Genomic DNA, 144,179 nt, shown 5'->3' with positions numbered 1-144,179 from the left:
CATTTGATTAAACGTCCGGGTACTGGCAGATTGCCTTAACTGATGGGGCAAAGGAGAGGTCAGCATTCTCAACACCAGAGGGGCACTATCAATTCTGGGTGATGGCCTTTGGGTTGAGGATTGCCCCTGCCACCTTTCAGAGGTTGGTAAACCAGATGTTGGCTGGACTGGAGGATTTCAGTGCCACCTACCTGGATGAAATCGCAGTGTTCAGTGCCACTTGGGAGGAACATCTGTACCACCTCTGGGAAGTGCTGAAGGCTCTGCAGAGGGCAGGCTTCACGATCAAGGTGAGTAAGATCGAGCAGGGTTCCCTGGTGTACTTGGACATCATGTGGGAAGTTGCCAGGTTGCGCCCCAACAGCCCAAGATTGATACCATTCTGGCTTGGGAACCCCTCAAGACCCAGACAGAGGTGAGAGCCTTTTTAGGACTCACTGGTTATTACAGGAGATTTGTCAAAGGTATGGTTCCATTGTTGCCCCCTTGACAGAATGACTTCCAGGAAGCAGCCCAGGAAGGTGAACTGGACTGACTCCTGCCAGAAGGTTATTGATGCCCTGAAATCTGCCATGTGCACGGCGCCCGTGCTTCAGGCGTCCCACTTCTTAAGGGAATTCATTGTGCAGACAGATGCTTCAGAGCATGGTGTGAGAGCAGTGCTCTCACAGCTAAATGAGGAAGGCCTAGACCAACCTGTAGCCTTCATTGTAGGTTACTTCCACTGGAATAGAAGTGGAGTGTGATTGAGCATGAGGCATTTGCTGTGGTCTGGCCGCTGAAGAAGCTGAGACCATACCTGTTTGGGACTCACTTCCGGGTTCAGACAGATGACAGGCCGCTCAGATGGTTGATGCAGATGAGAGGTGAGAATCCAAAGCTGTTGAGGTGGTACATTTCCCTACAGGGTATGGACTTCACAGTAGAACACCGCTCTGGTACAGAACACACCAATGCTGACGGTTTGTACAGATTTTTCTGCCTTAGTGAAGAGAACTCCCAAGAGGGTGGGTAGTTCTCCCCACATTTCAGCTGGAGGGGACATGTGTTAGACCTGGCACCATTGGCATTGGTCTCCCTTCCATTTTTTGGTGTTGCCTCTTATGTTTTTGCTGTATGTTGGACTCCGTTTTGCTGGTCTAGATACTTTGGGCACTTTGCCACTGCTGTTCAGTACCAAAGTGCAAGTGCTCCCTTTGTAAATTGTTGTTATGGATTAGTGATCCCATGATTGGCATATTTGATTTACTTTTCAGACCTTAGTATAATGCACTGTGTGTGCCCAGGGCCTGTAAATCAAATGCTGCTAGTGGGCTGCAGCACTGATTGTGCCACCCACAGAAGCAGCGTGTAACACGTAACGCTGGTCTACCATTGTAGAGCCAGTGTGCAGCCGGGGACAGCCATGTCGACTTGGCAAGTGCACACACTTGCCAGTCCCTAGGCCTTCCCTTTTCTACATGTTAGTTTCCCATAAGTTAGGCCCAAGGTACCCCTGTGGGCAGGGTGCAATGTATGTAAAAAGTAGGACATGCTCTGGTGTGTGTGGCATGTCCTGATAGTGAATTACTGCCAAAGTCGTTTTTCACTATTGCAAGGCTACCTGTTCCCATAGGAAAAAATGGGGAGTTTGTTTATAACATCTTATAAACATAACTGGCCCTAGGAACAAGGTAGAAAAATAAAGTTTAGTATGCCTGAACTCAGAATGTTAAAATGCATATTTTAGTGAGGGTGATTTTTACATTCTGTGTTTGAAAATACCACTTTTAGAAAGTAGGTATTTTCTTGCCTAACCATCCAGTGTGCCTCTGCTAGGTTTGTGTATTGGATGTCTGGCTTTTGGATGACCGGGACGAGAGGGTCAGCGGCTCCAGAAGTCTGATGAGTCAGGGCTGGGCTTAATAGACCTGGGCTGCATTTAGAGTAGGGGAAGGAGATTTCCTTTCACCTGAATGGGCCTGGTCTGCCTTCAACAATGCTGTCTCCACCTCCTGCCAGGAAGCTGTACCAGTGAGGACAGAACTGGTTTTGGCTGGGTACAGACAAGCTCTGCCTTCAGAGAACAAAGGATTATTGTTGTTTGGTCTTGTTTTGGTTTAGATAAAGATTACTTATTTTTTTTAACTGGTGTGGTGTCCATTTGTAGTGTTTTCACTGTATACTGTATGTGTTCACAAATGTTTTACACACTGCTTCTGAGATAAGCCTATCTACTCGTCCCAAGCTACCAAGGGGGTAAGCGGGGGTTATTTTAGGAGTGTATCCCCCTTACCCTGACTAGAAGTAAGAGTCCCTATTTCGACAAAGTTACCTACCTCTGCCAACTAGAGATCTCTATTTCTAGCACAATTCAATAGGTCTTCATTTACGAGAGTTTGAGCTATAGGCATTGTAAATGCCAATAAATAAATAATGTATAAATGTCGTATACTTGTAAAGCGCACAGCTGCCCCAGCAGAGGGGCGTCCCGGCGCTGTATACCGTTGGGGAACCCATCCTGGCTTTCCCTGTGAGATGGTCCCTCCTGGGCATCTCCAAGGTGAAGACAAGCCATCCCCGGCGCTGTTGGGGCCGTTAGTAGAGATTAAGCAAGCTATTGCCCAGAGTTACTGAGTGGGACCCATGGTTGGAGTAGGCACCGATGCGAGAATTATCGAGTCCGCTGACCATGGTCCAAGACCCTGCCGCGTCGGGAATCGAACCCTGGTCCTGGGCCGACCTCTGATTCCGGGTCTGCCACCTCTAACCAGTGAGCCACACCTCTCAATAGCTCAAGCTCTTGCAAATGTTGTTTGATCTCAGGTTTCTGATTAGGTTGCTTGACCTGAGTTTCAATTATTAAAAGATTGCTCTTATTCCAAGAACTGTCCTACAGGCAATGCAAAGGGCTATGAAGAATATGAATGGATGAAAGAAATGGGGAATCTTCTATAGCGCCTGACTATTTAAATGAGGTCCCAAAGCTCTAGGCAGCTCGAGACGGAAAGTAAAAGAGAGCCGCAGGCAGTGCTTAATTTGTCAAATATTAAGTGCAGGTGCTCAAATTTTTGTAGTAGGTCACACCCACATCCCCGGATCAGCCTACTTCCTCTCCTGGCTCCACCCACTTCCTCCACTTGCTCCACCAGCCTATTTCCCTGATTCCAAAGTGGTCTCGGCTAGCAATTAAAGACTGGCAGAGGAGGCAGTAGCACAAGACACTACCAGTTGGCAGCTCACCACTTCCAAAACCACTCCCACACATTAATTTAAGCGCACCAAAGGATTTGAGCCTGCTCTGCAGGAAAGTGAAACTCCAGTGATGACTGCCTGTGTAGTCTATTAAGCAGCATTATGGTACGACACGGTTGATGAGCTGTCCTGAATAGCGGCCAACAGGACCCATAATGTGTGGTACCTTTAGCCAGTACAAGGCTTTGAAGAACTAGCATAACAAACACAATGCGTTGTTGCAAGCATGTGTGCTGATGACAGAAAACAGGACTACTTGAATGTGCCACTCAAGGCAAAATAAATGCAAGCATGTGTGCTGATGACAGAAAACAGGACTACTTGAATGTGCCACTCAAGGCAAAATATTTTTTTTTTAACTTAATAGCCAGAAGCAGTGGAGGAATAACTGCATCCATGAGTCCACTCTATAAAAAGTTATTTAACATGATGAGCCATTTTTATGCTTTGCAGATAAATATAACACTGAACATTAGTACACAGCTGATGGCAGAAAAACAAGAAAACCAAGTCTACCTGAATGTGGCACTCGACACAAAATTGCCTCGAGTGGCACGTTCAGGAAATCTTGCTTTTCTGCCATCAGTTGTGTGCCAGTGTTCAGTATTATATCTGTCTACAAAGCATTCAAATGGCTTAGTATGTTAAATAACGTTTTATAATGTGGGGGGCTCACAGCTGCAGTTCTTCCTCCACTGCTACCAGCTTTTAACTTTAAAAAAAGATTTCTTTCGCCGCAAAAATTAAAAGCCAGAGGCAGTGGAGGAAGAGCTGCAGCCCTGAGCCCCACATACTATAAAATGTTATTTAGCATAATCAGCCACTTGAATGCTTTGAGGACAAATATAACACAGACCACTGACACACAGCTAATTAGAGATAAACAAGATTACCTGAAGGTGCCACTCAAGGCAATTTTTTGCCGAGTGGCAGGGTTCAGATAGTCTTGTATTTCTGCCATCAGCTGTGTATTAGGGTTCAGTTTTATATGTGTCTACAAAGCATTCAAATTGCTTATGTTGCTAAATAACGTTTTATCTTAGGGGGCCCACAGCTGCTTTTCTTCCGTCACTGCTGCTGGATTTTAACTTTAAAAAAAGATTTCGCTGCAAAAGTTAAAGGCCAGCAGCACTGGAGGAAGAGCTGCTGCAAGCACGGGTCCCACACTATAACCCGTTATTTAGCATAAAAATATATGTAAAAGCTTACATTGCCGACAAATATAACACTGGTGAAAGGGCTTACTTACTGGCACTGCGGGACAGCCTATTTAGTTTTAACTAATGTACGAGCGAGGAGGCCTGTAGCACGACACGCTAATTGCCTCAGTCGATAATGATTAAGGCGGCTGGTGCGAAGTATGCTGGGCGGGCCGAGGGTGAAAACACTTCTCATTGGTCCGATTTGGGCCACAAACTTGATGATTTAACAAAGAGGGAAGGGGCCAGGCTAAAAATGTTTTGAATCGTTTATTGGTAGTGCACTATGCTAGCGAGCTACCAATGAATGAATGCAAAATTGAAATGGGGTGTGACGGTATTGGTGACCTACGCCGAGGCAGGGACCCACCAGCTTCAGTTTCTGGCAGTAATGTTCTGTGTGTGGCTCATAGGAATATGTGACGTTATTCCGCAAACAATAATCCCGCATACCATGACTCCGCATTTATTACAACGCATGAGCCATTACTCCGCAGAACTATCACTCCTCAATCTTTTACCCCGCATATAACTTTACCACGCATGCCTTTACAACGCAAAGGCATGTGTGGGGAAGTTATAAACTTAGTAAATGTACTTACCACATATATATAAATATATATATATATATATATATATATATATATATATTTTTTTTTTTAACGCTCCACTGACAAAAAGACTTGACACACCAGCACTCTCAGTAAGTTAAACCTTGTGAGGTTTATTGCACAAGAAAACAGTCAAAAAGACGCGTTTCAGCACTTGCCTTCGTCAGTGTCAGCTGGCGACGGCGAGGCGGAAGTAAATACCGGCAAATACAATAAAATAAAAAACGGACCGCTGTCCAAATCATAAGCGCCATCTTGTAATGGCAAAACCAAATCATAATTAAATCAATTCGGGTATATCAGTTAAAGTAATTGTTGGAGAAAAATACATGTGCTGTCTAGTTATACATTACACAAGATAAATAATTACATCATCGTTTCAGCCCAAGATGGGCGATCGTTATAAAACAATTAATTTCATGTCATATTGATTAATAATAAACCACAATCCAACATTCTCTGGTATAACCCGAATTATTTTGTTATATAGCGGTGTGTCTCGGGGAGAGTCTCGTTGTGTTGGAATATACAACAAACATAAAGCCCTAAATGGGCATGCAGTGAAAGAATTTTTTTCTTTTAAACTATACATAGTTTATTCTAGAATCACTGTCTATTCTAAATAGAAGTGTACACTGTACTATATGTCATACAGTCCCCTAACTCTTTACAACCTTGGTTTCTTTAATTATTCTTAAAAAATACTCTGGCATCGACACAGCTCATAGTTCCTTATTGTATCATTAATTACAGATGTGATTTTAATTATTCCCCCGCGTTAAGACCGCCTGGTGACTTTGTTTGGAGTTCGATGATATACCTCGACTCCAAACGTCTTAACTTCTGTTTATAGTTACCCCCTCTCAAATCTTGTAGGGTGCAGTCTAGGCTAAAAAAGCTAAGCAGAGTTCTGTCGCTATTATGGTGTGTGGCAAAATGGCGAGCCATCGGGTAGTTCTCGTCTTTATTTGCGATGGCCCGTTGATGTTCTAATATCCTTAGCTTTACTGCTTTAGTTGTACTCCCTACGTAACGATGCCCGCAGGGACATTTCAGGCAGTACACTACATGAGTGGTAGAGCAGGTTATACATTTAGGGATTCTGATCTTCGCTTCCTTGTGGGGTATCTGATATGATAATACCCTCTGGCTCGTGCTACAGGCCTTGCATTTCCCACATGGGTACGACCCATGCATGGCGTGTAGTTCTACTTTGGATCTTTCTTTGGACAGGTGGCTTTGTACTAACTTGTCCTTCAGGGACTTGGTTTTCCTGAAAGTTATCATTGGGTGATCCGATAAGTACTTACCAATTACAGCATCCGATTTGAGAATGCCCCAATTTCTTAGCATATATATATATAGCATATTACCTACTGGCGATAGCCAGTAGGTATATATAGTTAGGATTTTTTCTCTATGGGACTTCTGAAAATTCTATGTCTAATAACTTTGGCGTTTGTGGACGGAATCGGCTGAAATTTTCAGGAAAATGGCACATTTTGATTCTGAGCAGCCCCTGAAAATTTGGTGGAGTTTCGTCAAGGGGGGGCTGAGAAAAAAGGGGGGTCCCAAAACGCGTTTTTCCCATGTTAATTTCCATAGGGCGGTTGGACTCACTTTTAGCTCGAACGGCTGAATGGATTTGCACGAAACTTGGCAAAATTGTAGGGACTGTTAGCCCGATGTGCCTTTGCTAGGTCTCAATATATGTGCTCCAGTAGTTTTTGAGAAATTAACGTTCAAACCAAGATATATATCTGTAACAGCGCTCTGGGCAGCGATCCGGTCCGCTTACTTTTCGCTTATCGGAACTTTGCGCGCAGAAAGCTGATTGGCTCTCCGGTGTCTGTCAACATTCTAAACAGTCCGGAGCGGACGCCATCTTGTCTCTCGGTAGGATCGAGAGAGAAGAAGAGGTGGAAAACGAAAGGGGAATTTAATGAAAGGGGGCAAGGTATCCCCCTCTTGACCCCCTAGGAATGTTGTTGGGGTTATTAAAGGGTCCCGTGGGGAAAGTAAAAAAAAATGATTTTTCACGGTAGAAGCGCGGCCGCGAACTGGTAGCGAAACGGGAATTCGCCATTTTGTGCTTCGTTAATTAAATTACTAGTTATAAGTGGGTGCGGGAGACGTATCCTAATCCCCTTTGTTTCCTGAGGGTGGCTGAGGAGGCTGATATATGTTGATACATCTCTTCCAGCGGCTGTGCGTGAGCTTTTTTTTTTTTTTGCTGCGTGACAGTCCGGAGCGGCCGCCATCTTGTCTCTCGGTAGGATCGAGAGAGAAGAAGTGAAAAACGAAGGGGGAATTTATTGAAAGGGGGCAAGGTATACCCCTCTTGACCCCCTAGGAATGTTGTTGGGGTTATTAAAGGGTCCCGTGGGGAAAATAAAAAAAAAAAAAATTTTCACGGTAGAAGCGCTTCACGGGCCGCGAACTGGGCCGCAAACTGGTAGCGAAACGGGAATTCGCCATTTTGTGCTTCGTTTTAATTGTTTAGAGAGAAAAATTATCGTCGCACATCGGCCACAATGCATGAATATCGCTGAAAAGTCAGCGATATTCATGCATTATCCAGCAAATGCTCTTAGCCATGTTATCCACCTTCCATTGGATAACATGGCTAAAAACCGCTCTGTGCGTGAGCTTTTTTTTTTTTTTTTTTTTTTTGCTGCGTGACGTTTGTTAAGGTTCGATTCGATGGAAATCAGGAAGTGTTGAACACCATTTTGTCACTGCGAGTAAATATTTTGTTATAAATGAATCCTTATTGATAAACATTGTCTGCGCCATCTTGCGTTTTTGTCCAATGCCACAATTTTGTCGTGCACGGCAGCCATTTTAGATGCCTTGACCAGGGCCACTCTCTGCACGCCGTCGATTCTCAGCATGGCTCCCCACCCTCGCACGCATCTCCCCCACGCAATGGTCACCCCCGCTCTCTCTCTCATGCATGGGCCATATACTTCCCCCATCTGCGCTGCTCTTCTCTGAGAATCACACCCTGTGCCCGCCCGACACCTCCCTTTCACCCTATTCACTACCGCACCCTCTGACACTCCTCTTCCTCTGTGTCCGATTGTCCAGGCCGGACCTAGGCTATCACCTAGCCCTGCGGATGTAGTGTATGGCTCCAGCTGTAGAGTATCCAGACATGCCAACCTTCCCGATTCAGGTGTGAGACTACTGATTTCAGTGCTAGTCTTTCGTTTCCCGATTCCTGCAAGGAAAAACCCGGGGGCATATTTCGCACGCATCTCCCCCACGCAATGGTCACCCCCGCTCTCTCTCTCATGCATGGGCCATATACTTCCCCCATCTGCGCTGCTCTTCTCTGAGAATCACACCCTGTGCCCGCCCGACACCTCCCTTTCACCCTATTCACTACCGCACCCTCTGACACTCCTCTTCCTCTGTGTCCGATTGTCCAGGCCGGACCTAGGCTATCACCTAGCCCTGCGGATGTAGTGTATGGCTCCAGCTGTAGAGTATCCAGACATGCCAACCTTCCCGATTCAGGTGTGAGACTACTGATTTCAGTGCTAGTCTTTCGTTTCCCGATTCCTGCAAGGAAAAACCCGGGGGCATATTTCCAACAAGTAGCGGTAATTTTTGTCTCTAACTTGTTTAGAGACAATAATTATCGCCGCACTTCGGCGAATTTTATCGCACATAAACCTTGCTATTAGCAAGGTTTATCGCAAATACGATAAAAAATGGCCGCAATGCATGAATATCGCTGAAAAGTCAGCGATATTCATGCATTAGTCAGCAAATGCTCTTAGCCATGTTATCCACTTCCCATTGAACAAGCGCATGGTCTTTTAAAGATTTGTGAAGTACTTGGGGCGGGGGGGGGGGGCATTGGCAGCAATTTGCAGGCCAGGCAGTGTTCAACACGTGCATCACCCTTTCTCTGCCTGCTATTGCGCTCCATGCTTCGGAAAGGTAAGAAAAAGAACGTGTATTTGAGTTTGAAATGTCCGATCTTGTAGCAGTACACTTGCAAAGCCCACACATGACAATAACCCGATTCAAGGCCCCATTCACCCGATTTTTAAAAAAAAATATAGTACTCCAAGACAGTTACATTTTAAAACTTTATTAATATTTAAATATAACGAACGCAACAAAAACTGTAAATATATTTAACCATTTTTTGAAATTAACCAGAACTATAACGATAACAACAACAACAACAATAATATAACTTTTATGCCTAAATTACGGAAACATTTAGCTAATCTGCTAAAGGGGGGAGTCGCCATTTCTTTACAATAATCAATAATGAAAAATCCACATCAATAGGGTTGCCCGTTTTGTCGATGCAGCAGTATAGTGCAATATACACAGCACCTGGGGTGTCAAGAGTGAACAGGTCTTTCTTTGTTCCTTAAGATGTTATCTCCGAGAATGCTGATGCATTGGTGTCTGTACACTTCTTTGTCAATTCTGTCAAGATGATAACTGCTTTATAAACAGACGATATCTTTGTTAAGTCATTAGTGTTAAGTGTGTCTGAAACTACAGTGCCCTTCTGTTTTTTTTTCTTCAGGCTCTACAGAGTTTTGTGTGTTGTTCTTTTGAGCGACAATTATTCCAGAGGTTTCAGGTTCACTTGTTTTGTTCTGCAGTGAGTTAACAGCTTTAGAGAGTTCATGTTTATTTGCTATGTCCTGCTGTTCGTGAACTGCTTCAGAGACGTCAGCCTCATTTTTTATGTTTCAGTAGATCCTGGACCTGCCCGGCCGCGCCCAAAATGGCGCCGGTGTAAATGGGACTCGTAACTGCTTGTTCTGTACTGGTTGCCCAACCTTGATATCACGAGATACATATGCAGTTTTGAAGCACATGGCGGAGGCTTGTCTGCTGTAGTGGGGCGCCCCTTTATCGTTTCAGTCGCCATTCCGCCCGCTTTTGCTACACTGTGCCTCATCCGCCATTCAGCTGTTTACCGCCCGCTCTTACGGCTACAGCGTCTCGCTCACCATGTAGTTGAGTTGCTCCCACTCTTGCGGTGCAGCGGTAGGCGGCTTCCACAGGACTCTTAAAATGGCGGCCGGCTCTTCGGATTTGGGCCTGGTCCAGTAAAATGGCCCTGGGACACCTTGGAACTCGGACGCTTGTCTGCCAGGGCTTGGGTTCCATTCTCGAAAGCGTCCCCTCAGCCTTGAAGATTGTACAAAAGTCTTGGGGGCCCTCGACTCCCGCAGGCTTCCGGTGGGGAGCGGCTGCCATGATTGCTTGCGGAATGGCCACGACGGAGCTACGAGATGGTGGTGCTCTCATGGTGACGCCAGCTTCAGTCTGAAACATCCAGAAACAAGGTGGGGCTTTCATCGTTTGGGGAAAAAAAATGTTTTAATCCAATGAAAAGTGTTAATTTTAGGTCACATGACCTAGTCTTACATAATTAGGAAAAGAAAAGTAAAATGAACCAATGAAAAGTTTTATTAACAAGTCACATGACCTGTTATGCTTACGTTACGCGCTGCGCGGCGCGCTCTGGATCGTTTCCGGGAAGCTGCGCCTTGCGCACCGGAGCACATCCGGGTGCGCTAACGCGTCGCGTCATATGACGCATTACGCGACAATGCAGGTGCAGAATATAGTCAAAATGTCTCCACCAACCATAGGGTTTGCCGTTATTTTGGGCGGTGTGGGTGGCGGAGTCGAGCTGTTTTGCAGCCCTCATGGTGTGGAGCTCAATTCATTTCACTATTTTCGTATTTCTCATGAAGGGTTATTCCTAATGTTTGTATTTTACCGAGGTTAAAAAGAGATCGAATTAGTGGTCTACTGATTTTGCTCGATTACTTTTATTTTTTTACACGATTTTTCACTATTTGCAAAGACTAAACAGAGTATTGCGACTTTGTGCTTGTTTGTAAATAGAGAATGATCCAAAGAGAACCAATTGTAAAACAGTAAATGCTTGGATAACAATCAATCAAATGGAGAGACAAGCAGGCACGACGGATTACAACGGGGGCAAAGGCCTGCGTTAACTACCGTTCACTATCTGCAAAGAGAGAGTACTACTAAGAGAAAAGAGGGGAGTGGGGGGGGGGGGGCAGCGTTCAAAGCACATCAGCGTGAATAAACACGAAAACGTTTTTACCTATCACGTACTTGACATTTTAAAGCTTTTCATATTTGCTATCAAAAAACCAATGAAATTCACAGAAAAAACCATAGGTTATAGTGGATATATAGTTAGGAATTTGCATTTACAAAACCTTGAAAATTCAATGAAAAAACCATTGGTTTTAGGCCATATATAGTTAGGGATTTGCATTTACAAAACCTTATTTTACTCGCATAAAACCATTGAAATTCCATATATAGTTATAAGCGCTAACTATATATCGCGCACCCGCAATCCACTGCTGATGATGTCACATATTACATCATTCATGACATGGTTAGTGACATCACTGATGACATCACTGATGACATCTCAAATGACATCACTGATGACATCACTGATTACAACATCCAGTGACTGTATGTTTCTGTAAAGTTAAAATATGTTTTACATATTGAAGAATGAGTGGATATATAAGTGTCTGGATGAAGGATTTACTAGGTGCATGACTGACTGACTGATTGAGTGAGTGATTAAATGTGTCTCACTGAGTGCATGGGTTAGTGACTAAACTGTTTTAATTTGTGCATCATTATATCTGTTGTTCTACAAAGTGCTGCATATGTTGATCAGTAGCTATATGAGTAACTGTATGGGTTATTGATTGGTTGTCCAAGTATTTGTATGGGAAACTGAGTGTGTGTGTATGGGTGGCTGGAAGGTGTGTGACTCTGTACATAGATGTGTGAGTAGTTGATTCACTATATGTATAGATTCAAAAGTGCATGTGCAAACAGCTGTATGGGCGGTTGACTGTGCATGAGTGTATTAGTGAGTGAATGGATATCTCAGTGCTACATGTCAAATTAAGTACATATGTAAAACACAGTACATGTGAGAGTTGACATCTATAAATAACTGTGCATAAGAGCCAGTGAATGTGTGAGTGGCTGTATGGATCATTGTGAACATGTATCAGAGATTGTATAAGAGAGTAAAGTAAATATGTGTTAGTATATGTTTGAATAAGTAAGGTGTGTATAACTGTATAGTTGAGAAAATGGAAGTGTGATTGATTTTTGGCAAAACTGACTAGGTGTGTGAGTAACTCCATGGATGAGTGACAGTCTGTGACTGTCTGTTTACACTGATTGTATCTAAGGTTATATTAGAGTCTGAAGAGGTTCATGGTATTATCACATGAATGATATCATCAGTGATGTTATCAGTCATGTCAAATGAGATGTTTTCAGTGATGTCATCAGTGATGTCATTTGAGATGTCATCAGTGATGTCATCAGTGATGTCACTAACCATGTCATGAATGATGTAATATGTGACATCATCAGCAGTGGATTGCGGGTGCGCGATATATAGTTAGCGCTTATAACTATATATGGAATTTCAATGGTTTTATGCGAGTAAAATAAGGTTTTGTAAATGCAAATCCCTAACTATATATGGCCTAAAACCAATGGTTTTTTCATTGAATATATATATATATACATATAAATATATTTTACATGTATTTTTTTTACACATTTTTTAAATATATATATATATATATATATATATATATATATATATATATATATATATATATATATATAATATTTTTAAAATTACTCTTTTCATCCTCAAAACTAATTCCACCTTGCTCCCTTAAAATACCCCACTACCCCAAAATCCTAACCCGCCCTTACTCCTTAAAATACCCAAGCACCCTTAAACAATAACCCATCCTGACCCTAGAAATACCCCTGTACCCCAAAACCCAAACCTAGCCCTGAACCCTAAAAACACCCCTGTACCCCAAAACTCAAACCGAGCCCTGAACCCTGAAAAAATACCCCTGTACCCCAAAACCCAAACCTACCCCTGAATCCTAAATATACCCCTGTACCCCATAGCCCAAACCTAGCCCTGAACCCTAAAAATAACCCTGTACCCCAAAACCCAAACCTACCCCTGAATCCTATAAATACACCTGTACCCCAAAACCCAAACCTAACCCTGAACCCTAAAAAAACCCGTGTACCCCAAAACCCAAACCTAGCCCTGAACCCTAAATAACCCCTGTACCCCTAACCCCAAACCTAGCCCTGAACCCTAAAAATACCCCTGTACCCCAAAACCTAAACCTAGCCCTGAACCCTAAAATACCCCTGCACCCCAAAACCCAAACATACCCCTGAACCCTAAAAATACCCCTGTACCCCAAAACCCAAACCTAATCCTGAATCCTAAAATTACCCCTGTAGACAAACCCCAAACCTAACCCTGAACCCTAAAAATACCCCTGTACCCCAAAACCCAAACCTAGCCTTGAACCCTAAAAACACCCCTGTACTCCAAAACCCAAACCTAGCCCTGAACCCTAAATTACCCCTGTACCCCAAAACCCAAACCTAGCCCTGAAGCCTAAAAATAGCCCTGTACCCCAATACCCAAACCTATCACTTAACCCTTAAATACCCCTGTACCCCATAACCCAAACCCGTCCTTAAAATACCCCTGAACCCCTAAAACATATAACCCAACACCCCCAAACTAAAACCATATACTTACCTTACACTTAAATATTAAAAACATATGCTTTTACCATTCATGCTTTTACAACGAATTTTGTTGTAAAAGCATATAAGATGTAATGGCATGCGTTGTAATATTTTGCGGAGTAAAGGTACTTGCGTTGTAGTGGTATGAGGAGTGAAGGTATGCGGAGTGAAAATTGCGGAGTGAAGGTGTTTTACCGGCTCATATATAGGTGGGCGACTGAGCAGCTGTATTCAATTTGAAATGTTTTCTTCCCACGCATTCATGTGCGATATCAGCTCTTCATGGGGATGGGGGAAGGAGGGAACTGGAACAGAGGCAACTACTCCCAGCAGCGCGCAGCCAATAAAAGTATGATTCATAATGCATGTGGACTCAACTAGCTGTAGACCCGGCCCTGATAAATAAGTGCTGATGCTAAGCACCGGAAAGCACCGGCACAAATTAAGTTCTGGCCACAGGAGTCTTACAATCACTAAAGTTTGAATAAGAATATTTTCAGCTCTTTCTTAAGTTCTTATTCTTCCGTAATGGACCTCAAATGTGCAGGGAACTGATCCCATGTACCGCTGTTTTGACAGTGAAAGAGGATGCTCCTCTGCTTTGTTTTTTTAAATGGGGAATCATGATTGGTGACCTAGTTCTAGGACACCCCCGCGCCGCACGGCCACCAGCTGCTGCGTGTGCCTCCCTGCCTAACTGCCTCGATGCCCGGCTGCCGCCGCGTGACCACGCCCCCTCCTTCGAGCGGCGTGGTCCGTGCTCGCCGCTTCTCACCCTGGTGTCATCGTTGTTAGAATTGTTGTAAATTGTTTAATTTTTACTTCTGTATTGCCTGTATTGCCTGTTTTGCTGTTTGCTGTTTGCTGTCAGTAGCTGCCCTCCGTCTTCCCTCCCCGCTCCCCGCTTCCCGCCACCGCCGCTAACCCGCCCCTTTTTTCCTTCTGTACCCTCCCCGCTCCCGCCTCCCAGCTGCTCCGCCCCCCGCGCACTTGGCCATATATGGCGACCGTGCGACGCAGGTGAGTGTGACCTAGTTCTAGGACACCCCCGCGCCGCACGGCCACCAGCTGCTGCGTGTGCCTCCCTGCCTAACTGCCTCGCTGCCCGGCTGCCGCCGCGTGACCACGCCCCCTCCTTCGAGCGGCGTGGTCCGTGCTCGCCGCTTCTCACCCTGGTGTCATCGTTGTTAGAATTGTTGTAAATTGTTTAATTTTTACTTCTGTATTGCCTGTATTGCTGTTTGCTGTTTGCTGTCCATAGCTGCCCTCCGTCTTCCCTCCCCGCTTCCCGCCACCGCCGCTAACCCCGCCCCTTTTTTCCTTCTGTACCCTCCCCGCTCCCGCCTCCCAGCTGCTCCGCCCCCCCACGCACTTGGCCATATATGGCGACCGTGCGACGCAGGTGAGTGTGACCTAGTTCTAGGACACCCCCGCGCCGCACGGCCACCAGCTGCTGCGTGTGCCTCCCTGCCTAACTGCCTCGCTGCCCGGCTGCCGCCGCGTGACCACGCCCCCTCCTTCGAGCGGCGTGGTCCGTGCTCGCCGCTTCTCACTCTGGTGTCATCGTTGTTAGAATTGTTGTAAATAGTTTAATTTTTACTTCTGTATTGCCTGTATTGCCTGTTTTGCTGTTTGCTGTCAGTAGCTGCCCTCCGTCTTCCCTCCCCGCTCCCCGCTTCCCGCCACCACCGCTAACCCCGCCCCTTTTTTCCTTCTCTACCCTCCCCGCTCCCGCCTCCCAGCTGCTCCGCCCCCCCGCGCACTTCGCCATATAAGGCGACCGTGCGAACGCGCAGCGGTCACGCGCAGCGGGCGCGCCGATTGTGCGCCGAAGGCGCGCCAAAGGTAAGCCCCTCTGCGCCCGTCCGCGACCGGACCGCGCCCAGCGCCAGGACCCCTGGCCCACGAGGACCCCGGCCGACCCGCCTGACGTACACCGCCGCCACCCTCATCGCACTCAACACCGGCCGATTCCCAGGATGCTACCGAGCCACCCCACGTCGCTCCCACGGACCCTTCAGCTGTCACGCCTGCAAGTTCACCTGCATCCAGACCTGCCCGCCACCAGCACCTGGCAAGCCGAACACCAGCAGCAACCACCTCAAGTGCATCCTCCTCAACACCCGCTCCGTCCACAGACACGCCATCGAACTCTGGAACCTCCTAGACACCACAGCCCCGGACGTTGCCTTCCTCACGGAGACCTGGATGAACGCCTCTTCAGCGCCCGACATCGCCATCGCCATCCCTGAGGGCTACAAGATCACCCGGAGGGACCGCACCGCCAACCAGATGGGAGGAGGCATCGCCATCATCCACAGGAACACCATCAGTATCACGACCAGCACCGACAACTCCCTAACCACCGCCGAACACCTGCACTTCCAGATCCACACCGACCCGAAGACCACCCTCAGAGGCACCCTGATCTACCGACCCCCGGGACCACGCACCCAATTCAGCGAGGACATCGCCGACTTCGTCAGCCCGCATGCCCTCCCCTCCGCTGACTACATCCTCCTGGGGGACCTCAACTTCCACCTGGAGAACAACAACGACCGCAACACCAGCACCCTGCTCGACAACCTCGCCAACCTTGGACTCAAACAGCTGGTGTCCACCCCCACCCACCTCGCCGGACACACACTCGACGCCGTCTTCTCATCCAGCACAGACATCGCCTTCAGCCACGCCACAGAACTTCACTGGACGGACCACAGCTGTGTCCACTTCACCTTCAAAAGAACGACGATCCACCACAACCAGCAACAGGCTGCCCGTAGAAGCTGGAACAAGATCACAGCCGACCAGCTCGCCGCCTCCCTGAGCCAGCACCCTCCTGCCAGCTCAGCGAACCCCAGCCAGGCCGCCGACAACCTCACGAAGTGGATCAGCAACTGCGCGGACGAACTCGCCCCTCTGAGGACCCCGCCCAGCAGACCCGTGAGCAAGAAGGCCCCATGGTTCACCGACGAACTCAAGAGCTCCAAGAAGAACTGCCGAGCCCTCGAGAAAGTCTGGAGAAGAGAACCAACACCGGACAACATGACCACCCTCAAGCTTGCCACCCGGAAGCACCACCAACTGATCCGCGCCGCCAAGAAAACTGCATTCAAGGACCGGCTGGACAACAACGCACACAACTGCAAGGAACTCTTCAACATCGTGAAAGAGCTCTCCAACCCCAGCGCAGGAAACAACGACATCACCCCATCGCAAGACCTCTGCAACTCCCTCGCCTCCTACTTCCACAACAAGATCGCAGACATACACAACAGCTTCAGCATTCATCCGACGCACGCCACGACCACAGCAACGCCGCCCACCACCACCCTCGGCGCCTGGACTCTGATCGGCACCGAAGACACCGTCCGCATGATGAACTCCATCCACTCCGGATCTCCGACCGACCCCTGCCCTCACCACGTCTTCAACAAGGCAGACGCTGTCATCGCACCCCACCTGCGGGACATTATCAACACCTCCTTCGACACGCCACCTTCCCTGAGAGCTGGAAGCACGCCGAACTCAGCGCTCTACTCAAGAAACCCACAGCGGACCCCACCGAACTCAAGAATTACCGCCCCATCTCGCTCCTCCCGTTTCCAGCCAAAGTCATCGAGAAGACCGCCAACAAGCAGCTGGCCGCCTTCCTCGAGATGAATGGATCCCTCGACCCCTCACAGTCTGGCTTCCGAGCCAACCACAGCACCGAGACCGCCCTCATCGCTGCCACCGACGACATCTGAGCCCTGATGGACAACGGAGACACAGCGGCCCTCATCCTCCTAGACCTCTCCGCGGCATTCGACACGGTCTGCCACCGCACCCTAGTGCAGCGCCTCAGCAACGTCGGAATCCAGGAGAAGGCACTGGAATGGATCATCTCCTTCCTCGACGGAAGGACACAGAGAGTCCGCCTACCACCGTACAAGTCAGAGGCCACCAAAGTCATCTGCGGCGTCCCTCAAGGATCCTCGCTGAGCCCCACCCTCTTCAACGTCTACATGAGCCCCCTCGCGGCCATCGCACGCCAACACAACCTCAACATAATCTCCTACGCCGACGACACCCAGCTGATCCTCTCCCTGACCAACGACCCCGCCGCCGCCAGAGCCAATCTGCACGAAGGGATGAAAGATGTAGCCGAGTGGATGGCGACCAGCCGCCTGAAACTGAACTCAGACAAGACGGAGGTCCTCATCCTGGGCCCTCCGCCTGGGACGACTCCTGGTGGCCCCCGCCCTGGGCACCGCACCCAAACCGACAGACCACGCACGCAACCTGGGCTTCATCCTGGACTCCTCCCTCTCCATGACCAGGCAAGTCAATGCCGTCTCCTCGGCGTGCTTCAACATCCTACGCATGCTACGGAAGATCTTCTGGTGGATCCCCACCGAGACCAGGAAGACCGTCACCCAGGCCCTCGTCACCAGCCGACTGGACTACGGCAACGCCCTCTACGCCGGTACCACCGCCAAGCTCCAGAAGAGACTCCAGCGGATCCAGAACGCCTCAGCCAGACTCATCCTCGACATCCCACGAAACAGCCACATCTCCGGACACCTGAGAGACCTGCATTGGCTCCCCGTCAACAAAAGAATCACCTTCCGTCTCCTCACCCACGCACACAAAGCTCTTCACGACCAAGGCCCGAGCTACCTCAACAACCGAATCAACTTCTACGCTCCCAAACGCCACCTCCGATCAGCCAGCCACGCCCTCGCCCCCGTCCCCCGCATCCGAAGAGCGACAACAGGAGGAAGGTCCTTCTCCTACCTGGCCGCCAAGACCTGGAACTCCCTCCCTCCCGACCTGCGCCTGACCCAAGACCACCTCTCCTTCAGGAAGAAGCTGAAGACCTGGCTGTTCGAGCAGTAACGGCCCCCCTCCCCCCCCCCAAGCGCCTTGAGACCCTACGGGTAAGTAGTGCGCTCTATAAATGTCTTTGATTGATTGATTGATTGATTAAGCCTGCATTACTGAATGCAGGGACCTCCCTGGTCTGTATCCCTTAATCCTCTCATTTAGATACGTAGGCCCTTTGTTATGCAAAGCTTGATGTGTCAAAGTCAATGTCTTTTACATTAAGCTTTGTCGAACTAGAAGTCAGTGCAATCTCTCCCGAAATAAGCATACCAATGTGTATTTGGGTATTTTATAAAATATGTGATTTTCCATGCTCTGCATAACTTGTAAACACTGGATGAGATATTCCCGAAGACCCAAGTACAAAATGTTGCTGTAGTCCAGTCTAGAGAGAATTAGTGTCTTGACCACTGTGCCTTGTGCATCAAGCAGAAAATAGTTAGGAAACTTCTTCCACATGTGGAAAATCCAGAGGCATGACTTCACAACTACTGCCACCTGTGCCCTGAATGAAAGTTGAACATAACGCCCAGATTTCTAGCCACTGGTCTGTTCAGCGGGAGAGAAATACTGTTAGGCCATGCTCCTGCCCATCCGGAAGGGGATTCATTCCAAACAATAAGATTTGTCTGGGTTGCACTGCAATTTATTGGTCTTCAGCCAACCAAAAAGTGCTACCATGCAACATGCAAATGCATCCTGTGCATTTGCAGGATCCCCATCATATGTGAGCAGGAGCTGCGTATCATCGCATATAAAATTACTTTGATGTCATCCTTCCTCACACCCGTCCCAAATAAAAAACACATCATCTATGAATCTAGACCATTTTTTCACATTTTCAAAGAAAGGACTTACTTCATTATAAATATGATGCTCTTCAAATTTGCCTACATAAAGGCACGCCAAGCTTGGGGCACATGTAGCTCCCATGCTCGTGCCCTTCGTTTGGCAATAAAAGTCCCTATTGAACAAGAAGATGTTATTCCTAAGTATAATGTCTATACATTCTATGATGAACGTGTTAAGGGTAGAGAGATCACCATCCTAATTACTCAAAATGTCACTAACCTGAGAAGTAATGGAGAAGGTTCACCACTGCACGAATGAAAGCCGATGTATTGGCGAGTTGTTGTAAGGAAAAATATTTCTTTAATTATTTCTTTGATGACCAGACTAGTTGACACATTTGAGTTGAATAAGAAAATGCATTAAAAAATAGGTGTTTGTATTTAGAAACGTACACAGGTATTTATGATTTTAACTGTATATATTTATTTTTAGATCAAAGATGAATTGTTTTTAACTGATCTGTCCTGAAGAAGGTGTATAAACAACTTAAAAGACACCGAAACGCGTCGACAAAAGGACTATCATTAGTATTGCTTTATCTTTTTTGTACAATTGATTGTATATTTTGTGTATGTGAATATTGTTGTATGCCAGAGTATAGATGTATCATGTTAGAAGACAGAAAGTGTAGAACAATTTAGTATGCTCTGAGTTGGTCATACTCAATATTGTGTTGTTTCTTATTTTATTGAATATATTGTATAACTTTTAATATTGATGAAAAAAGAGTCTTTTAATAAAAACTAACAAACTAAACCTACTTTTTTGCATTTGAACACGTTTTTAAGTTGTGTCATGGTAATGATTAGATGGTCAATTTATATTATGGAATTCAATTGAGTGATACAGAAAGGAAATTCTTTTTGTTTACTGTTTAGAGCTCTCCTAGAGACACGGCTGTATCCTTGTCCCACTCCTGTTGTCGATTCTCGAGAGGCCACCAGATGTTAGGGAGGACCGGACGGACAAGCCTAGGCATAATCATTGGACTGATCTTACTGCTCTCTCCAAGTCTCCAATGCTGACCAGATCTTATTAACACTAGAATTATCACAAGACATGTCCAATTGGCTTACCATAATGATGTTTTTTAGACAGTCCACAAAGGTAGGTGGTGTCTCAAGCTTCCAAACTCTACATATTTCCCTCCTGACGATAATCACCACGTATTGTACAAACTTTGAGGCTGGAACATGCAAACCATAATTATCTAGCAGACCAAAGAAAATAAGCCTTGCACTTACTTCAATCTGCAGACCCAGTACATCCTCCAGAAAACCACATATCTCCATCCAGAAGGGGACGATCTTTGGGCAATTCATGAATATATGGAGGTCATCTGCTGTAGGGAACTTACATCTGGCACAATGGTACATTGTTGCGGACATCTTGGATAGTTTACCTGGGGTCCAATAAGCCCTATACATGGTGTACAAATGGTTTCTCCTAAGATTCACAGGTTTGACCGCAGCCTGTAACATAGAAAAAGAGTCACACCAAAGTTTCAGCAGATCATCTCCATTTTCGATGAAAATATTACCCCAGCGTTTCACCAACTCTGAGTCCAAACAGGCCTCTGTTTCTATGTACCAGAAGGACACCTCATGTGTCCATACTCCAGTTCTGGCAATGGAGTCAATTGTTATGCTGGAATCTTCATTACTCCATAGTTGTAATTACCACCATGTGGATAACTGATAAAACTTAAATTTCGTCAGTATCCCTCTAGTTAATCGGGACATTAGGTCCCAGCTCATAAGATGTAAATCCACCGGAAGATCTCCACACAATCTAATACCTGCAGACCTAAGCGGTAGTGATAATTGATCCTGAAAACAATCTGGGGTACCTGGGGAATCCCAGATTGGGGTCTGAGGTGCATCATATGATATTTGTAGTGTTTTCCTAATATACCCCAGTTTCTTAGTGCAGCCGATAGAACCTTGAGTCTGACTTTCTTGTAGAATGTGGGGTCCCCAAATTTATAGAGAAAAAATTCCTGTCCCTGCGGAACGTCATGCAATCATGCTCGGAACAAGCGGCCCATAGATGAAGAATCAATAATATTAGCTAGCATTCTAAAATTCTTGAAATGAAAAGCGTGGCAATAAGAAAGCAAGTCAGGTAAAGCTAATCCTCCCAACTTCAATCCTCTCCTTAGCTTTTTCCATGCTATCCTCAGGGTCTTAGTGGCCCAAATGAATGACCCGATTTTGCCTTGAAGGATAGCAAGATCTCTAACATTAAAGGAAAGTGGGATTGAATTAAACAAAAAGTTAACTTAGGTAAAATTATCATTTTTATAAGGTTCACCCTCCCGTATATGTTTAATGAGACATTCACCCAGCGTACCAGTAGGGAACCCACCTCCTTAGAGACCTTCTCCCAGCTGATCCTAGATGTATCATTCAGCTGCTGCGCTAGGTGGATTCCTAAATATCTCATCCGACCTTTCACCCCCGGTATTACATCTGTACAGTTCCAGCTCATTATTTTAGTTTTCTCCCTAATAATTTTATAGCCGGAGGTCTTGCCAAATTCTCCCACTAACTTATATAATGCAGGTATAGCTGTTACATGATCAGATGTATACATTAAAAGGTCGTCTGCATAAAGGGCAACCTTAAGGTCCAAATCTGCAATCTTAAAAGGCAAAATTGAGGGTTCTTCTCTAAGAGAACAAACAAAAGGTTCAATGTATACATTAAACAATAAGGGGGACAGGGGACAGCCCTGCCTGGTGCCTCTTGAAATATTGAACCATTCAGATAGGGTGCCATTGACTAAAACTTTTGCACGTGGGCTCGCTTACAAAGATTTAATGGCCTCAGTAAAATTTGATGGGAAGCCAAAACTACGCATGGTATCCCAAAGACATTCCCAGTTGACTTGATCAAATGTCTTAGCGGCGTCGATTGCAACAATTGTCAATGGCAACCCCTTCTACTGGCCGTTTGGTTTTGAGAGAGTGAAATGTAGCGTCCATTTGCGTGGTCCAGATTAAATATCAATAGAGCCAGCAATGCCTGTATTCAGTGTGAAATACTTATGTAGGGGAAGATAAGTCAGAGTATTATTGCATATAAAGTACATCTTGTTACTTTGTTTATTTGGAATCCAAAGGGGGGATTAAGTCCATGATCACATCATGCTGATTGAATTCACTTGAAATCATCCATGGCTGCCCTATTTCAAGAGGCTGAGAAAATGTAAGGTTATGATTTTGTCAGAATTGATGGGTGGGTATTTCTATTTTTGAGGAGTTAAGTTTGAGATGATTCTCTGATGTCCATTGTTCCACATATATTAAATATTCACCAAGTCACATGTTGATTTTGGGAAGTTGTTCTAGTTTTACAATCATCAGCAGAGTCAACCTTTAATGCCCTAGACTGTAGAGGCTGTTCTTTATTAACATTCTCCAGACACTTGCCCCAAAGATGCCTCATCATAACATGGATAATGTGTGTGCTGTAGGATACCCCTTAAGTTCTTGCTGACCTAGCTGCTGCTTACAAATACATAAAAGAGGGGATCATAGCAGAAGGTTATCTCTATGAAATGAACGGGGTGACATTCACGTCCCTGAACCAGTAGCACAGCTTAATGAACAAATACACATTATTTTAAAGTTAATCAATTTTTCAGTCAATTCGTCAATGCTTATATACAAGTTCCTCTTTTGAAGCTCAACTCCACTTCATCCACACATGATGGATCAAGCTATTTTCAAAGTTTCAAGTGTTGATGATGTGACCATCCGGACCTCTATCAAAAACACGACAAACGCATAATTCATCCTTGGCATGTTCTTTATTTCACCCAATGCATTTCGGAATGCAAGAGTCCTTCCTCAGGGGTAGCTAAAAGCGAAACAGTTCACCATTAGTGTTTGCTTATGCAAAAGTGTAGTAATCACACTCTTAATTCAGTAAAATTGTAGAACTGGTTTATTGAGATACAGCTTACAGTGACCCTCAGCATCAACTGCTTGCATAAGAATCTTTGGTGATGTCAGAACCAACATCAGAAAGTTCCTTCTTAAAGAAGACATCACCACACATCTCCCCCTCATAATAGAATATAAAATAAATAACACAATTTTCCATTTCCAAAGTTTCTTGTATTGATTATTTGTGGTAGTTTATTATTTTAAATTTATTGCTGGTATGTCTGATCAGGGAATGTCAGCACCACCACATTTTTTGCCGGTTCCCGGTGAACCAGCTATTCCCTGGAAAAGATGGAAGAATACATTTTTCACTTATTTACTAGCAATTGGTGGGGATAAGTATGGTCCCTTAAGAAGACAAGCAATTTTGTTGCATTACTTGGGGACTGAGGGTAGAAGAATATACGATGACTTACCTGAAATTTCTTTGGGAATTGGGAATGGACATCCAATTAATGTTTATGACATGTCTCTTATGATGTTGGAGAAACATTTTACTCCTAAGTTAAATGTAGTTTTTGAACGACATAGATTTTTCTGTCGCTCACAATCCAAAGATGAGGATATCATAAACTATGTAGCTGCTTTACGAGGGCTATCAGTAACTTGTGAATTTCAGGGTTTAATGGAATCTTTAATTCGTGCTCAAATTGTTAGATGCACGAAAAACAAAAAGATCAGGGAGAGACTTTTATCCTTGGACCCATCACCCAACCCTTGAAGCTATTCAAATCGCAAGGAGTATGGAGAATAGTGATGTTTGGTTAAAAGAGATTGATATTGGGAAGCCAAGCAACAAAGTATCAGAAAAAGATGTTGTTGCAATCGATGTAGAGGAAGTAAAAGCCAAGAAAGAAATTAAGATTTTTGAAAATAAGGCTGGTACAAATAAGTTGCCTGAGAGAAGGACAATTATTTGTTATAGATGTGGTGGACCAGGGCATATTGCCATGAGTCCAACCTGTGGAGCAAGGAATTCAATTTGTAGAACTTGTTGAAGGAGGGGCCACTTAGCTAAAATGTGTGGAACGAAATTGCGACCTGTGCACCAATCTAATGTTAGGGTGATAGAAAATCTTGGTGAGATACATGAAGATGGGATTGTTGCAATTGATGAATGTGATATTTTTAAAGAAACCAGTAATGACAATGTAGTTGAGTGTCATAATGTTGATAGTACTAATGGTAATGAGGTAAAAAGAGAAAGCACTGACAAATTGGAAAAGCCACATTGTGATGTCATGATTGGAAAATCAGTAGTAAGGGTCCTAGTTGATTCTGGAAGTCTATTTACTATTATTAGTAAAACAGTTTTCATAGAACAACTAAAAGGACGAATGAATGATCTTCTACGGTAACCTTATACTTTTTTATACGTTTTTATTTAACAGACTCTCCAAAACGTCAATAAAATAATCAAATGTGGGTACCCATGTGTTCACATAAACAATCATTGATTTAAACCAATAGTCTCCTTCGTTCTCTCCCATAACTAACTCACCCTTGTGCCTCTCAGAGCTGCATAACTCAAGTTTTTAAACCATAAGGCAGCTGCCTTACTTGTGTCTACTTTGTCATTCCTCGATTCTTCCTAGATGTATCCCAACCTCTTTGTCTCTAATGTGGCATTAAATAACCTGCTGTTCTTTTACCCTTCAATAAATCTATCCACTTATAAGTATGACCTTAAGCTTGATACGCCTCCACTATGCTCTGTTTTACTACCTTCGCTTTTTACATCTATTTATCAATTGCCGATCTTAACATTCCCGCACAGCGCTCATCCACCCTCGTACCTGCCAGGATAGTTTAACGGCTCAATCTTCACATCTCGTGAGCAAGAAAGTTACTCCCCCCATTACAATACTAGGTATTTAAACTGAACTAGTGTGTCAACGTCCCTCCCTCATGCGTGCGTGGTCTCGTTGGTCACCTGATCTACACCACTGCCGCTTCGCAATTCCCCATATAGCTCGATGAAACAACTACTGCTCCCACAGGGCATCATTCAGTATCAACCCGGTGCTTATTGAAACATTGTGTTATCTACGGTAAAACAACAAAATTACATTAGTGCATTGTTACAAATTCAATTAAAGCTTATTAGTGCAAATTCTGTGTTCTGCTTGTCCCCGTACTCGTTCAAAGAACCTGATATTTTTCGCCATCAGTGTGGATAGCAATGATGAAGCCTTTAGTCTGTTTAAACCACTTTCAATGTTCAGGTGCAAACCATGGTTGGGGCAATCAATCATGACAAATGTTCTAAGAAGTGATGGAATGCACACCTTCTTTTCAATAATAGTTAACGTTAATCCTGAGATCCTCCAAGAGTGCGTGCTTACTGGAATTGTGCTTGCCCTAAAGCACGTTGATAATACTATGAAATGAACGGGCGATATTCACGTCCCTGAACCAGTAGCACAGCTTAATGAACAAATACACATTATTTTAAAGTTAATCAATTTTTCAGTCAATTCGTCAATGCTTATATACAAGTTCCTCTTTTGAAGCTCAACTCCACTTCATCCACACATGATGGAGCATGCTATTTTCAAAGTTTCAAGTGTTGATGATGTGACCATCCGGACCTCTATCAAAAACACGACAAACGCATAATTCATCCTTGGCATGTTCTTTATTTCACCCAATGAATTTCGGACTGCAAGAGTCCTTCCTCAGGGGTAGCTACAAGTGAAACAGTTCACCATTAGTGTTTGCTTATGCGTAACCGTATACTTTTTTATACATTTTTATTTAACAGACTCTCCAAAACGTCAATAAAATAATCAAATGTGGGTACACATGTGTTCACATAAACAATCATTGATTTAAAGCAATAGTTATCTCTGCCAAGAGCTCCTCTTTTGTGGCTCACATCCTAGGAAACCTAGGGTTGCTGGATGTCCCCTGTCCATTAAATGTTTTCAGCTCCTGATCCACCCATTGATGATGTCTTCAGAAAGTCTGTTTTGTATCCACGAATTCCTTAACGCCCAGTATCCAACTTTGGATCCTTAAGAAATGTCTGATTCAGAGAAGCGATGGTGCCTAGACTTTAGTAAAAGCTCTCTTCTCTTCTGATGTCATAAAAATGTATTCTTCATCAGATAGTATTGCTGGCCGCACAAATGTGACATATGAGAAGACTTTGCCTCAGAACCTAAAAATAAATAAGTAGAAGCGCCTATGTGCCAAACTCTCCCTTCTGGAGGCGCCCCAGCCTTTGAAGTACAGACTAGACTTTTCCTATTGAAGCAGGACCACGCCTGGATTGCGTGTGGCTTATCTCTGTTGGGAGTGGCAAAGTGGGCAGAAAAAAAACAATGGACTGGAATGTGGCTCAAGTAGTTACCAGTGGTTGATATTAATTAAAGCATTTCACCCATCATGTTTTGCTAAGAATGTTCCTTATTCATGAAAGTATAGGTTAAAAAGGAAAACACCATAGCATAGCACCCTGTTCCCAAACTTTGCGCTTTTGGATGTTTTTACTCCGTGTTTGTGGCAAATGTCTTACATTTTAAGCTTTGTGAAACTCATTTCTTTCACAAAACCTTGGGTCCCAGAGTAGTGTGCTACTCGCCCTAAAGTGCTTCAACTCCTCGTCAGGGGTAATAGGCACTACATAAATATAGTTAAAATATGCCTATTCTGCCATTCCCCCTGGATATGAGAAACACACAACTTTTTATATCAATCTTGAGGTGGCAGTCAATGCTTGAAAGAGGGTAAAGGGTGGTAGTGCTTGCTTACATTAATATTCCGATTAGGGCATAACTTGTCTGACTAAAAGACGATAGTCCTGCTGAGCACTGCTGGTGCCATTGCTTCAGTGTCAGAAAGTCCAGAGGAACCTATGCCTTTGATTATAAAAATGAAGTACAAATCCAAGAATTCAAAGATTAGTAGGCTAAAAATACTTGGAAAAGCTAAAGGTACAGCACATGAATTTAGTGTAATGAGCCATCTTTATGAATTCTCAATATCAATCTGGGAGGCATCTCTCTAATAATGATATGCAACGCTTATGTCAAAGTCAAAGTCAAAAGATCTTTATTCGGATATAAAAAACCATTCATAAAAGTACAGGTAAATCACAACAATTCATCATAATAAAAACGATAAGACAATCATTTAAAAAACTGATAAAAGGTGGCACAATTGATTTCATAAAATAGCATTCCAGTGGCATTATTTTAATATACAATGTATAATATGTTTAGCCAGGCTTATACTACAATAGAGGTAATACACAAACTAATTAACTATAATATGTGCAAAAATACAGTCGCTAGTGCAAATATACAAGAGTGCAAACTATGCAAAAAAACAGTGCAAACTTTATCAGACCATATTCATTGTTGCTCGAGAACGAACAGCGGATTGGAAACAGCAGCTAACTCTGAAGATTACATCATCTGTACCTAGCATCAATAAATCTCTAAATGCTAATTTAAAATCCATCAGGGCATTTTCTCTAAAATATGGTATTATGTGTAAAAGTGTAAAAGGCTTTGTTTACCACCTAAATTATAGGGACAGCTTAAATTTTCCAAATTTTTATTAAAGCCTATTGGGAAGCAGAGTAGATTTTTAATGCTCCCGTCCCTAAAGCGAAACAACAAACTCCTGTTCCATCTGCCCAATTTTTTCCGCAAGTAGTCCTAAGGCATATTGTTAAACTTACCAAATGTTTCAAGAAGGGGGATATACTTTATAATAGTAGGCTTTACAAGCTCGGTCATTTCCCTCTCCTTTCTGTACTGGTCATACAAAGCCCTTTTTACTAGGTTCTTATGTGAGCAGTCAATAGTTAGGGGAGATGAAAATAGATGCCCCTTCTCCACACTTACTAAGCTTTTCTCAACTGCTCTGAGCCAGGGTATGTAATTAGCCTGCTCGCATTTTAAACAATCCGTTATGATTTTGCGGGTTAAACAGGCTGCAGGATTCCGCCATATTTTCAACCAAAACAAGGCGGGCCTAGATCTTATAAAATCCTCTACATATGGCAGATTCAATTCACTATGACAAACATAAGTTGGAGCAGAAATGACCACCCCCCCAGAACCTTCCTACAGAATCTATTCTCTTCGGTTTGTATGTTGGTACAATTCGAATAGCCCCACACCTCTGCTCCATAGGTTCCTGTTGGTAGGCATTGTGTTTTGTAAATTTGTAGCAGTGGTGTTATAACCTCAGCGTGTTTGGGTTGGCGGAGGCTAATAATGGAATTGATGGCTTTGCCCATTTTGTTCCTCCCGCTGGCAACATGCGGCTGCCAAGATCCAGAATCTGAGAACAACAGACCTAAGTAAGAGGAAGTGCTAGTGCTTTTTAAAACATTATTCCCTGAAACAATATGACAGATTTTATGCTTTTTTGGGCCACAGGACATTAGAAAAGATTTGCTAAAATTAGTGCATAGACCAAGGTCGCCCATATATAAAACAAAGCCTGTTATTAAAATGCGTAATGCATTGGGTGTGTGGCCCATAAGGACAGCATCATCCGCGTAAAGAAGTGCGGGAAGTGGTTTTCTGTTAATATTCGGGACATCACTAGTCAATTTACACAAAGATTTGCTCAGTTCATTTATGTACAAAATAAAAAGTAGGGGGGCCAGAACACAGCCTTGTCTGACCCCCCTGCCAATTAAAATGTCCCCTGAGACTTCACCGTCATTATTTATTCGGACGCGGGCTTTCAAGTCACTATGTAGGTGGGCTAAAAAATAAACAAGTGACTCATCTAACCCATAATTTAGCAAAACAGACCATAAGCGGGAACGATTAATGAAATCAAAAGCTGAACTTAAATCCATAAATCCCAAATACAATGGGGGTTTTTTGGCAATGGTGTATTTAGCCAATATTAAATTTACATTTAATCATTGCCCGACAGTCCCCACATTGCTTCTAAAGCCTAACTGACATGTATGCAAAATCATATTTTCCTCTGCCCAGGTCTCCGCCATATTTTCAACCAAAACAAGGCAGGCCTAGATCTTATAAAATCCTCTACATATGGCAGATTCAATTCACTATGACAAACATAAGTTGGAGCAGAAATGACCACCCCCCCAGAACCTTCCTACAGAATCTATTCTCTTCGGTTTGTATGTTGGTACAATTCGAATAGCCCCACACCTCTGCTCCATAGGTTCCTGTTGGTAGGCATTGTGTTTTGTAAATTTGTAGCAGTGGTGTTATAACCTCAGCGTGTTTGGGTTGGCGGAGGCTAATAATGGAATTGATGGCTTTGCCCATTTTGTTCCTCCCGCTGGCAACATGCGGCTGCCAAGATCCAGAATCTGAGAACAACAGACCTAAGTAAGAGGAAGTGCTAGTGCTTTTTAAAACATTATTCCCTGAAACAATATGACAGATTTTATGCTTTTTTGGGCCACAGGACATTAGAAAAGATTTGCTAAAATTAGTGCATAGACCAAGGTCGCCCATATATAAAACAAAGCCTGTTATTAAAATGCGTAATGCATTGGGTGTGTGGCCCATAAGGACAGCATCATCCGCGTAAAGAAGTGCGGGAAGTGGTTTTCTGTTAATATTCGGGACATCACTAGTCAATTTACACAAAGATTTGCTCAGTTCATTTATGTACAAAATAAAAAGTAGGGGGGCCAGAACACAGCCTTGTCTGACCCCACTGCCAATTAAAATGTCCCCTGAGACTTCACCGTCATTATTTATTCGGACGCGGGCTTTCAAGTCACTATGTAGGTGGGCTAAAAAATAAACAAGTGACTCATCTAACCCATAATTTAGCAAAACAGACCATAAGCGGGAACGATTAATGAAATCAAAAGCTGAACTTAAATCCATAAATCCCAAATACAATGGGGGTTTTTTGGCAATGGTGTATTTAGCCAATATTAAATTTACATTTAATCATTGCCCGACAGTCCCCACATTGCTTCTAAAGCCTAACTGACATGTATGCAAAATCATATTTTCCTCTGCCCAGGTCTCCGCCATATTTTCAACCAAAACAAGGCAGGCCTAGATCTTATAAAATCCTCTACATATGGCAGATTCAATTCACTATGACAAACATAAGTTGGAGCAGAAATGACCACCCCCCCCAGAACCTTCCTACAGAATCTATTCTCTTCGGTTTGTATGTTGGTACAATTCGAATAGCCCCACACCTCTGCTCCATAGGTTCCTGTTGGTAGGCATTGTGTTTTGTAAATTTGTAGCAGTGGTGTTATAACCTCAGCGTGTTTGGGTTGGCGGAGGCTAATAATGGAATTGATGGCTTTGCCCATTTTGTTCCTCCCGCTGGCAACATGCGGCTGCCAAGATCCAGAATCTGAGAACAACAGACCTAAGTAAGGGGAAGTGCTAGTGCTTTTTAAAACATTATTCCCTGAAACAATATGACAGATTTTATGCTTTTTTGGGCCACAGGACATTAGAAAAGATTTGCTAAAATTAGTGCATAGACCAAGGTCGCCCATATATAAAACAAAGCCTGTTATTAAAGTGCGTAATGCATTGGGTGTGTGGCCCATAAGGACAGCATCATCCGCGTAAAGAAGTGCGGGAAGTGGTTTTCTGTTAATATTCGGGACATCACTAGTCAATTTACACAAAGATTTGCTCAGTTCATTTATGTACAAAATAAAAAGCAGGGGGGCCAGAACACAGCCTTGTCTGACCCCCCTGCCAATTAAAATGTCCCCTGAGACTTCACCGTCATTATTTATTCGGACGCGGGCTTTCAAGTCACTATGTAGGTGGGCTAAAAAAATAAACAAGTGACTCATCTAACCCATAATTTAGCAAAACAGACCATAAGCGGGAACGATTAACGAAATCAAAAGCTGAACTTAAATCCATAAATCCCAAATACAATGGGGGTTTTTTGGCAATGGTGTATTTAGCCAATATTAAATTTACATTTAATCATTGCCCGACAGTCCCCACATTGCTTCTAAAGCCTAACTGACATGTATGCAAAATCATATTTTCCTCTGCCCAGGTCTTGATCTTGTTAAAAATAACCCTACCTAAAATCTTCAAGGTGTTGTCTATTAGGGATATGGGACGATAACAGCCAGGGTCTAGTCTATCGCCTTTCTTAAAGATTGGCACGATAATGCTGTTTGACCAGGTTACCAGGATTTGGCGGTTAGATAAATTATTAAAAACATTGCACAATAAAGGTGACCAAAAATCGGGTTCCGATTTAATTTGGTCGATGGATAATCCATCGGGCCAGGTGCTTTATTACTTGCACTTTGGGAGATAGCATCTTCCACCTCCGTTATTGAGATGTTCAATGCCGTAGAGGGGTAATGTATTTCAGTTAATGGGTGTGGTGCAGCGTAAATGCTTGGGAAATGGTCCACCCACCTATCACCAGATATATTGCAGTTTATGGGGGTGATATTTGATCCAAACGATCTCAAATTCTTAACCTCACCCCAGAATCCAGCAGCATCTCTCAGTGCCGCCGTGCGTGCAAGAGAATCCCAGTGATCTTTTAATAGCTCCTCTGTTCGTGTTTTTATGATGCGCTTGTAACTTGACCTAAGTCTCCTCACCAGAGGCTGGTCCCGTGGATCGGCCTTAAGAGCAGCCCGTAAATCACGGTTTGCTTTAGAACATAAAGTGTCAAACCACCTAGGATTTTTATTATTATTTACTGGGGCAGGTTTAGAAATCGCCTTTTTTATGGCCCTACACAACCCTGTAAAAGCCTCGATAATGTCATGTCCAGGATTATCACAAGATAAACAGACAGACACTAACGAAGGGTACTTTTTAATTGTACGTGCTAGGACGCCCTTATTGTCTATCCCCTTCCAAGCTACTCTAAGATTATCCGTTGACGCCACCAGACTTTTTGCCCCCGGTTCTTTACGTTTGCATGGTTTTTTAAAAGATTTAAAAGTGGACAGAATAGGGTTAATTTCACTGTGTATAGTATTGACAACCTCAGCCTCCAATAAACAGTCCCCAAGCAGGGAAGATATGAAAACATAATCTATTGTGGTTGAACTCCCACGCCCAACATAGGTGGCCACCGGTCCTGTATTCACATTAGTATTTACCTTCTCTAAGACATTGACTAGGTCCCGTGTGGCTAGATGACTCAGCAGTTCTTCCCCTCTTTTACAGGGTGGGGTTCGAGAATAAATGTGAGCATTAAAATCACCTCCAACACAAATGCCATCAAGTTTACCATACTTTTGCCCATCCACAATTCCATCAATAAAATCAAACAACCTTATAAAATTTGTGTTTGGATGTGTTGTGAAATCGTTATTATAAAAGTTAATTAAACATACCTTTATCTTATTAATATAAATCAGAGCCTGGAAATTCATATCATTGGTCATCTGGGGTTCAATTTTGGCTTCTGTTGTGATCTTGACCCAAATAGATAGGCCCCCCCACTTGGTCGGTCCGTGGCCGGGATGGCTGCTGTTTGATTATGGCAGCTGTAACCCTCTAGGAGCAGGGAAGTAGTGCACCATGTTTCTTGGAACATTAAAATATCATAGTTAGTAACCCAATCTAACCAGTCCCTAGATTTCATTTTTGTATTTAAGCCAGCAATATTCCAACTCAAGATTGTTAGTCTATCTGACAATATAGGGGTGGCAGTGGCATAAGTCGTTATTTTCGGGTCAGATGGCTATACAACCTCGATATTACCAATCGACACCTCTATAGGGGGACGGGTTATCAGTCCTTCAGCTGGTCCAGTTGCATTAAGGTGATCACTGCATGCTATGTCTGGGGGGATAGCTGGTGGTCAGTCCTGGGTCTCTAGCTCAGATAGTATGCTGTATCTATTAAACAGTGGGTAGGGTGGTGGGCCAGGGCCAAGTAATCTCTGTGGGGGCCTGTAAAAATAACCCAGCGGAAGTGGAGTTACAACAGTTGGAGGGCTAGGATAGATGTTGTTGCTATTGAGTATGGATCTTGCTGTTGAAGGGTGCCTAAAGTTAATTACAATACAATCTCCATTAATGTTCTTGAATAGGGGGCCAACACAGCTCACGCGGAGGACTGACAGAATTTCACTCGCAATATTTGGCCCTAACCCTTTATGCTTAACCAACCAATCTATGCACTTGTTGTTCAGCTGGACCCAGGACTCAATTTTCAATTTTCAAATAACTTTATTCGATTGTAAGCATTACAATTATAAAAGTACAACTCATCAATAAACAGATAAAAACAATCCGGGTAATTCATTTCATTTGACATGTATGAGATCCAATATACAGTATAAGGTAAAAAAGAGAGAGCAGCGGGCACCATGAGCATAAGCAATATTAAATGTACATTAAAAACATAAATTATTTCATTATAAAAGTTAAAAAATACATAAAACATTTGAAGCATAATTATCCATCCATACTTTTCCTGAAGGAGATAGCTGATTTAAAAAAGTTACAGACAAATAAAGTGCAATCACAACTCAGTAATTGGAGATAGTAAAGTGCAGGTTTGATTTGTACAAAGTTCAATTTTTTAAGGCACGGTTTAAGATAAAGTTTCCGTGGTAGAGTATAATACGGGCAAATGAATAGAAAGTGTGCCAGATCTTGAGGAGACTTCCCGTCGCAGCCACAAGCTGGCAACACTTCACCCCGATGTGCCCCACTTGGAACCGCCAGTAGGAGATGGAATAGGTCAAAGCGGAACCTTGTTAGCAAAAAACGTTCATAGTTAGTCATGGGCCATGACAAATAAGGTTCCATTTGTGGACAGGTTTTGAGTAGTAGGTGTTTCCTAACACTGTCCTTCTGTAGCTCAACCTCTTCTCTGTCTGTGCATCTTAGTAATAACATAGCATTTTTTACAAAGATAACATCAGGTTTTGAGATCAAGTTGGGAGCAAAAAACAAATCAGGCCGGCCAATTGCCGTCAGACAGTCCCTTATATACTTCAACCACGGAACATTAAACCTCCCATCTAATGTTAAGGCTTCTTTTAATAAAGCTTGAGTGAGAGGAATATCAGTATTAAGCCAACAATTCAACCAACACAGTACCGGGTTCACTGCTATTCTGTCACTTAAATAGGGGACACCCAACTCCTCGTGTACCGAAAAATTCCCAGTTCCCCTTGGCAGCCTCAATATCTTTTTCAGAACATTATTTTCTGTGACCTCTAGGTCCTTTCTCTTGCAGTAGCCCCAAAGCTCGCTTCCATAGCAGGCGACAGCAACACTTTTTGCCTGATATAGTTTAAGCAAAGCGGCCGTCGGGCAATTTCCAATTTTTTTTGCGAAGCCAAGAATGGCCGCATTAACACGTGCTGCCTCACCCTTCTTTTTGATGACTGCGGGTCCCCAAGATAGTTTATGATCTAAGAGGACTCCAAGGTATGAAAAGGTATTGGTAGTAGGGATTTTCTCCCTATTTATGCAGAAAGAGTTAGTTTTCCGTGTACCCTGTCCAATTTTCATGACATAGGACTTAGAATTGTTAATGCTTAGGCCACGGGACTCCATGAACTTAAAGAAGGAATTTAATAATTTCTTAAGGCCATTTGCTGTTCTAGAGATAAGTACAGCATCATCTGCATAAAGCAGCACAGGAACCCCTTTGCGCTCTACAAAGGGGTAGTCAGCTTCAGTCTTTAAAAGAAATTCCTCCAATTCATTTATGTACAGATTGAAGAGGAATGGAGCCAGGATGCATCCTTGTCGTACACCCCGATTTATTCTAAATTCGCCCGTTACTTTAAGGTCTTGGGTGTAACGAACATTGGCTCTTGTATCCGAATGCAGATCGGCCAAGAAGTTTACAAGATTCCTCTCTACGCCCATTTGTATCAGAGTAGCCCATAGTATGCCTCTGTCCACACAGTCAAAAGCGGACGACAGGTCCATAAATGCCATGTAAACAGTTCCTTGTTTGGCCAGGGTGTATTTACTTAAAATCAGGTACAGGTTCAGACACTGTGTAATTGTCGAATGGCCAGGTCTGAATCCATATTGTATAGGTGATAAAATATTGTTATCTTTGGCCCATGTAGATAGCCTGTTTAAAATTATCCCTCCTACCACTTTAGCTACTGAATTTATTAGAGATATCGGCCTGTAACATAATGGGCTACTACGGTCGCCCTTTTTAAAAACAGGGACTATAGTCGATAGCCCCCACGCATTTGGGCACCCCGTGATCACTGCTGCATTCACTACCGCCGTGAGGACGGGAGCCCAAAAGGAAATACTAGACTTAAAAAGGTCCGGTGGTAAGCCATCCGGGCCCGGGGCCTTATTGTTAGTTAGTCCCTGGATACCCCTTACAACCTCGTTAACTGAAAAGCATAAAGGATTTACGGATGGGGTTAAAAAGACATTTTCTGCCCGATGCTCTTTACTCTTAAAGATTATACTAAAGTGGGTCACCCACTCCTCCTCTGAGATGTTTGTACCAAGGGCTATATCATTAGGATTATCAAACAAAGGTTTGTTGATAATTTGCCAAAACTTACTATTATTCCCCAACACTGAAGGGTCAAGGAGGGATTCTATGGTTTTGGCCTTGATTTCCTTTTTCCTAACGGTTAATGCCTTCTTGTAAATCAAGCGGAGATTTTTTATCTGATCGGAATCTCTGGGTTTGATTTTTAAGGCATTCTTCAAATCTCTACTTGCCTTTGAACAGTTATGGTCAAACCATTTAGAGTTATTTTCGCTTTGACCTTTAGTTGGTGCTGTTAGCATAGGGCCAATTTTTGAAACTATCGCCTCAAACCCAGACAAGATGTTCTCAGGGGGTGAGTCAGAAGATGTACATGCTAACAGTTCCTCCTCGCATGCATTATTTATTTTAGTGTATAAGGTATCTTGATTTATCAATGTCCATTTTATGCGACGTCTGCCATTTATGCAGCTCATCGTTCCCCGGTCATTGCGGGACATTCGTTGTTTAAATAAAGACCCACCCACCCTGATAGCTAGGGGATTGTGATCACTGTGAACACTCAAAAGAATGGTGAAATTCGAGACCCAAATTGCAAGATCTGTAGAGACTAATATATGATCTATAAAGGATCCCTGCCCATGTCCTTTAAAGGTTGAAACATCATAGATTTTTGTATCGGGAACCATAGACATGGCTACAATTAAATTATTTTCATTCACTAGATCATTTAAGTTCTTGCCTCCCCTAGTATGGGCGAAATGGAAACCATCTACATTATTACATCCCAGAGAACCCATTGGGGTGGAGCCTGGATTGCCACATGGGTGTACATTAAAATCACCTACAATCAACAACTTCCGTGACACGGTGCATGCAGTTTTTCTCAACATCTCTGTTAAGGACACAATATTACAGTCACCATTACCGTTATTAGCGTTGTAAAAATTAATCAGGGTCAAAACATTTTTGCCATTCTTTAGTTCAAGCATCTGAATATTCCGATTGTCATTATAACAGATGCTTATTTTACAATACAAACCTAAATTAATAAAGATGGCCAAGCCCCCCTTTGCTCTGCCCCTAGTTGATGCAACAGCTGGTATGATGAAGCTTTGAAAACCCTCAATGTGGGCATTTTTGTCCTCCATCCATGTCTCCTGAAGACATATAATTGTGTATTTTTTGATAAATATTACCCAAGCTGGATCACATAACTTCTCGGCTAAGCCAGCTATGTTCCAAGAGATTAAGCTCATACAATCATCAGGTATTATTTCTATAAGAGTTTCTCTGGTAGTTGGAGCAGTCATTGGGTTAGATATCTCTGTATGTGTAGCCCCCAGGTTCACAGTGCTGGCCACGTCTAGTTCTAAGTTGGCCAAGGTGGGATTATGGGCCTCAGGCAAGACAGGAGATTTGCTATTGTTGGATGGGAGGTCCATGGTTGGCAGTGACTTACTGGGGTTGTCTACATTATATCTCACTATACATGAGCCCTTTTCAGTTCCTCTTACATCATCTCTACTTTCTAACCTTATAGCAGGTATAAGCAGTGGAAATCCCTCGTTTCTCCCGAGAGACACTGTGGGTGAAACATCAGGCAAACTACTATTCGCGTCATCATATGTTGCAGCAGTACATAGCCCTGTCTTTAAACAACTGGTACCCTTTTCTTCATATGACCTCGGGGTGCATAGGACATTTTCAATCCCCCCAACAACCTCTGTGCTCCTTGAGCATCAATCACATTCCTCCATGCCAGTGAATGCCTCAAACCTATTTGATAATTCTAAAGGGGTAAATGGCATCAAATGGGTCATATTACCATTTTCTCCTATATTGCGGCTTGTCTGTATAATGTTCCATCCATGCATCGCGGGAGTTGGAGCTAATTGATGCATGTATGCGGGATTCCTGGCAGTCTCCATGTTAAAAAAATGGTTGGTGAAATGGGTATTGTTAGTTAAATATTGGGGGGGAAATACTGTGGATCTTGGATAAAAATACGTCAAAGGACGTGGTACAATACAATTATTTTCATTGCCAAAAGGCCAATTCAGAATGTGTTGAACTGCTTTTCTATCCCTGAAGTTTATAACAACAATATCACCCCCTATATCCTTCGTTCTTCCCCCCAGCCAAGACAAGCGACGAACATGGACTATTTCACCATTTACCTGGTTGGATTTGGGTCTATACAATGATAGCCAGTGCATTATCTTGTTTTTTAATTGGAAATAGCCTTCCCGTTTGCCACTTGACAATTCAGGAACCCCGGTAAGTACAACCACGTACGGTAGAGCTTCCGGTGGGAGTTCCATGGGTGGTCTCCTAGTCTGTCCCCCTCTTACATGGCTGATCTCTTTCTCTTCTAGTCTTGGGGGCCTATTTGGGGGGATACTTGGTTCCCTTATCTGGGTATTGGCTGGAGTATCAGTGTTACTGATTGATGTTGTAATTGGTCTACCCATAGATATTGTTGACTGATTTGGCTTGGGTTTATTAGGAAGTTTGCCAACAGATGATGGCACACCAGCGAGTAAATAGTTAGAAGCAGCTGGGGTTGCTGCTGTCTGATTATTACCAGTAGTGGAAGTAGAGGGTGTTGCAACCACCGCATCTTTTGGAAAGGTATGAAGTGTCGTTGCAATTTTTTGAGGGTGTGACACTTTCAGGGGCCCTTGTGACCTCACAGAATTCCCAAGTGTTGTCAGATCCCCCTCTATTTTTCCCAACCTTAATTCAATTCCCTTGAGCCTTTCTGCTAATGCAAGCATGTAACTTCGCACAATCAGTTCTATATTATCCAAAAGAGACTTAGGGGAAGCTGGTTGTAGATCTTCTTCCATTGGAATATGGATGATATCTGGCTCTATGACTGCTTGGGGAGATGGTATCACGAGTGTTGGGTTGGTAGAGACAGATGCTATTGCTTGCTTAGTGGCAAGTTCTCCCATAGTCGTGGTAGTAACAGGGTTCACCTTTTTCCTAAATTCAGTATGACTTAATTTGGGTTTGTTTGTGTTGATTATTTTTCGTCTCCTCTTGGATGGTGGAGGCCCATGTATTTTATGTGGCAATGGCCTCGAGTTTTTACCTCTTACTACCTTGCCGGGTCTAATTGTAGGCGAAATCATAACATTAGAGGTTTTAGATGTACTAGGGAGGTCATTAGTGACAGTTAGTAGTTCTGGTTGAGTTTGCATGGGTGACACAGCAGGAGCTAAGCATTCTTTAAGTAGTAGGGGCACACTGGCAGTTGGTGATATATTGCCTGCCAATGTGGTGTTCAAGTCATCTTCCAGGGTGACAGACATTATAGGTTCAGAAAAGGTTCTGTTTTTAATACGATCAATTGAACGACGACGATCTGCCCTCCGTTCTGCTAACAACAGTTCTTTATTGCCCTCAGGAGCTGATTTAAGAAAATAGTCATCCAGGGTTCGATTTAGCATGCCCCCGTTTTTATCCAATCCAGCGATAGCAGGGCTGGTAGCAGCTGTGGCCATCATGCAATGAAAACAAAGGCGGACTAGGTTGGTAAATAGATCGCTACTTACTTCGAAAAAGGTCCAAGTCCTCGGGCCCAGCCCAGCCTCTTCTGGCCGATGAGGGCCATAGAGGGCCCGCCCTTTGCCCGGGCTTAGCCCGGCGCACGCCCGCGCGCGGTCCCGCGCGCGGTCCCGCGACGCGGGGGCTGCCCTGTAATTTATGCGCCTCCTGGCGCCGGTATTCGCGGCTTCCGGCCGCTGAGGCCCCTGGGTGTTGTGGTCCTCCTTTGGTCTCCCCCCCACTGCGGCCGCGCTCGGCTGTTGGAGAGCTGCGGCGGCGGGAGGAGACCGTGAGCGGGATTGCGGGCGGCCGTTCGGGCACTGGAGCAGCAGAGTGTCTTGACCCGAAAGGTTGGTAGGCGTCTATAGCGGAGTGCAGGTATGGCAGTCAGCAAAGGATTTGTCCCCCGCTCCGCCGGGGCTGCCCTGTAATTTATGCGCCTCCTGGCGCCGGTATTCGCGGCTTCCGGCCGCTGAGGCCCCTGGGTGTTGTGGTCCTCCTTTGGTCTCCCCCCCACTGCGGCCGCGCTCGGCTGTTGGAGAGCTGCGGCGGCGGAAGGAGACCGTGAGCGGGATTGCGGGCGGCCGTTCGGGCACTGGAGCAGCAGAGTGTCTTGACCCCAAAGGTTGGTAGGCGTCTATAGCGGAGTGCAGGTATGGCAGTCAGCAAAGGATTTGTCCCCCGCTCCGCCGGGGCTGCCCTGTAATTTATGCGCCTCCTGGTGCCGGTATTCGCGGCTTCCGGCCGCTGAGGCCCCTGGGTGTTGTGGTCCTCCTTTGGTCTCCCCCCCACTGCGGCCGCGCTCGGCTGTTGGAGAGCTGCGGCGGCGGGAGGAGACCGTGAGCGGGATTGCGGGCGGCCGTTCGGGCACTGGAGCAGCAGAGTGTCTTGACCCCAAAGGTTGGTAGGCGTCTATAGCGGAGTGCAGGTATGGCAGTCAGCAAAGGATTTGTCCCCCCAGGACCTAGGACTCACCTTGTCCCTCCTTAAGCAAAGGTACACCTGCTAAGATTAGAACGTAAGGGCAAGCGTCTGGGGGCAGGTGCAGTGCTGGCCCAGGAAGTTTTAAGGGCCTAGAGTCAGCAACTTGTCCCTTGTCAGAACCCATATTAGTTGTGTTCCCTGTCTTCCTAGTGTCTGAGCTAGGACCTCCTTTTGAGGTACCAGCAACCGCACTAGCGGGGCACGACGGTCCAACTGCAGCGGCAGAGGTATGCTGTGATGCTGTTACAGATTTACCTTTGCCTGCAGAGGCATCCCTGGGTACGGTATTAATTACTGGCGTGCTACTAGGGGTAATTGGCCCACCTCCCAAAATGGCCTTACTGGCAGTCTCCATATCTTTCAATAGCCGTTCTCCCCTCAGTAGATCAAGACTGATTACCCCTTTCCTTTTTACATCTTCCTTTTTTACCAAATTTTCCAGTCTATCTAATCTTTTAAAAATTGTATTAATCTGTTTGATCATTTGACTTTCCATTTGTTTAAAAATTGTATCCACTATAGTCTCAATAAAATTCCCATGTAGCTTTTTTGGGTAACACTTTCATTTATAGGCTCAGTCTGTGTACAGGCGGAGTTATGTCCTGCATTAGAGGGAGTTATACCCATATCCCCCTCCGCTGATTGCATAGAGTCATTGATGTCGGTGAGACCCTCTGATGGTTGTTTCCCTTTGTTCCACATACTCTGAGGTGCAGGTTGACTCTTGTTACGTGGAGGTTGTTTTCTTTTATTTAATGTTACTTTCGCAGGGCCTCTTTTCCTTTTCTCTCCGACAGTCTTATTACTCGGGGTCAGGGAAGAATTAACAGCTGGAGCATCAGAGTCCTGCTGCGAGTCAATGATAATAGTTGGACAACTGCCCCCAAGTTGAGTTATCGGTGGAATGGCCGACGAGGATGATTTAGTAATTATAACCTTAGGAGATAGCGGCACTGCATTGGTAGAGCAATCTTGCTGGGGTTGTGAACTCATGAGACCCATTGACATTTTCCTCACAGTATTAGCAATTTCTGTGCTAACTAACTGAAAGGCATTTTCCAACATGCTCTCAAAGGTGGGCGGCAGCACAGTAGGACCTTCAGGGGCCTGAGGGGCCTGAGTAATGGTGCTGGTATTTTGTTTCCCCATGATATATATGTGGGCTCACCTTAATAACAACTTAGAGGGGTGGCCCGCCCGTCCACTGATGTCCCCTGAGGGCCACAGAGGGCCCGCCCTTTGCCTGGGCCTAGCCCGGCGTCCCGCGACGCGGGGGGCTCGCCGGCTTTGTAGCGCCTCCTGGCGCAGAGATGACGCTTCCAGCAAGCGCCGCCGCAGGGGTCGATGGGGAACCGAGTCCTTCGCTCGGCGGCCACGGGGATGACAAAAGCGGTGGCAGGAGGACTCGTGCAACACAGCAGCAGGGTAGGGAGAAGTCCAAGTTGCTATCAAAAATGCCCCAAGTTTGTTCAAAAGCCTCCAACGCTTATGTGAGTTTCTTTTTAAGGTCTCGCCTAGGCAGAACATGCGCTTTCTCTCAAGAGATGTTGAATCTGCTGTCTGGGCTTTCAGCATATCCATCCATTTTCATTCATTCTTTCATGTGCCTTTCAAAATTCCTTCATTTTTGTTGGTGAAAGGTTTACATTTGTCCCCCGTTTTGCTGTTTTGGTCACTCCCTGGAGACTGGCCCTGTTACATGGATTATTTCACTATCTGCCATATATGGGAGCTTCGTTGCACTACTTTTTCTTTTGCCTTGACGTGTTTGACTATCCAAACATACTCAGTCAAAGGCTGCAAATCATGTCCTTATCTTGTTTTCCACTGTCTTTAGTTTCACAAACGCTTTCTCAGCCATAGGTTACGTTATTTTCCATCCTATAATATGTTTGGTTTCATTAACTCAAATGTCCAAACCTTAAATAATATACTTAGATAATGGAAGTGTAGTTTAGAAGACAGTCACCAGTAGGATCAACCCACTTACCTTGTGCTTTTGACAGCGTGATGATTACTTGGATACGATTTAAGAAGTAAACATGCTGTTAATGCTCCATTTTTTGAAAATGGAAGCAGCTTTCAAATTCATGCTTTAAACTTTTGATGCTTTATTTTAGGTTTCAATCATTGGTGAAATAAAAAACAATATCAAGGGATGCCTCCTCGTACTCTCCAAACACCGCATGTAATGTGAGGTTACTTAACAATATATCCTGCAAGTAGACAGTGCAACCCCACCTCAGCACCACTGCAGCATCACCTCCGCATCAGTGCAGCACCACCGAAGTACCACCTGAGCATCACTCAGCAGCACCGGAGCATCAGCACAGCACAACCTCAGCATCACTCAGCCCCAGTACAGCACCACCTCAACACCAGCACACCACCTCAGCACCAGCACAACACCACCTTTGCACCAATGCAACACTATCTCACTACCAGTGCAGCACTAACTCAGCATCAGTGCAGAACCACGACCTCAGCATCAGCGGAGCACCAGCACTGCATCCCTCAGCGCTACCACAGCATCACTCAGCACCACATCAGCACCAGCGCAGCATCTCCTCAGCATCATTCAACACCACCACAGCACCACTTCTGCATCAGCACAGCACCACCTCTGCATCAGTGCACCACCACCAGCACAGCACCAACTCAGCAAGTGTACCCTACCACAGCATCAGCGCAGCACCACCTCAACACCAGCACAGCATCAGCACAGTACCATCTCAGCATCATTGCAGCACCATCTCAGCATCAGCACAGCGCCATCTCAGCATCAGCACAGCGCCACCTCAGCATCACTCAGCACCACCTCAGTATTTCTCAGCATCACCTGAGCACCACCACTTTAGCTTCGGCACAGCACCATTTCAGTATCAGCACAGTACCCACCTCCTCAACAGTGCACCACCAAAAGTGCAGCATCAACTAAGCATCACCGCAGCGCCACCTCAACATCAGTTCACCATCTCAGCATCAGCACAGCACCACCTCCTTATCAGTGCACCACCACCAGTGCAGCCTCACGTCAGCACCAGCACAGCTCCACCTGAGCAGCAATTCAGCACCAATGCAGCACCGCATCAGCACAGCTCCACCTGAGCAGCAATTCAGCACCAATGCAGCACCGCATCAGCACAGCACCACCTAAGCATCAGGGCAGCATCACCTCAGCACTGCACAAACTCAGCACCACCTGAGCACCGGTGCAGCATCACCACCACAGCATCGCTCAGCATCACTCAGCACCACCTCAGTATCCCTCAGTATCACCTGAGCATCACCTCCGCACCAGCACATCACCATCTCAATACTAACTCAGCATCACTCTGCAGCACTTGAGTGTCATTCACCATCACCTCCACATCAGCACACCACCACCTCAGCATCACTAAGCACCACCTCAGTCTGCCCTTGGAATGTAGTATCTGTTGACTTTCCCCTTCAGGTACTATTTCCCATCCTCAACTTTCCCGTTGTTTATGTCACCCCCATAACAAAAAAAAACTGTAACAAACAAACTTTAGAACAGGCAGGGAGAAGTTGCAAGCATTGCAAGGACTACAAACTAGAAGCCATTTTTTATGTTAATACTTTTTTTTAATAGGGTCGTTCAATTGTACATAATGTCTTAATGGTTATATATAAGGTAACAAAAATGTTTATAACACGTTTTTATTATAATTTTTCAACATGCTGTACAGCAGCCACACTGCCCTACAACAGCTTAAAGACATTGGGAAAGCCAACAGCTCTGCTAAACACCTAAAAGGTCCCAAAGGCAAGACCTACTGGCTATGTCAATGCTTGTCTTAAAACAGCTGTTTTTAAATTGGCTAATGGTACTGTGCCTGTCAAAGTCTATAGGTCTGGCTTCAATGTGCCAAGGCCATTCAAACAGCAGTTGTGTGGGCCTTTCTTTACATGCCTTTGTTTGTACGCCACGTTTAAGTCAGGCTCGTTGACTTCCCACACTGCCAATCATGGTTAGCTTCACAATCTGCCTACGTGTGCTAGTTTCTCACACTGCAATGAGGTGCTGCATTGTTGTTACACTGGGCTCCAGTACCAGCTTTCCAAACTGCAAACAATGGTCACCTTCTCCCACTTCACACATGCTCACCTTGCATGCTAGTACTAACCTGTCACACTACCCACCAGAGTGAGCTTCTGATACTTCCCGAGAGTGGGGGCTTCTCTCACTGCCCACCAAAGTCAGCTTCCCATACTATGCACAAGTGCCATATTCTCCCATTGATACAGTGAGCAAGCTTCTCTCATTGCCCTCAAGGGTTTGCTCCACACACTGGCCAGCACTGCAAGCTTCACACACACTGCCAAAAAGCAGGAATGGAAACTGATCAGGAAGGGTGAAGTAAGGTACAGATTCAAGGCCCGTTCAGTCTCTGGACTCTGTGAAGACACCAGATGAGGAATATTTTGGGAACTGTGATGTGTGTTTATTAGAACCGTAAACATACATGCCAACTTTTTCGAACAGGAAAGTGGGAGCTTTTCCACCCAAAAAAAGGTCAGAGGAATGTATTTTGTTCATTGACTTCTATTGAAGCATAGGCAATTTTAGGCAAGAGGTAGCTAAAATAAAGTCTTTTTTTGCGTCAAATTCAGGAGTCTCCCAACTAAATCAGGTATGTTGGCATGTATGATTAAAGCACTCTACATACTTTATTCCAGGTGAAACATATTTCTCCTTATGGTTATTTTCACTGATTTTGCACATATGCACATTATTTTTTATGTTTTCTTAGGACATTAAAAATTGAAGTTAATCTTTTTCAAAGGCTATTTCAAGTGATGCTGCAAAGAATACAGTAGAAGCCGCAGTTACGGATGACCAAAAAGTCAAAGTAGGCTCCGGCCTATAGCCCACTCTCCTTTTCTGGGCCCCGCGACAACGGATCAAAAAAAAAATACTGATTTGATCTTGAAAGAAAATTACAAGCAAGCTTTCCTAAATTGTTTTCAAAAGATAGATAAAAGGAATCAACTCAAAGAAAGGAAAACTGTACATTAAAGACTCCACTGAATACGATGCCTTGCAAAATAAAGGTAGACTTCCAAGTTATCCTGAAAGATTTCACCACAGACAAATTGAGGAAAGTAAACATTTAAAGTGTTGTTTTATCAAAAAAAAATTTGCATTAGGAGATACTTTGCGAGGGTGTGTGTAGGGGCAACATTTTGACTAACTAGGGGCCTCTACAGGGTTTAATTCGGCCCTGGGAACCCGTGCGCCACAGGTTTACTTTAGATCTGATAATATCGATGAAAAAAATCAAAATCTACTTGACCAATTCAGTTTCTGCTGTGCAAGAGATTAATATTACCCATCTTCCTAGTTTCGTTTCTCGGCCGACAACAGCTTCCTATCACATAAACAGAACTTCTTTTCTGTTTTCTCTGGTTCTTTTTCAGTGCAAGTTATTTCGAGGTCAGGCAGTTCCATGTGACTACAGTCTGTGTGCATGGCAGCAAGTCAACCTGAGGACTCGCAGCCTGATTGGATGTTGCAGATGCCACTCACCAGTCTCTCTGAGTTGGTTGGAAACTGCAAGTTGTTATTATCTGTAAAGCGAAAGGAACGGATCAGAAAGGCCAGGGAGGTGGAAATTACCTCACCGGCGAGTGCGACCTACATCGGGACGCGGGAGCAGAGAGACCCGAGAAGGGGGAGGTCGTCTCGATCTAAAGAGGTAAAACACGCGCGCGCCAGTCTGCCGCCTCCGTCATACCCCTAATTCTGTAATCTTGCCACCCTGTTTCATCGGGTAGGGTGTTGCGTTGGCCCCGTGCAGTTAGCAGTTGGAGGTGGCGAAGTCATAGTTCATGCCCGTAACGAAGTGTATACCCCCCCGGCAGTGGGTGGGACCGCGGGGCCAGAAATAGAGGTGGGTAGGACGACGGTTGCTCTTCCTCGGGGTGCTTCGAAGCCTGCACGCGCACAGCGGCTCCCTTGCAGCGCACGCGCTCACCTGGGATTAGGAGAGCACAGTGACAAACTGGCTCAGTGCAATGAGGGTGACTGTCAGCCGGCCATAGCGGCCCACCGACAGCACCCTGCATGCTGGGACTTGAAGTTTATCTTTTCCTGTTAGCGGTACGTGCCTGCACATCTCATCATGTTAGGCTGAAATATCAGGATTAGCTACATTAAAGCTCGTGGTTGAGGTGGAGGATCGGCAGCGACAGCTGCTGAGGTCTCATGTTCTCAGCTCCAAGCGAGAGTAGATATTCGTGTCCAGGATCGATCCGTGGCAGAGTGTCAAGATACTAATTTGAGATGATTTTCCATACAATGCATCTAACGTGAACATGTGTGGATAGGACCTGATCAAGTTTGTTGAATGGGTTACTTCATCACAATGTCCACCTTTTTACTATTGCCTTAGGCTATAATGCCCTTCAAATAAGGCAGACTGGACATGGTGACGTTTGTGCTTGAATCCGGGCTTCCTAGACCTACACTGTACACTCATGTCGATGTCTCTATCTAGCTCTATCTCTAAATGCAAGCGCACAGTTACAATCATGTTACTTTATTGGAACTCTGAAGCAGTTTGAGCTCCTGAATGCTTAAGCGACAAATGAAAACATCAGTTATGCATAAGTATTTAGGCCCTCATTCTAGACCAGCACAAATCCTGCTTTAGCCACAAACTCATGTTAGTTCCTGAATCTCGATTATAATTCTGCCATAAATGGTGCCGCACAAGTTATTTGTTAAGTCAATTTGTGGCAAGTGGAACCATGTGCAAATGGGAAAAACTTGCGCATTTAGCATTAACTCTTATCCCGAGATTCAAAACTTGAAATTATGTTGTGATTGAGAATCGAGTAATTACGGCTTCAGAATTTGAGGTCAAAGAACCTCTGAATTTTATTTTCCCCGGTTGTAAATCAATTGACTTCAAAGTGCACTGAAAGTGAAAACATTCTGAAACCTAATGTTACCTTGGTTAGCAGATTTAAAATATTTACCTTTCACTGTCACTGAGTTAGTGGTAGAACTGCTTATATTTTTTCTAAGGTAATGTTTGTGTGTTCGTTGTTTTAGAAACAGATATCCAAATAAATAATTCAAGCTAATTTGAAGTTGTTTTCTTGGTCTTCACAGATGTCAGGATTTTTTTCTCCCTGAGCCCCTGCCATCCAAAGCAAATATCTGGGTGTTCCATTTCATAGGGCCAGCACTGCTCAAAGCATCAGGCGTATGCTTTGTGGAGTTGCTGTAACCCCCCCTGTGGTACAAGGTGCAACCTATTATCCTTTCCTGGGCATGATGTGAGGGAGTGTTAACCAGCTGCGGCTCCTCCGCTATTGCGGAGGAGCATCGCTGCACTGCTATAAAGCAGTGCAAAGGAAAACTAAAATGATAACTGAACGTTATCACATTATTTTTAGTATTGCAGTTGCAGCCAGGTTGGTTAGAGCGGGTTGGGTTCCTTTGACATTGAGGGAAGAGGAGTGTGGTTGCTCCACTTTTAGTGCACATTGCGGTTTGGCCGGCCCCCTCGAGCTGGTCAAACAATCATACGCACTTTGCATGTTCTCCACCGTGCTGTATTGCACAGCACGGTGAATAACATGCACAGGCTCACAGTCCCTCTCTAAGCACCGAGCCACAGCGCTCAGACTAATCACGACGCTGCTGTAAAACAGCATCGTGATTGGTCAGTGGAGTTTGGGAGCCTGGGTGCTTATTTTTGCCTCTGGAGATGTTGTTTACATTTACCAGAATGTTCTGGAGTGCACAGAAGCACTGTGCGGCTCTGATCAGGGTGAGGGGAAAGATGCAAGCTAATGGAGCTTAGTTACATTACCTGTAGAGTGTGTGATTGGCAAAGACCTTTTGAGCTTAGTCCAATACTTTTTGGGGCTTTCAGCATGCCGCTTCATCCAATGGTTATTTCAAAATTTGCAAACATTCGTGACAAGAATTTTCAATTCTATTAAGGACTAGGAGGCGAGGATTATGCTTTCTCATTTCTTTAATGAAATGCTCAGCAGCCAATAAAAAACAAAACTACATTTCCCATGAACACCAGGGAATGACCATAGAGATGATGCTATAAAAGGTCCAAACATTAGTCTTTCTTCCTCTTTCTTTGTGGAAACAGGTCAACATCGAAAAACAATCCCAAGTAAAGCAGCAACAACAGTTCCAAGCATGCTGCCGAAATCCAAAGGAACTTGTAACAGAGGAAGGAGGAATCTCGGGTCCGAGAAGCAGGAAACTCAGGAGGCTCCCGAAGAAGATCAACAAGATCATTTCTGGTCTGAACCTGAAAAAGATACAGAGCCGTAACATCCAAATAATGGAGAGAAACCAAATCAAGGGGTGGGAAAAACAAGGAGGCATAAAACTGCAAAGGTATGCAAATATTACACAGTACAGCAATGTAACAGAGTCATAACAATGGGTGGGATAATCCTCGCCTCCTAGTCCTTAATAGAATTGAAAATTCTTGTCACAAATGTTTGCAAATTTTGAATTCTATGTCAGGACAGGAGGCTCCGATTATGCTTGTTCAAAGCTGGTCCACCACAACAGAAGCAACACTAACAATAGGTTTATAATAAAACTTTTTGAAAACAGAGTCTGAAGACCAATCTGCAGCTTTCATAATATCAAATAGAGTAATACCCATGGAAAAAGCCTTAGAGGCCATTGCCCCTCTCGCAGAATGTGCCCCGAACACAGAAACATCAATGCCTGCCTCAGACATGAGCCAGCGCACCCAGCGAGCCAGAGTGGCCGGTGTAACAGGGCGAAAAGGCTTCTGCAAGGCAATCAACAATTGACCCTGCATGTCCGTACGCAAAGAAGCAGTACTCACCTCATAATCCTTCAAACACTGGACAACACAAAGATTGGGATGATCAGGAAAAGAAGGATACGTAATGGAGGAAGTATTAGACTTAGTCCCCCTAGAGAGAGTGAACGTAACACCCTCGGGGGGGGAAACTGCGACCCGCAAGGTCTAAGGCGCGGATATCAGAAACGCGCTTGCAAGACACTAGACACAGTAACATGGCCAATTTCGCAGACAATTGTTTACGAGACAGTAAAAGATTCGAAGGCCAGGCTTCCAAAAACCTCAGGACAACAGAAACATCCCATAAATTAACATATTTAGGAGTAGGAGGTTTCGCAAGACGAATCCCTTTAAGTAGTTTAGAAAGTAAATGATGTTCACCAACAGGCTTACCATCAATGTGGACGTGACCAGCAGAAATAGCAGAACGAAAACTATTCACAGTTTGATAGGCTAGACCTGAAGTGGCCAAAGAGGTCAAAAAATTAATAATCATACTGACATCCGCTGAAACGGGATCAACCTCCCGTTGAACACACCAATCACACCAGCGTTTCCAGGCCCCTCGATATCGCTTGTGAGTATTGGGAGACCAGGCGTTACTAATGAATTTGGCAGCGTCGCCAGAAATGCCCGGGATCGACCAACGATCCCCGAGATTCGCCATGCCAGCAACTGGAGAGAGCCGGTCAGAATGAGGGGATGCGGCTCCCCGAGAGGATCCCGCAACAGATTCCACTTCAGGGGAAGAAGGAGAGGAGGCGCGCAACACATCTCCAGGAGAACTGGGAACCACGCCTGAGCCCTCCACAGAGGAGCAATCAGAATCAACTCTGACCGAAACCGTTTGGTGTAGGCCAACACCCTGGGAAGCATCAGGAATGGGGGAAACGCATAACAGAGAGTCGATGGCCACTGTTGCAGGAAAGCATCCGTGGCCAGAGCCTGGGGATCCGGTCTCCAACTGTAAAACCGGGGAAGTTGCGCGTTGAGGCGAGAGGCAAACAGATCCAAGTGACACTGGCCCCACTGCCGAAGAATGGCACGGAAGACTCGAGGATGAAGCCTCCAGTCGCTGAAATCCCGAAGATGTCTGGAGTGCCAGTCCGCAATCTGATTGTTGCAACCCGGAAGATACTCTGCAATAACCGTGATCTTCCGTTGGAGGCAAAAATGCCAAAAATCCTTGGCTATCTCCGCCAACACTTTGGACCGAGTCCCGCCCAGCTTGTTGACATAGCGGACCGCAGACACATTGTCCATTCGAAGAAGAATGCAACAATTCGTCTGAAGGGGAGAGAAACACCTGATCGCAAAGGAACCCGCAAGGAGTTCCAGACAATTTATGTGGAGAGACAACTCCTGGGGTGACCAACGTCCCCCCGTCGAGACAGATCCGCAACGGGCTCCCCAACCCCATTGACTGGCGTCGGATTCGATCACCAGTTCCGGAGATGAACCGAACAGGGCTCGACCGTTCCAGGCCTCCATGTGGTCCAGCCACCATTGCATCTCCCCCCGCACCTCCTCCGAAAGAGGAATCTGATCCGAATAGCGGAGACCTTTGCGGAGATGCTGAATCTTCAGGCGTTGCATCGCTCTGTAGTGTAGAGGACCCGGAAAAATCGCCTGAATGGAGGACGCCAGAAGGCCTACCACACGAGCTAATGACCTCAACGACACAGTCTGTTTGGAAATAACAGACGTCAATTCCCTCTTGATGTAGCGAAGCTTCTGATTTGGTAAGAGAAGTTGGCAAGTCACAGAGTCTATCCGAAAGCCCAGAAAATCTATAGATTGAGAGGGGGTCAAAACCGACTTCGGAACATTGACCAGAAAACCTAGCGACTGTAAGAGCTCGATGGACCACTCCAGATGCTGCAGAAGCCTGAGAGGGCAATCCGCCATAAGGAGAATGTCGTCCAGATATATGATCAGTCTGACTCCCCGTGAACGTAGATGTTCCACAACTGGCCTCAGTAATTTCGTGAAGCACCATGGTGCTGACGAAAGGCCGAACGGGAGAACCTGATACTCGTACCAACGCCCCAGCCATTGAAACTGGAGGAATCAACGATGAGGCTCGTAAATCGGGATTGATAGGTACGCATCCTTCAGGTCCAGACGGACCATCCAGTCCCCTTCCCGAAGGAGATCCCGTAAGAGATGGATGCCTTCCATCTTGAAGTGCCTGTACACTACCCCGCTGTTGAAGTCTTTCAGGTTGAGAACCAGGCGAGACCCGCCTCCCTTCTCGACCAGAAAGACTGAACTGACAAAGCCCTTCGGATGGCGTTCGGTTGGAACAATCGCTCCCTTTTTGAGGAGAACCTCGATTTCCTCTGAGAGACAAACTTGAGCGGGACGGGAAAAAATAATAGGAGGGGGAAGACAGGTCTGATGCACTGGGTGATAGAACTCTATTTTGAAACCCTGTACGTTTTCTAGCACCCAGGCATCTGTGGAGATCAAGCGCCAGTTGTGTAGGAAAAACTGCACTCTGCCCCCCAGCATTACATCGCATGCTTGAATTAGGCTCACCTGTAGTGCCGGCATCTTGGTAATGGCCTTGTTGTCCGCCAGATCGGCCCTTTCCGTACTGGCCCTTTCCTTTTCGTGACGGGTAGAAATTGGCACGAGTGTAGTATCCTGACTCATAGTGGCCCCCACGCTGCTCCGAGGCTCCTCTCTGGGACTGCTGCTGCGACCCACGGCCGAACGATTGTCCCCGTTGTCGTCCGGCCTTGGTAAAAACCAGACGCATGGCCCGGCGTAAGGAGGCTTGAGCTTTATCAATGCCGCTGAAGGCGGACACAAATTTCGTTAGTTCCTTCAGGAACGGCTGACCAAACAAAAGGCCCTGTGCCTCAGGACCCGCCTCCGAAGTCGCCAACTCCGCCAACTTCGGATCCAATTTGAGTAGAATTGACCTACGCCGTTCCGCAGAAACTGCGCAGTTAACATTCCCCAGCTGGCAGACTGCCCTCTGCGCCCACTCTATGAGCTCATCCGGGTCCACGAGAGCCGAGGCTTCCTTCGCCTTGAAACCTAAATCCAGAATCTTGGACAGGGGACCAAGTAAGTCTAGCAACTTATCCTGGACGGACCGCCAGGAACGGTCCAGACCCTTTTTTGGGTCCTTCGCATACTTCTTGAGATAAGTGACCATCATCGGATCCACCTCAGGGGTCTCGGCCAGGTGGTCCGCAAGGTCAGGCCTAGGGCATTCGGAACGGAGCCTGGCCCGAACCGACGCCTCAAAAGGCTGACGAATATGAGCCTCCAAATAAGCGGCCACTGCCGGAGCAGGCAACCACGACGAGGAGTTCGGATGAACAATGTCCTCAGGCTCAAAATTCAAAACGGTGGGACGCTCAGGCGCGTCGACAAAATGCTCCTTGCGGAGTCGCTTCTTGGGAGGAGAGTCCGTACCAGAAGAGGCTTGAGCATGGTCGGAGTCCTCAGTAAAACGAGAAACGGAAGACTTGGACGCCTCCGTACTCAAAGTCTTCGCCAGTCTTTGAAAGTCCAACTTGTGAGGATTATGTGGAGATTTCGCGGTCTTCTGAGAAGGAGGCAACCAACCCTGTTGCACCGCATACTGGTTCAGGTGGCGCTTCAGGGGATTGATAGCCCGAACAAGAGCTTTGTTGACAGACAACTGGACACCCTTATCTAACTCCTCCACCAGATCATATTCAAGAGTGTCCTCTTCTTCCTCATGATAGAAGCAGTCATCGTCATCCTCATAATAATCTGCCATTGCACAGGGGTGCAAAGATTCAGAGCCCACAAGATGACTGAAACAATATGGAGTATCGAAGATGCAAATAATAGGAAGTGAACACCCCAGGCAGGCTAACTCGAGGTAAAACTCAAGAAAAAACAAGTACACGTGGAGGGAGACAAGCCTGCCACAAAATATCACTCTAGGCAGAGCCTATGCACAAGGTAACAACCAAAACACTTTCCTGTGCTCTGGCGTCGAACGGGGTCGAAAGTTCAGAGCTGTGGGTGTGAGCGCTGTCAAAGCGGTCCTTCACTCAACCAGCGTGAGGAAAAAGAGCCTCCAACCGGAAATAATGCAGTGCGCATGCGCGACACTGTCGCTACTGAACACCGGCTCGAGAGCGCTCGCGCTCCCCGTGTGAGCCGGCGACCCCTGCTCCCGCTCCACAGAACAGCAACCGGTCACAAACGGCCAGGTGCAGGGAGGTGAACCCACGCTCCCAAGAAACACGTCGCCAACGGACGAAACAAACACCGGTACACACCCCAGGAGGTACCGGGACCAGAACCATACACAAACACCGCGCACTAAAAGCAAAGCCGCAAGACAAGGCAAGTGTATGAATATCAATATTAAGCAATAGCAATAACAGCAATTGAAGCAGAATAAAGTTAAAGAGACTTAACTGGCTGCGGAGCAGCAAAGAAAGAGGAAGAAAGACTAATGTTTGGACCTTTTATAGCATCATCTCTATGGTCATTCCCTGGTGTTCATGGGAAATGTAGTTTTGTTTTTTATTGGCTGCTGAGCATTTCATTAAAGAAATGAGAAGGCATAATCGGAGCCTCCTGTCCTGACATAGAATTATTGTGTATTTCTCGTTTTCCTCCCACCCACTTCAGCCTTGGGCAGTGAGTCAGCCCACTTAATCAGTTGGCTAACTTCACTGTAGTTGTTTGCATTCTGCTGTTTCACAAGAACACCTCTGTGCATAAAGTACTCTCCTCCAGTGCCAGGGACTACTAATGCAAGGTTATATGTCAGAGGGACTTTCAGCCAACCCTCTTCTTCTCAGGATGTTGTTGCTTTATTCACATCTTCTCCCACCCACTACGGCACACAGCATGGGGCAGTGGATCATCCCTCTCTCTTCAGTGATTGGTTAACTTCATTCTGAGTGATGCCATTTTGCTCTTTCGCAAGGAGCACATCTGAACACAAAGTAGTTACGGTTAGGGTCAGATAGGGCAATGTTCGCTTTTTGAAACCCCTAAAAATATTCTCTCTTTTAGCCAATGTTTGTTTTATGTTGGCAAGTTCTCCGAAGAGCCCCTGAAAACAAAGGTTTACAAAAACCATAAGAAAACCAGCCTGGACTAAGCCCAAAAAACTGCCAGCGGATGCTAGTCTTAGTGGCTTTGCCAATATTTGTTTCAAATAGTTGTGTCTCTGCTTTAACGAGCAAATTAGGCTGGTGGAGCTGTTTGCTGGTATTTGTATATATCCCAATGTGAAATATATTGGAATGATCATAGTGTGGGATACCGACCTTTTGATATAAAGTCTCAGTGAGACTTTGAAATAGCTTGAAAGTTTCTACAATAATTTAAGGCTGTCTTCAATGCTTCTGCTGCAGTAACCTTCTTTTCTCTTGCTTTACATTGCAGCGGGCATGCTTATGTGGATGCAGGTAGTCTGGTACTTTTGATACATCTACGGTTCTTTTCCCTTGATGTAGGGTTCCATGCTGCTCAGAGTACCTTTGAAGCACATGTTTCATCTTCTTTCCTACTTAAAGATCTCCCTCTACTAATGTTCCTTATTCTCGGCCACTGTGCTGAGACCAGTGGTGAAGTCTTCTAATATATGAGGGTCTGTATCGTAGCTCTTAAAACTGCCAAACCAACACCCATCAGTGCTAAGCCACCAACATCCTGAGTCATTTTCTGCCTGTGAGCTGAGAGTACACGGGTGCCCTCACAAAGAGGTTTTAGAGGCATCCCAAAGTAGATGATTGGTAAGGCTGTAGCCTTGCATAGATTGACCTGGTCTGCCTTCAGTTAGTCTCACAGCCGACAGAAGGCCTTGTGCTGGAATGAAATCCAGAGTTTGAACCGTCGCTACATTGAAATCTCGTGGTCCAAACTAAAGATAAGACAGTAAGTGAAAGCTTCTACCTGAGGCCGCTGTCCCATGTTGGATTTCCTCATCGGGGGTGCACAAGCTAGCCGCTTGTGATACATGTGCACCGTCGCCAATATTGAATCGGACGTCAAAGTGTGCTTACCTCTTCCCATGTGGGGCAAAGCTTAGTGGGAACAAACAATATCAACAGTGGTAGAGCTCTTAAGCATTGCTTACACCACAGGCATGTACAGTCAGGCTCGTGCAAAAAACAGACTTTTGTCATTTGATTCTTCCATCCCTCAAGCTTCTATTTCCTTTTACGTCACCCCTAATTTGTCCGGGTTCTAAAGCCGACGTTGGAATTGGCCAGACATGACAGTTCTTAGATTCTGCTTATTGCCATCGTGTATGGGATTGTGTTTGTGTGTGTGTGTGTGTTAGTGGCTTCTTTGTTTAGTAGTGTTGGCTTGAATGTCACGCTTACCTGGTGGTGTGATGTTTGCGACAATTCCCTGTAGCATTTCAGAGCGAGAAGTTTAGGTTTTATTCAGCTTTCTTTGTTGGGTAGTTTTTCTAGGTTTGGAGTTTCATTTGTGCTGTTCGTAACTTTCTGTACCATTTGTTTCTCTATTCTGCAAGTTTTCCATTCATTTGATTTGTTTTTTCTTTAGTGTGTGTAGTTTTATCTGCTCTGTGGTGGTTGTGTAGTATCTATATTCTTTAGATTTTAGTCTTTCTTTGTTCTATAGAGTTTCTAGGAGTATAGTTTTGCTCTCTGGTTTGTGCTTTTCCTGTCTTCTAGTGTTGCTGTATGTTATATTTCATGGTTCTGTAGTGTTTGTGTTTAGATTTTCTATGTTCTGTAGTGGTTTATTTTTGTCTCTTTTGTTTGATTGTGTGTTTGTGAAGTTTATTTTTTCGGAATTGTTTCTATGTCTGAAGATCCCATCTGTTTATTATACATGGTCTCTCTTTTTTGCTATGTTTGTATATGTACAATATCTTCTTCTGCAGTGTTTTCACTTTTCCTCAGAATTTGAGTATGTACCTTCTGTACACCTTATAACTTTAGTTTTCTGTTCCATAGCACGTGTTATGATCTTTCTTTCTCTTTTATATTTCCAATATTATTTTGTTTAGCATATGAAACTTCAATCTGTCCTGTTATGTATTTCTGTTCTTTAGTGAATCATAGTTCGTTTTCTATTTTTATACTATTTCAGTGTGTGTTAGAGAAAATCAAGTGTCTCCAACCAGTCAATTGGGAGCTGCCAGTAGGTCCCAGATGCCTTCAGTGTATCTTTAAATGCAGTCAAGGGTCACATTTTTAGGTCTCACCTCGGCAGCACTTGCGCTGTCTCTTTGAGACATGCTGTACTCTGGATATGGTTATAAAGCTCCGCCCACTTTCCACCCATCTTTTTAATTGTCTCCTGTCCTTTGTAAATGGTGGCTTTTCATTGTAAATGGTGGCTTTTCGTTGGTCAATAGGCTTAGTAGTCCCGCCTTAGTACCGCATTGCCTCTTCTTGTAACCTCCCATGAGGACATCCCCTGTTGAATGTAAATGTACCTGTATTTATATAGCGCAAATCGCCCACATCGCAGGCATCTATGCGCTTGCTTAGGGAACCCGTCCTGGTATTCCCCTGTGAGATATCCCGGCAGGGTATCCACAAGGTGAAAGCCAGGCATCCCGCCACGAGGGGCCGTTGTGGAGATTAAGCAAGCTATTGCCCAGAGTCGCAGAGTGTGAACCCGTGAGTCGAGTAGGCACCGGAGCGAGACTTATCGAGTCCGTGGAATTATTGAGCCCAACCCCCGTCGGGGCGGGGAATTGAACCCTGGTCCAGGGCCGATCTCAGCTTCCGGGTCTGCCGCCTCTAACCCCTGAGCCACACTTCTCCACGTTACTCATTAGGTTTCAATTACAGCCTCAAGGCACTATTTTCTTAAAAGGCTTCAGGGAAGACACGCACTTGATCCTAAGCTAGGCAGGCAGTGGTTACTTTATTCACTAGCACATCTCACATTTATATGAGACCGTCTATAAATTTCCCTTCATCAGCTCCACACAGAGTACAACCAATCCAAAATTAATGTAATAATTCTTGTCAAATTTCAAAGCTACTTATTGTATATATGGACATAGCTATTTGAATGTACTTCTAGTACTGTCTTGCTTGCAATGCATTAAGGGTAGGATGGATTTACTGTATCTTCTACGGGGTGCAGTACCATATGTGACCAAAAGAGGTCCGCAGTATGGTGCCTTGCTCACTAAAGACCTCTAGCTACAGTTTGTGGTACTGCACCTAGGCATGCAGTGCTGGTGCCTTACTCACCTGGGACCTCTAGGAGCAGCTTGCGGTACTGCACCGAGACATGCAGTACTGGTGCCTTGCTTACTAGGGACCTCTAGGAGCAGCTTGCGGTACTACACCAAGACATGCAGTTGCAGGTCCTTGCTCACTAGGGACCTCCTATGAGCAGCTTGCGGTTCTGCACCGAGACATAAAATGCTGGTGCCTTGCTCACTAGGGACCTCTAGGAACAGCTTACGGTACTACACTGAGACAACAACGCTGGTTTCTGGCTCACTACGCAACCATGTGCAATGCACTAAGTCTCGAATTACTGAAAGTATGAGCTATTGGCTTTGCATTATCATTTGCAATGCCAATACCTCAAACTATCAGTAATGCCAGACCTATTGCATTGCAAATGCTTGTTGAATAAGGGATTTGGTAGTGAATTGTTTTACTGTTTTTTCTGGGAGTACATTTTAAATATAGTTGACACTATGTGGTGTCCCATGTTTTTACTGACACTTGCATGACACATTAGATCACCTTCAACCAACCCCCCAATCCATGTAATTTTTTTTCCCCAGAAGCACATTTTAAAATCTTAAATAAGTTACCAGAAAAGTTACATGCAGTTCAATCAGATTTTATTTCTGTATTTGTAAAACATTTCTTCAACTCCATAGCTCAGAAAATATTCGCAGTACAGATCATAGCGACCCTTCCTTTAGCAGCAGACTTTTCTTTAGACGCCCCTCGTCCAAACAAAGGGGTGTGGCCTCTATTAGCGTGAAAATGCTTTATGGGGCGCTTGAATACAAGCATTTGCAATACAACTTGTCTCACATTTTATAAACTTTGACCTATCGGTATTGTAAATGACAATGCCTTTTATTATTGTAGGTTTTTTAAACACATAAATAAAAGGCATTTTCATTTACAATGCCAATAGCTCAAAACCTCGCAATTGCGAGACCTATTGCATTGCAAATACTTGTTTACTTCATGTTCTTCGCTCACCTTAGATGATTTTTGCTCTGTTTTCTGCAGCTGTTTTTCCTGTGGAATGTTCAGCTCCAAAAATTATGCTAGACTCTTTCTGTACTCTCTCTTACGGTTGTTTTGGTATTGTAACAAAGTGGGGTTGACACCAAAGGAAAACAACAATGGTGCTGACTGGAGGACTGCAACATCCCCCCTCTCCTCTCTCCAACAGGACGATTGGAGCTCAACATCTCTACCGCTCCTAAATGCATCAGAGGATTATGAAGAGGGCTCCTTTAACTGGGGATTCTCTCCCATCGAAATCCCGTCCCCGGATGACTTTACAACTTGCCGCGCAATAAGGTCGGACGACAACAGGAAGGAGGTGTGTGAGAACACCAAGGAGGAAGAAGATGTCGGTAACCAGAGTGTGATCCTCTGCGGAGCAGCGGAAGAAGCCATAGAGAGACCAGCCAGAATGACTACCTCAACAAGAACCCCGAGACCATCAGGAGGCCCTTGGCACCACGAGCCGCCCCTCCACACTCTAGGAAGAGCCTGGCTTACCAACGTACGGGCAGGTGTCGGGCAGGATTGGGAGGGGGGTCTCTCCCACTTCAGCCCACTTTTCTCGTACCTCAAGCACCCTCACGGTTTTTCTTCACATAAACGTTCTTTTCGTTGTGTGCGGTGGCCCTTAAATCCCCATCCCTCATTTACGTCCCCGAACTACGATCTCATACCCGTTCTCCTCTGTTCTCTTTTCTTTTAACATTATAGAGTCCCCCGAGAGTCGATGAGGTCGAAGACCTGAAGCGGACTACACAGCGTCAAGTAGAGGACTATCACCCACTTCCAAAGAACTCTTTTCAACATCCCCAGATGTATTGGTTGCAAGAAGGAGACGTTTATTAAGATCAATAAAGCCTTCAATAACAAGGCCTAGTTTCTGCCCAGTTCATTCACCCCTTCCCCATTACATTTGGTGTCAGAAGTGGGATCTCCATCCCAGTCCATCAGTACACCTGAGATGGACACGCTTATTCAGCATATGGTAAAAGGCCAGGAGAGACTAGAGTGGGCCGTCGAAAGGCAGATGACATCAGCCCAAGCAGATCGGGACGTGTTTAAAGAATCTATAGCTGCCCAACTAGAGGGACTGCAGAAAGCCCTAAAGGAACCCACCATAACCCCTCAAAGAAACGTTAGGGGTACGACACACGGACCCTCTGGAATCTCCCTCCAAAAATACATAGCCGGGGAGTACCCGGATGCATTTTTTTTTTTTTTAAATTTCGGGCGTGCTGCCAGAGCCTGCTGCTGGCCTGAAGACAAGTGGCCCTTCTTCCTGGCACCTTTGCTGACTGTGGAAGCCCAGTCAGCATACCAAGTAGCTAATGCCCACTGTGACACCCCATACCATGTAATCAAAGACGTCATAATGGATCACCTCGGATTGGATGCCGAGGTATACCGGATGAGATTCAGGAAAGAAAGAGGCCGGCCAGGGGAGAACCCTAAGACTCTCTTCTTACGGCTCAAGATGGCAGCTGACAAGTGATTGAAACCCGCCTCAAGTTCCAATGATAAAATTATGGACCGAATATATTTGGAACAATTCCTGGAGTCATTACCCTATGGAACACAGAGGTGGTTAAAGCAATACCATCAGCTTACCCCGGAGCTGGCCGTGGAAATGACTACAACTTTTTTGCGAGCCCAATCACACAATCTTGTGTGGGACAGCGCAAAATCATCGAAACTCATCCCCGTAAAGTCGGAAAAAAAGGACGAGCAGGCTTAAACAACAGGAATCAAGCCCAATCGAACGGACATGCCAACCTTCCGTGAACCATATGTAAATGTAAATGTAAATGTATTGCCATTTATATAGCGCACTACTTACCCGTAGGGTCCCAAGGCGCTTCGACCGCTGCGAAACCCTTCCTGGCTTCCCTGAGAGATGGTCCCTTAATGGGTATCTCCAGGGTGAGACCAGGCATCCCCGGCGGTCTGGTGGGGCCGTTAGTGAAGATGAGGCAAGCTAATGCCCAGAGTTGCTGAGTGTGATCGCTGATCAGAGTGGACACCGAGGCGAGAGAATTATCGAATCCGCTGACCCTGGTCCAGAAACCTGCCGCGCCGGGAATCGAACCCTGGTCCCGGGCCGTCCTCTGCTCTCGGGTCTGCCGCCTCTAACCAGTGAGCCACACTACTCAACCATAGTGTTTAGAGTGTAGTGGCTGGGGCCACATAGCGTGGCTCTGCCCCAAACGTAGACCCACAGAGTAACCAATGGAAGTGGGCTACCTTCGGAAGTCTATCTTATACACAGCCGAGATGGGACCACTTTCTATGTGACTGTACAGATGCATGGCAGGAGGGTAAAAGCATTGCTAGACTCAGGTTGCAGGCAATCAGTAGTACAGAAAAGCCTCCTATTCCCCTCCTAAGATATACCTGACAACTCAGTACACCTCAGATGGGTACATGGGGATGTACGTCCTTACCCCGTGGCCTCCATAACTCTCATCCCTCCAAATGGGAATCCATGTACTGTCCGGGTGGGGGTGGTAGAGGGACTACCTGAGGAACTGCTTTTGGGGAAAGACAATCCCGACTTCTTACGGTTGTTCCAGCATAGCATACAGAAGGGAAGCCCCATATCACTCAAAACACAGGTATCCAACCATTCACTACCTGCCCTTACGTCCCCTGAACCCTGGTTAATGGATAGGAGTTTTAAGTTTGCTCAAGCTAATGACGCCACCCTCTTCAACGCCTGGGAGACCGCTCATGCAAACCAAGACAATCCATCACCCACCTATCCCCACTTCCTGATCAAAGATGGTCTGTTGTATTGTAAAGGTAGCGTAGAAGATCCCGCCCAACTCCTGGTCCCTTTGGCCTTTAGAGAGCAAATCCTCTTCTTCTCTCACTCTCACCTCACTGCGGGACACACTGGCACTGTGAAGACAACCCAAAACGTGTTGCGTCATTTCTTCTGGTCCCGCGTCTATAAAGATATCAAAATCCATTGCCAGACTTGTGAAGAATGTCAGAAGAAAAACATCCAACGACCCCCGGCAGTAGCCCTAGAGCCAGTGCCGATAGTAGGAAACCCATTCAATAGAATCGGAATGGACTTAATCGGACCCCTACCCCAGACGCAAAAAGGGAACCAATATGCCCTAGTAATTGTAGATTATGCCACCAGGTTTCCGGAGGCCTTCCCACTTGAAGCCCCAACATCTCGAAACATCTCAGACAAGTTGTTGGAACTCTTCTCCAGGGTAGGGTTCCCAAGAGAAATCCTCACGGACCAAGGGACACCACCGTTCGTATCCCGTCTAATGATGGAGTTCTACCTGGATCTGCGCCACATAAGAACCGCCTTCTACCACCCCCAAACGGATAGCCCGTGCAAAGGTACAACAGGACGTGAAGACCACTCTGAAAACAATGTTGGAGTCGAGTGAAAGGAATGGGACCGATTGCTACCCCTGGCCCTCTACGTGATCCGTGCACAAGTACACAGCAGTCTGGGCTGCTCATCGTTCGAGCTACTATATGGCAGGCAGCCCAGTTCGCTACTAGAAATTACGAAAGAAGCTTGGGAGAGGGAGGAAGAAGAGAAAAAAGGTGTGTTGGAATACACACAGCAACTGAAATCCAAAATATGGAAATTAAGAGACCTGGCCTACTCTCATCTAGAAAAAAGCCAAGAAAAACAAAAGGCCTATTCTAACCGAGGAAAGAGGTGGAGACACTTGTCCATTCGAGATTGGTTCCTGGTGCTTCTCCCTTCCTCCTCAAAAAAATTCCAATCCGAATGGTTAGGCCCCTATAAAGTCATGGAGATCGTCAGAAAGACTTCATACTAAATAGAAATGACCCAGAGATAGACGCAAGCTTTTCAAACAAACCTGTTAAATAGCTGGGGCCCCTACCAAAATCCGCCAATTTGACCCTACCTACTACTGATTCGGAGGGAACCACGCTTGACCAGCTGCTGATCAATGAGGATCTCACAAAAGAAACCAATGCCAAACTGTACGAAACCTTGCCGCAGTTTTCAGCTTTGTTTTCAGATATTCCGTGGAGAACGAGTCTTGCAGAACACTGTAGGAGAGTAGGGTCTGCTTTCCTATGGTCACCCCACTTTTTGCTTTTTGCTTCACTGGTTTTCGACTTAATGTGGCTGTGGGCCTGCTAATCGGACCCACAGCCCAGCTGCTCTCTCTCTAAATTCAGTTCAATGCACTTTAGGTGCATTACCAATTGGATACTGGGTCACCTTATGAGTCCCTGTACAGTGTACTACAGGTACGCAGGGCATAGGTGCATCCAAGGCCTACCAGGGGCTGCAGCATGTATTATGCCACCCCTGCCTGGCCATTCACATTGACACAACTGGCTGATCACACAGCTGGGGCAAAGTTGTGTAATCACCCCTTGCTTAGATATATATACCTATATCTAACCTTATATCTAGACACATATACACAAGTTACTCCTATGGCAGGCCTTAACAATCCTGGAGGCAGAGTTCTTGGTTTTATGTGAGATGGTGCTCTAGCATGAGCTGAGCCTGTCTGCAGCTTTCGGAACCATGTCCTCATAGCTGTTCTAGGATATTGCCATACCATATACTCTTAAGGGCATTATGAACCTCCCGGTTAAATGCTAACTCTGGTTTGGCTTTATCAAAACATGTCGAGTAAGGTGTCATATGATTTGGAATACTCCCCCCCCACCCCCACCCCCTCACCAGTCCTGGCGACGGGGGTAGCATTCCACCCTTCTAGAGGGAGAAGAAATGTTGTTCCTACTATTCCCGGTTAAAGTTAACCAGAGCCTCAGCATCACAAAATGGATGCTGCTGCCACAGACACAAGTCTGACCTCCTGCTGCTGGGAGTCCTTCCAGCGAGGGAGGCTTGGACAATAGGTTTCCTTCCTTGGGAGGTGCTAGCACCACCCCAGACAGGATTTTGTGTATTGGGACAGGGAGGGCTGAAAGGATTGAGACACTGCCTGGGGCACACAAGGTGTCCCATGCATGGGCCAGTTCAAACCGGTGCTGGGGCACTCCAGCCCCAGCTCTGGCGCGAAACTGGACAAAGGGAAAGGGGTGTAACCACCCCCTTCCCTGGTCCCACCCATAGGAGGGACCTAGCAGGTAATCCAGCCCCTAAGATTGGTATATAGGTAGGAGCTGAGTCCCAAGACTTTAGATTAATCCTGACTGAAACTCTGAAACGAAACTCTGGACCTTCGACGTTCTACTTGAAGAAGACGACTGAAGAATCTCCCTTGTGGCCAAGGGGTGACCACCTTGCACAAGCAGGCACCATCCAGCGATCGCCGGAGCCCGAGCACAGAGCCTGACAAGAACCAGATTCCCATACATCCAACAGCCCGATCCACAGTCCCTGCAAAGCTGAGACCCGTGGAGGCGACGAGAGATGTGGGACCGGCCATCTTGAAAAGCCTGCAACCTGCTAACTGTGCAGCATCTGAGGCCTCCTCGAAGCTGTGCATTGGGGATTGAGAAGCCCCAGCCCCGAGCAGCATCTGCACCAAAGATCAGCCCTGCACCCTCCACGAGTTCTGCGTGGGGCCCTTTTGCATTTTCCTGCTCGACGCGTCTGCCCGGTCACTTGCCCGTTGGCTAGTGTCCATCTTGGTGACGATCCTTTGAACTTACACCGCTGGTCTGGTAGCTCCAGACTGGCCCTTGGTTCCCTCAAAAGAAGCAGCCCCTCAGACCTTGCTGGTCTGAGTAAGAAGCCTACATCGTATCCTGCGTGGGTTGCCTTTTCCAAGTCTTGTTAACTCCAATCCTGAAGCCGACACCGCCGACAGCGAGAGCCTTCATGGGACAGTCCGTGCCTGACTCCTGGTTGTCGTCGACGCCTCCTCGTCCACGTGGCTGCAGAGACAAGCTTCCCATCAGCACCTGATTGCTTCGCGACATCGCCTGGTTCCTTCCTGGTCACTGGCTAGTGACCCAGACTCTGTCCCCTCTGCTTTCAGGTCCTGTACATCTTCGATCCATCCTTGGATCCGCCCGGACTCTTCTCTCCTGGCCGCCTGCAGCATCTTTTCTCCAAGGCTCCATAGAACTCCACGACGAAACCCGACACACTTTGAGACCTATGCACCCGCTTCCTGTGGGTTAGGTAACGCGAGTACTGAGGTGCTCCAGTAAAGAGTAACTCTCCTAGTGTCCTAGTTTCAAGTGGTTAGCTTCTAGTCCAGTCGGAAGACTCCCAAACCTCTAACTTTCTAACTTTACGCACCCATTGACTTCTATGTGTGCACACGTGTGCCTTTAGACACTGCACACGCATCCCGTGGACCTCCTGCTCCCTAACTATTGTTAGCACAGTGTAGCCCCAGCGATTCCCAAGGCCCTAGGCCTTACCATTGTTCGTGACGTGGTTCTTATACCACTTTTTAGGTTTCGCCTGGCGTCCGCTGCGCAGCAGCGTTCGCGCAGGCGAAATCTTTTGAGAAGCAGTATATGGCTTTGTCCCGCCTCTCTCTTCCATTGGCTAGCTCCATAAATGGAGGCTAGCCATTGGAAGAGAAATATGTCCGTCATTGTCCGAGGTGATTCGTGGGCGTTCCGTACATTTTTTCCCTCTCCGCCCCTTTGTGAACGTCATTGCGGCGGTGGGTGGTGGTTTATTTATTTTTTTTTAAAGGTTTTTTTGGGTCATTCCTCCAGGCTGACCGCTGCCGGAAGAAGTCCAGGTGAGTGCTCCCCTCCCCTCCCGCTGTCTGTGTGCCCGTTCCCGTCCCCCCTCCCGCTGTCCGTGTGCCCGTTCCCGCCCCCTCCCGCTGTCCGTGTGCCCGTTCCCGCCCCCCCTCCCGCTGTCCGTGTGCCCGTTCCCGCCCCCCCTCCCGCTGTCCGTGTGCCCGTTCCCGCCCCCTCCCGCTGTCCGTGTGCCCGTTCCCGTCCCCCCTCCCGCTGTCCGTGTGCCCGTTCCCGCCCCCTCCCGCTGTCCGTGTGCCCGTTCCCGCCCCCCCTCCCGCTGTCCGTGTCTCCGGCCCCACTTGTAAAAGCTTGTTAGTTAAGACATGAAGCACCAAAGTATTTTATCGATGCCAAAGCGCCTGACTTGCCCTGAGATTTACGCGTGCTTCTGGGTGTTGCTGTCTTTTGAACAGACCTGCTCGAGAAAACACTTCCAATCGAGAAAGGGGATGCTCCTGGGGCACTCTCTGTGAGGCAAAGCTTTATTAGTGCTACCGAGCACTATTCGGAGGGGCCCATTCTAGACCGATACCTCAACATGTTCAAAGCGCTGTGGGCGCTACTAATACTAATTTGAGGTCTATGTTTATGGAGGGAATCCCGGCTACAAGTTTTTTTTGTCTGTGTTCTGCTACCATTTACTGAAAACATGCTTAGATTTTGAAACAGCTGCCGCTTTCAGATCAGCATTTTCCAAGGCCACACACATCCAACCACATGTGCGGTAACATAACAGGAGCCCCCCTGGGAAAGGCTCTTGTAACATAACCTTGATTAAGGAGACCAGACGCTCTCGTACAAAGACCCATTTCTCGATGGAGCTGGCGAGTTTAATTGCTGCAGTAGAGCCCCCGATTTGCATATCGCATCCGCTGTGCATGTTCTCTGCGGCCCTGCCCACTTGATACATTTTAATTACTTCCTTTATGCCATTGCACATTCAAAATGGACGCTGCACTTTGTTTTTCAAATACGCTACCTCCCCGCTTTACGGCCGGCCGCAGCACTTTCATCGCAGTAGATCGGTTCCACAAGAGCGATGTGCGTGTGCGGTCCCAGCAATAGCTCTCCCGTGTCCTGGTAAGGGCATATTACTGCTGTGTTGCAGAAGTTACACAGACTGCCACCGCGCAGTGTACGGAACGGTATTCAGCCGGTGTGAGAACATGCAAACGCGCTCCCTGTCCTATAGCTGCCTCCCCCTCCCTCCTGCTTGGTTCATTTATGGCGTCAACTGTTTTTTTTTTTTTTTACTGTGCTTTCAGTTTCATTGCGACTGTGCGCATGTGTTTACATGTGGCTAGCCGTATTTACTTTACCGCGCCTGCACGGACGGGAAGTAGCAGGGGGCACAGCCACACTGACGCCCCCACCATCACTACAGTAAGGAGCCGCTGTCAAATGAGTTCACTAAAGTGACGTACCGGGACAGGGTTAAACTGGAGTATTAGGAAGAGGGAGGCGAGTGTGTGTACAGCGCTACAGGGAGCAACATATACCCGGAGAGTATACACAGGGGCAGCCGTCCCTGACGAACCAGGACAGTGGGCACTGTCTCATGGGGTGAGGGATGGTCATCGGTACAGGACAGTGACGAACGTGCCACCACCACCATACAGGGGTTAGAGACGTGTTTGCCTCAGTGGACAATGTGTTACTAGGCCTGTGCCCATATAAGGTAGTTATTTGGTTCACTGAACAGTAGGCTCTATGGCCAAAGTGCACCACCGGTTGATACAAGAGAGAGAGTGTAGAGTGCCACGAAGCGGTGGAAGCTTGTTTTGTTGGGCACGGGGAGAGTGTGTGTGTGTGTGTGTGTGTGGCTCTGGGTGTGTGTGTGTGGCTCTGGCTGTGTGTGTGGCTCTGGCTGTGTGTGTGTGGCTCTGTGTGTGTGTGTGTGTGTGTGTGTGTGGCTCTGGGTGTGTGTGTGTGTGGCTCTGTGTGTGGGTGTGTGTGTGTGGCTCTGTTTGTGTGTGTGGCTCTAGGTGTGTGTGTGTGTGTGTGTGTGGCTCTGTGTGTGTGTGTGTGTGGCTCTGGGTGTGTGTGTGGCTAGCTCTGGGTGTGTGTGTGTGGTAGTAATTGCTGTCTGCTGAGCTCGTCCGTAGGGTACATTATGTCTCACATTTGCGAGAGATTAAGCTATTGGCAATGTAAATGACAATGCCATTTATTTATCTGTTTTCAAAACCAACACATAAATACAAATTTTGTCATTTACAATGCCAATAGCTCTAAATTTTCAAAAGGCGAAACCGTTTCATTGTAAATGCTTATTTAGTATACGGTTTAGTGGGCCACTCGGCCCTATCCATATTTGTGCAACTTTTGTATGTTATATTAAGTTACTTGTTATGCGCATGTGCTCATAAAGAGTACAGGGGATTGCTTTAGAAATAAATACATATATATTTTGAATATATATCCTTTGTGATGTCCTTTCATTTGGTGTTAAAGGGATTGCATATGGTAAAACAGCTGGCTTCACATGCCCTCTTGAGTTTAGCCTAAGACTGCTTTGTCCATGCTACTCCTAGGACAGCTGGTCTATAAGGTTGACTTTACAACGATCACCATAAGGGTTGTTTGGACTGGTGCAAGGTGCTCACTAGAATAGTGAACATCATATACCAGGCCAACCTTCTCACAAACACTGTGTAACAACTAAGCCAGGGAAGGTGGTAAAACAACGGCCTATCGGATACCGGCAGCAAAGAGCGCCGCAGTGAAGAAGGATATGCAGGATATGTTACGGTTGGGGGTGATGCGTCCTTCGGTGAGCAATTGTCACCTCCAATAGTGATGGTGCCAAAGCCGGATGGCTCAACACGGTTCTGTATAGACTTCTGAGTCTTGAATGCCATCTCTGCCTTCAATGCATATCCCATCCCACGGGCTGACCAGCTCATCGAAAAGTTAGGGGATGCCAAGTACATTACCACGCTGGACCTGACTGAAGGTTACTGGCAGGTACCTTTGAGAGAGGAAGATCGTAGGAAGACTGCATTCGCAACAGAGGAAGGACTTTACAAATTCAACATCTTGCTGCCGTTCGGGCCACACAGGGCTCATGCTACTTTCCAACTTTAATGAACACAGTACTCAAAGACGTCCATCCCTTTTGCTCAGCATACTTAGATGATATAGTGATCTTTAGCAGGACAATGCAAGAACATCTATTGCATCTCCAGATAGTCCTCCAAGCCCTTAGTCAAGCCGGCCTACACATTAACTCCAGAAAATCCCATGCAGCATATCAGAAAGTGAAGTACCTGGGGTATGTTCGGGGACATGGCTTGATAGCACCTCAAGCTGAAAAGGTATGGGCAATAGCAGAAAGCCCGTTTCCCACAAACGAGAGATCTGCGTGCCTTTTTAGGTTTGTTGGGTATTATCGGCGATTTGTACCTCAATTTTCCGAAGTTGCTGCCCCTCTAACTGATAGTCTCCGCAAAGATGCCAGGCCCAGCTGTTACTTCAACCAACCAAAGAAATGGTAGAGGCCTTACAGACTCAAAACTACCTTCACTACGAGTCCGTTATTGGCATCACCCGACTTCAACAAACCCTTTATACTACACACTGATACCTCCAATTATGGTTTGGGGGCGGTGTTATCTCAGACGAGGGGGTTGAACATCCTATTCTGTACATAAGCCGGAAGCTGTTCCCAAGGGAGGTAAAATACCCCACAATTGAGAAAGAATGATTAGCAGTAAAATGGGCAATAGACAAGCTGAGATATTACTTAAAAGGGAGGCTGTTCACTCTGTACACTGACCATGCCCCCTTACAGTGGATGTGTAGGAATAAATCCCAAAACCCCAGAGTCCTTTGTTGGCTCTTCAACCCTTTGCATTTGAGGTACGTCACAGAAAGGGAAAAGACTACCTATCCAGGGTGTTCCCTCTTCCCCGATCGGGGGGTGAGGGAGTGCGGGGGATGTAACAAAGTAGGGTTGACACAAAAGGAAAACAACAATTTTGCGGACTGCAACATCCCCCTCTCCTCTCGCCAACAGGACGATTGGAGCTCAACATCTCTACCGCTCCTAAGTGCATCAGAGGATTATGAAGAGGGCTCCTTTAACTGGGGATTCTCTCCCATCGAAACCCCGCCACCGGATGACATCACGACGTGCTGCGCAATAAGGTCGGACGACAACTGGAATGAGGTGTGTGCGAACACAAAGGAGGATGAAGACGTCAGTAACCAGAGCGTGATCCTCTACGGAGCAGCGGAAGAAACCGGAGAGAGACCAGCCAGAACAACTACCTCAACAAGAACCCCAAAACCGCCAGGAGGCCCTCGGCACCACAAGCCACCCCGCCACGCTCTAGGAGGAGCGTGGATTACCAAGGATGGGCGTCCAGAGGTGTAGCCGGGTCTCTCACACTTCAGCCCACTTTTCTCATACCTCGAGCACCCTCACAGTTTTTCTTCACATAAACGTTCTTTTCGTTGTGTGTAGCACGGTGTGCGGTAGCCCTTCACTCCCATCCCTCATTTACGTCTTCGAACTGCGATCTCATACCCGTGCCCCTCTGCTCTCTCTTTTTTTTTTACATCACAGAGTCTCCCGAGAGTCGACAAGGTCGAAGACGCGAAGTAGACTACACAGCGTCAAGAAAAGGACTATCACCCACTTCCAAAGGACTCTTTTCAACATCCCCAGATGTATTGGTTGCAAGAAGGAGACGTTTATTAAGATCAATAAAGCCTTCAATAACACAGCCTAGTTTCCGCCCAGTTCATTCTTTCCCTTCCCCCATTACAGGTATATTGCTTCCCAAATCTTCTAAATATGCTCCGAGGCAAGAACTATTCAAATTGGCAATGTTGTTTTTCTGAGAAACAAATGGTATATCCTGAGCTAAAAAGTCAATATCATAGTCCATCAATTAAATCCAATGAATCAAATTGTCTTCATTTCATCTTCATTTATTTTCCAGTTCATTAATTAATCCAGTCTTCACCAAGAGAACATACATTAGCCGCTAATTAGTGGAGAAGTGTGGCTCAATGATTAAAGCGGCAGACCCTGATGCAGAGGTCTAGCCCGGGACCAGGGTTCAATTCCCCGCCTCGGCGGGTCTTGGGCTCAAAATTCCACAGACCTGATAATTCTCGCCTCAGTGCCTATTCCAATCATGGAGTCCACTCTGCAACTCTGGGCAATAGCTTGCTTAATCTCCACAACGGTCCCCACAACGCTAAGGATGCCTGGCCTCCATCTTGGGGGTGCCCAGGAGTGGACGCCTCACAGGGAAAGCCAGGATGGGTTCCACAGCGGTATTCGTACAAGCGCCTTGAGACCCTTGCGGGTGAGTAGTGCGCTATACAAGTATCAATTTACATTTTTTTACATTTTAGATGAAATGAAGACAATTTGATTCATTGGATTTAATTGATGGACTATGATATTGACTTTTTAGCTCGGGATATACCATTTGTTTCTCTGTTACAATTGTGGTTTGCCTTTTGATCACATTGTTTGGTTCATGGTGGGTGACCAGGACCTTATCCTTGGAGCTTAACAGATATTGACCTATAATTGTGTTTCTTCCTAGCGCAATTAACACTCACTCACCTGTTTCCTTTTCCTTGCCAATGTAGTTTTTCTGCCTTTTGTGGGGTTTCCCTTCTATTTCTGATGCTTCTAAGGACACATGTGACACTGTTCATGTCTATTTTCAATGCAGATGCCACTATGACTACTGGGAGGAGTAGCCCTTTCTTCAGGCTAACTCAAAGGAAACAAGGGCTGTTGACTGTGTCCAGTCATTGGCAGATTGCATTAACTCATAGGTCCACTTTAGCCATGTATCCTTCTCAGAACTTGGCTGAAGAGTTTCAACAATTCTGTCCTGAGAATAAGGCTTTAAAACTGAACTCCGCATTAAGATCAACAGATATCCTTATTATTCCCTTCCCTTCCGGCACATTTTCTGGGGATTTCTGTGAAATTGAGCTACCTGTTGAATTCATTAATGGTGTATTTTGTTTTTCACCCCAAACAGTTTTTTCATGATAAATCCAAAGTAGGATTCTCATGCCTTGAAAACTCATAAAAATGTTGCCAGACTTGCAGGATTAGTGACACGAATAATCGACGTAACCTAACTGTAATGTGCTCGATCCCAAAAACTGGTCTCAAATAATGTGAAACTAGGCAAAACATTGCTTTCCTAACTGCGGTTATATTTTGAAATATTTGTTCAGTTCATTTGCAAACTATTTAAATGTTGTTTGTTAGAAAGAAAACGGACATCCTACAGCCTTTCATTTATCACTCTGTTCTCCATCATAATTGTCAGACTATTTACTTTACCTATTCCTCTAATTTTGCAGTCCAAGAAAGGAAAAATAAACCCCAATCTCCAGGATGAAATAAGCAACAAAGAAGACCTACATTGACATTTGACCTCTGTCTTTGATCACACAGCAAATGCGGCAAGATTTCAAGGCATCTTTATTGCGCATCACTTTCTGAATGAACAGAATACATGTCCTCTGCCAGCTCCAGCTTTCCGTTATAAAATCTGGCTCGCCATTGTGAGTGGGCAAGTAGATTTTTCGAGGACGGATAGTTTAATTATCTTATAGGACCTGCTTTACCTTGGATGACACCTTCTGATCAATATCAGTAGAATTATACTACCTTTCTACTTGCCTTCAAGAAGATTTTTGAATGTCCAGATACTGAGCATTCAGCTGAGGGTGCTTTTGTGATAATCGATAAGCAAGTAGGGATGTTCTAACTTATGTGACTAGTTTTCACCTCTTGCTCGCTAATACTACTTGAGTTGAGAGGACTTCAATTATGTTATTCAATATTGATTAAAGGAAGAGATCACAGAAGAATGAGTTCATACTCGTCATTTTACATCATTTTAAGAACTTATTGACATACTTCTGTTAATTGAATATAGTCCTTAGGGAGACGTGATGAAATAAATCTTGTCTTAGGTTTTCAAATTCCTAATAGTCTATCATTCTCAAAAATTAGACCACATGATTCATGTTCTCATGAGTGCCTTGTGCAATTTGGAGCTGTTATAAGACCTCTGCCAAAAAATGAAAAGGAACAACAAAAGGCAACTCCGTATTTTTTATTGGCTCGATACTGGGCATCTAATACATGCTTCTCTATATGTCCCCTAAAGGAGTTAGACAAGACCCCAACCTATGTGAAGAGGAAACTCGGGCAAAGGTCTGTTAGCCTACTTATATTGGCTATTCTGTAGATAACTCAGATAGTCCTTTTTGTTTCTTTGCAAATTATGTTAAGAACTTAAGATAGACTGTTGATTCTCTTGTGCAGAGCACACAGCATATGGGATGTTTATTGATTATTATTGGGCACATGTATTTGTTGTTTGAAAATTCAGAGGAGTCCCTCTTATAAGAGAATTTACCAAATGGTTAATTGTATTTCATCAAAACCTTATTCTTTGATCCAAAGAAATATTGAGTTCTCAGTTTCCACAGACTGTAGGGTCTAAATCAAATTATAACCAAAGATCAGTATCCATCATCTCTAATTAAAGACATTCTAGAATCTGTGCAAGGGACACACACTTTCATCCAAACTTGATTTGTAGGTGCTGACTGTCTCCTGTGTATAAAAGAAAGTGATATATGGAAAACAAATTTTCGCACACCATGTGGGTTGTATCGTCATCATATACATAGTTTAGCACTTCATGGATTTAATTATTTTCTGATGTTTTGAATCATGATATATGTGGTCAGCAATTTTTATCTAAAACCATTACTGAACATCAAGAGCTTGTGGAAAGCGTTTTATGTAGGCTTCAAAAACATTGATTGCCCTCTAAACCTGAACAATGTGAATTCAAGAAGGAAGATTTTAATATATCCGGTTTAGATTGAATGCATCTGGTTTATCTGTGGATACAAAGGTGTCAGCCATCCTTGATTGACTCTTCCCTAACAATGGGAAGAAACTCAAAGCTTTCTTGAAATTGCTAATTTTTATATGCAATTTATTGAACATTTAGCACTTCTCACTGGTGATATCATTTGTGGCTTAAAGAAGGAAAACATGAATGGAGGTTTTAAATGGGACTCAAGCAAACGCATATTTGATGCATTTTTTAAATATACTCACTCAAGCTCCTATTCTGTACCATCGTGACACCACAAAATAACTTAGAGTGGAAACTTATGTTTCTGAAAGAGCACGCTGTTCTATTGCAATGGGTAAGCGCATCCAGTTTTCTATCTGTCTCTTTCTTGTCAGAAAGTGAACAGAACTATGTAGGATAGAGTTTCTAGCTAAGAAAAAGGCTTGTGGTGAATGGAGATGTTTGCTAATGGGTACTAAGGAACCTTTAAGTGCAGACTGATCGTAGGAATTTGCAGTGTCTACGGAACCTGCAGTGTTAAAACAGTCACCAAGCTAGATAGGTATTTTTCTTTTCACAATTCGACCTTACTATAATTTATATTCTAGGTACCAAGAATATGTTGATATATTCTCTGATTCATCGTTATCCTGACTCATTACTTATTTATGATTAGCCATTTACACCTTCATATCATCTGATTGTTACTGTTCAGTCTTTCTTGGAAACAGTTAAACAGGCTTTACAGCAATTTCATTCTAAGGAGCTCTAAGATATGCATCTTAAGTGTTCCTTTGGAAAATGTAACCGTTTATTTAAGCCAGCAAGCTACATTCATCCCTAGCAAGGAATTGTAACTTTGTGTGATACATATGTTTCAGGCCCCAAAGGGCATAAAAACATGTTGGATCTACTAGTACTTTTTGGTGGCTTTTAGTTAATTTTGATGTCCAAGAAGACGTTCAATCTTGTCCCTTCTGTGCTGAAAATATGTCTTTACATCCTAAAACTGTTGGATGTCTTATATCTTTAACTGTAGCTCTACAACCATGGCATTTGATACCTACAGATCTTTCACTTTCTTAAAGATATCAAGCCAATATGATATTGGTTGATGCTTTTTCTAAGATGGTTCAGTTTTCTCCTTAATCCATATTGAATATGGCTGTAGAGAGAGCCCAGTTTTTTTCATAACAGTATCTTTTGCCCTCATGTTGTGCAATACACTATTAATTTTGAGACAAACCCATTATCTATCACACTTTTTGAAAAGCTCTTTGTAAGGCTTTAGGAAAAGCACAAGCCCTTTCTTAGGATTACTGTCCTCTGATCAGTGGACTAGCGGAGTGAACCGATCGCAGTATCGTCGTTGTTACTGTAATGGTTCCAGTAAGAAACTGTATTATTATTTAGAAAGTAGCTACCCATCACAAGAATTAATCACAACTTTTGCTAGGGTTAACCTTCAAAGTTACTAAATTAACCTGAGCTCAACCCCGTTTTATCTATGGCACAGAGCAGGCAGGCTTAATTTAGGGCAATATGCATAGTATTTAAGCAGTACCAATACAGTAGTAAATTTAGATTGCAAAACAATAAAGATCCCACTATGTATTAGAAAAAATGAAGTAACATTTAATAAACAAAATGACAAAAGTCCAAAAAGGGAATCAGAGATATGAATTTGTAAAGTCCCAGTCCACGTGGAGAGTATAATTCTAAAGCTCCCAGCACATATTTGGAGGTACTTAGATACCCACAGGGTGTCAAGCAGAGGCTGCCAGTCTAGGTGCCACCTGTTAGCTGGCAGTTGATGGAAAAGGCCTTGTGTAGCTTGTTGTGTTCCTGTAACTTTAACAGGAGTTCAGCCTGGTGATCTTTGGAGTCCACTTCTTTGTCCTGGGTACAAGAGAGAGCGGGTCCAGTCATTAAGGGTTTTTCCTAGGTCTCAGACATCAGGTTCAGTCATCTTCTGATTTTCCTCCAGTCCAGGAGTGCTCAGAAGTGGGTGTGTGGAGATGCCACATTTATGCCTGGCTCAAACCAGTGGATGGGAATTACATCTGGGCACACTGTAACCAAAGGTGTAAAAGTTCCCGGAGCCAATTCTACTCACTTTGTGCATTGTGCATTTTCAAGATGGCTAATGTCTTCAGTCACACCAAACTTGGGCTCTCATTGAATGTGTGGGGAGTGTAATCATGGTATTCCTAATGTCCTCCTTCGTCTAACAACAAAATCCAGTTTGGGGCAGTCACTGTACCCACAATAAACCCAGAGATAGACGTCTGGTAGAATAAAGCAGGATTTTCCAGCAACCAGACAGTGTATACACACAAATTGTTTTGGCATCCTCGTCCTGTTTTCACACTTTGAAATACACTCCAAGTGGGATATGTGAAACCCAGCAGACCTGTCAAGCAGGATTTAACAACTAATATTTGACACTCAAACACCGCACGCTGGATATTTGGTCAGGTTCAGTTGAGTCTTCTATGCCTATTCAGGTAAACCTATTTGCTTCTAAGAAGCATTTGACACTTTTTCACTCCTATTCAAATTGTAATTACTGGATGCCAGAAGTAGGAGAGCAAATGTAAATTAGTCTCCAGGAACTGCAGACAGGGAAAAGGTAACTTTCTAAAAAGTTACTTCTTGTTAATATGTATTAAAATAGTTGTTTATTTTTTTCTATCTAGTCCCATTCCTGAGATATAGCATCAGTTTTTTAATCTCCACACTGACTTTCTACATAGGACAAGTTGGCCTTTCACTGCCAAAAATAGATTTTCAGTGCAAGTTACTGTAAGGACATGTTAAAATAACATTTCAGCTGGTCCCGCTTTTAAACGGCATGCACACTCCATTTTGATGTCTACATGGGATGAATTATTAATATTTAAAAGTGCGGTTTTGACCTGTCAAACACGTTTATTTTGACAGTTCAAATTTCAGTGTTTAAACTGTCACAGTAAAGCTAGAATGGTAGGCCTGAAGCCATGTTTTACAATGTCTCTATAAAGTATGGTACAATAGGTGCTGCAGTCCACTAGTGACATTTAACTTTCAGATTGTGGGCACAAGTTAACTATATCAATTAGGAGAATGACAATTTGACCATGTTTATAGAGGTAGTACAGACCTGTTACTGCTGGTTAGCAGGGGTAAAGTACACAGAGTTTTAACACAGCCCACACATAAGGTCAAGCAATATGTGAAAAATAAGGGGTGATCACGCAGAACAGGTACTTTTCCCAAAATGTTTTGGCCATTTTTCTACCCGTATCTTAATTTTTTATTAATAATGCTTCTCATACTGGCACTAAATTGTAATCCATTTTATGTTTACCAGTTTTTTCGCCCCCAAGAATTTTATCATCTTCACCTCGCTTTAATTCTATAATTTCAGCTGCAACAGATCATGTGCAGCACTTACAAATCCAAAGACAACTAGTCTCTGACAGTATAAATCATTCAAATGCCAGTATGAAAGAAGGTGCTGGTAAGGCAAGATCGGCTTCTTCCTCTTTTTGTTTCGGTTTACCTTTATTCTCCTTTTCCATTTCATGTCATGAACTTTAGATCACAATTTTTTTGTGATTGCATCGTTTTATTTATGTTCAAAGACTGGGGGGGGGAGAAGGGGAACAACAGCAGTCGCCTACATCCATTGGCCGGTGAGGAATAAACATTAAAGGAGGGGACCAGGAATAAAAAGAAGTGAGAAAACCAATTACAAAACATAATAGACATGCATGTACATAATACTTTGGTTCTTGTTCATGACCATTTATGATCCCAACTAATCATCAATGGAAGCTGTTGATGTAAGTAAATATACTGAGCAGGTTAGTTCATGGTAAGTGTCGGAGAGGTGTTTAATACATGGTCCCCACATTTTCTCAAAAGTGAGTAGGGTGTGGGTTAACACATCTGTTAATTTTTCCATACTTAATATGTCCCAAAGTTTATGTAGCCAGTCTGTGTGTGTTGGTATGGTATCCGTACCCCATCTAGACAATAAAACCTGTATTATTATTATTATCTGAAAGAAGAGCAGCCTGAGCCCTTAGAAGGCGAGGAACAGCCAGAAGGGAATGTGCATGTCACTGCTCTTCCCCCATTGCCATCTACAGCCTCACAGTGACCAAACGAAGGCAGATTAAAGGGCGAGACATTGACATGGGTGGACATCAAGTGATCAGGCGAGAGTACTCTGCCCTTAAACTCTGATTGGCTTGCCAGTAGGAAGTCCCACCTACATGTGATTTGCTCCATACCATTTTCTAACACATGATTTATTCTGTGTAATCTGCCCAATGTGGTTTTCCCCTGTGACTTTCCACCTGGGATTTGCTCCATGTCATTTGTCTTGTGTGATTCTGTTCCATATTGTTTTGTGCCATTCATGTTGTTCCATTAGATTTGCTATATATCATTTTACATCTTGTGGTTTTCCATGTGATTTACTTCTCATTTTCTTCCTACCCCACTTTGTAATTATTGTTGCCCCCAACAAAAGCAACCATTTCAAATCTACAAAAAAAGTAAGTCTGCCCTACCAGATCAGACGGATGGACTTAGGAAACAAGTTAGAGATCGTCTTCACTCCAGGGCTTTCCAAAATGACATGAAATATCAAAAACACAGAGCCCTTAATACAAATAATTAAAACTATAATCAGTGATAAGTATCAAAGTCTCAAGTTGGGCACTATCAAAACAGGTCTTCTCTTTTTTACTTACAACATACCCTGATGAAAAGATAGCCTCTGCCCTTTCTTTTGTCTCTGCAAATATAAAAATCCTGTACAGGAACAAATTGAAGATAACTGTTTACGAAAATAAGGAATGTAACCTTCAAATATATCAATACATCATTTGTAAAATCATGATTTAGTCATCCAAAATCAACCTATTTATCTGCACTACATTGTTTAATACTTGAAGGCTCTTAAAGCTTCTGCCATGACGAAAGACAATACTGCTAATATTAGAACTAATACCAGTATTGTCAGTGAAACCATTATCTCACACTTCCTACTCCTAGTGGTTCATTTATGAGAAAATAAGTGCCGGGGCTCTCGTCATGAGGCAGCTTCCACCAGCCCATTACTCCTATTAGTGCCGTCTATAAGAGAACTAACTACTGACCATTACATCCTACAAGTGGGAAGAGGATGTGGCGGAGCTGCCGACTTTGGTGCCGGGGAACCAGGTTCGAGTCTCTGCATAGGCTCAACGTCCTGTGATTCTGGGCAAATCACTTAATCTACCCATTCCTAGGCACCAGGACCGGATGGGATCCCGCCGGACCTCTACCTAAGTAAAGTGGATTTGTGGGCTCCAATCTTAACAAGAATATTGAATGCCGCCATAGCTACAGGGCTCCCCCGTTCGTGGTCTTTGGCCACAATAGTGCCATTTTTAAAAAGGGTAACAAAGATAATCCTCAATGTTACCGCCCAATCGCCCTCATAGATGCCACCGCCAAAATCCTGGGACCCGTAGTCCTTAACCGTCTGATGACTTGGGCTGAGGACCAGTATATTATTTCCGACGTCCAGTATGGTTTTAGGGCCAACAGATCAACCACAGACCAATGTTTAAATCTTTATTTATTGGTGGCCAAATATACGATCGCTGGCACAGAAACAGTCTATTTGGCCTTTATGGATCTCACGACCGCATTTGATTGTGTCAATAGGGAGAAGTTGTAAGATCTACTGAACAATTTAGGGGCAGATCAGGATTTCATAAAGATCCTAAAAGCCCTACTTTGGAACACATCGGCTAATGTAAGATTTAACATGGAGGGTGGTTGTACAGACTCTTTCGTTTGCACGAGTGGTGTACGACAAGGATGTATCCTGGCCCCATTCCTTTTCTCTGTGTATATAAATGGTCTAGAGGAAGCCTTACTACTCCTAAATGTAGATTCACCAAGAGTGGGTAGAAGAGCAATTCCAGTCTTACTCTATGCGGATGACGCGGTATTGTTGGCTCGTACTCCACGGGGATTACAGACACTAATAGATGGCTTTGTGGCTTTTATGAAAAACCTAGACTTATCAGCCAATCTAGCCAAGTCATATGTCATGGAAGCAGGGCAAAAATCTGAGGAAAAACTTCTAATTATAGAATAGGAGAACGTAAATTGGAGAAAGTGCAATCCTTCTCCTATTTGGGCATTCTATTGGACAGGCGTTTACATTTTAAAATTTTACTTGAGTAGCGTTGTAACAGGTTATTGTCAAGCACAGGGGCAATTAGGAATTTTGGCCGTAGATTGGGCCGGTGGTCCCCAGAGCAAATGATGATCTTATATAACTCTATCTGCTACTCTAAGGTAGCATATAGAGCGGAGCTCTGGGGGTTCACCAATTTAGATAAACTACAGGTCGAGGAGAACAAATTTATGAGCAGGCTCCTACGGGTCCCAAGGGTGTTCCCGCCTATATTGCACATGAAGAGCTGGGGGTGGCCTTTATAGAGGATAGGATCCAAGCTAGACCCCTGTTAGCATGGCTCAAGATTTGGGAGAACCCTGAGGCTGAACTGACCAGTCAAATTATTATGGACTGTCTAGGCAGGGACAAGGGAATGGATATTCCTTGGCTGAAGTCGCTTAAGTTTGCCCTTGAAAAAATTGGCTGCAAGGACCTCTTCCCAGACCCGGCCAGAGGTGTAGACCGGGAAAAGGCCAGTGTGAAGAAGAGGTTCTTTACTTATAAGATAGCTGCTAGAGAGGAGATGGAATGGGGCAAACAGTCAGTCAGAGCCTATAGCTTAGTGAGGTCTAGCGAAGGATTGTAACCATACCTCGCCCTTACATATAACGCTCCGGATAGATTTTTAATAACACGTTTTAGGCTCAACATTTTACATTATTTATTAGCTGAACCAACAGGTTTTATTAATTATGGGGAGCCAAAGGGTCCTTGTGGCTGCGATCATCGATCTCTGCAGGATACCCTTCATTTTGTATTACTCTGTCCTTTTTATTTATTGCCCAGGCGCCTGTATTTAATAAACTGGCTGAAAAAAATGAAATTCAGACATGCCAAGGTTGCCCTCCTACATTTACAAATGGCGCAAGACCCCTTTACCCTGCTCAACATTACAAGTTTTTTTAATTAAGAGAGAACAGAGGATCAGTGGAAAGAAGTGGGGGTTAGAAATGGATCATTGAATTTTAAATGAACTGTAATGAACACTCCTGTACCCATTTTTTTACTATTTTTCTGTATAGAGATTAAGATTGTCTGTATTGCTAGTATTTTTAACTGAACTTTTATGGTTTTTTGTATAATGCCGAATAAAGGAATTTATCTATCCATCTATCTACCCATTCCTACAAAAATGTATTTGTCCTTAACTGGTGCTCACGAAAATCGCTCCAATACCTTTGGATCAAGTTTGCACTATAAGCGCTCTTGTTGAGTTAAGTGCTGGTGCAGAGCACTGGAAACCACTGACTCAAATTAAGCATTGCCTAATCCCCATTATACTCCATCATCACTTACTCACTTCTTGGGGTTTGGAACCATTCATCTCATCACCAGTCTCAACCCAGAGCCAAAACTTGAAAATATCTCTCGCCCAAAGTGTTAGAAACCGGAAAATGGCTGCTGGTGCAAGAAAGCAACTGGCTGATGGAATCCCCTCTTAAGGTCGTGACTACCCAAATTCTCATGCAGATTGTCCCTTCACACCTATTACTACATTCCCAAACAGCCCTTGTTCCTACCTCAAACCTATTCGGTTTCCACTCTAGTAAACCTCAGGTTATCAAACTGAAATTGTTTCACTTAACCAAAAACATTCAAGCGCTCCAGAGCAATATCTCCCGTAAGAAAGAAAAAAAAAAACAGTTCCACTATTCATTGACTTTCCCAGCACACCCACCCATGAATCTGTTTGCACACACCTCACCCCAAGTTCCCACAATCATCCCATTAATCAGGTAAATACACTTGCCACTTCACAACACTCTCCAAATCTGGGCACTACTCCACATCATATCCTTAAAATCTTTAGAACCAGGCTACCAAAACAGAAACCAAGATTCGCCTGCCCTAACAATCACACAAATATCACATTGTCTCACCACAGAGCCACCCTTCACTCATCAGATCGGTGTTGGTCTCTTAAACTGTATGTCTGCTAATTCTAGCACCATATCAAAATTGGCTGTCATACTGGACTATGACTTTAATGTAGCGCTCACCCAATTACTCCCTCTTCCAATGTTTCCTGGTTAAAACTGCAAACTAATGTTAAGTCTAAACATCCTTTAACACCTTGGCTGCTTGAGATCATCTTCTGCTGTTCTGGGCCATAATGTTAATGGGTGTGATCATGACGAGATCAGCTCGTCATGAGTACACGAGCACCGTGCCTCATGACGAGCTGAGCTTGTCATGAGCACGGAAGGGGTTAGTGCCCACATGGAAGCAAAAAGGTCTTCCTTGAAGACTTTCTTGAATACAGCATGGAGCAACTCATCTCTTGGTGTCACCACATTTTCAAAGGTAACTACAATTTCCAGTTGGGAAATGATAATGACACTCCATCATATACACTCAAATCCTTATCTGACAATAACCTGCCCCAACATTGCATGTTCCCCACCCACGAAAAAAGGAGCCAAATGGACCTAATCTTTGCTAAGAAGGGCCTACTTCCACTTGCACATCCTCCGCAAGTGAAATAGTCAAATCACTTCCTCATCACTTCCCATATATCTACTCCAACACTGCTCCTACATGCTGAACAGTTAACCAGATTAGTATACTCCGAAGACATCAAACACATCGACAAGGAAGACCCTATCCTCCCGGATCCTTTCTGTCAAACTAACCTCATAGTCTGAGGTTAACACTGCCAAACTAGCAAAGCAATTTAACAATGTGCTTTTGGCTATTAAAGCCAGTGTAGTTCAACCCACCATGATAACAAAGCCTGTATTACAGAGGTGAACTAGATGTGAAAATGTGCAAACCTGAGCACACACGAAAAGACATTGAGAACATTTCTCACTTCTGCCTACCTCCCAAAACTCAAACTTTATGAACAAAGTCTATACCAAGGATAAAACTCCTTCCAGAGATCAAAACGTAATTACTTTAACCCACCCAGAAGACTATTTCAGATCATTCATTAGCAACCCAGAGAAGATGCCCTTCATCCCACTGCAAAATCCAAATGCAATGATGTAGCCACACCTTCTTAAACAAAATCATGAAGCAAAGGGATGATTGAGTCAAACAGTTACCTTCATCTGACACAAAAAACCTAGTTTTAAGAAGAAAATCTATTTGACCCATCTGAAATGCCCCCCCCCCATATGATGAAAACTGCCATCACAAACAAAATACTGTCAACATTTGTTTTTATGCCCTCTCCACTCTCTGGCTCCAAATTATAACCTTCTTCCAAAACCAAGGCTCTCACTATATTCCCTCCAAAATAATCCCTTGTGAGTCCAGTTCAGACCAAGGTGTGTGTGCTTCAGAAAAAGAGACCATTTACAGGCTTTTCTTTATTTTGAGATATTATGGAAAGATGTGTGGTCGACCAACTACACTACACCAGCAACAATCTGCTCCTGGGCAACTTCCAATCTGGTTAAGGTGTCACAGCATTGAAACCTCCATTTCCACAATTGTGGATAATGCTTTACGTTTCCTTAATGAAGAGGTTCCTGCTTCCTAGTTCTTATTGATCTGTCTGCAGCCTTTGAGGCTCTTGATCTCTATACCCTCTTTAAAATTCCTATAGGCAAAGACATTTAAAGGCATTGGCAAAGTGGGCTCTGGCCCAGGGCCCCAGCCTTTCAGGCAGCCCCCTGATAACAGAGACAGCTCTGTTCTTGCCTTGGTAACGTCGAGTAAATCTTAAACAGATTGTTTTAAATACCATGTTTTGAAATTTACTTTTAATGTGATTGATGTGTGAGAGTCCATTACAGACGTTTTACAGAGAATTGTGTTTGTTTCATGCAACATCCATAAAAAAAAGTTTCTTTTAGATCAAAACGGGACCTCACTTATGAGAATTGGGAGGATGTCACAGACATTTTTTGCAGTAAAATTTGTGAGATGTTGTTGTTACAATATTAAAAACACACCTCACAATCCCTGAACATAAGATCAGGAATTTGGACCAGAATGCGTCTGCTCCTCTAGTAACCTGGCTATAGAGGGTATGAAAGAGCTGAAATTGAATCATAAACTCAAAGCTGTTCCTAATAGAGGCCCCCAAATAGGTTTGGCCCAGGGCCCCCAAAATCCTTAAGATGTCCCTGCCAATAGACAGAATGGCTGTTAAAGGCTGGTTTAAGTCCTTTGTCCTTGACATCATCAAATAGGAAACTCTTTTTCTACTTCTGTTAAAGTCTCTTGTGGAGTAATGCAGGACTCCGGTCTCACCTCTGTGCTCCTCGGTCTTTATTTGGAGCCATTAGGCGATATGCTAACAAAACATGTTACCTATTTTCTTCCACATGATGACAATATGCAACACAGAATGCTGAAACATCCTCAAGACTCTTACCATCTCTCTTTTAAATATACAGAACTGGATGGTAAACATGAAACTAAAGTCAATTCTTTAAAAAGGAAATTTTTCCTTCTCTCCCGAAGCAAAGAACCAGCACTCATAGCGGAATGGTGAATCCAGTTAAAGGTCTTGAGTCTCATGCCAATGACTATCACCTCTACTACGTCTCTTGACATCGGGCTTGATACACTACTTCATCTTGGTCTAGACAGTTCTGTCTTGACTAGGTTGGCTCACCATGGACTGTTGATCTGCATTTAAGACGACATGCATAATATATAAGGAATGTGAACAATCCTGAATACATTATCTGAAAATCTTCAGCTCTCTTAGGGCCATATGTATCAAGCAAATTCGCATTCGCAAATGCCAAAATTCTCAGAATTTCTGCGTTTGCGAATGCGAATTTGCTAAATGGAATGTATCAAAGAAAAGCTGGTGCAAAACAAGGAATCGTAAAATTTGCGATTCCTTAAATGCAATGTATGAAGCCAAAAAAAATGCAAATGGTCCTTAAGGAATCGCAAATTACCACCAACTTCAAGATGGTGGTAATTTGCGAATTCCTTGAAAAATGCACATTTTTGCATTTTTCAAAGTGCCATGTGATGCACATACATGCCCTTAGGCATGTATGTGCGCCACATGTGCACCCATGCTTATTTCAGGGGTGCAAAAGGGTGTCCTTTGGACACCCCTGCACCCTTGAAATTCTCAATTTGCGATTCTCAAATTGCAAATCGCAAATTTAGAATAACTTCACATTCATTCCTATGGACCTCCTGGCCCATAGAAATGAATGGGAAATTTTCTACCTACATCCCATTTTGCTAATCTGAAATAGCGATTTCTAAAAAATCGCTATTTCAGAATCGCAAAACTGGATGATGATACATATGGCCCTTGGAAACAGAGCTTTAAGAAACAAGCGGCCACATGCATCATTGTTGCCGTTTGCGATTTCTTAATTGCGAAAATTAAGGAATCGCAATTAAGAAATCGCAAAAGGCTATGCATTAAGAAATTGCAATTTTTTTGCGATTTCTTAAATTTCCTTAATTGCGATTCACAATTTGCGAATCGCAATTAAGGAATTCCTTCCCATTGATTCCTATGGGCCTAAAGGCCCATAGGAATCAATGGGAAGTCATTTTCAATTTAAGATTAGCAATTTACGAATCGCAAATTGAAAATGCAATTTCAAGGGTGCAGGGGGGCGGTCCAAAGGACCCCCTCTGCACCCCTGAAATTTAACTTTAAGTGCATTTTTCACACACACATGCCCCAAGGGCATGTGTGTGTGTGTAAAATGAAACTTTCAAAAATGCACTTTTGTGCATTTTTGAAAGTTTTCTCAAATTACCATGAAGGTCAACTTCATGGTAATTTACCTCTCCCTATTTGCGAATTCGCAAATTTAAAATGTTCATGCATTGCATTTAAGAAATCTAAAATTGCGATTTCTTAAATGCAATCGCAATTTTAGAAATCGCAACATGATTGCGATTTCTAAAATTGCGAAAAACATGATGCATCCCAATTTTGTCAATTGCATTCGCAAACGGCCGAAAATTGCGCTTCGCACAGTTTGCGAATGCAATTCACAATGATGCATGTGCACCAAAGTTCTGTTTAAGTGGTATATCTCTTTTATGCTACATTATTATATGCTTTTGAAGGAACCTCATGAAGCACATCCTTACATATCTTAATATGTACATTTATTTTTGTTTTTCTCTAATTCTGCACCACAAGATGACACCGTCTTTTGAAGACCTATTTTTAGGTTTCGCCTAAGTGAAAGCTGCGCACTGCGCAGCTTTTCGCGCAGGCGAAAACCTAATGAGAATATTATGTGGCTTGGGAATCCGCCCTCTGTTCCATTGGCTAGCTCCATAAATGGAGGCTAGCCATTGGAACAGAGATCTGTCCGTCATGGCCGGACCAGATTCGTGAGCGTTCCCGCGATTTCTTCCCTCTCCGTCCCTCTGTGCGCGTCATCTCGGCGGTGGGCAGTTGTTTTTTTTTTTTTAGGTTTGTATTGTTCATTCCAGGCCGACCGCTGCCGGAAGAAGTCCAGGTGAGTGCCCGTTCCCGTCCCCCCTCCCGCTGACCGTGTGCCGTTCCCACCCCCCCCCCTCCCGCTGTCTGTGCCTTTCCCGCCCCCCCCTCCCGCTGTCCGTTCCCGCCCCACCCCTCCCGCTGTTCGTGTGCCCGTAGGTGCTTGTTCTTGATTGGGTTTGACTCTCGTTAAGAGAATAAAAAGCCTCTACCAGAGGTACCTGGATTTCTCTACCGATGTTTTGAGACTGCGACTACCTGCAAAATTCGGTAGCTGCTGTCAGGGAGTAGAGTACCAGTTTATTGTGTTGCAAGTGTTGTTAGTTTGTGAGGACCAACAATATTGCTGCCTGGTAATGGACATGTGGCCTGGCCTCCTCGCAGGCCGTCAGGGGACTCCACTCGATGGCCGGAGATGTGTCTGCTCAGCTCGGTCTTGTAGGAACGGGACGCAGCTCCTTAGATGCCTAGGGAGTCTGTCGGTCTGTCTGTCTGCTGGTTGGAGGGGGTTGCATTGTCCGTTCGCCCTTGCCTTCCTTCCCTCGTGTGCAAGTGGTTTTCAGTGCTTGGCTGGAGGGGTGAGTCCAGTGCTTGGTGACCACAAGGAAGGGTCTCGCAGCACGCGGCCTATCTGAAGGGGCTCTCAGCTGTGAGGGTGGGGGATGGGGTTTAGTCAACCATCTGGCTCGAGGGGATACAATGCAAAGAAATGTTACTGGTTGCTGTCAAGCTAGAGAGGGAGGGGGCTCTGCCAGGTCGGGGGGTGTAAGCAGGATGGGGCGAGGGTGCTCGGCTTGTCTCGTGGAGCGCTGCCTGGCTTCAGGGAGAGCAGGTGCAAAGCGGAGAGAAGCCAATTTCTCAATCTCTAACTCCTCCTCGCACCTCTTGGTGGCGGCTCAAGTGGAACAAAGGCCACCCTCTCCAGCCTGCGAGGACTCTACATCTGGCCGACGTTTGCAGCAGCTGCCGCGGCTCCTGTTTAGGGGGGAGTCCGTAATACGAGAGCAATGAGAAGGTAGTGTGACGGGGCAGGTGCCGAGGGACTTCAGGGGCTGGCGGCCTGAGGGGCGGGGGCAGAGGGAAGGCGCTGCGGAGCCAACAGTGTGGAAGGAAGGGGCCGCCCTCGGGTGCTGCGATGAACGAGTGAGGGAGATGCGAATGTAGTGTGCTGGATGGATGAATGATGATGTCAAGGGGCCTGAAGCAGAGTTTCTAGAACTACGACGAATGAGCGAGGAGTGTGGAGCTTATTGAGCACAAGGGCGGGTGGGAGGGGGGGTCTAGATACTGGGAGGAACGATGCATGTGTAGAAACTCCACTGCTGTGAGAAAGAATAGAAGAATCCACTGTGAGGCCGGGTACTGAAGCTGAGGGATTCGGAGAGCCCAGTGCTGTCCATTTGTTTTAGCACAAAGCTCATACCGGAGGTTATCCAGGCGCTGTGTGGGCCGAGCCAGGGTCAGGGCTAGGAGAGGAGCCAGGTCTTCAGTTTCTTGTGGAGTTCAGGAGGAGGCTCTGAGGTGCAGTGGCAGCTCGTCCCAGGCTGTAGGAGCGAGGTAGGGGAAGGCACGACCTCCAGATCCGTAATACCCAGTGTGATGGTACTCCATTCACTGGGGTGTGTGTGCAAGTAGGAGTTCGGTGGAGTAGAGGTGTCTGGTAGGTGAGAATGTACAGGCGCTGCAGGGTGAGCTGAGGGCATCTCTGTACCGTGAGATTGACCCTGTAGCGCTGGTTTCCAAAGCTGTGAGAATAAAAAGGTATTGTAGGGACCTGAGCAAATGACTCCAATGCTGTGCGAATGAGCTGCTACTGTACCGGCCCTGGAGCAGAGGGCTCGAGTAGCGTGGCAATGAGCAGGTACTGCTGGAAGTCTCGCTGCGGCAGTGCTAAGAGAATGATAAAGTTCTGTGAACCACCCGGAGCCAAGGGACTCAATGCTGTGAGATTGAGCACGTACTAAGAGGGTCATATGTATATGCTTTTGCTGGTTACCATTCAACACAGACCCAAATACAGCGGAGGTCAGCTACCAATCCTTGACCATTAGACTCAGGCCATTATATGCTCCTGCAGAAAGCCTCTGAACACGGACCGTAGTACAGCAGGATTGCTACCTACGCCTGCCTATTAGACACAGACCAGTGCGTGCCCCTGCTGATTACCCCCAACACAGACCCATATACACTAGGACTGCTAATTACCCCTGAGCATTAGACACAGGCCAGTGTGTGCCCCTGCCAATTAGCACCCAGCCCAGACCCATATAAAGTAGGACTGCTAATTACCCCTGAGCATTAGACACAGACCAGTGTATGCCCCTGTCAATTACTACTCAGCACAGACCCATATACAGCAGGATTGCTACCTACGCCTGACCAATAGACACAGACCAGTGCGCCCCCCTGCTGATTACCACTCAACGCAGACCCGTATACAATAGGACTGCTAACTACCACTGAGCATTAGACACAGGCCAGTGTGTGCCCCTGCCAATTAGCACTCAGCACAATCCCAGGTCCGTGTATGACCCAGCTGATTACCACTCAACACAGACCCATATAGAGTAGGATTGCTACATACGCCTGAAGATTAGACACAGACCAGTGTGTGCCCCTGCTGATTAGCACTCAGCACAGACCCAGTTTAAAATATCCGCGTCTGCCCAGGGCCGAGTGTTAGCCTCGGGTCAGTCTCTGGTCAGTATGCAGACCCGTACAAGAGGAGGTATTGCCGACCTCTGAGCAGCAGATTCAGGTCAATATACTCAACAGGTTCAGACCCGATCAGGACGGTGGGATTGCTACCTATCACTGAACACCAGGCACATGCCCACTTCCTCAGGCCGGCTTCACCTGAACAGTGAACAAAGGCACTACTCCCCTCACAGATCTGTTTGGGTGGTCGTTTCCCACAAAATATCAAGTGCCCGAGAGTGTGGAGTACAGACTTCTGCTGCGTGAAATGGTGGGTTCCTTACAATCTAATACTAGATGCAGACACGAACGCGAGGGTTGTAACCTCCCAACAGCGGGGGGACAGCCATACCCTTTCCGAAAACCTAGGAGCTGTTACTGCAGAACAGCAGTGTGGACTAGATGTTTGGGCAGGTGCAGGCCCTGTGCACCGACTAAGTTCGTAGGGGCCCTCCATGCAAAAGAGCATGTAAAGCCCGCTGAGGAAGGCTGTGGAGCAGGTAATGTAAATGACAATGCCATTTATTTATCTATTTTCAAAACCAACACATAAATACAAATTTTGTCATTTACAATGCCAATAGCTCTAACTTTTCCAAAGGCGAAACCACTGCATTGTAAATGCTTGTTTTCTGTTGTTGTTATCCATTTTTTGCTTGGCTCATTGTGTATTCTGGTTTTGTAATGCCTTAGCCACCGAGTGTCTAGGGTTTAAAGGCACTATATCAGGAACCTAAATAAATAGATAAGAAATCGGTGATGCCAGAATATTTTAAGGTTATCTTTAATTTTTGATACATTGGAAAGGCTAGCCATACAGTCAACATTTGTGGGAAGATGCTTCTGCAATTCATGCCCCCTTGATGTGTCATCATTCTGTCAGTGTCATCCTGGAAAATCTTTGCTTCCCAGGTGATAGGGAAGAGTGTGTGTATATGACGGGGGCTGATGAGGGGTGAGGAGTTTTAACTCACCAGAGAGTGTCCTTCGTTCTTCAGGGGTGGTGGCATTGTCATCCGGTTCTCAATCAACAAAATGTTATGTTATGTTAATTTCGATTTATATAGCGCCAAATCACCGACAGGTCTCTTAGCGCTTGCTTTGGGAACCCGTCCTGGCGTTCCCTGTGAGATAACCCCTACTGGGCATCCCCAAGGTGAAGACCAGGCATCCCATCGCTGGGGGCGTAGTGGAGGTTAAGAAAGCTATTGCCCAAAAGGGAAAATAGTGCATGCGCTTGGTATGCAGAAAGGATTCTCTGTCTGCCTCGCCCAAGACCATGGGCTGCCATTGGCATGCTCATAGCTGCAGTACCCCAAACGGGTTTGTGATGGTGGATAGCTGCCCTGTGCATGGATTCAATATTGGGCTCAGATGTGGAAGGAATGAGTTCTGTGATACAGAGAATCAGAGACACCAGTTTGCCACAAGGATAGGAAGTTAAGCATTCCGTCTCGATTCTTATGCCTGCCACACAAAGAAGACAACATTTTTCTGTGGTCAGTTTAGTTTAGAGTTGTATTCCTTCCTAACCATGATGGTATTTTTTTCCAGTTTGTGTTGTCAGAGCATACCTCTCCAACATGGTTTTCAGTGATTAGCCTGTGAAGTAATTTCTTGTTCTGCTCCTTGGAAAGATAGCTTAAATCTGAGAATGATTCTTTATGTCAATTGCTCATTTTGTGTCTCTGATTTTTGCTCCTCTTTTCTGCAACAGTATTTTCCCTTTCTGATTTTTCAGATTTGTATTTGTATTTATTTTATTTGTAAAGCGCTAACATTCATCCTGAAAGGACATCACGGCGCTGAGGAAGAATTGCAAGTGACTTAACGGCGGCACTGATTGGAAATTATTGATCTGGCCTGGGGAAAAGGAATGTTTTTAGTTGTTTCCTAAATGAAAGGAAGCAGTCAGTAGTTCTAAGTTTAGGAGGTAACTCGTTCCACTTTGTTGCGGCAATGTGAGAGAAGGCCCTCTCTCCCATCCTGACAGTCCGAGCTCGGGTGATGGATGCTCTTCCTGACGTCATAGATCGTAGGTTTCTAGAGGGTTTATGAAATCTGATCATGTCATGTAGGATGATGGGGCCTGTATTGTGAAGTACTTTGTGTGAAATACACAACAGTTTAAAAATGGCTCGTTGTCTCATTGGGAGCCAGTGGAGCTCACGCATGCATTTTTTGGCTGAGTCGTATTTTCTTTTATTACAGATGGCTTTGGCAGCGGCATTCTGAACCAACTGCAATTTGGAAAATAGGTAGTCTGCCATTCCCACAAACAGTGAATTACCGTAGTCCAACCTACTCATCAATAGTGATTGGACTAGTGTTTTCCTGCAATCTGTCGGAACCCAAGGAAATAGTCGTCTGAGCATCTTCAAGAGGCCGAAGCCTCTGCCGCAGACTATGGAAACATGAGATTTCATGGATAAATCCTTATCCAGTGTTATTCCTAAGTTTTTAGCTTTTATAGTTGGGTTAGGAGGCAAGCCCAAATCGCTCGGCCACCAACTGTTGTCCCAGACATGTGTGCCTCTGCCGAACAGTAGAATTTCAGATTTGTCAGCATTAAGTCTAAGACAATGGTCCTGCATCCAAATTGCCAGTTCAGTCAGGCAGTTTGTCAATCTAGTTTTTGAGTCATCATTTTCATCAAAGGTGACCATCAGCTGGGTGTCATCCGCATCAGAAGAATATAATATACTCATTCGCTACTCTGTATCAGGATAGTTACAGTGTCTTGCTTTCCAAATCATTTAAAGCTCTTCATCTTCTATCAAGACGTATCCATATTTCGAAGGATATGTTCAAGGCATATGAGCTGCAGATCACACACTGTGCATAGATCGCCATCTGGTGTTGGGCCAGGATGTTTGCACTTTCTTGTTGGCTTGGAAAAGTCTTTGGAAGTCACGAGATAGGTGACTCCTCCTTTGGATTATAGTGCGCATGGGCATCGACTCCATCTGTAGATTGTTTTTTCCGCCATTTTTGGATCGGATGTGTTTCTCGTGCTCCAGCTCGATATTGTTACCGACGCTATTTTTGACACGCAATCCTTCACTCTTTCTACGGTATTGTTTTCGATCGCGATCCCTCATCGTCGCGCATCTCAACAACTTCGAAGTCCTCGATTCCGGTCGTCAATGAAGGCCTTCGGGCTTACCTGGGCCTATACATCTGGCTCGTGGAAAGGACTCCATTCAAGAAGTGTCCTCAATGTGGGTCGAAATTCCCACACACAGATCTGCATGAGGTGTGTAACCTCTGCTTTTCACCAGAGCACGAGACCAGGGACTGTTCAGCTTGTGCCTCTTTCAGTTCCAAAAAGACCATTTGGGATCGCCAAGCTCGGAAAACAATGGCACGCTCGCCGACTTCCATTCCCGATGACATTTTCCAGGAGGGTGACTATGTCCCAGATCAGGAGCAGGTCGATGAAGGCCTTGTCAGCGCCACCGAAAATTATGACTCTGACGTCGAAGACCTCACTCCTGGGCAGCGGGTCATAAGTATTAACATCGACCCCGACCCCCCCCCCAACCCCCCCTCCCCCCGTCACCGAAAAAGACTTCGGTCACACCTTCACCTTCGGGCCCAGGTGCAGACCGAGAAAAAGCTTCTCACGCCCCACCTCCCGGCCTGGCCAAGAAGCACACAACAAAGCCTTCAGGCTCGAGTCAGCCTGCCCTCGATGCCGATACCCAAACCCTGGCACCGAAAAAGAAACCACCGCCATCCTCGTCGGTGCCGACTACTGCCTCCGCATCGACGAACTCCGCCCCCAAGCCTACCGGCACCAATCCATCCACTCCGAAGAAACCATTGGAGCCAACCAAGACGCCGTCGTCGAAGATTACAGACACTCAGTCTTTGGAGCTGAAAAAAGACTCTGGACCAAAGAAACAACCGGTTCGGCAGCCTCCAATGGATAAATCAAAACCTCACGGCTCCAAGCCTAAGGAGCACAAAACCGCTCTAAAGTCAGTGCTGTGCAAGCATTCGGAACCGAAAAAATCTGCACCGAAAGACATTCCTCCCACAGAAGAACTTTTTAAACCGGATCCCACTCAAAAGACTCTCCAACAAGATCCAAAAACTGGTCTGATTCTCAGTTCTAAAAAGAGACCACTGTACTCGCCTGCACCGGCTCCACCACCTAAAAAGAGGGACATTGCAACATCTCCTCTCAGGATCCCTTCTCCACCTCCTCCTCCTACCTCCTCCTCCTCCTCCTCCTCCTCCTCCTTCTCACCACTCTCCTACACCATCTCCTCCATGAACAGACGATGGTGACTCTTCTGATGACATATGTTATATATGTTATGTTATATAAAAGCTGATAAAGCGCTCGAATGCCGAAGCGTCTTGGCTCTGGGGTGTGTGAATGAGGCACGGCGTGGGGAAGGACCAGACACTTACCCGCGTTAAAAGGCCGAGATTTTAGAATTTTCCTGAACGATAGAAGGTTCGGCTGCTGTCTCAGGGCAACTGATAGTTTGTTCTACAGTTGGGCTGCACAACAGGAAAATAGGAGGACCCCCCATCTGGCTCGCCTGTACCTGGGCACACAGATCAGGCCGTGATTGGCCGAGAGTAAGTTGCGCAAAGGCATGTCCGCACCTCCCCCGTACCATGCTTTATGCACCAAGCAGAGTGCTTTGAACTCAATTCTCTGGTGGACAGGGAGCCAGTGTAATGCTCTCCAACCCAGAGTGGTGGGATGGCGGTTTGGAAGCTTTAGAATCAATCGAACAGCACCATTCTGCAGAGATTGAAGTTTGTTGATTTGGTACCTATCAATGCCCAGTCCACTCTGGACATAAAAAGGGCCGCCATAACTGTTTTTTGAAGTGCCAGGGGAATGAAAGGGAAGATTTTTCTCAGGGTCTTAAGTAAGAAAAAACAGGCTGATGTTAGACTGTTCACCTGAGCTGACATACTAAGTTTGTCATCAAAGATGACTCCCAAATTCCTCACTTTCTTTACAGGTAAGGGACATTCCCCGGCTTCCGGTGGCCACCAATGATTGCCCCACATCGGCGGTCCATTCCCAAATTCAATCACTTCTGTCTTGTCCGTATTGATTTTTAAGAAGCTCTGACTCATCCACTCCATATCGTCTGTCAAACAAGCATGAAATCCTTTCGCTGTTTGCTCAGGCTTATCGGAGATGGAAATCACCAGCTGTGAGTCGTCAGCATACGACACAAGAGTGAAGCCATGCTTCCTTACTAGCCTGGCCAATGGTCTCACATAGACGTTAAACAGTGTTGGTGACAAAGCTGAGCCCTGCGGAACACCGCAGGGTAGATTAAAACAGTCAGATTGTAGACCGTCCCAGTTCAGACATTGTTTCCTGCTGTTTAAAAAGGAGAGCAAGGGCCACCCCATTTATTCCAATCTCCTGTAGTCGCCGCACCAACACCGTGTGATTCACGGTGTCGAATGCGGCCGACAAGTCGAGGAGCAAAAGAATGGCCCTCCCTCCCCCGTCCAGTACTGTCCGAATTCCCTCCGACGCAGCAATCAAGGCAGATTCAGCAGAGTGTCTGGGGCGGAAGCCATGCTGGGATGGGTTCAGTAACCTGTTAATGTCCAGGTATTCAGTTAAAGTATTTTTAATCAACCTTTCCAGAATCTTGGCTACCAGCGGCCGCCCTGAGATGGGTCGGTAATTTCTACAGTCCGTGGGATCCAGCGTGGCCTTTTTCAGAATTGGCCTAATACTAGCTGTCTTCCAGGCCACCGGGTAGACGCCAGATATCAGGACTTGGTAATTAGAGACGTAAGAGTCTCGCTAATCCTCTCCGCTGCCAAATGCATAATGGCTGGTGGACATGGATCATAGGCCGAGCCGGATTTGATGGATTTTAGGATATTTATTATTGTCTCTTCTGATAAAGGGTTAAAACATTGCAACTTATTCGATATTGTTTCTTCTTCCAAAGATGGTTGACTTATGTTTAATTGAGAAATTAATGAACTGGCCACATCGTCGTATATGATTTGCATCTTATTGTGGAAAAAACTGCCAACTGTTTGCAAAACGCCTGATCAGGCTTAAACCCACTACCCTGCTGAGGTCTAGTCAAAGAAGACACGGATTTAAACAGCTCTTTGGCGGAGTTTCTGGCTAACTGAATTTTCAAAGTGAAATACGCCCTTTTGGCCGCTAAAATAGCCTCTTGTACCTGTTCAGGGCTTGGTTGTATGTGTCTCTACTGGTTTTGCTGTACTCAACTCTCCAGAGGCGCTCAAACCGTCTGCATTCAACTTTTAGTTGTTTAAGTTCGGGGCCATACCATGGCCTCCCCGAAGGGCGCCTGTTTGCATCGCGGTCTGCTCCGGAACAACACAATTTACCGCACCTTGAATCCACTCATTAAATTGAGTGGCCGCCAGTTCATTATCCTTGTCTAAGGTTGGAGAGAGATGGTCCAGGGCCGCCCCTAGGCCACTCCTTGTTACCTTACTCCAACGACGAAACGTCACCTTAGTGGCTTTATGAGAGGGACACCTCCACAATTCCCTAGCCCTAACCTTAAAGAATACTGCTTTGTGGTCAGTCCATGGGAGTGCCTCCACGTCACTTGGTGAAATGTTCGAGAAAAGCCCATCTAAAATGTGCCCTCCTAAGTGCGTAGTTTTAGACACAAGGTGGTGCATGCCATGAGCTTCCATTAAATCTAGGAGCTTACCCGTATCTGGGTTGGCGGACACCTCCATCCTACCCATGCTAAAAGGGGTTATTAAACATGCATCTGAAGTGTTTAAAGACTCAGTTAGGGCGAGGGTCATCAACCCCAGGATACAGGAGAAATATAAGCCTGCCCCAACAGACCCAACATACATTAAGGGCCACATAACGTTTGATTCTTTAGTAGTCTCCAACGCCAGGAGGAGGGCTAATTCTCAGACATCAGGGCATGCACCACCTCCAGACAAAGAGTCCAAACTCTTGGATGCTTCTGGCAAACGCAGAGCGTCTCAAGCAGCTAACATATGGCGTGTCGCCAACACTCAAGCTTTGTTAGCTAGGTATGATAGGGTGCATTACGATGAACTAGAGACCCTATTGCAACACCTTCCCCACAAATATAAAACAAAGGCTAACGACCTCATACAAGAGGGTAAGCTTATCACTAATACCTCCATTCGCTGAGCTCTAGACATCGCAGACCCCGTCTCTCGAGCCTTTAATATAAGTGTCCTCTTGCGTAGACACGCTTGGCTACGTATCCCAGGTTTTAAACCTGAGGTACAAACTTCCATCCTAAACCAGCCATTTGACCAGGAACACTTGTTCGGACCTACCGTGGATTCATCTCTTGAAAAGATGAAAAAAGACACAGACACCGCTAAATCAATAGGAGCTTTGCAAACGCAAGCTCCCAGATGGTCCTTTCATTGTTCCTCTTACAGAGGCACCTCCAGAGGCTACTCCTCTGACAACCCCTCCACGCTTACAAGGGAGTTACCAAAGAGTGGGCTACAAAGGTACTAATAACAAAGGCAGAGGCAAAACCAACAACACCCGCTCTGCCTCCACCCCTACCCAATCACTTCCCTCCTCTTCCCCTGGACCATTCCACACCAGTGGGGGGAAGATTACTACAGTTCCTTCCTGTCTGGAACAACATCACCACAGACAGGTGGGGAGACAAATCGTTCAAACAGTCTTGAACTGACTGCTACCAACCCCCCGCCCCCAAACATCCCACCCAGGTAGCGCGCAATGTAACTGGAACATTTATCACTGCTAAAACAGGAGATCCTCTCCCTCCTGCAAAAACATGCAATAGAACCAGTTCCCTGCATCAGCAAAACACAGGGGTTTACTCCCTATACTTCCTCATCCCAAAGAAGGACGGATCTCTGAGACCCATACTAGATCTCAGACCGCTAAACCTCTACGTACCATCAGACCATTTTCACATGGTCATTCTTCAACAGGACCTTCCTCTGTTTGCACAAGGCGGTTTCCTTGCCAATCTAGATCTCAAGGACGCCTACTTTCATATTCCCATTCACACCTCTCACAGGAAATATCTCAGATTTGTACTAGACGGTCAGCATTACAAATTCAAGGTACTCCCATTCGGAGTCACCACAGTGCCCAGAGTCTTCACCAAGTATCTAGCAGTAGTGACGGTTCATCTAAGAAGGCAGCATATTCATGCCTACCCCTACCTAGACGACTGGCACATATAAGCCAAGTCATACAACCAGTACAGCACACTCGCGCCACAATCCAACTGCTTCACAACTTAGGGTTTACCATAAACCACCCAAAGTCTCACCTACAACCGTCCCACATACAACAATACCTCGGGGCTACAATAAATACATCAAAGGCATTTGCATATCCCAGTCCAGCCAGGATATCAAGCATACAAAGCCTCATCACAAAGTTTCAACGGCCACACTCTCTTCCAGCTCGAATGTTCATGCAACTCATAGGGATGATGGCCTCTTGCATAGTCATAGTACCCCACGCAAGACTCCAGATGCGTCCCCTACAGGAATGTTTAGCACAACAGTGGAACCAAGCTCCAGGTCAGCTAACCGATCTGGTGTTGGTGGACGGTCGCACACATCGCTCTCTGCAGTGGTGGAACACCAAAAACCTTTCCAAAGGGCAACCGTTCATCCAGCCAGTTCCAAAGATTGTGCTAACAGGGATGCATTGCTCTCTGGCTGGGGCGCTCATCTGTTACATCATACCATTCAGGGCAAGTAGGCACCCCAACAAAGGTTGTTCCTCATCAATCACCTATAATTACTAGCCATTTTCCATTTTAAAGTCGTTCCAAAAACACATTCTGGGCAACGCTGTCCTAGTCCGCACAGACAATATGACAGCAATGTATTACATACAGAAACAAGGCAGGACACACTCCCTGCAGCTCTCCAAATTAGCACAAAGCATATGGAGATGGACTATTCCTCAAAACATTTTTTTCCTAGCCCAGCACGTTCCAGGAGTCCAGAACAGCATAGCAGATCTGTTAAGTCATCACAAGCAACAGACTCGCGAGTGGGAACTTCATCGGCAAGTTTTTCAACCATTTTTCCAGTTGTGGAAGCAGCTAGAGATGGATTTCTTCACCACACACAAAAACGCCAAATGCCCAAGCTTCGCTGCCAGGTATCCACACCCATTGTCCAAAGGCAATGCGATATGCATGAATTGGTCTGGCAGATTTGCGTACGCTTTTCTGCCTCTCCCACTCATTCCACTGGTGGTGCTCAAACTGCAGCAACACTCACTGACTCTCATCCTAGTTGCTCCAACATGGGCCTGACATCCGTGGTACACCACAGTACTGGAACTATCTGTAGTCCCGCACCAAAAGCGACACCTCTCCCCACACCTCCTAACCCAGAGCCATGGAGAGATCTGACACCCAGATCCAGCACAGCTCAACCTAGCGATCTGGCTCCTGAAGTCCTGAATTTGGTTACCTTAACCTTCATGCAGTCAGGGTGAAGGTTATCAGAGATGCTAGGTGCCCCACCGCTAGAGCTTGCTATGCAGCCAAGTGGAAAAGATGTGTTCTATACTGCAACAATAACAACATCAATCCCTTAGACGTGTCAATCCAACACATCATAGGTTACCTCCTACACCTCCAAAGATCTAACCTAGCATACACATTTATTAGGTTACACCTTTCTGTTATAGCAGCCTACTTACAAAACAGACAACATTTGTCACAATTCAGAGTACCTGCCATCAAAGCTTTTATGGGAGGACTCAACAGACTAATTTCACCCAGAGTACCACCCTCACCTGTGTGGAACTTAAATATTGTTCTCGCAAGACTAATGGGTCCTCCATTCAAACCTCTACACAAATGTGAATTGCAATTTCTTACATGGAAAGTCACTTTCCTAGTGGCCATTACTTCCCTTAGAAGAGTGAGTGAGCTACAGGCACTTACTATTCAAGAACCATTTTTACAACTTCATCATAACAAAGTGGTTCTCAGGACAAATCCCAAATTCCTTCCTAAAGTTACTTTTCCCTTTCATCTCATCCAGTCTGTAGAGTTGCCAATATTTTTCTCGCAACTACAAACAGTCGCAGAAAGCGTTCTCCATACGCTAGACGTAAAAATAGCACTCCTTTATTATATGGACTGAACAAAACATTTTCACAAAACTCAACAACTTTTTGTATCCTTCTCACCACCACATAAAGGCAATCCTATATCAAAAGTTGTAATTGCAAGGTGGATTGTCAAATGCATACAAAAGTGCTATCAAAAAGCAAAACGTACATTATCTATTTCCCCCTAAAACCCACTCTACCAGAAAAATAGGGGCTTCAATGGCTTTCTTAGGGAACATTCTCTTCGATGAAATCTGTAAAGAAGCTATATGGTCTACACCACACACATTCAAAAAACATTATTGTGTAGATGTGCAAGCAAAGCAACGCAACAAGCTAGTGTGGACCAGGCTGTACTCAAAACACTATTTCTGCAACAGATACTGGTGGTCGCCACTAAGGTTGAGTACTGCTATACAATCTGTGCACAGTGTGTGATCTGCAGCTCATACGCCTCGAACGGAAAATGCTACTTATCAGAATGCATCTGTTCTTGGCATCTAGAGCTGCAGATTCACACCCGCCCACCCGCCTCCCCGGCTACCTTTATCTGTTCCAGTATTATCTTATTTAGATACAGCATACATGGGCAGCTTTTCTGTTTCTCACAAAACTCCATCATTTTCCTAACTGGCGAAAAAACGATCTGAAGATGGAGCCAATGCCCATGCGCACTATAGTCCAGAGGAGGAGTCGCCTATCTCGTGACTTCCAAAGACTTTTCCAGGGCATCAACAAGGTGCAAACATCCGGGCCCAACACCAGATGACGATCTATGCACAGTGTGTGAATCTGCAGCACTACATGCCATGAACAGATGCATACTGGTAAGTAGCATTTTCCTTTCTGTGGCCTTAGTGATTTTTTCTCCTAACTTGGACTTAAGGAGAGATGTGACACCTTTCAAAGGGAGAGTTAAGTGCAACGTAGTGCTGTGGGTACCCGGAGGAGTTGCCCTTTTTTGGGCAATCACGAAGGAAACAAGCAAGATCTTCACTCCTTTGAGTCTTTGAAACAGAGTTAGGTGGCAACCCTAAAAGTTCGGTTCCTGTCTTACGTCCCAGATGTGATGTGGAACACTATCTGCTATTGGTTCTCAAGTGTAGCATGGATTCCCATTATTCTGCCCCAAATAATACATCTGAGTTCCCTTTAATATTTCCTTTGTGAAATTAAGTCCTTTTAACGTGGGGCCAGTTGTCATTCCCCAGATGTAACATGGAATCCCTGTATCCTATCACAGTTGTTATACCCAGTCCAATATGCACCTATTTGTATACCCTGTGTTCTGGTATCTTTCTTTGAGTGTGACATGGAGTCCTTATATACCCTCTCCCAGATATTAGTGTGGTCACAGGACCTGATCCCATCTGTAAAATAGATTCCTGATATCATCTTCATTTCTTAACCTAGAAACCCAGCCGCATGTGTAAAATCAACTACCAGTATCTACATTTGTTCTCTTCCTAAATTTCCACCCAACAAGAGCACCTCCGGGTCCTAATAGAACCCTATAACCTGTGGGGTCTTGTAGGGTTCCATACTAGCCCCTGCCTTCCACACCTTCAACATGATAACCCTTGGGGCTCAACTTACAGATAACAGCTTCGATATTTCCCAATTTGCTCATGATACACAACTCTACTTGAAAATCTTTCCTGCTCCAGACTTCCAACTTCTCAAACTGCCTGCACCTCATTCAGATCTGGATGTCCCAACGCCTTCCTGAAGCTAAACCCCACCAAGACAGAATTCCTGTTATTTCCTAATAACAACAATCCAGATCTAGCACAGACCTGCTTGATATGTAATATCTAGCCCTATTATTCTGCCCTTTTCTGATGTAAAGTTGAGTTAATCCTTGTACTATATTTGAGTTGATGAACAGGGTCCATATTGCTCCGTGTGGGACCATTTCGCTAAATTTTCAGTGTTTGAAGAAAGCAATATGTGGGGATTTAAAGAATCAGGATCGGGGCAACTTCAAAATACAAACTCCATATAGGATGGTGCAAAATCTGCCAGTTTAATAGATTTGACAGCATTTCAAGTTTAGTGAAAGGGTGTGTTACGGGAAGGGCAGTAAGGTTAAATTGAGTGAACAGCCACAAACTTTTTTTTTTTTTAGTATTCACAAATATCTTGCAGGCACCCACTGCATTAATAGTGGGTACGCGGCATAACTAATGTCTCCCCAGGAAAAAATAACATGTCTGTGGAAAAAAGTAAAAAAAACAATAAACTTTTGAATGCACATATAAAGTATGATTTACTCATGCAAACTTTGCATCTGTTAGAAAATCCACATTATTACATGAGGCTGTTGTAGATTTCCAGGAGTACTTCTGGGACTGTTTGTGAACCCACAAAAAGTCTGAAATCTGTTCTATACAAAGAAGGAAATATACCAGAATAAATTCCATGATCCAGTTAATTTTGCCTGTTTGAATTGGCCCTTGTCTTTGTTTCTGTATTATTTGCAGCTTTGTAATCCGTTTCTGTTTGGTGAGTCTGTATTTCCTACTGTGTGTCACTATGTCTTTTTACAGCCATGGCCGCTGGACGGTACCAAGAACCGAGCTTGAGGGAGGAGCTGACCTGCTCCATCTGTTGCGACCTCTTCACCGAGCCAGTCATGTTGGACTGTATGCACCACTTTTGCAAGGGCTGCATCCTGAAGTTCTGGCAGGCTAGTCAGAAGGTGGCCTCCTGTCCCCACTGCCGCAGAGAGTCTCCGAACAAAGCCTTCCGGACAAACTACATCTTGGCCCGGGTGGTGGACCGGGTAAGGCAGTGTAGCACTGAAGAGCATCGGAAGAAAGTGCAGGTGAGTCATGAGCCTCCAGTGTGCATATGTGAAGGAAAAGTATCTAGAAGCAACCACATATTAGTAAGATAACAATTCCGAAAATACGGTGTTCGGTGATGCTGTTCAGTCAGTAGGTATTTTTATAGGCTTCAGTAATGTAGCACCACTTCTCTCTTCTGAAAAGTGCAGAGGCCTTTAAATTTAGCAAACAGCAAAATACCATTTAATATTTTTTTTAAAAAGATGATTCTGCAAGGAGCTTAAGTATTAGCTACAAAATGATGCTTTAAATTTCAGAATATGCGTGTTCTCTTTTTATTGAGTTGAGAGAGTTGGTAAAGAACATTTTCAGTGTACTTCAAAATACAGTGTACCACCTTCAGTTGAATTTAAAATACATTTTTCAGCAAGCTGAGCCGTCCACAGCCTTTTTTAGGTCTTGCCTAGCCGCCGCGCTGCTCTAGGAGAGGGCCTGTTGGATTCACTCCAGACTTCCAAGATACTGCTCAGTGTGGGTCGGACTCCTCCCACACATTCCATTGGCCTTTGCGTGCAGCTTTCCATAATGAAAGCATGCAAATGGCCAAAGGCGGGTGCATATTCCACCTTTCCTCTAAACTATCACTCCCATGGCATAGGGGACTCGGAAGCGAGCAGCAGCCTGCAGTGAGCCAGCTACATTCCTTAAATTCCTTCCAGCGCACGCGCACAACTCCCGGGCTTATTGACTTTCCATCTCCTCCCTCGCCCCTGTGTAGTTTTGCTGTTTCCGGCAGCCGAGCAGCGCACGCGCGCACCACTTGTTTTCTCATGCAGTCGATAACATACGAGGGAATGCAGCGTGCGCACCACTCGCGGGCTTGTTTGTCTCTGTGTTCTTTTGAACAGGGTTTGACGATTAAGGGGCCTTGCAGGCAGAAGTTCTATTTGCTCCCACACGTTTACACCTCTACTTTCTACATCGCACTATGTGGAATATGTTCCACTTATCCCCAACCGAGAATGCGTATTGTCTCTAGTTCCTATTTTGATAGAACCGTTGTGGCTTTGAGGTGTGACATCAGTGCGCCCTGTTATTTACCACTGGAAATGCAGTTGCGGACATGGTTCGAGTTTAATGGTGGATTGAAACGACCCATAAACTCTATGACGTTAGGCAGCAGCCGCCACATCTGCTTGGCGTTTCCGCATTCCTTGTGTAAAAAGTATTTTCGGTAAATATGCCATAATTATGTGAAAAACATTTACTTGTATTGTCTAATTATTATTGAACATTTTTGCAAAGTCCTCCACATCGAATATTGATTACCGAAAATGCTCTGCGATTCCACCACAACGGCGTTCTTGCAGATGTCTGCCTTGCCCCACGCACAGCTCCAATCAATGCTGTAAGAAATGGGTTTACCAAATCTCCAGGGGGGTAGCATGGAGCAGAGCGGGCAGGCCAAACTTCGGAGGACATGTGAAGCATCCATGCAGTACCCACATACGACTCATCAGGCACACCACAAAAGAGGCAGGACACCAGCTTGAGTTGAAAAAAAATAATAAGTTCTCTATTGTCTCCAACCTGCAAAGGAAAACATAACATAGGCCGTAATCACAACAGGGCGCTAGCGAGCACCAGGGCAGCATATACCCAGGGGGGGGATTATTTACAAGGTAATTGGGAACAAGGCTGAAACAGTAAACAAGTCCATAGTGTCTAGCTGAAATATAAAAAGTTTAGCACTTGGCATGTAACGTCAGCGACATCCATATGAGGGAGGAAAATACTAGGCGTGGAAGCCCATTATGCATAAAATCAAACATTAGGGGTAAGAACCCACAATAGCTGGCATTGGCGTCTCCTGCAAAAAGAATAGGAATCACCCAGCATTAACATCAAGCAGGAACACCTGTAATAGAACAGGAAGGCGGCTCATTAACATGGGTCATAACCAGACAATTCCTGACGCAGGACTGGATATGGCAGTAAAGATCTAGGCAGGAATAAAGCTACTTATGCCCGAATAACACATTTCCGTCAGCAGGAATAAGCATTGCATTAAATGGGGGGTACCACAGTTCTTTCAATGTAAAACAGTTCAGTGGATGTAAAACGTGTTCTCAAATGTAAAACTTTTCATTAGCCGCAGCAATAAGCTGGAATCACTCTTCCCTGTACCAGGAGTAACACATTTCAATATATATATAGGAAAACCATTCCATGAAACACTGAAAGAACATTTCATTGAGCATGAAAACATGAGGGCCTCAACATTAGTTATAGGCCTTTATCATGAGGCAGGGTCAGCTGCGCTTCTCAGTGGCATCAACGGCGTTAGCCCCGGATGGAACACCTGAAATAAACCAGGCCTAAATAACCTTGAACCTGGGGGCATATACCTTAGCCTAAATGCCCTTAACACGGGCCTGACTTTAGGCCTAGAACCTCAACATAGGGCCATCCCTCCTCGGGGCCTAGGCAGGCGAATGGGACATCAAAAATTCCTGGGAGGACCCTGGGGCAGGTGACGTATCGAGGCAGAAGTTAGAACCCTTCCTCTAACCAGGGATTTAACTCTACCAGCTGTCCGTCACTCAACACCTAAGGCGGGCTCCTGCCCAGTTCAGTCGCCTTGCAGGGGCCACCAGGGCCCAACAACAGTCTCCCAAGAGAAGGGAAGAGGCAAGCACCGACCCTGTGCCCCGTTGCCCTCTCCACCCCCCACACAGTTTGGTCAAGGCCCCACTCACCGGGCTCTTGCAGTCCTTCAGACGTCTCCTGCGGGGCTCTTCTTTCGCCTCCTCAGCCTTCCTCCCTGGCTGGTGCGGGGCTTCCCTGCCCAACCGGGAGCCCCGTGGGTCACCTGCAGCACCTTCACGTCGTGGCAGGAGGAAGGAGGGGCTCGCGCTTCCTCGGTGCCCCTCCCAGCGGTATCTTCCTGCTTCCCCCGGGCCCCTCTCCCTCACGGGGACCCGGGACTTCCAGGCCGCCGTCCCCTTTCCCGCAGGGCTCTCCTTCTCCCGAGAGCCCCGCCGACACCGGCGCTCTGTACTATGGCGCGCTTCACTATCCCGGGGCTCCCCTAAGCTCACTGGGGGCCCGCAGCACCTCCTTCGCCCCTTCCGGGCCTTCCGGTGACTCTTCCTCTTGCTGCCCGGCCAGCAGCCAATCTGGGCACGGCCTCTAAGGGGTGCGGCCGCGAGGGCCAATGGCTGTGCGGCAAGGGCGGGGGCGCTGCCAATGACGCGGCCGGGCGCCCCGTCACGTGGGCAGGTCGGGGCTGGCTTCTCGGGCCTAGCGCGGCCCACTCTTCACTTTGGCGACCCTCCCTTGGCACCGGGGGCCGCCGCAACGATGAACCCAGCGGGGGCAAGAGGCCTCCAGGCGGCGCAAGGCAGCGCCCTTGATTCTCGGGAACGCAGTGTTAAATTCAGGTAGTGCTGCGATTTCACAGCAACGCGTTACCATGGCAACAGTCTTTCAGGCCCCACACACCCAGAGGGCCTGGGGCAGCAGCGGTGATTCCTCCTTCGGCGTCCCTAGGGCCGCGGCGGTAAGTCTTTTCGTCAATCTGCGGGGTGGGCACCCGCTTCGTTGTACATAGGCATCAGGGCGCCAAAACTCACGGCACTCGTCCTTTTCTTGCCCCGGGCGGCGGCGGTGATTGTGGCCAGCACCCAGCGCTTGGTAGGCACAGTGCTAGAGCACTCAACAGTGCTCCGGGGGCCACACGGCGCTCAGCACACACAGCGCTATAAAGGGGCACAGTTTCAAGATTAGAGCACTTGGCAGGCAGCCCAGCGCTTCTACGCACACGCAGCTCCTCACCGTCCAGCGCTTCCACAGGGGCCACAGCTTCCCAAGGGGGGCGGACAGTCCCACAACAGGGCCCCGGCGCACACTCCTCTTCTGGGCGCTTCTCTAGGGCGGCACTAGCGTGGTTCAAGGTCCAACAGCGCCAGGGACCTAGGGGGGCCCTCCTTTGTCAGTGTCCCTGGGGGACAGTAGAGTGGGGGGGTTGGATGGTTGCAGGGCCCAGCACACAGGCCCAAGTGGCGGTAACACCTTGCAGCAGGTCCCCTCACGTCCTTGTCCCAACTCTGTCTGCTTCTCTGGAAGTGCCAGGACCTTCTAGAATGTTAGGGAAAACTGGTCTAAACTGGCTCAAGGGGAGGGGTTGAGCACCCTGGGTGCCAGGCTTCCCTCCAAAAGCTAGAGGTGGCTGGGTAATAATATCTAGACCGCTGACCTACGGCAGTCAGGTGGCAAAACCCATTGCCATGGCATCCATTTTACATACAGAACATTTCAGTCAGGTGCATTTCTAACATGGGGGAATATTTCCTGCACACCATTTCGTGACATTTTATTTTAAAACAGGGCAACTCTTACCACACATGGCCTATACAGGTTTATTCCCATGGGGGAGACATCCCAAATTAGGGGGGCAAAAAACGAAAAATTTTGGGGGAAAGGGCCAAGTCCAACAAATGCCATGGCAATATACATGAAATTTAAAATGAGGCCAGGGACGGAAATGTTCAGTTGTACAACAGCCTCCAAATGCCAGCACTACCAAGTTCAGCGGAAAATAAAATACCGGAAGTCAGTGGCTGTCATGTCTTATGGCTGGGCGCCCCGGGACCCCAAGGAATAGCCACGCACTTTGGTTGCTTGTTAACATAAGCGTGCAAAACTGAATTGCTTCCCCCCACGCCACTTTATTTATGACCTTTGCTGTCGCACCACGGGGCGATACCACTGCGCAGGGACGTGCAGGGGTCTCCTAGTTATTTTCACCACAGACAGTTTATTTATTTATTTATTTATTCAAATAGCACGAACAAGATCTTTGCAGATATCAGAGCGCTTTACAGAAATAGGTGTAGGGGCAACTGGAGGGTGGATAAATCCACTATGGGGTACAATATGGTAGCCTGGCAGTAAAGGGTAGCAACAGTACATATATAAACCAATAAACGGCATGTAAATAATGATACCGAAACAGTACCGAGTCGTGGGTCCCGCAGCAATAGTGACCAGGTGTACTTAGACATTTACCTCTTTCTTAAAGCTCGCAGGGAAGGGGGTAGGGGCAGCAGGAGGGTAATTGGAACAACTATTAGGAGCAATATAGTAACGGTAGCATACTAGGATATCAGTCATATACAAGGATAGTACCAATAGTCAATCAGGTAACCAGTCCAGCGGCAACGGTGCAGCAGTCTCTGTTCCATTAGCGGGAGAGTTCAGGTGAACTTGGCCATAAGGAAGGCTTTTACCTCTTTCTTAAAAAGTGCCGTAGAGGAGATAAGCCTGGTTTCAGGAGGGAGTGCATTCCAGATTCTGGGGGCCATTCCTGAGAAGGAGCGTTTGCATGTTTTTTCCTTCCGGAATCTACGAGGTTTCAGGAGTAGATTTTTTGTACTTCTATTGGTTCTCGAGCATCCAGATATAGTCAGCTTATGGGTGAGGTAGCTGGGTGACTTGTGGTGAATGGCCGAATGTGTCATAACGGCTATTTTCAGCTGTATTCTGGCCTCAGGGCAGCCAGTTCAGGGATTTTAAATCCGGGGATATATGCGAATGTTTCCTTGAACCAGTGATGAGTCTCGCGGCAGCGTTCAAGGAGGCTCTTAGGGGAGCGGTTGTTGTAATGGGGAGTCCGCTAAGGGCCACAATTCCGCAGTCTATGCTGGGGATAACTAGGGCCTGTACAGCAGTTTGGAAGTCCTTAGCAGGGAGGAAAGGTTTAAGTTTCCTCAAGGTGTTGATTTGGAAGTTAGCTCCTTTAGTAGCTTTGCTAACGTGCTGCTGCATGTTGAGCTTGGCGTCCAGTGTGATGCCTAAGGATTTCGCAGATTCCACGATGGTGGGTTGGACATTGAATGCCGTTAGTTCCTTGAGCCAGGTCTGGGTGATGGCAATCTTCGTGGGAGGTGATATCAGAAGGAACTCAGTTTTCAGAGCATTTAGTTTGAGGTGATTATCGGCCAACCATGATTGGGTGTTTCTGAGTGTGGCGTTCAGAAGCTTGATGTCTTCCGGGGATTGTAGCTTGAGGTAAAGTTGAGTGTCATCGGCGTACATATGGAAGTGTACATTAGATGCTTGAAGCAAGGTGGTGCGTGGTTCCATGACGAGGTTGAACAAAGTGGGGGATAGGGAGGAGCCTTGTGGGACGCCTAATGTTACAGGCACCGATGAAGACAGCACGTTGTTGATCTTGAACTTCTGAGACCGGTTATGTAGGAAGGAAGTGAACCATTTGAGAACAGTCCCGGATAGACCCATTCTGGTATTTAACAGCTCCAGTAGGTTCTCATGTTTGACAGTATCAAAAGCTGAGGAGAGGTCCAGAAGGATGAGTAGGCAGGAATCGTTGCGATCAAGGATTTGGAGGGCGTCCTCAATTATGTGCGTCATAGCCGTTTCCGTGCTGTGTTTCGCTCGGAAGCCTGATTGATGAGGGTTGAGGAGGTCAAACTGATCGATGTGTTTTGTCAATTGGATTTGTACACATTTTTCCAGTAGCTTTGCCAAGGTGGGGATATTGGTGATAGGGCGATAGTTGTTCATGTCAGCCGGGTCAGCTGTAGGTTTCTTGAGTATGGGTGTGACTTGCCCTTCTTTGAGGGAGTCAGGGATGAGACCTTCTTGAAGGGAGCTGTTAATGATGTTCGTCCAGAGTGGGAGGAGCAGGGTTGTGAAGTCTTTCACAGCATTAGCAGGTAGGGGGTCTGAGAAGTGATTAGCAAGCTTCAAGGTGCCAAGCAGATTGTGAATTGTCTCTTCAGTGTAAGTGTCGAATGACGTCCATGAAGCGTTGTTTTTCGGGTGAGTGGGGGTCATGCTGATGGGTCTGGAGTATTGGCTTACATCAATGAGGAGATCACTTTTTATGTTGTCAGTCTTTAGCTTGAAGAATGCAGAAAAGTCTTCACAGTGTGGAATATCGCTTGTTGCGCTGTTTGATTGAGGCGGCTGCATCTTAGTTTGAGTTTTGACTAGTTCGAACAGTTTTCTTGGACGGTTCTTTGCTTGGTCCAGCTGGAGGCTGAAGAAGTTGCATTTCGAACGCTTGATTTTCCTAAAATAGGCATTTCTCTTTTTCTTCAGCTTTTTTAGGTGCAGTGCTGAGGGATCAGATCTCCAGGTGCGCTCCGCCAATTAGTTAAAGGGCGAATGGGAGGGGCGCCAAATGTATTTTCGTCCAGGGTGCTCTCTGGGCAAAAGCAAGCTCTGCTCACTCGCTATGTTTGCTTAGTGTATCATGAATGATAGAGATGTTATTTTACAGCAGATCCCAAAGCAGCTTTCGGTCTCAGTCCTGTCCTGACTGCGATAGCAAGTACATGCTTGTGGTACATTCCAAAGCTCTCAACTGACTAGAACTCCAGCGGCTTTCCGTCCTAGCCCCTACAGCGCCGCCAGACTGACTGACAGCTACAGCATGGGCATGCTAGATGTTCGTGTGCAGCTGTGGTTCATCTGTCCGTTACACAAGGACAGCGGTACTCCTCAGGCGGCTATTTGTCGTGTTTATTATTCATGAAATGTAAGGTTTTAGTTTTTTATACTTTTTTCAACTTTATTACTTGCTCATTTTCTCAAAAAGCATGTTATTTCCATCTTCACAAAAATAGTCCTGATAGGGTCAATACAGGGGTTAGAATTCATATTTTGAGCCCCCCGCCGCTTAGCGAGCTATAAGCTCAGTCCGGTACATACACGTATATTCGTACAGTCCTGTTCCAATTTTCTCCTGGCACCTCAGATATTAGTACAGTATTGTCATGCAATTTATTCTATATTCGGGACCCTCGTAGTAGTCTTACCAGTGCTGATCGCACTAACCCTCCAAATTATACCCTCAGTATGCACCGGGCCAGTGTTCTATTGGTGCCCAATCCTCCCGTCACACGTTAAAAGGCTAATACAGCTACTTTATAAGTGGGAGCAGGTTTCAGTGTGGGAATTTAAGTAAACCCACCTGCTTGTTGTTCCACAGAGGATAGTGTGCTGCCTAGCTACACACTTATAAGGTCCCAAAGGCGAGACTTATTGGCTATGCCAATGCTTCTTTCCTTTGGTGTTCCCTTAAAAACCAAGTATCCCAGTCGCCAAAAGGCTAACTCTCTTTTCTAGGGATGCAGTGAATGTGTGAAAATGAGCTCTTCCTATCTAGTAGCCAATTTCATTATTTACAGGGGAGTTCCTTCCAATGGCCACTTAAGGGTGCTGCCTAGTCCTAATTCACCCTTGTGTGTGCATTTCTAGTGTGGTTATTGCATGTTGTTTAATACATTGTTAGCAGGCGTTTAATTCCGTCCTTTCTTTCTGGTTCCAGCACGTGAACAGGCAAATAAATCAAGCGTGAGAGAATTAACATTTTACACTGAGAGCCCAGCTGTACATTGACCTCGGGCGGGCTGTGGGTTGGGGTGGGTGGAGTTGGCACCAGTGCTTTGAAGCCAAAAGTAGAATGAATTTTCAAGCGATTAGAGGAATACCGAGCACCCGGCATGCATGTGACTCGGAAGGGCCTCTGGGGTTGGCACAGCCTTAATCATTCTTTATTAGCTTTCCGAAGACATAACTCTCCTGATACCCCTCTATAGGACAAGGCTCTCTACGCCTGGACTTCTGCCCACATGGGTTAAAAAGAATATAAAGAAAATACGTGTTCTTTTGGGAAGATTCTGATTGTATAAATGAAATAGAGTGATGCAGCCATTTTGTGCTGTCGGTTAGAAGTAACAACTAGAAGGGAGCACTGTGGGAAAGAGAGTATTCACATGTTTATGTAGCTCGAAGAACAGCCCATGGTTTTGTGCAGCTGTGTTACCCAGAGGAACACTCCTAAGCAAGTCATTGTTGGAATCCTTCTAGAAACAGCTGGAAGATGCTACAAAGACTCACCATCGAAAGATCGAAGACCTTGAAGCCATGAGGCAGGGCACAGAAGAAAGGATAGCCAACATAAAGGTAAACTTTCCCTTCCAGCTGTTCTAAAATGTCTACAAAGCTTTTGTGTTTCTGACCTGCTTTTGCAGGTCAGAAACAATGAACAAATAAATATATATTGTACAAAATAAGGATTTAGTTGAAGAGGGTTGCAGTAAGTTCTGCCCCTTTAGGTCTGAGTGAAGCATGGGAGCAGAGCAGACTGGGCGGGAGAGAATTCAAATGTTTAGCGGTGGGGAGTCAGAACATAGAGTACATGTGGAGTTAGAAGACTAAATGTGTACTTACTTTGACAACATACTGATAGTTGATATTGTGGAGTTAATATATGTGCAATTCGATATTTCTGGGATTGACATTTTGACACAGTTGTTTAGGAGCCAGTAAAGAAAAAGACTCAAGACAAGACCAAGCAAATGAAGGACATTTGGTAAAGATCCGGGGTTGAAATTATAAATGATCAGTTATATGTTGATGCCAACCGAGGCTGGCTGGATTTTAGAAAAGGAACATAGAAAACCTGATGTCTGCCAGTGGTCGCAGGGTGGTAGTACAGGTGAGTTTTGAAGACTAAGGTGGGAAATTGGAAAATGTTAGAGACAAATGCTTTCGTATCCGTGTTGTAGGAGGTAAAAGGTATGAAAAGATCAATAGATCTCTTTATTTGATGCCCCCTCCTGGTGTATCTTGTCTGTTTTAGAGTTTGAAACACAGGTCAGTGGGTATTTTGGGGTGAGGGCTGAGAAAGAGGCAGATAAGCGTGTTGAGGATAATGGTGTAATGTATTAGGGAACTATGCAGCAAAGCTGATTATGCCTTGTATATGACAACCTTGCTGTTGGAGAGTGATGTGCATGTTTCCTCTGGGAAAGGAGTGAGCAAAAAGAGAGGTTGTGGGCTTGAACATTGTTTAGGGCCACATGTTGAGCCCTAAAGATCTTTCTAGTGGTTTCTAGGTGGATGGGTTAGATATCTAGGTATAGTAATCCCTTTTCTAGTTGGAGAACATGGTCAATTCAGGGGGTGGTCATGCCGCTTCGGGATACAGGTCTTGAAGTCTCATGATTGTAAGACGAGCTGGTCATCTAGCCAAGGCTTAGGCAATCACTTGAATATGAGAGAGTAAGAAATTGGGTTGCAGGTTGAGGGGAGTGAGACCCTACTCAAGAAGCAATCTCCATAGTTGTTAGTGTGGGCACAAGCAAACTCCAAATTAACTGTGCTCAACCCTTTAGTAGCTTGGTATAAAGCAGTCAGACTTAACTTAGAGGCAATGTGTAAAGTATTTATGCAACGCTTCAAACAGTAATAAGAACCAGAGATATGGAATTTTAAAGATTTAAATGACAATAGCCCCAATTGCAGTTATCTGGTCGTGCAAGACTGGAAGTTTGTAAGTTCAGGCCAAACGTAATGGAGTGCGGACAAATACAGTGACCAGGTTAGTCTAGCATAAAAGTTACCTTTTCAGTCCAGCACAGAGAGGCCTGTACGCAGTGTAGGGGGATGCGAGAAGCAGGGAAGCAGGCTAGACGTCATGAAAGGTCGCCGCTTTAGTGCGAAGATCCAGTTGTCGCGAATGGTCAGGAAGGAGCTTTGCAGTGATGCTCCATGCAAGTGTTTGATGGTGTAGCGTAAAAGGGTTGGGTTGACAGAACGGGTTGCGAATAGTCCAAAATCTTCAGTTTAGCTCCACTGAGGCCACACCAAGATTCCAGGTCCTGAGGGGCACCACTTGAGGGTCAGTGGCTTACTCCAGCTGGATCTGGGTGCTGGTTCAGGTGGTTTGGAGCCTGTTATGTCCTTGGGACTCTGAATAGGCCAGCAGACTACCCCATGGAGTTATTATTCGAGCCCTGGGTTCAGGTGTAGGTCCTCTCCCTCTTTCTCATGCTGAAGGGCAGCAAGACAGATGACCAGCGAGGCAGTAATCCAGAAAAGTTGTAAATCCACAGAGCACCAGTCCAACAGAATAGCGGTCGTTTCAGCAGCACAGCAGTGCTTCTTCCTGGCAGTGTCCACAGGTCCAGAACTGTACTGAAGGGATTGTGTCTGAGGTTCAATAATTATACCTGGTGCCTGCCCCTTTGAAGTTTGAACCGTACTACGTTGTTATTCATTTTTCCAATTTCCACTTATTGGAACGTATAACACAATATTTTCCATTCAACAGTTCAAGCATTGCAAATGCACTGCTACCACTCTTGCTTTTTTCATTTTCTCATCTACTGCTCCTTCGTTGCTTTCATTATTGTTATTCTAGTGTTCTCTATTTAACTGCTTCATTTGTGCTCATATACTCTTATTTATTTACTTTTCTCCATTACCTTATTCCATTATATCTTTCAGTATCTTCATTTCTGCATTTACTCCTTTTCTTTCCGCTCTAACTTTTTCTCTTTTTAGTCTCGTTCTTTCGTTTTAATATTTAGTTTATGTTGCCTTCTTTCTGATTCATCTTATTTATTTCTGTATTATTCATTAGTTCTGTTTCTCTTTTTATTTTCTATATGTATGTTTCTCTTCTTGGTTTGTACGTGCATTCCATGTTTTGCTTGTTCTCTCTTTATTTTATGTTTTCAACTTCTGTTTTGTTAGATCTTTCGTCTTTCTGACTGTCTAGATTGGCCGCCAATATTTTCTCATTATCCTTTCTTCTGGCCTCTTAGTGATTAGACTTTTTCTGTGCCGTTGGTACCTTGATCTGTGCTGCACTGTTTTGCAGGTGAATTAATTCTGGGTCACATCTTCCTCTCATTCGAAGCCTGAGGTCTGAACCAATGTTCTCTTGTATTGCGTGTTCTCCATTACTGCAGAAGACCACTCAGAATCTCATTGCAAAGATCCAGGAAAACTTTCAGTGGCTGCATCAAATCCTTCAAGCGGAAGAGAGCGGTATTCTAGAGGAACTGAGGGAGGATGAAGAGAAGGCTCTGAGCATGCTGCGATCACACATCCAGAACATAGAACATGGAATATTGGAGCTGGAGAGGGACATCAAAGGGATCGCTCGGACCATGGTCAAGAGTGGCGATCCGTTCCTCCTGGAGGTGAGCAATTCTTCTCAAGATGTGTGCTAGGTTTCTCCAAGGCGAGGGCGGTCTGGTCATATATAATTTACAACTGTGTCCATATATGCAGCAGATGCCACAATGTAAATAGATGTAAAGCTAACCTAGCAGCGCTGAGATACTCCCTTGAGGCCTGCTACACAGTGAGACATAAACTGGTACTTGTCTCCCACCTTAATCCCCACCCCCCGTACATTGCCATGGTCATACAAAGTATCTTCCCCTTTTCTTGATTCTTGTTTTATACCCCTTTATGATATCATTGATTTCTCTGCCAAAAACAGACCTCCTGGCCCCGTAAAAAAAAACGATTTTTTTGATAGACTGATGCCTCTTAAAATCTGTTTGGGCAGGAGCAAAGTCCGAAGCATCATATATATCTAGAGAACCTGTGTGGCTAAAAGAAGACGTTGTCTTACTCAAGAAGGCAAAACATAAAAACACATTTGGTTATGATGTGCCTCTTTTAAAAGAAGACGTTATCCCTGTTAGTGGTCAACAAATAATAAGAAATGTATATGTGAACGTTTTAATGAACTATGGCATTATGAATTCTTAAGACAAAGCTATTCAGTATACCTGTAAAATATGGGAACGCTTTAACTTTGCTGTTTCAAACATACCACGTTCTAAATATGCAAAGAATGTTCAGTTACTGTATAGGATGTCTCAAGCAAATGATTTTTAGTTCAACAGTAAATAAACATAGACTGTTAATTTAAATAAAAATATGTAGACCTCAATCTGTGACCACCCATGTTCATAAGAAAGCCAAGACGACAAGCAGGTTCCTGGGTTACCTCACATAAAATATAGCCGATTAGAAATATAATGTGCTAATTTAACTTGGTTCCTTCTGCCAGTGATCAACAATTTGGAGACGGTTCTATGCCTCTTCCCGTAAACCAATCATCTGTTCAAGTTGGTTTAAAAGTTGTTTGTTCTCCTCCTTGTGAACTGCAGCGGACAGGTCTAATATGGTGAGCACACATGGCCGCCTCTGTCCCCTATGTCCAGCAATATGTCCCACACATACTTCACTGCATGACAACACTCCTTCACCCAGAGTTCGCCAGGCCCTTGTGAACTCAGGTCCATCAGGGGCCTGCATGCTGGGCCCCCTCACCCAGGGCCTTTTAGCTTCCTGCCCTTGGCTATGCCTATGAGGCTCCTGATGCAGACCCTATGCTCCAAACAGACCCATTGTCAACACTTCATTTTTCTCCGAACCTGCTTTGCACATCTATCGGCCACACTCGGTAAACTCCAGGCATTGACTAGGTGCCTCCTCCCCATAGCATGCTGTGCATGGCCATTGGCCTCGGCTTTTCAACAAACATCCTTGTCACTGTAAAGAATCCATATAGAAGCATGGCTTGTTTAACCTACCCTTCCACAGATTTTTAAAAGAGCAAGCCTGCGGTTTCAAGTGATGTCATTTGCAATTTTATTTGTCACATCATCCACAATTAGATGGGTGGTACGATTGGAATTTAACTAGATTATCCCTTCAACTGAAAATGATTATGTGAATTTATATGTTTTTCTGTATAACGTAAACTATTGTGCATTGCAATTAAAGAACCTGAGCTTCAATTTTGAAAACATTTGACTTTATAGTGCTATGTTTATATTTTTTATGATGGACATTAACCAATGTTAAAGGTGTACATGGGCTTTCTACGTGGTGCACCCAATGCCTCTTCATCCAGCTCCAACTTCAGATGTGTGAAGAAGGTGGTCTGTCACCGTAGCCTTCGACCAGAGCCCCCTCCCCAGGGTCCTTTAACCTTCTGCAGCAGGTTGTGGGTGTGAGGGCGGACCGTATGCAACACCCAGCACCCGCTGCCTCCGCTTTCCCACACCCAGTCCTGCACGTTGACCTTTGGCTACAGAGATTGGCCTTGGTCAACGCTCAGAGCCTGAAGGGCACACTCTTTGGCCATGCTCAGTGGACTCTGGGCACAACCTTTGGCCTTTAACTGTTCCTGGCACCAACTCCATTGTTTCCAGCGCCACAACCAGTAACTGATCTCTGTTGTGCTGAATGAATGTTGTGCCCCCTCGGCACTCAGGCATTACCCCTAACACCACTCCTAGAATTCTTCATTCTCTGCCACAGACTGACTGACTGGGAACTCAAGTAATGAGCGTACACGCAAAATGGCAGTTGGTCATTGGGCTTTAATAATAAAGCAGTAGGCCAAAGTCCCAAGAACCTTTTGTCATATACAACATGTACAATGAACAAAATATGAACTCTAATTCATGTATTTTTTAATTTTTTTTAATACTGCAATCATTTTCTTGTAATGTGCCCCTGGCAGGCTCTCTTAAGTCTGGTTTTCTGTTATTCAGTGCTAAATTCATACGTACCTTTTGATCTTTTCTGTGTATTTAGACACTTAAAACGGTAAGATCTTCCCAGCATTTTGTTAATCCCTCCTTACTTACCTCGCACCATTATTGCATGGTCTGGATTATCCAGCAGGATGGCTCAGTGGTGATCACTTCTGTAGTAGGGGATCTCTGTGTATAGTCATAATCTAGTGAATAGTCCCGCTCATGAGCGTGGACCCCGGAGCAATCAAAAATAATCTCCTAAGCTATCTAACAATGCAGTCCTGCACAGACACTTAAGAGAGGCTACACTGTCCAGTACTTCAACTAGACATTCTACCAAAACCACACACAGCACAGCCTGCCAAGTTTTCTCCATAGAGAAAAACTTCCCCTTTAAATAGCAAAGCCTCTGGAATGATAGAGAGGAAGGGAAGGACAGACCATCCCCATAGGCTGCCATTATCTGGCTCAAAAAGGGATACCGTGCCTTTAAGGAAACTTTCCAGAACTTTCTCAATATCCCAGAATGCCCAGCAGGTCCCATTTACATTCAGTTCTTTTTTCCGGCTCCTGCTAGCAGGACCCTGGAGCATTAGCTCTTCAATTTGAGCTTTTTTAATTCAATTTTTGTGTATTTCTGGATTTTTGGCAGCTTCACTCGACGTCTTTGGCCTTTATCTACATTCTGCTGTGTTTTTTTTTGGGCAGAATTTCTGCCGTCTTCTTGTCTTTATACTATTTCTTTCTGACAAGTGCTTGCCTGCAGTTGAATTAAAGACCAAAGCTGAAGCTCACAGGGTTTGTATTCTGTGCTTGCCTGTGTCTTTTGACACCTGTCTTCTCTGTACCTTCTTTTCCAGGAGGTTTCGGCTCGAGGTTTGGAGCTGGGGAGTTTGAAGGCATCTTCAGCCTCTGGGTAAGGAGAGGGTAGGTCCTCTACCGAGTCCCATGCTGTGACCTCTGTGGTTCTCCCCAGTAGGAGCGCGTCTGAACTATGACGCGGTTCCGGTCAGCGTCGAGGACGGCGACGTAGAGAGCAGGTATACTCTCCGTCAACCCAGGACTCCGGTCGGCGTGATGTTGAACAAGGTCGGCGTCATGGAGTGCCTCAACGTCCTGGAGCGCCTCGATGTCCTGGAGCGCCTCGACGTCCTGGAGCGCCTCGACGTCCTGGAGCGCCTCGACGTCATGGAAGTGCCTTGACGTCATGGAAGTGCCTTGACGTCATGGAAGTGCCTTGACGTCATGGAAGTGCCTCAATGTGACGTCAGGGAGTACCTCAATGTGACGTCAGGGAGTACCTCGACTGCTCGACGTCGAAGGGCAGTCATGCTCGACGTCGAAGGGCAGTCATGCTCATTTTGGGGCTTTGGTCGCATGGGCTCCGCTGTCTTCCGTTAGGTCCAGGCGTCACCGTCATGGATGGCTAGGCGTCTCGGTACAGTGCTGCTTGATGTCGAAGTGAGAGGGTTTGACACCGTAGTGACGTCTTGACGTCAAGGTGTTGGTCAATGTCGTAGAGACAGTCAATGTCTTAGTGATGGTGACGTCGTAGTGAGGTCGACGTTATGGGTTACCGCCGCGGGATCTTTGCCGGCGCTTGACGCCTAGGTCTTTTTCCAGGCCTCGCTCCATGGTGAGCCTCTCATCGTAGGAGGGGACTTTGTGTTCCCGGCAACGTCCACTCTCGGCGCTGAGCAGTTGATCAGCGTCGAGGAACCCTTCAGATGGGGAGCCTGTGGCTACTTACCACTTGTAAGCGAGGGACGTTGGTCCTTATGCTTAGCTTTGAGTATTTGCATACCTACTCATAGTCTAGGTCGCCTCCTGCTCTGCCACCACTGGTGTGACCACCGGGGATGTTTCGGAATTCTCTCTGGTCCCTCTTCCACCCACCACCTCAGGGGCCTTTGGCCCCTCAGTCTGCGAACCCCCATGCCTTGATGCCAGGGATGCATCTTCCATGAGTACGGGGAGGTGCTCTCCTACTCTTACAAATTTTCCTCCTAGCGGGTTCTTCACTGGTGGGCAGTACTTTACTGTCCACTGCCACCTGCCAGGAAGTTCTGGCTTTGAACGTACTCCTCACTTGGTCACAGGAGTGACGGCATGCAGACAGCATGCTGTGGCCCTCTGTTGCTGGGCTGTTTTGGTAAGATCCCTGTGTGGGGGTGTTTCTTCACCGATTTGTGGTTCACCTGCCGAGAGACAGGAAGGAAGCCTTACAAGGGATAGTCTAAAGGGCCTGATAGTTTCAGATCTAATTATTGGTGTTGGAGCGGAGTTTTTCTCTCCTGGCGACCCCCAGGTATTGCCTTGGGTTTTTCCTACGTTGCCATACTTGTATTCGTCTGACATCTCTGCAGCCTGCGGCACAGTAGTGTGCTTCTACTCTCCCATTCTTTGGGCAACCCTTGGGCTGCCATGAGGGTAGTGAGTGGTCCGCATGAAGTCTGAATCGGAGACTTTTGGTGGCTGTAGGTTTGGGGAAGCGTGGAGAATGGCGTAAGGCCTTCCGCCCTTTCCAGCGGCGTTTTTCCTCCCAGGATTTGTCTGTGGTCCTGGGCCGCCATTTAATAATTCACAAGTATATTGTGCGCATACGCGGGAGAGCTTAATGCTCCTCGGCGAACAAAGGCCGGCCGGGTCTAAGACAGTCTTCGTTTGTCAGCCCTCCTCCAGCAATTCCACCGGTTTGCTCACAGGTCCAGCTGCGCGAGTTCCGAGCAGAGGCCGTTACCCTGTTATGAAGAAGGGAGATAAGATGTCCCTCGGTCTCTAAGAGAGGGTCTGTACTCACAGTGCTTTCGGGTGCGAACGAAGGACCAGAACGAGTGCAGGTCCATTCTGGTTTTGGGTTAAGCAAACTGATGGTTGCTGTCTTCGTGCCGGATTTATCCTAAGCTGCAAAGAGGAGACTGGCTGTGCGCTATGGAACTGCAGGATGCGTACCTCCAGGTGCCCATTGCACCGAAACATCGGAAGTTCCCGCTCTTCCTCATCGGCACCAATCACTATCAGTTCACCGTACTACAGTTTGGACTGAAGTCTGCACCCAGGACTTTTTCGAAATGCATGGCTGTGGTAGCAGCGCACCTGAGAAAGAACAAGGGGTTTGTCTACCCGTACCTGGACGATTGGTTGATCAAAGCCTCCACCTTCCAGGAAGCGCAAATGCACTTCAACAGGACGGCCGTCCTGCTGAACCGTCTGGGGTTGCACATAAATCTGTCCAAGTCTGTCCCGATTCAGGTACAGTGCCTGCAGTACTTGAGAGCCTCCATCAATACATTGTCGGCAAGCGTGTCTCCCTCGGAGGAGAGACGCTTATCCATCCTTCGGAAGGCTCAGGCTCTCATAGCTGCTCCGTCTACAACAGTGAGGACGGTGTCTTCTCTACTGGGATCGATAGCCTCTTGGATCTTCCTCACTCCGCAAGCGCCTACACATGAGGCCGCTACAGGAATGTTTGGAGGACCAGTGGGGCCAGAGGAAAGGGTGTTGGGACGACCTGATTCAGTTGTCTCTTCACGCCCAACAGTCCCTGAAATGGTGGTGCTCGGCAGAGAATATCCTCAGAGGGGTTCCTTTCCACAAGGATATCCCGACTTGGACTATCGTGAGGGATGCGTCTCTCCTGGGCTGGGGAGCGCGTTCAGACCATCTACAGATCCAGGGAACGGGGTCTCCGTCGGAGTCCACATATCACATCAATTTCCTGGAACTCTGAGCTGTTCACTTGGCACTGAAGGGCTTTCTTCTGTCCTTCCAGACCACCTCCTTGCTTGTACAGACTGACAATACGACCACGATGTATTACCTCAACAAGCAGGGGGACTCGAGATCGCGCACACTGTCGCAAGAGGCGCAGGCGATCTGGTACTGGCTGCTAGCCAGAGGATTGACGATAACGGCGACTCCTCTGCCCGGTGTACAGAATGTTCAGGTGGACACCCCCAGCAGGCTGCTGCAAGAAAACCACGAGTGGGTCATAAACGACGAAGTGCTCGAAGACATCTTCGCCGTGTGGGGCACTCCAGACGTGGATCTGTTCCCCACCGCCGAAAACAGCAAATGCTGCGACTTCGCCTCGAGGCATTACCAACCTGGGACGCTGGGGAACGCGTTATAGATCAACTGGTCGAACAGCTTGATGTACGCTTTGCCACCCATTCCCCTGATTCCGGCGGTGCTCATCCAGCTGGCCCAGTCTTGGGCGCGGATGATCCTCATTGCTCCGGAATGGCCCAGGCAGTGGTGGTTCACGGACCTGCTCCACCGGTCTCTTCAGCCTCACCTACGACTGCCGTGTCGGCCGGACCTTCTCACGAAGTTCGGGGGGCAGATGGTGCACCCCAATCTCTCGTCTTTGAGTTTGGCGGCATGGCTCCTGAGATAGTGTAATATGGCCATTTAAATCTCCCTGCAGATTGTATGGACATACTGAAGGAAGCCAAGAGACCTTCCACTAGGACTTCTTATGCGTACAAATTTTTTGGAAGGCTTGAAGAAAGTGTTTCCTCCTGTCCGGCTTCCTTCGCCTTCATGGGAATTGAATGTGGTGCTGTCCAGATTGATGAAAGAACCTTTTGAACCTATTCATAAGGCTTCGTTGCAGCACCTGTCCTGGAAGGCGGCGTTCCTCGTGCCCATTACATCGGCCCGCAGGGTGAGTGAAATTCAGGCGTTGTGTTGCCAAGAACCTTATACTGTATTTCACGCTGCTAAGGTTGTTATGCGTACTCACCCTAAATTTCTTCCCAAGGTTATTTCTGATTTCCATGTTAACCAGACCATAACTTTACCTACGTTTTTTCAGAACCCTTCCTCTCCAGCGGAAAGGTCTCTTCATTCCCTGGATGTCAGGAGGGTGTTGAAATTTTATCTGGATAAAATCAAGGATATTCGTAGGTCAGACCAATTGTTTATCAACTATGGATCGGTCAGGACAGGTCTTGCTACTTCGAAACCGTCTATTTCGAGGTGGATAGTGTCCTGTATACAGTTGTGTTATCAAAAGGCTAATAAGACCTTAGGGATAAACCTAAGGCTCATTCCACCAGGGGCAAAGCTGCCATGACTGCTTTGTTAAGTAATGTTCCCATTGCAGAAATCTGCAGGGCGGCCACTTGGAAGTCGGTCCATACCTTTGCTAAGCATTACTGTCTGGACACTGATTCCAGGGCAGACGCTCAGGTTGGGCAGGCTTCGCTGCGAAATCATTTCGCACTGTAGTGGTGTGGTACTCATTTTTCTCTCCACCGCCGCTTTGGTGTGGGGATGGGCTTGCCATTCTATTCACTAGATTATGACTATACACAGAGATCCCCTACTACAGAAGGAGTAGTTTCTGTCTTGTAACTCCAATTCTGTATTAGGGGTATCTCTGTTATAGTCATAAGCGCCCGCCCTCCTCCCCGGTGGAGACAGATGTTAATGTTCGGAATGCTACAGGTCTGGCGTTATACACCTTCAAAAAGAACTGAAAGTAAATGGGACCTGCTGGGCATTCTAGGATACTAAGAAAGTTCTGGAAAGTTTCCTTAAAGGCACGGTATCCCTTTTTGAGCCACATAATGGCAGCCTATGGGGCTTGTCTGTCCTTCCCTTCCTCTCTATAATTCCAGAGGCTTTGCTGTTTAAAGGGGAAGGTTTCTCTATGGAGAAAACTTGGCAGGCTGTGCTGTGTGTGGTTTTGGTGGAATGTCTAGTTGAAGTACTGGACAGTGTAGCCTGTGGATATAGGCTGCATTATATGTCTTTAAATTCTCTCTTAAGTGTCTGTGCAGGACTGCATTGTTAGACCGTTTAAGAGATTATTTTTGATTGCTCCGGGGTCCACGCTCATGAGCGGGACTATTCACTAGATTATGACTAGAACAGAGATACCCCTACTACAGAACTCAAGTTACAGGACCGAAACTACTCCTTCCGCCTGACATCTCAGTGTGGCTTGCAGTTGGCCATTCAAATCGGGCAGCTCCAGCTCTGCTATGCATTGATTAAAGGTGGACACATTGAGACCCATTTCATTGGTTAATATAAACACAGGGTAAACCTAGAAACTGCAAAAGTGGAATGAAGTTGCGTTTCAAAACAAATATTGATGAGGTACAAGTACCAACTTAACACTATTGTAGTTTTCCTGAAGACTACTCACAGAAATGGTTTGCGAGATAATTTGTTTTTGATGATGTTTACCTATTCCGATGACACAAAAGTCCGATTTGGAGAGTCAGGAAAAAATTTAATCAATGTGGTTTTCTTTACTTTCCTTTCTAGGTGGATAATCTGAAGACCAAGTGAGTAGGAGGCACTATTAATCTTGCAACCACGTGAGCATCTTGTATTTTTGTACAGTTCTGTAAAAAATATATATTCTGCTAAATTTTTTACTTGGTTTTCTATGGAACAGATAATTGATTCGCTACACATACACTTGGCCTAACTTGAAGTTTATGGCCTATGCATCAATGTTTTATGCTGTTCATTATTTGCCATGGGGTCCTGTACTTCGAGCAACTTGGATGGTGTTCGTATACATCATGAAATTCAGCGCATTAGTTGGCCTCAGAAAAATAATTGCCTGGAAGAGCTTAATTAGGCTGTAGATTTTAAGATTTTCTAGAGGATTCTATGAATTAAATGTTGAGAACTAATCTGTATGGCATGTTCAAGTAATGGATTTTGGGATTTTACGTTTTTTTTTCAAAATTACCTAAGAATACCATAGCCAAACAAAGCAGATCTGTGGATACATTTTCTAATACTGAACATGTATGACTAGCTGTGACACTGGATACTTCAAATAGCTGTGCTACTTTTGAACAATGCTGACATAAAATGAAATTATGTCACACCATAATGACAGATGGTCCTGCCCCACCATTTTACTTTTAGTGGTAAACCTGCCCAATTAGATAATGCACACATGCTGTCAATTCCTCTGTGCTTGCTGTTCATGTCTCTTCTTACAGATGTGCCACCTCTTCTCATTTTCTATTGCTTCAGAATATATCCCATTGCCAGAACTTTGCCATTGTGGGAGTTTGCGTCACTCATTGAGTGGCCTGTTGTGTAGAGATTTCACGCCTGTCTCAGCAACCCTCATTTTGAGGGTTTCTATACCCTGGTGGTCAATACCACCTAGATAGTGCAAGTGTAGTATTGATGGTCTGGTCTAGGAAACAGTGACATCTGTTACTGCGAGAAAGAAGCTGGACGTCAGCCCTCCCCTTGGGTATCTCAGGTTGATATTTTTATTGGTTCAGTTCAATCTTGTTGATACCCATTTAAAACAATTCTGGATTGAGATCCAGGGGGGACTTTCCCCAGCATTGAATAATTCACTAATTTACTTTGGAGGATTTGAGAAACAGTACCATTTCATAGAGGTTGCCAGACTCCAATGACTCCTGTGGGAACTTTTCTGACTTAAGGAGAATGGTTGGGTACCAGTCAAAGACAGTTTGACACCTCAAAACAGGGTCCTACAGGATATAATTAGAACCAATGCTATTATTTTACTTTTCCTGATTAACATAAATTAAATTTGTATGAATGTAAAGTATCTTTTACATCCTGGTTCTCATTTTTTCACAGATTGAGTCTTGACATGTATTTTACGGTCTTATTGTATTTCTTTAATATGAGTTCCATGTGAGCAGGCGTGTGAACCTTATACTCTTCACAGATGCGGCAGAGTTCACCTTTGCAGTGGTCATCTGTGCCAGGCGCCAACTCTTTTGTTGGTTAACAAGAGGAATCCCCCTTGTCTATGAGCAGGACAAGGGAACATAAATCCTCGCCTCTGCCATTAAGCCCCTGCCTGTGGGCAAGGAAGGGCAAAAACAGCCCCCCACACTCCTAGACACTTAAGGGGCAATATAAAAGTCCCTTCCGGCCCTTAGTCCTACCCTGGAGCAAGCAGTAGTTTTCATTAATACAACTTTGGTATCTGCGAACACCAGGAGAGATTAAAAATCCATTACTAAACAGAGTTGTTAAGTGGCATACTCTGGCAGTTTCTTTAGGCTCTTTGTGTTTTTTAAATTTTGTTTTATTATATCACTTGCAATTTTTATTAGCCCTGCTGTCCGCTATCCCAGGTCTCCTTCACCCTAGAAAAAGGTGAGTTTAGGAGACCGGGAGCAGCTGACAGTTGCCACTGTACTCGTTTTGCAAATTCTGCCACGCCTCCAGGGCCAGGGCTGCTTGTTGCGCACTGTGTTGTGGTCCAGTGAGGCAACTGCAAACAAGGGACCGGGTCTGCTGTCACCTTCCCAGGTTTCCTTCACCCACAAATAATGAGAAGGGCTGCTGACTTGATGCCATGTTCATATATTGAATATAAAATCAGGAAAATAAAATCATTCCTACCAGCAAACTGTCAAAGGATAGTGATGTCATCTTTAATCCTTTTGCGTGTAGACTATTGTAATAGTCTGTACATTAATGTACCTAAACATTCTTCAACTAGTACAAAATGCAGCAGCTAGACTGCTGACTGGGACACCAAAATTTGTTTCGGTTAAAAAGGAAATAAAAAGGCTACACTGGGTCCCTGTGAAACAACAGGTTCATTTTAAATCCCTGTGCATGGTTTTCAAAGCCCTTCACAGAACAGGACCAGACTACCTGCAACAACGCTTCCAATGGTACATCCCCAGAAGAGCCCTTCGTTTGGCTGAAGCAAAAGGGGTGGTTGTACCACTAGTTAAAAAAGCTACCTGGGGCGGTAGAAGCTTTGTCACCTACATCGCCTGGGCATGGAATGAGCTTCCTTTTCACCTCAGAAGCACCACAGAATTGCTGACATCCAGGAAGGGGTTGAAAACCTGTCTGTTTACCATGTAGGCCAATACATACTGTGGAATTTGGACAGATAGTAGCCAGCGCCAGGACACCCTCGGGTAACCGTACACTCAAGAAATGCAATTAACATAACATATAACGAACGGAGTTGGGCTGGTGTCGACTTGAACCCTGCAGCAAAATGAGAACTGGGACACGTGACCACTGCTCCAGACCTTGTTCGGAATTGTTCACGTCACCAGGTAAGCTGCCTCAGGCCTTTTTTATCCTCAAAAAAGGAAGGCGAAGGAGGCCTCGAACAGGGGACAGCTTCCTCCATGTCCTGTTAGCAGATGAAAACGGGTAAAAAGGCCAGCAGCCAGTTTCACTGGCCAAATTCACCCTAAAAAATAAGGCTGGCCCCTACCATTTTGAGGCTATGAAATGGGTTACTGCTTCCTGAGACCAGTGTTCACAATTGCAAACAGGGTAGCATGCCAGCTGTCAGATGTCCCAGGCCAGCTTCACCATGCAGAAACAGTGTTTGAAAGGACCTGATTAGTCCCAGCATGTACATACAACAGAGCTAATTTCCCCTCTCACAGTTCACGTCGGGTACTATTGATAAGTCTGGAAAATAATTGTCATCAGCGAAGTGATGGAAGAGGAAACATAAGAAAAGCCCCTTGAAATGTCACAGGGGGTTGCAGTGGAATTTGTGCCTGAGGGGACAAATAATAGAACTCACAGTTAGCATTTCTGGAAGTAACTCCAACAGCCCTCACTTCCTCCTAAGAAGCCCCATAAATGCTGGAGCTGGTACATTAGGATTGACAGCTTTTATAAAAATAAAAAAGAGGGCATTTTAATTTAAATCCTCCAAAATACCAGGAAAGAGTATTGATTATTACTAAGGGCCTAATTACGAGTTTGGCGGTCCATTGCACTGCCAAACTTTTGGTAGAGGTGCGGTGGCTGCCAGAGACCGCCACACCAGTGGTCCGACCGCCGCATTACAAGTATGATGGTCGGGTCACCATAAGCCTGCTGGAACCGCCAGGAAATGCAGCCTGCAGTGGCTTGGCAGTTATGGGAAGCAATATGTGGCACCCCAAAGCATATTACAAGTTTTCCCACTGCAAACATTTTTCATGGAGGTGAATCTCCCCTGAAAAGGCTGGCAGTGGGGAAACAAAGGGGGCACTACAGGGCCCTCTGTTGCCTCTGTGCATGGAGGTGCATACAGGGGGGGCACATGGTGTGCCGCCCTGTGTGCATGCACACACTGTTCCTGCACGGCATGGACTGGTTAGTGCTGCCGTGCAGGAACGTGCATTGGCCGTCCTGCACTTGTGCTGTTTAAGGCTCGCATATAGCCTTTAAACTGCACCGCTGCGTGACCACCACACCGCCCATTGGGCAGCAGTGAGCTTTGGTAGTGTGGGAGTGGGGCGGTGGCTGCCCGCTCCCACACCTCCAAACTCTGATTCGGGCTCTAAGTATGGGAAGAGCTGTCATGCTGTAGTAAACTTGGATGGTGTGTAAGGTGCATGCACATGAACTTTTCACATGAAGCCCCAAACTATTTAGGTGAATTTTTGAATCACAGTAATGAGGGTTCACCGGCACTTCTGGCTGACATGGCAAAACATTTTTGGATTTTTGAGTATGGCATGAAAATCAACAACCACAAGCATTGCTCATTGTCTGAAATAGGGCAGGTTTAATTTATGTTAACTTAAACCACTAAGCCAAACCCTACACAAGCAGCCACCAACGGTATGGACACAGAGTGACAGCCAGCGGTGTTTGTGGGTTCTGTCCTGCAAGGGATGCAGATTAAGGGTAGTGAGATTCCTGACAGAAGATACATGGCATTCATGTGAGGGCCACACAACATTGAGGGACCAAGAGCTGAAGGGGCCTGACAGGGAACGTGATGACCTATCACTTTTTGCATGATGTCACTTGATGGATAATCTGATTTCTTTTTTACTGGGTGTCACTACAGGATATTGGAGATCCGCAGAGGCTGAAGAGCTCCTCATGCAGCATAGTTGCGCCACTGGAGGACACCGCAAATCTATAGATAGCTGTGCCACAGAAGAATGCTGCAAAAAGTTGTGATATTATTGAATTTTGCATCTGTATATAGCTTATGTCCTATAAATATTGTAGATGCTTTGCCTCCTTTGGAAAACATTGTAGGTAGATGTGTGTGCGAGATATACCAGTGCAAACCACTGCAATTATCCCTGAAAACATTAATAGTAGCTATGTATTTTTAGAGTGTGGAACTGGGAAATACCACAGATGTTATGGTATACTGTTTTATAGTGCGCACAGCTACTCAGCAGTGTCCTGGCGCTAGGCAATGGGAGACCGACCGGAGCACCTGGATTAACTGTTAAAGAGCCAGGTTTTTATTTTACTCTTAAACAAATCAATGGAGGGCTTGTCGAAGGTCTAATGGAAGTTTATTCCAATGGAGTGGGCCCAGGTAGGAAAAGGATCTCCCACCTATTCTGAGGCAGTTGATTCTGGGCACTCTTGCAAGGTGCGCAGAGGAGGAGCGAAGGATGCGAGCTGGAGTGTAGATGCGGATCCTCTCACTGAGATAGTGCGCGCCTGTCTCATGCATGGCCTTGTGCATTAGGACCATACCCTTAAAGGCCACCCTCTTTTATTTTTATCAGGAGGCAATGAAGGGCCCTCAGGTGAGGGGTCATATGAGACCGTGGTGGCAGTCTGAGTAGTAGCAAATGCGCATATAACTTATGTTGTGGAGCAATTCTGATCCATGAACGGCTGTACCGTTTGCATCACTGCATGTTGGTTTGTTAGTGGAATTCTCTAGATGCTTGGGCCGCCAGATAACACTGCAGATCTACATTTGCCAGTCCACTGAAGAGTAGTGCCCCTCCATAAATTGCTGAGCCACTGGAGAGTGCTACAGATCTTAAGAACATGTCGAACCAAAAGTTTCAATAAGGAACCCTGGAAATTCTTGTTTTTCCTCTTTTGATTCCCAGCTTACTTTCTTGTCAGCCTTCTATTTTTTCCCCTCAGGCCCACTGCACCCCTACCACCGATACCTGAAATCAGCACGGACCTGTGGATCGAGAGGTACTCTGGACCACTGCAGTACACCATGTGGAGGAAGATGCTGAAGTCCATTCGCCCAGGTACCCACCTATAGAAGTCCCCGACTACTGCTAATGTCTGTCTGAAAACTACACTAAAATGTGTTGAGGTTCTGCCTGTCTCCTACTAACCACATGCAAGCCTAGTCTGAACAGTAAAGATGAATTGATTTTCCAGGATTACACAGTGTGAGCTAGTGGCAGACTTTGCATTATAACTAGGTCATCTGGCCACACTTTATTGAAACTGACTAGAGTAAGTCTAACTCCAATAAGAGCGCTTTTTTTGGGACTAGTTGAATGTCTGCTTCCTCACGGTTCCTCATTTTGGGCCTGCCTCCCAAAAGCGTCATTAATTTCTAGCGAGCAAAGTGATGCCCCTAGGGCACGGGTACTCCTAGTACGGCCCGCGGGCTGTCGGCAGCCCGGCAAGCCTTCTTTTGCGGCCCTCGGCCCTTGCAGACATTGTACCCGTGTTTTTTATAATTTCTTTTAAAGAGTGTCCGCAAACCCTGCCGGCAGTAGGACTCTGAGAGACCCTGCTCTGTGGGCCTGGGCGATTCCAGTAACAGTCAGAGTGGAGTTGCAGGGGGTTAAGAAGAGGTAAAATACAACAAAGCCTCATTAACCTGTAAATGGTCTTTAAAAGACCTGGGAAGTGTTCGGGTGTGGCTGTGTGTGTGCCCAGGAAGCTGTCTCAGCCCGGGCTGACACACACACGGTGAGGTGACAGAGGTAGGAAGAGGAAGGGAGGGAAAGGGAGGAAGGAAGAGAAAGATAGAGGGAGGGTGACAGAGGGAGGGAGACGGAGAGAGAGAGAGGGAGACAGACCGGGAGGAAGACCGAGGGAGACAAACAGGGAGGAAGACCGAGGGAGACAGACAGGGAGGAAGACAGAGGGAGGGAGTTAGGGCGAGACAGAGGGAGGGGGTCAGGGGGAGACAGAGGGAGGGAGTCAGGAGGAGACAGAGGGAGACAGAAAGAGGGAGACAGAAAGAGGGAGACAGAAAGAGGGAGACAGAGGAAGGGAGACAGAGGAAGGGAGACAGAGGGGAAGGGAGGGAAACAGAGGGTGACAGAGGAAGGGAGACACAGAGAGAGCGAGAGATAGAGAGGGGGAGACAGAGGGAGGGAGTCAGGGGGGAGACAGAGGGAGGGAGACACAGAGAGGGAGATGGACCGAGGGAGACAGACAGCGGGGGGGAGAGGGAGACAGAGGGAGGGAAACAGAGGGAGGGAGGGAGGCGGAGGGAGGGAGGCGGAGGGAGGGAGACGGAGGGAGGGAGACTGAGACAGAGGGAGGGAGGGAGGGAGACGGAGGGAGGGAGACGGAGGGAGAGAGACAGAGACAGAGGGAGACAGAGGGAAAGAGGGAGACAGAGGGAAAGAGGGAGACAGAGGGAAAGAGGGAGGCCGAGGGAGGGAGGCCGAGGGAGGGAGAGAGACGGAGGGAGGGAGGGAGACAGACAGAGGGAAGGAGGGAGACAGACAGAGGGAGGGAGGGAGACAGACAGAGGGAGGGAGACAGAGGGAGTGAGGGAGTGAGGGAGACAGAGTGAGTGAGGGAGGAAGACAGAGGGAGTGAGGGAGACAGACCGAGGGAGTGAGGGAGACAGACAGAGGGAGTGAGGGAGACAGACAGAGGGAGTGAGGGAGACAGACAGAGGGAGTGAGGGAGACAGAGGGGGGAGGGCGACAGAGGGATGAAGACAGAAGGAGGGAGGAGGGCGAAAGACGGAGGGAGACAGACAGAGGGAGACAGAGGGAGGGAGGAAGAGAGAGGGAGGGATGGGAGAGAGAGGGAGAGAGAGGGAGGGGGAGGGAGGGAGGGAGGGAGACAGATGGAGCGAGGTAGGGAGACAGTCAGGGAGACATGGAGGGAGAGAGAGAGAGATGTGTGTATGCCATGTCTGGTGGCTCAGTAGACGAAAAAAACAAAGGATGATGGCTGCAGGAACCTGTGTTCAACCTCATGGTCACAGTTTTTTTTGTTGCTCTAGCCCCGCCCCCTCCCCCACTGACCCTGCCCCCACCGGTGCAGCCCTTGGCCACAAACCACACTGTAAATTTGGCCCCAGAGAGAAAGTTTGTGAGTACCCATGCCCTGGGGTCTCCCTGAATAACCGTCAGAACCAGACCTCTTGCTTACAGACACGCATTCGGCTTCAAGGAGTCTGTAAATGGCAGAGTAGGAGAGCCTTGATTTGCCTTTCGTGTGATGGGGGAGTGGGGAGAAGAGCATGATTTTAAGAACACATCCTCGTTCCATGAAGAACATTATAATTTAAGATGAAAAATGTTTGTTTCTCTGGTTCATCGGCTCAAAGCGATTCTCAGTATTTTCATTTTAACATAAAAGATAATTGTTAGGAGTGAGTAACCCTCGAAGGCGGGCTTGCTAGTACACGTCCTGGGAGTTTGGGTCGAGTCATTGTTCTGTCAGCCTGTGCTTGACTTGTGAATTAATTTTCACCAGCTTCCGCGGTCATTTAAAGTCCCAAGGCTGCTGGGAAGATGCGGCTCTCTCTCTGGTCCAGGCGGACTCTGATGTTAATCAGATTATGCACATACCCTTACCATTTAGTCTGCACTTGGGGAGGGCTTGCTTGCATCCTGTCAGATGCCACAACCAGAGCTTTACGCGAGATGCAAAAAGGCAGGGGTCTCTAAAAGGGGCGTGGTTTAAGTAGTTCTAGTCATGGTTTAAACATGTAAACTACATGTTTGTGATCCCTATAGTGTGCCACTTGTATTTAGTGCAATATTTAGTAAAACGTGAAATATAAACAAGAACTAAATCACTGACGTGGAATACATTGGCGATTCAAAAACAAATGGAGGAGTACCCCCGTGAGGCTATAGTAGAATGAGCCTCTGAAATCAAATGTATTGTGGTGCACGTGGTGCCCAACCAACCAAGGACAACATTAGTCCTTTAAGAAGACTGGTCTTAACGACAATATACCCTGGAACTCCATCATGGGATAAGTGTCCATCTGCATATGAACTCTACCAAATAGGCCTCCTAACAATCTGTTCCGACTCTTTCTCTGTATCATTACCTAGATCCCAAATGCTGGGTGTTCAGGTGAGCCATAGTAGACTGGCAGCACTTATGACCATAGCTGCCTTATGTACCCCTGGCACCTTCCGTGCCGGAATATACAGAGTTTTACTCGTAACCCCCCCCCCCCCTCTCTTTTCCTGTTCAAAATACTCTGTGTTGGTTCCCCCTCCCGAACATTATATAACGTTTGTGGACTCAATCTACATCCATGATCATTAGCGGTACACACACTGTTCTGATCATATTGTAAATCCACACTCACAACTCACTGTCACAACTTTATTTAAGACCGACAGCAGTATGAGCAACGTTACCATGACTACCCACGGCCTCCGTGCCGTGTCAGCTGACATTAACCGCCATTGGCTGTCGGGCTCCACGTGTTCCCACTGTGGCCTAATCCCATTGGCTGTCGGGTCTCACGTGCTCCGACTGCGGCTGAATCCCGGAAGTTGAGTGTTCGAGTTATTAACAGTGCACGCGCTGATCGCTGGTCACTACCAACGGGGCTCCATGAAGGTTACCAAGTAGGTTAATAGACCTCCAGGATCCTGCCACAAGTAAGTTCGCTGTTTTATGTTGGCGATCACCCCCAAGCGATTACGGCACTCCGGTTCTGATTCTACCCATTGTCTTCCGACAAAACAGATTACATGAGCGATCAGCCATTGAAATCGGGACGCCCATGAAGCAAATAGTTTCTTTACTCTGAGTAAGCCTGCTCCAAGTGATATGAGAATACGTGTGATTGTGTGTGGTCCACTGACTACACGTTGACAAGATCTGACCAGCACATAGTTTTCATTTATCGCAAGATTGATTGAGGTGGTTTTAAGGTGTCTATTTACAGTTGTGTGGGCCCCTCATTTGCCCTGACACGTGATCATTTGTTTCACCCACGTCCCTCATTACTAGGTAATAGTTTGTATTACTTATATGAATGGGATGTATTGATTGTTTTAACTGACCGGTATGCACACTATGGGAAATGCGCAACTAGTGCAGGTCACTTGATCACGCCCGGCCCACTGTGCATATTGCAATAGGGACTTCCATGACTTTGACACCCCAGTCTGGTTGTCACCTTCGAGAGCACGTTCTTGCATGTTTATGTTTGTTATTTGTGTGACAACCTGTTTGTCCTCTGTTATTGTGGTCCCAACCCCATTTCCTACAACCTTTATTTTGCAGGTTTTTTTCCAGACCCGGGAAGAAGACCGCCTTACATCTTTTTGTGTGAACTACAATTTTGTGGTTCCTGTTTACACATTGATCGAGGGCAGGGCAGGGCACACCTTAGCGTGTGTGCACCACCCAGATCATTCACTTTGGTCCTGACGAAAATCGATGATATTAACATGGTTGAAACATGTAGACCTATATTTTAATCACATAACACATGTGCCTTTTTTAATACACCACACGTCTCAACCACCGCAGCCTACCTAACTAGACAAAGGTCTCACAAATTTTATACTCTGTGTCCAATCACTCTGGAATAAAGTCCAGGAGCGAGTAGCATTGGACACCTTTTTAAATCACTCACTTTTAAATATCTCACTGCACATATAAAAAGAAAAATACCCACTCCACTGTAATCAGGTGTCGAAGCACACCCTGTTGGGACTCGGCCTTCGGGGTGAGACCCCGATGATGAAGCATGTCACCAACCAGGTTGGTGAGTGAGGGGTCTTCTTAAAGGACTAATGTTGTCCTTGGTTGGTTGGGCACCACGTGCACCACAATACATTTGATTTCAGAGGCTCATTCTACTATAGCCTCACGGGGGTACTCTTCCATTTGTTTTTGAAAGTATTTAACAGGGGACCAGGAGTTTCCTCCCTACACATAGTTAAACACCCTCTCTCTCTTTTTGTTTACAATATACATTGGCGATTTCCATTAATTATTCAGAAATCGATCAGTTTTATTTGCCTGTAGGGTTAAGGGTATGAATATAGGGACCGATAGGGACCCGTTTTACTCTCCATTTCTAATTACTAACGGGTCTGAGATCCCGAGGGATCCGGCCCACTTAACGCCCTGGCTACAACAGATTTCCTTTACTGTAAACCCCTGTGCAGTAGGTTTTGTGAGTGTAATGTTACTATGTCTGGTTGGTGATTTATACTTTTACTGGGGCTAGGAGAATTTCACGACTCAGGAAAGCGCTTTCAACTGTCTTGAAAATGTATGGGCCAAAACCCTGAGGACAGCAGTGTGGCCCGCTCTGGAAGTGTGAAGAATGGAAAGTAAACAATTGCCCAGGTCAGCATGTTCGTGTCAGATCCACACTGTTCATCCGATGTCCTGCCTGCTTGCACAGCAAGGCCTTACATGACTTCCAGTTCTGCACGTGATTATTTAGTGCCTTTACTCCCCAAGGACTTCCCCAGCCCTTTCAATGTTATCCATGTCTTGCTCTATCTCATAGGGAGCAGTTACCAGGGTACTGTTCTCTAAATAAAGCTACCTCTTGTACCGTATTTGTGCGTTAATGAAATTCAATATGTGTATCTAGCCTCTTTTCTTTAAGTGAAAATATGTTTTGTTCTTGAGGTGGGTGGGGGCCACCAGCCTTGTGCACAGGGCTCAGGTTGTGACTCCAGACCTGGACTCATTATTGCAGATAGTCTTCAGAGCAGGAAGCCATACTCTGGTGTGGCTGCCCAAACATGACCTCATAATCTAGTTGTGCCCTCCAAAATAAGAAAGAATACCAAAGTGTAGACTACAGAACGGCACCCTCTACATTGGAGCTGCCCAAATTGGACTCAGTACTTCAGTTGTGTTCTTCACAAATGGGCTCAATACTTAAGAGGCTTCAGGAACTGAGCGTAATGCCCTAGGTGCGATATTGTGGAGCATACATATCACACAGAGTGCATTGAGCAGCCAGCACTCTTTAATCAGGAGCCTTATCTCTGGGGCATGTTGTGCCTTTTCTCACGATCTCACTTATAATATCCTTCCACCACCTGTCAGTGAAGCTCAAACTCTGCATGCAGCTTTAATTGCATTATAACATCTGATCATGACTTTTTCTTTCTCAGTTTGATTTAGATAAACTGGCTTGTTAAGCTATGTGTTTCTTCTATAAAGGTGGCCATATATGGAGGCGGCGTTAGTAATTGAGGAGATCTTGAGGGGGTCTGCCATTGAAGTTACCACTGTAACATGTCCTTCCCGCACAGTCGCTTCTGCGTTCCAAATTGTCAGAGCAGATTACAAAGGGGGATGGGCTGGTAATTAGTAACATCAAATGCTGCATGCTAATAGTGTGTATTGGCTAATCTAAATGCTAGCATCGGCCTCCGGATTATATTTAAACTGTATTCATGATTTGTATTTGACACCAGGTGGCATAAGATTCGGGGCACTGGGGAGAAAAAAAACTCTTGAACAAGCGAGAAAAATCATAACGCCACAGCAGTGCATGCATGACCTTTGTTATACAAATGTTTCCCCCATTTTCTCATTGCAGTTCCAGCCCCTCTGACTTTTGACAAAGAGACAGCGCACCCTAACCTAATCTTCTCCGGTGACCTGAAGGAGGTGACGGAAGTCCCCAAGCCACGTGCAGTCCAGGTCAGCCCCAAGTGCTTCCAGCAGTGCGTGAATGTGCTGGCCTCTGAGAGCTTCCGGAGCGGCAGCCATTACTGGGAGGTCTGGGTGGGCAACAAGACTAAGTGGGACCTTGGCGTGGCTGCAGACCACGTGGACCGGGCAGCCAAGGTCAAGCTGTGCCCAGAGAACGGCTACTGGACCCTCCGCCTAAGGAACAGTACACAGTACTGGGCTGCCACGAATCCTTGGAAACCCCTTACGCTGCAGACGCGCCCGCGGAAGGTGGGAGTTTACCTGTCCTGTGAAGAGGGTAGGGTGGGCTTCTACAACGCGGAGGACATGAGGCATCTCTTCACGTTCCAAGATGCTCAGGCTGCCCGGTTCTACCCCTTCTTCAGCACCTGCTTTAGTGATGGACAGCTAAACCGAGAGCCAATGAGAATCTGCCACCTGGCTCTGTAGAGGTCACTGAGAATCCTCGCCACCCCCACCATCCCCAACCCTACCATTGCTTGAGGCTTCTATCTTCTTTGAGGAAGGAGATAACACAATGACCCAGAGACAAACTGCAGGTTTAATCTACAGAGATAATACTCTGGAGTTGTGATGGCGTTCTCTCACATTTAAGAGTTGGTGTGTGCTCCCATGTTCTGATCAAAGGTTTTGGAGACTGGTAACAGGCCTCTCTCATTGCCCGAATGGAACCTGAACTATACTGAATGCCAAAGAGAAACCAAACAGACAAGGATTTAATTCTTCCATTAAGGGTGGCCTGTTTCCAACCACATACATCTGTATGAACTCGGTCAGTCGTGTGTATGCACTGTCACACCTCCAGGATCACTCCAGGTCACAGTATACGTCTGCCTTAAAGTAGTAAAATGTAAAAAAAAAAAAAGATTATTGTACATAAAAGCTAAATCTAATAATTATGCAGCTAATTTGATAAGTCAAGCGACCGCAAGGAGTAGACTAGTTAATTAACTGGCCAATTGGTATCATTCACTTTATATCATCTATCAGAATTTATCCTATCCTGGGACTGTAGGACTCCTTACACACCCCTTATATATAGGCTTGGGATCAGGTCTTTCACTACTCTATGCCGCTGTGCCTGGTAAACTATTTTCCATTTCCTGGTGGTGTCTATATAGGCGCTCTATCATAATAATAGTGAGCAAACATGATATGGTTTTGCACTAGAGTTAAATTCACTTGGGTGTCTAAATTCTGTAAAATAAGAAGACATTGCTCTATTTATTCTTCTGCACGTCTATTCAGTTACAATGGTGGAATCCTTATTTGCTTTTATTAAATGATAATCATAAAACTATACCCCTTGAAACTGTGTCCCAGCAATCCTAGAAATAGGAAGAACCCAACTTTGCACGACTGAAGAGCAATGCTTCAGTTCCTAGCTTTGGCTTTTGTCTATGGAAAAAAGGTAAATAATGATGACCTGTTCTATAACTGGCAACCTTGGGAAAAACAGTCACTTATCAGTCCCCGAAGGATAAAAGGTTGTGTCTGTCGTGCTTGTATTTTAAACCTATGTGCTGACGATTACACTTTGATCCGTGTAGCAGGTACACTACACCACTGGGCTATCTTATCGGATGACTCCCAACCTCCACATTTGACCAACTGTTCAGGTCATAGTTTAAATATATTGTAACACTACCTTTATCGAAAGCAAATGTTGCAAATAAAAGCATGTGTTTTTTTTTTTAGATTTTTCTCACAAATATGGATTATTGCATGTAGAATAAATGCCAGTAGGTTTATAACAATTCTTCACCAAGGCCCCAAAACCATTTTCTCCAACTTTGGAGTTTCAGTAAATAGAGCTGCAATGTGTCTGTAAATAGAAGCACAGAACTAGATCAAACTCGCTCGCTGCAGACTTGCAACCGACAAGGATAAGCGTCTTGTTTTTAAGTTGGAAATGTCACATGATTGTTTGCTTATTTTATCTTTCTTTAAGAAAAAGGAAATTCTGCTTTTAACCCTTTGCATGTGTGCAATTCATATATTAGTCATTACAGCTTGATTTTATTGTGATGTGCTGTGTACATTGTAGCTGTTTCTGTTCAATTTGTTACCAAGCTGGTTCATAATATAAACAGTCCACTATTAACACCCAAGTGCAAGGTGTCTGCCTTATTTCTTCATTTAAACAATCCATGTCGATCTATGACCAACCTTAACTGTTATCCTATGTTTTTGCACGTCCACGTGTACCTCAAAACAGTATGGCCACTGAATGCGTGCTTTAACAAGTTAGTTGTTGTGTAGATATGTTTAAACAAAACAACTACTCATTTTTTTCAGAAAGTACGATTGTAACGTAGTAGCCTTGTCTGAATAAGATGGAAGCTCAAGCACTTGAGGTGAAGTAAAAACATGCTACTCAAACAAGCATTTGCAATTCAATAGGTCTTGCATTACTGAACGTTTCAGCTGTAGCTTAAGTAAGAGTGCAGTACCTTATGTGGCTAATTGAGGTCCATTTACAACTCTACAGATACTGCCCCCTTTTCTTGCTTTGTGGATTTTATTTTATTACTTATGCTACTGCTGAGATACTTCTTAACAAAAAAAACGAACTAACAAACATCATTAGCAAACGCCAATAGCTCATACTTTGATTAATGCAAGACCTTTTGATCAGAAATGAAGAGCAGTCTCTGCAAGCGGAGAGTGAGCTTTTAGTCCTGTGGGCACAGCTATGAAAGCATATGTGCGCGTCTGCCCCACAACAACATGCGTTCTTGGCACCCCACATGCATCAAACAAGCCATTAAGGAGAAATAATTTTTAATCAAGCTCAGGCAATAACTAATTAGCTTAAGAATTTTTTTACAGAGTTTTATATAGCGCGAACCAAGTTGTTGTCCTTGTCACAATACAGCACACACAAAGCGCATTTACACACTGCATTTGTTGGATGCTCACATGTTAACATAATTTTGTTTATCGTGTGGTTTACAATTAAGAAGAATCTCCAGCAAAAACAAATGGCCCTCTACCCTGCGACAGGCAGCCAGATTTGAAAACAAACAAGATATGGAAAACATGTTATCACCGCTTGCAAGGTTCTCCAAGGAAAACATACTGTGTTGCGAGTACACAGTATCACAGGCTGTCACTAGGTGTCCCTTGGGAGCTCTTTTGGCCATATATAGTGCTGCACCCTGCAACATGGCTAGGCAAAGGATATGGCGTAGCAGTGAGAGCTGCCAATTGGTGAGCTGGGGATCCGTGTTCGAGTCCTCTGTCGGCTCAGCATCCTGTGATAATGGACAAATTGTTTAATTTCCCAGAGCCCATGGCTAGGTGCACTATCTAGATATCTAGATATAGGAATTTAATGCAGGCATCTTTGGGGTGGGCAAGCAGTGTCGTGCAGGAGGGTGAGGCATGCCAGAGTGAACAATGAATACGATGCTTTTCGGTCGGTAAATTAAACAAAATACAATCCATTACGTCCGCAGTAGAGCAGGAAGGACGGCAGCAATGACGGGAATGAGTGGGTACGAGTGAAGAGGCAACAGCAAGCCAGAGATGGCCAACCAAAGAAACAATTGGTGATGTCTGCTGTGAGGGAACCAAGCACACACAGGCAGGACAGATGGACAGTATTGACCAACAAGAGTGAAGGAATTCAGAAAGACAGGCCAACTAACCAACCAAAAGCACTAGGCGTGTTGAATGCCCATATCCTGAAAAGAGCATGTCTCGAAGAGACGGCCCAAGCGCTGCCTAGGTGAGACCTAAAAAGGGTAGCCTCTAGAGACTTAAAGGGCGCTGCAGGGGGCCGGTATCAAGTGAGCAATGAAAACACATAGCAGATGTTTGCAGCCTGTTGAGCTTGGTGCAGGGGTCCTGGATGAAAGGTGATTGGGGGGGTCTGTCTGGCCCAGGCAAAATGGTGATAATTTCTGGTATGTTGAGGTCATCTATTGTATGGTGGTTCCCTTCTTCAGCATATTGCCAGTTCTTGCAGAATAGTGGTAATTCTTGGCATTTTGTGTGGAGCCATGACTCAAAGAGGCCCACTCCTGTTATGATGCTGGACTAAACAGTTTGGTTGAAATTATTGGCATTTTGTGGGGGTTGGTGCCCACACTGGAATATTACTGTTCCTGGCTTTAATAACATCCTAGCAGGGCCACCATATCTTTTTTAAAATCCAACTCGTATTATGATCTAGTGTGAGTACATTCTCCTTTGGTGGCTTTGTATATTTTTTACATTTTGGAATTTGAGTTAAAGAGGTTTGGAAACAGACTTAACTAGATATTGGTGCATGCATTACTTCCCCGATTTTCGTTGTTGAAATGAAATGGTGGTAATTCCTGGCATAGTTTGGGCAACCATGATATGTTGGTCTTAGTCTTTGCCATAATGATAGTTCAGCAGAATGTTGATAATTCTCAGCATACTGTGTGCTTCAATTACACATTGGAGCCTCCCCGGCTCGCTCTTCACCAACAGTGGTAGTTCTGCATATATTGTGATCCTCCATGGCACAATGGTGCCAGTAAAATGGCAGGTATCAATGGCAGTATTTTGAATGATGATATTTTAGATCTAAAAAAACTGAAAATGAATGGTGACCACCTTTATTGATTAAAGTGGCCTTGAATGAATTGAACTTGAAAGGATTGGTCAGGTTTGGCATAGTTGGTGTTTACCTTTCTGGCGGCTCAGCCTCACTGACTTTGAGCCCAACCCCTTTGTTTGGTTTAACAGGCGCAATAAGAAGGGCACTGTCACCCAGGCTATTCCTACAGTACGGAATACCTTTTATCTTGGGGTGAAGCGTAGGTGTATATGCAGGCATTCAGAGTGTCCTAGGAGCAGCAAACAAGATCATGCTGTTTATGTAGCACGTTTGTGCAGGACTGATCCGTAATATGCCATTGGGGACTCCTGCAGTTCACACATAGTGCGCATACCCAGTCCAATAGAGTGTCATCCATGTCAGATATCCTGCATGATCCATGGGTGGGGAAAAAGGAGAGATGAGTGTTCACCTACACGAAGAAGCGCAGGTTTCCTATTGCGTTGCACTGTGCATAGCGATAAGCGATACAGTCTGTGCCAAGTCTCGGGGTAAGGAGTGGGCCCGGAATGTGAAAAGTAGAGACTGTATAGGTGACGGGTATGTTTGTTCAACACATGTGTCCAGATCCTTAGTCATCAGGCCTAAGGAAGTATGTTCATTGAAGAAAAGATGGTGGGAGGGGAGGGAAGGGGAGAAGCAGCATTGTGACAAGGAGCATGTCAAGGGAAAGCGGGATCAGCCATGTGCCGGGAGGCCTTCTGTGGCTATCTTAACATAAGCATCCCATGTGGCCAATGTTGGCAGTTCAGTTGCCTGTTGAGGCGAAGAAGGTATGTTCTGTCTCAGCTTCCTGCTGAGGAGTAGTGCTTGTAAGTGCCAGCAGGGCCCGGGGGAGGGGTCTCAGGATGGGAAATACTGTCCTGTGGGATGTGAGGGAGTGGGATAAAATGATACATAAAGTGTGAGGAGAGGATGTAAAATTCGATGTAACCTAACCGAGCAATACTGCTCAGGGAATATCCAGTAAGATTGTTCCCCTTGTGTGGAGGAAGGTCTCAACCTTATCCTATAGGTTGTAGATGAACCTCTCATCGGAGGTTATCTTGCACATCTCTGTGAGCCATTCATCATCAATAGGCAGCTGTGGGGAGCGCTAGTGATGTATGGTGCAGAGGTGTGCCAATGTGAGGGCCATGTGAATTAGTCTGTGTTCGTGGTTGGTTAAGAAAGGGGGGTCTACAGTGTTTTGAAATACAATATGGTGGCGCAGCATTGGGGTGTATACGGCCACTGAACTACTCCATGTGTTTCCCACCTCATTCCATAAATTGCGCACTTCAGGACAGTCGTGTAGCACTTGCACTATTTCACAGTGGTTGTCTGCAGTGCCAGCAGTAAAAGTGGTACAGGTGGCGTGCCTTCTGCCATTTCATTCATCCAGTGCCAGTCTTGGCGCAATTTGAAGAGTCATTCTCGCCTATCTTTCCCCATGATCTAGGTTTCGAGTATCTCCGCCCGGTCCTCTGCCATATATTCAGTTTGAAGTCAGGCCTGCCAGGTTTTGCACAACCTTTTTGCTTGCTGTTGGAGTGCAGATGCCATGTCGGAGTAGTATATAGAAACGAAATGACACCTTTGAAGCGTCCACAGTAGGCTAGCACCAAAAAGGTCAAAATCACCCATGGCATAATGCCTAGCCTAAGTGAGGGCACTGGCGCAATTGCGTCTATCTGCATTGTTGTCTTTGTGGTAGGTGGAATTCCTCCCAAATCATCTTAAAGGTTTTGTGCGTCTCCCTGGGCTATGATGTGTTTTAAGGACTGCTTGCTTGCCATTGGCCACGGCTCCCAATTTAACATTTGCTTGCCTATGCTGGCATTATGCCATTGTTATGTAGGTTAGCATCCACTGCAAAAAGTCTTTTGGCACATGCCCAAGTTTTGACCATTGCCTGAAGAATGCGGTTCATGCTTCCGAGACGATTTCAGTAGCGCAGGTAGAGATGTGTTTAGAGCGGTGAGCGTCAGTAGAATGTTAGCCTCATACAGGGATATAGCCGAGCGACTTACAGGCAAGGGGTTTCCCGCAATTGATTTGAAGCCCCAACTAATGACTCTAGGACTCACAGAAAGAGAATAGGGAACATCAGATAACCCTGCTTTGTCTCCCTCCTGGCAAGGGGTCGGATATAAAGTCACCTCAGTTTACCTCCACTGAGAGAGATTCATATAGCCTTTTGACATCAACGATGAAGTTGTCACCAAGACCAAATTTAGGCCGGGTTGTGAAAAGGTAACGAAAGAGGGGCCACCTGGTACAAGATAACTTGCTCAAGGCAGGGATAGTATCCATGAATCTAAAAAAATTGTCTCAAGCAACTATTTACAAACACAAACAAGGTAGTGAGCACATTCATAGAGAAAGTAAGAAACATGCATGTTGAGACAAAAATGGAAAAGTTCTGTTTATTATTATTATAGATAGAAATATAACTTTTTCTCTATAAATAATTCTTTCAAAAAGAATACATGGTAATTATTTTTTCTCTCCAGTAGAGTTGAAACAAATCACATGACATATACACACATACACATATACGTACGGCCACTTCGAACAACCCTCATACTAAATATTGTTTGAAAATAAATTGTAATCACATAAAATATAAATACATCCCAAAATAGAAAGTTTATTTTCTGATGCAACAAAGGTCAATTCACACTTGTTAGCAAAAGTGTATTTCTATTTTTATGTGAGACCTTAGGCTAGCCATAGGGACGGGGCCGACATAAAGAGATGGTTTCAAGATGATCTCCCCAGGACAAACTCCACTTGTGGGTGGTGTATGAGTGTGGGTATAACCGTTTGAGACGAACAAACGGGATCCCAACTAGTATTTTGATATCTCTGTTGAGGAGTGAGACCGACTAGTAGCTGCTACAGAGGAGGAGGGGGGGTCCTTCCCTGGTTGCTCGAAAATGAATTTATATTGAAAAAACAAAGACAAGAGTTGGTTAAAAAAACAGGAACAGTTGGTTTAGTTAAACACTTTGGCCAGGAGTACAACTCACAGACACAAGTCTGATTACTGACTCAAAGTACAGTCAATTCGTGCTGGCTTATATACAGTTCTTGGATACAATTAAAGTACACCAGGCGATCCTTGTTTCGTAAAAGAATGCAAGCCTCCTCTATGCTGTCATGAATGAAAGTAAAAGAGGGTTACTGATAACAAATGCAGGTGATGCAGGTGGGCCTGGACACAATGTGGACCGCGGGGTAGTGTGTCCAGATGTCCAGCATGAGGGGCGCCTTATCACTGTGTGTGCTTTGTCACAATTGGCTTTAGGTTCCTTACTCCATGCAGCATTTCTATGGTGTTGAGGAATGTGCACACACCCCTCTTGCCATGTGTGCTTTATTGGGGCCAATTTCCCTGGACCATTGTGGTGTTGCTGCGCTTATCTGGGGGATGGACCTGAGTTTCCTGTTCTTGCGTTTGTCTGCTGGCTACATTCTACCTCATCTGTTACAGCAGGCCTAGGTTGCAGTGCCTGCCTGATCACATATTTCCAAGTCTGGGTTGATGGAGAGTTCGTGATGGGCAAATTTGATAATAGTGGAGCGACTGTGGTCGTGTATGCGAGTGTAGTATAGTAGGCATTGGCATCAAATTTATCATTATAAACATTCCCCCTCAAGTTGAATTTTCAACTACATTATCCAACCCATTCTTTATGACACTCACATTATTGGAGACATGATGTTATTCAGACTTGACTACTACTACTGTCCTATTGACTTGCATTCTACCTAATTTGAGGGCTGTGTTTTTACAGCAGGAAACCCCCATTTACAGGAAATCACACAAGAACAATACAAATGTGAGAATAGGTAACAGTGATATGCACAGTCCAATCAGCCACCGGGGGAGACGAGCAAAGCAATTTAAATACCATGCCTGCTCAAGGGCACTTCCCTCCTCACGCATGTCTGTTTGTAAGAGGCGCAAAGCTTGGATGGAAAGAGTTAAAGTCCAGTTATCCAGGTCATTACCTGGTATGAACGTGTAGCAGGAAACACCGATGTTGGCACACACACCCCTACTTCCACCTTGGTCATTAGGTCCAACACATATCGATGTTGCATCACGATGAGACAGATGGCTCTCAGCTCTTCCTGGATCACATTAAGGCCAAACTCTGTACTGTGCCTCATCTTGAGCAGGTCCCACTTGGTTATTGTTAACCAGCGGTCCTTCACTTTCATCTGCATTGTGAAGAAGGGTATGGACCCCCCTCGCTCCCCCCTTCGTTGATTTGAGTGTCAGAAACCAGTCTGAATTCGTCCAGAATGTTCTTGCGCTAACCCCAATCAAAATATTCAGCAGTTCTTCTCTTTGTTGCCTGATGCAACAAAGTTGTCTTCTTCCCTAGCAGGTGTTTTTGCAACTCTGACAGATCTTCAACCTGGGTTCGAGTGTGTATGGTATCTAGGGAGCAGAGCCCACACCATTTAGGAACAAGCTGAGTGTAGGTTAACTTGCGGCATTGCCAGTAGTAATCCATCAGTGTGGAGGTGCCCCATTGAATGTCCAGAATTTACAGCACTGTACCACTGTTCTCATTGGTTCCCAGTGAAATGGTTCTTTGCCTCTGAAATACAAGGAATCCAGTGTAAGTTTCTGGCTATTTTCCCTTCTAACCACATATATCTAATAATTTCAGTGTCCCAGATTTCCTGGCATGTTATGTTATGTTATGTTATATTGTGTCTTTTATAGCGCTCGGCTACTCAAAAGAGTGTTCCGGCGCTTTATTGACAACCTAAGAAGACCAACGCAACACAACAGATTAAAAGAAGGCAGGGTCAACAGAGCACAAAAGAGACTAGGAAGCAAAAAGCCAGGTTTTCAGGCCCTTCCTGAAAGCCAGCAGATTTGAGGTGCTACGTAAAGTCAAGGGCAGAGTGTTCCAAAGCTGAGGGGCCCGGAGCATGAATGAGCGACCTCCAATGCGGGCCCTCCTCACACGTGGAACGATAGCAAGGAATTTCGACTCTGACCTCAAAGATCGAGCAGGACGATAAGAGGCTAGCCTCTTCTGAAGATATTTAGCCCCGTGGCGTAGAAGGCCTTGTGAGCAAGGGTTAGGGCTTTAAAAACTATCCGCTGTCGGATAGGCAGCCAATGAAGCGACTGCAACAGGCCAGAAACTTTGACTCGCCTATGCAGGCGAAAAATGGCACGTGCTGCAGCGTTCTGGACCACATGCATCCGTTGCAGGAGATATTCGAGCAGGCCAAGATATAGGACATTGGAATAATCCAGTCTTGACCCTATCAGGGCCTGTACCGTAATCCTCCTGTGATCCTCGTAGAGCAACGGAAAAAACTTCCGAAGCATGCGGAGAAGCCCAAAACAGGTGCCAGTGAGGGTAAGGATCTGAGATCTTAAAGTCAGACCGTTGTCGATTTTA

The 144,179-nt window shown here is 45.6% G+C and overlaps 1 protein-coding gene across 1 annotated transcript; it reads left to right on the top strand.

Annotated features, from left to right (window-relative positions):
* The first annotated feature begins 45,917 nt into the window (after positions 1–45,917).
* On the top strand, positions 45,918–136,276 carry LOC147662647 (zinc-binding protein A33-like). The gene is made up of 7 exons (XM_086951025.1): positions 45,918–46,044; positions 100,933–101,210; positions 110,074–110,169; positions 112,965–113,198; positions 121,845–121,864; positions 127,425–127,540; positions 134,050–136,276. Exons 2-7 carry the CDS (start codon positions 100,935–100,937, stop codon positions 134,592–134,594), a joined length of 1,287 nt encoding a protein of 428 aa, XP_086807151.1. The 5' UTR covers positions 45,918–46,044; positions 100,933–100,934; the 3' UTR covers positions 134,595–136,276.
* Positions 136,277–144,179: the final 7,903 nt, after the last annotated feature.

The sequence above is a fragment of the Lissotriton vulgaris genome, unplaced genomic scaffold (assembly GCF_964263255.1).
Source record: "Lissotriton vulgaris unplaced genomic scaffold, aLisVul1.2 SCAFFOLD_2113, whole genome shotgun sequence".
NCBI lineage: Eukaryota > Metazoa > Chordata > Amphibia > Caudata > Salamandridae > Lissotriton > Lissotriton vulgaris.
Note: the sequence above shows the minus strand (reverse complement) of the source record. Positions and strands in the feature narration are given on the sequence as shown.

Bases quoted from the DNA above. Each gene is read 5' to 3' on its own strand.
- LOC147662647 (XM_086951025.1), top strand. From the start codon at position 100,935: ATGGCCGCTGGACGGTACCAAGAACCGAGCTTGAGGGAGGAGCTGACC. The intron at 121,865-127,424 runs GTGAGTAGGAGG...TTTTCCCCTCAG, and splicing joins GTGGATAATCTGAAGACCAA to GCCCACTGCACCCCTACCAC. The intron at 127,541-134,049 runs GTACCCACCTAT...TTCTCATTGCAG, and splicing joins GCTGAAGTCCATTCGCCCAG to TTCCAGCCCCTCTGACTTTT.